Source organism: Symphalangus syndactylus, chromosome 15 (genome assembly GCF_028878055.3).
Source record: "Symphalangus syndactylus isolate Jambi chromosome 15, NHGRI_mSymSyn1-v2.1_pri, whole genome shotgun sequence".
Classification (NCBI taxonomy): domain Eukaryota; kingdom Metazoa; phylum Chordata; class Mammalia; order Primates; family Hylobatidae; genus Symphalangus; species Symphalangus syndactylus.
Window position 1 is genome coordinate 70,363,577 of NC_072437.2, and position 115,132 is coordinate 70,478,708.

General features: G+C 41.3%; 1 protein-coding gene and 1 long non-coding RNA gene across 5 annotated transcripts; one reads left to right on the forward strand and one right to left on the reverse strand.

Moving 5' to 3' along the window:
• Positions 1–1,268: 1,268 nt before the first annotated feature.
• Positions 1,269–114,651, forward strand: SACS (sacsin molecular chaperone). 4 transcript variants are annotated; one of them, XM_055244026.2, is made up of 11 exons: positions 1,269–1,360; positions 23,696–24,220; positions 61,454–61,604; positions 65,557–65,644; positions 68,852–68,937; positions 72,063–72,174; positions 78,855–79,001; positions 87,547–89,035; positions 89,672–89,763; positions 96,649–96,675; positions 101,784–114,651. In XM_055244026.2, the coding sequence occupies exons 2-11, from the start codon at positions 24,201–24,203 to the stop codon at positions 113,336–113,338; spliced, it is 13,767 nt and encodes a 4,588-aa protein (XP_055100001.2). In that variant the 5' UTR covers positions 1,269–1,360; positions 23,696–24,200; the 3' UTR covers positions 113,339–114,651. The 4 variants fall into 4 exon arrangements, with proteins under 4 accessions (XP_055100001.2, XP_055100002.2, XP_063474907.1 ...); XM_055244027.2 differs by lacking the exon at positions 96,649–96,675; XM_063618837.1 differs by lacking the exons at positions 1,269–1,360; positions 23,696–24,220 and adding an exon at positions 61,082–61,356.
• On the reverse strand, positions 6,416–16,245 carry LOC129463474 (uncharacterized). Its single transcript, XR_008651188.2, has 3 exons — positions 15,903–16,245; positions 8,442–8,448; positions 6,416–8,296 (listed from the first exon to the last, which is right to left on the reverse strand). It is a non-coding gene; the product is annotated as an uncharacterized lncRNA (long non-coding RNA).
• Positions 114,652–115,132: the final 481 nt, after the last annotated feature.

The window sequence follows — 115,132 nt, forward strand, 5'->3', positions numbered from 1 at the left end:
TTGGGGGTGTAATGGTTTACAGCTGTGAGTAGAAGAGCCTGCTGGGGGAGCAACACACTGGGTATTCACCGTTTAGTCCACAGTGTCTAGCTGATGCCAGGAACAAGCAAGTGCTCAATATTTGTGTGCTGAATTAAACTGATGACAACTGAACCACATTAGAATGGTGGTAGCCTCAGAGAGGCAGGCTCACTCCACAGGCATATGCCACTGAGGGCCTGTTGGTCCACACGGCGCTACAGTGAGAGCTCAATGAAAAGGCCCCGCAAGACACCATTTCTCCCCAATAGAAACGTGCTTTGTTTGTGATTATTCAGTCCTTTTGTTAGAAGAGGAGGTTTCCCTCCTATCTCCCAGGAAATAATATGTATACAAATCTGTGAGCCTAGGATGTGAAGGAGACACCATTAGACGTGGCATCTTCTGGGTCAGACCAGTGCACGGCCAGGTACAAGAAGCAGGGGCTCTCCTTCCCCAGTTGGTGCTGACATTTGGGGCTTGCTTTGGTCTTCTCCCAGGAGAGATCATTTGAGCCTTTTCAGGTCTGGAGTTGTTTGAACTGACTTAAGAGGAATTTTCCGCAGGAGCGAAGCAATAAGAAGCTTCCGAGATCCAGTATTTCCAGATAAGCCAAAATTCTAGATTTATATGGATAAAGTAGGCAGTTCTACTAGGAGACTATCATGAGGAATATGATATACCCAGGCCAGTGGCAGGATAGCTGTGTGCCGAAATGAAATAAATGCTGGTGGTATTTCACATCCCCCATCAGAGGAAGCAAGAAAATAGAGTTACAATATTTTTTATTATTAAATTGAGACTAGCAATTTCAACTTAGAATAGGATCAATTGTATAGCATTTCACAGTTTACAACACATTTTGAGTGAATGCTTTTTTTTTTTTAACCATTGGAACCTCATAAACAACTCCAAATAACATACAAAAAGCAGATTGTGAGCTACAACATTACCAGGTCGCAGGTCTTCATTTCCCATAAGGTACTTGAGACCCATGTGTGACTTGTCTAAGGTCACACAGCTGGTGTTTAATACAGCCAGTCTTTGTTAGCCATACCTACTGCTAAAAATTAGCCTTTGCAAGTGAAGAGAACAAAAACGTGTGGTTGGTTGTCACCCCCACACTGAATGACAATGCTACACTTGCAGCATTATTGACACCTAAGGTTGACGACAGTCCTGTCTCTTTAAGAAGAAAAAAAAAGGCCGATGGGTAGGGGGAGCCACTGACTGCGGCAGGAGCCGCCTGGACCCAGTGCGGCTGTGGGACAGTCACGCTGGGAACTGCTGATGGCACTGGAGGAAAACAAAGGCCGAGAGACCCTGATGCCTACAGCCCCCAGTAAGTCCAAGGTTCCAGTTGGGTGGCCAGAGAGAAGGGCAGCTGCAGGAGCAGCCTGGGGACGGGCGGGCTCCGTGGTGTGGCTGGCCATCCGTCCCCTGAGCCTTGGGAAACCAGGGCTCGGCCACTGCAGCTGCTTGGGGGAGGTAAGGGGCCACTTTCCTTAACACACCCGCCTTTGGAGAGGACAGAGACGAGAGGGCCTTCAGCATGCTGTACAATTGTGAGTAATGAGCTCTTCTGAAAATGTACAGTTTGGGTTGGCTGCTTGTGAATTTGTGGGTGAGGAGCGGCTGCAGGGTGACTAGAGAGATCTGCCGCGGTCAGGATGCTGGACTAGCCGCTTTGTCATTTTAATTTCCACCCGAGTTGCCATGCACCGCCACAATGGAGCTGTTACAGTAACACAGTGTGGGGTCCAGAGTCTTGTTGAACAATAAGATGGGATTCTCAAAGTAGCTTACAGTTAATTTGTAGAATTGCTCTCACTTTAAACAGCATGCCTTCAAACAATGCCATATGTTATGGTTATCTTATATAACATTTGAAAATCCTGCTTTTAGTTAAAAAATATTTCACATATTTAATTTTATTCTAATAAGTAATCATTAGATTCTTTGAAAGAGTATTCCAGCTTTAGCAACAAAACCTCTCTCTCGCTGTCTTTTTTTCTTCCTTAAAACAAGGTCAATACCTCAGAGAAGAGGACTGGATTTGTTTGTTATAACATATCAATTGTTTTGGCTTTAATCTTATTCTCTCTGCCTCTGAAGATGGATAAAGCCCATTCTGCTTAAGTAAAAGGCAGAAGCCAGGTTGAATCCATGTGCTTCCCAAGCGCAAGCTGCTCTGAAGTTATTTTGAAGGGGAACTCTTCATTTCTCCATCAGTGCAGATAAAAGTAATTGATTCACAGGTCATGGATTAAAATAATAATAGTAATAATAAATAATTGACACTTAATCCTATTTTATTTGTCACATGACAAGTAGATTTGCCATACTGTTTTTCTTTCTTTTTTTTTTTTTTTTTTTGAGATAGAGTCTCGCTGTCGCCCAGGCTGGAGTGCAGTGGCGCGATCTCGGCTCACTGCAGGCTCCACCCCCCCGAGGTTCACGCCATTCTCCTGCCTCAGCCTCCTGAGTAGCTGGGACTACAGGCGCCAGCCACCTCGCCCGGCTAATTTTTTGTATTTTTAGTAGAGACGGGGTTTCACTGTGTTAGCCAGGATGGTCTCGATCTCCTGACCTCGTGATCCGCCCGCCTCGGCCTCCCAAAGTGCTGGGATTACGGGCGTGAGCCACCGCGCCCGGCCGCCATACTGTTTTTCTTAAGCTGCCCATTGATAACCAGACTCATTCTAGGTTAATGCAGGGTCATGATGTCCCAGTAGTTTTACTTATGACCATCCAGACTGCCTTCCCTAATCTTGCCCTGAAGCCTCACTTTGGGCTGTGACAACGATCCCCAGTTTCCTTTCCTCTATCCTCCTTAGCCGTCCCTTTCATCCTTTCTTCACCTTCCTGGGCTGTTTGGGCAATTTTTTCTTTCTTTTCTCCTTGGATCTTAAAGACTCCTTCAGTCTCTCTTTCAAACAAAGCAAGCCAGATTTTCCACATGCTCTATTTTCCTTATATCTTACTTGGTTTATAAGAACTTTTCCATGATTAAGTGTTTTCTATTCTTCACATAATAGGAAGAAAAGTCCAATTATAGAACTTGAAGACCAAGGTTTGCTTACATCTGAAGCATCTCAAAAACCATTGCTTTACGCTGGACTTGCCCCCAGAAGCCCCGGGTTCCAATCTCAGGTCTACCACGTCCTCACTCTGCAGCCCCTGACAATCCACATAACTTCTGTGAGCCTCAGTTCCCTCCTGTGTCAGAGATGATACAATTATTCACTTAATGGTCACAGGGTTGAAACCAGGTGATTTCTGTGAAGGCGCCTAGCAGGGTTCTTCACACAGTGTCACTATTTAGTAAGAGTTTTGTCGTTTTCTCACTCAGTCCACCATCTACCTAACCACCATGGTGAAGCATGCTAAAGTGGTTCATGCACCATTTCCTTAAAGGAATAAATTTTGAAATGAACTTTTGGCTGAGTGCATCTGAATGAGTTCTGATCAGTACAAAATACATATTCAGTTCTTGCTATGCACGAAATACTGTTCTAAGCGCTCTTGTCTATAAAAGGAATGCTGATGTTTCCATGTTGCCATAGGAGTATTCTTTGGAAGAAGGAAGACCAATTCTCTTTGTACAACTCTTCCTAAATCCTTTATGACAGCAGCAGTGATGATGATATTGACCACTCCCACCATGAGCCTACATGAGGACTACTAAATGTGACTGATGCAAAGGATGCCAAATTGGAAGTCAGAACAATTCCCATTGCCATTCTGATCTTGGACAGCCTGGGTGGCAATTTGCTCTTTGCAATGTCAATCCTGTTACTATTTTAATTTCTACTTTATGTGTCTTTCTCCTGCCGTCTTTCCTTTCCTTAACTCACACTCAGGATATTGTGTCAGATTTTAACATCTAGGATGAGGCCGTTTCACCCCATTTAAGGGGGAACATAGCGAAGTTGGGAAAAGCACTGCATTGGGGGCCAAAGGGTGTGGCTCTAGCCCTGCTTTGACTTCTCTTTGTGCTAATTAGAAAGTCTTTTAATGTCATCTCTAAGGCAAGAAACATAGAATAATCTTTCAATTTCCTTCAGGTTCTGACTAGATGATTCAGATAGCTCTCTTTGGGATAGCCTCAGTTTATAACAATTATTTGATCAAATTAAATGCTTTTATCTCATTGATTCTTACAATAGCCTTATGAAACAGGCAGCCCCATTTTGCAGGTTACAAAATGTAACCTTAAGAGAGAGTAGAACCCCAAGTATTTCTTATTAGTAAAAGGAGAGACTGACTAGATGGTAAGACTCAATTCCCTTGGTGAGCATCAGTGAGTTCTCAGACTGAACTCTGAGCTCTGTTCCTACCATGGTATCCCCCTCAGGGCACTTCAAATTGACTACGATGTGAAACCCAAGGTGACACGTTGGTTCTGGGTTTTGTCAGGAGAGATCTATGGTCCAACTATAATAACCTTACATCCAGACAAACATTTGTTTTAAATATTCTGCTCAAGATTACACCATGAGTCTGTTATCTAGGGCAGAAAATAAGGGCTCTACAGTCCACATAGCCTTTTAATGTGCTCTGAAATGGTATTTAAAAATAAATCAAAGCCACCCTAATATAATTATTGGTGATCATTTAAATCCTTACCTCATTAAAGTACTAAGTGCTAGAAAGGAGTATTTGAATTCTATACGTGTCTAGAATTTGTGCACATTTTCACAAAGTAATACTTTAGCCTTTTTCCTTGTTTTTAATGCAATGACAAATTTAACCATTTAAAAAACCCTGATAGGGTTACAAGATAAAATACATAAAATATTGCATAAGACATAAACATACTAAAAAATAATTCATGGTTTATCTGAAACTCAAACTTAAGGTGTATATGTTTGTATTTATAATTTTTATTTGCTAAATTTGGCAATATGATATAAACAGAGCTTTAATTGATCAATGGTAGTTACTTAGAGCTTAAGGATACTAGTTTGTGAGGTCTTTAAGCTTCAAACATAAATTACAACCAATCTTTATGAGTTTTCTGTCAATTACACCAAATATTCCTTTAGTTTTATTTATTAATTTTTTTTGAGATATTATCTAACTGTCACCCAGGCTGGAGTGCAGTGGGGGTGCAATCTCGGCTCACTGCAACCTCCACTTCCAGGGTTCCAGTGATTCTCCTGCCTCAACCTCCCGACTGGCTGGGATTACAAGTGACTGCTACCATGCCCAGCTAATTTTTGTATTTTTAGTAGAGACGGAGTTTCACCATGTTGCCCAGGCTGGACCTGAACTCCTGATCTCCAGTGATCTGCCCACTTCAGCCTCCCAAAGTGCTGGGATTACAGGCGTGAGCCCAGCCAATATTATATTAAATGTTTATGCTAAGTGACCATCCAGAGACAATCCTGATTATGAAGAACAGACCTATGTTCATTTTACTGTCATATTCCTGAGAGTTCCTGCTAAGAATAGTAATAAAAAGTACCCAAGATTTTAATGTATTTGGAGTAAGATATACTGGGTTTTGGAACCTGGCTCCACATCATACTAGTTCTGACACTTAACCTCTTGCAGCCTCAGCTTCCTCCTTCTTAAATGGGATTCATGATAGGTTAAAAATCCCTACCTCGGGCCTGGCGTGGTGGCTCACGCCTGTAATCCAAGCACTTTGGGAGGCTGAGGCAGGCAGATCACGAGGTCAGGAGATCTAGACCATCCTGGCTAACACCGTGAAACCCCGTCTCTACTAAAAATACAAAAAAATTAGCTAGGCGTGGTGGCGGGTGCTTGTAGTCCTAGTTACTCAGGAGGCTGAGGCAGGAGAATGGCGTGAACCCAGGAGGCGGAGCTTGCAGTGAGCCAACATCGCACTACTGCACTCCAGCCTGGGCGACAGAGCGAGACTCCATCCCAAAAAAAAAAAAAAAATCCCTACCTCAACAACTGAATCACAGTTTAGCGAGCCTCTGCCATGGTTGTACATGGTCAATCCTCCCCAAAGAGTTAGTTTTTAAAGAAATAATTGAATATTATTTTTCCTTCAAAAAGTCAATATTATTAGATAATATCAATTAAGATATTATGTATTCTGAAATGACACTTAAACATCAAATATATTTTAGTCATATAATCTATTTTTAAATTTTCATTTAACAGCTTTATTGAGATATTCACATAGTATGGTATATAATTCACTCATATGTGATGTTATTTTTATGTAAAATTTTATCTTTGAGAATAATTGAACTTTTGAAGGCAAACCTAAGACTCTGGGAGCTTCTATTTCAGTGCCAGCCTTCTAGCCTCCTGCCTCCACAATTAGCTCTGCCAGTTGACAAGCTAGAATCTGAGGCTAGATAAACTACATACAAAATATGTGTAGTTTTATTATCTGTAAATTGGCCAAAGTGACTAAATTATTCACTCTTTATTGAATATTTTCTGTATCCATAAACCTAAGTAGGAGGGTCAATGGGGAATAAGATAGTCTTGAGGAACTTTCAGCAAAGTAGATGAGGAAGATTTATATGACACAGGAGGGATTTGGAGCACTGGGGGAATAATTTATATATTTTTCATACTATTGAAATACAATATCTTTTCTGTTGTACATTTTACATCAAAATCTTTAATTACACACACACAAAAGATCAGTAGCACTCACTTTTAGCTTCACCTTTTGTGCTCTAGAAACTATTTTATGTACATATTCAATTTCAGGATTATATTTAAGGTCCGGTAGTGGCTGTGGTGACGTCCAACCTTTCCTGCAGCACACTATGCCAACACAGGTCTTTCATTAATGTCATCCAAAATGCTTGCTGTGCCTTACATTTAAAGGTCTATTGATTTACAGCGTGAATTCATCCGACTTTTCCATTTTGCAAATATTCTATTTTTAAACCAATTTAGTCTTTGCTGACTCATATTTTCTCCTGAAGTTAGGAGAGTGAGATGATTACTTCGCTGATAATTCCCATGGAGGCGTTCTGTGGGCCTGAAGTCTGTCCGCATTTGGCTGCTTGTCTTTGTAACGTTAGGGGCTTTCAAGGGTCAGCTTTCACCATATCCCAGAGGATTAGCCATGTATGAATTTGGTTGAACCAAAAGGATGAATTTTTCATTCCCATCTTCAGATGAACATGGACCCCATTCTTAGGAGATCACCAAGGGCAATTCTGCCTCTATTCCTTTCTCAAAGAGCGTTTCTAGGCAAACTCAAGCTATTCTGCCAGGTGCAGCTGCAGAGGCGTGTCTGTGAACACGGCAGCACTGAAAACCATGAAAAGCAAAGGAATCCTTCAGGGAAGAGGGGCTTTACTAGTCCCAAAGACACCCTTAAACATACAAGACAGCATATCAAAGGAGATAGAGTGTGCTACTGATTGTATTTTAATCTCATTCCTGCAGGAGAGGCCTTTCTTGTCCTGTCCTCTGGGAACAGCCAGGTGTTCCTGTGCTAGTTCCTGGGAAGCTTGCTCTATCCCCGCTTCTCTCCGGTGAAATTCACTTTGTCACCTCAGGAACTTCTTCACTTCCCACACTCTTCTCCTGCCTCCCTCTGCCAAAAGGCTCTACCTCTGCCAAAGGGCGGTGTTTAGCTCAGGGAACAGCTCCCATTATTTATACAATAGTTATGATTTAAGTCCCCAGTCTCCTGGCGGTTCCTGTTTGAAACTGTGTAACTCAAAGAACTTTTCCCATCGGTGAGTAAGTGCAGATGGCATTTTTATCTTCCTACTCCTTAAATGAGATCATATGTACAGTAGTGCCAAGTTTTCCTACTGTGGGTCAAGCCCATATGCCAAAATAGGATATTTTTGCTGAGAAGGCCAAGAGGTCACTGCGTGGCACATGTGCTTGCTAGCTGTGGGCAGCAGCTTGAGGTTCCAAGCTGGGGAGGAGGTGAGCCCCGGTCCCTAACAGCTGTTGGACAGCACCGATTGTTTTGACCCCTGAAGCATGAGAAGAGGTCATGAATCAGTGGGCAGAGAATATCATGAACACATTTCATGTCACTTCATGTGTTAAAAAATATTACATCAGCAAAAGTAGTAGCATCTAATATTTGCAAAAACCGTCTGCAGTTGACCAAATGCTGTTAGAACACAGCTCAGTTTGGTGTTGCAGTGATACAGTTCATGGATAAGGCAAGCTGGCCCTGTTTAGGGATGAGGAAAGTTGGGCACAGCGAGATTATGCGATTCTCAAGCCATCGGGAGGAGAAGACCAAAGAATGTTCTCTTCCATCAGGTGGTGCTACTCCCCAAATGGTAGGTTAGAAGCAGCATGTCTCCATTTCAGAAAGAGAAGGAGGAAGAAGGAAATGAGGTTTGAGGGTGTGAAAAGAATATATCTCAGCCCCCCAAAATCACTAAAGAAAACTCAACCCGGGAACTGCTTAGGGCAAACCTGCCTCTCATTCTATTCAAAGTCACTCCTCTGCTCTCTGAGATAGATGCATATCTGATTTGCCTCCTTTGGAAAAGCTAATCAGAGACTCAAAAGAATGCAACCACTTGTGTTTCACCTATCTGTGACCCCGCTTCCAGTCTTCCTGCCTTTGCTTCAAGTTGTCCCCCCTTTCCAGACCAAACCAATGTACTTTTTTTTTTTTTTTTGAGACGGAGTCTCACTCTGTCACCCAAGCTGGAGTGCAATGGCATGATCTCAGCTCACTGCAACCTCCACCGCCCGGGTTCAGGCAATTCTTCCACCTCAGCTTCCCGAGTAGCTGGGATTACAGGCACCCGCCATCATGCCGGGCTAATTTTTGTATTTTTGCAGAGACGGGGTTTCACCATGTTGGCCAGGCTGGTCGTGAACTCCTGACCTCGGGTGATCTACCCGCCTTGGCTTCCCAAAGTGCTGGGATTACAGGCATGGGCCACCGCACCTGGCCTGTACTTCTTACATATACTAATTAATGTTTCATGTCTCCCTAAATGTATAAAACCAAGCTGTGCCCTGACCACCTTAGGCAAATGTAATCAGGCTGTGTAAGGGGCGCGTCCTCAACCTTGGCAAAATAAACTTTATAAATTAACTGAGACCTGTCTCAGATTTTCTGGGCTCACAGAAGTCCTATACTTGTGTCAGGCACTCAGTCGTGGGGAAGAAGTAAGAGCTGGGAGCCACCAGGATTTAAACAAAGTATGGGCTGTTGCTGGACTCTTCTGGACACCAGTTTCCTTCTCTGTATAATGAAATTCACAATTCCCTACCAAATCACTAGGCTGTTATGAGACTGAAATAAGATCATCCCTATGAAATCACTTTAACAAATCTAAAATACCATGCCCCTACAAGGTAATCTTACTGTACTGCATTTTAATTTTACTATCAATAACATTTCAATTGTATAAAAATTTTGTATATACTAATATTCTTTGCCATGTCACACAGACCCCCGGCGGCCACGCTCTAGCTCACAGGCACGAGCCCACTTGCGCAGGGAGTCAGGCAGGGTGGAGCTTCGGGGCCCCAAGTCCAGCACCCGCCTGAGATCTTCACACCCTGATCAGAGCAGTAGGGGCAACTTAACTGGGCACCAAGTGGGCAAAAATGGCGCCTTCCCCACCGCGTGTGCAGAAGAGTGAATTCCTGGATGTTGAGGGGCGAGGGCAAAGAAACTCCCTACCCACTCTCCCCAGGAAAAAGGCAGGGCCCAGGGGGACAAGGATCCCCCCCTTCCCCACCACCATGGACATAAGGCCTCAGTGGACACCAAGGCCCCAGCACAAACATCAGGCCCCAAATGACACTGGACATCAGATACCAGGTTGATGCCAGGCCCTAGTCAAGTGGACTCCAGTCCCTGCATAAACATCAGGTCCCAGTTTGGCACATAGGCCCCAGGTGGACACCAGGCCCCAGCTGAACATCAGGCCCCTGGTGGATGCCCAGGTTAATACCAGGCCCCGGGTGGACACAAGTCCCCAGGTACATTCAGGCCCCGGGTGGAAACCAGGCCCCAGATGGACATCAGGCATCTGTATGTCAGGTCCCAGGTGGACACATAGGCAGTTGAACACCAGGACCCAGATGAACGTCAGGCCCCAGGTGGATGTCTAGTCCCCAGGTAAATACCAGGGCCAAGGTGAACAGGAGGCCCCAGGTGGATAGCTAGGCCCCTGGTGAATATCAAGCCCCAGGTGGACACCCTGACCCCAGGGGACCACCCAGCTCGAGGTGGACATCAGGCCCCAAGTGGACACCAGTACCCAGATAGACACCAGCTTCCAGGTAGACACTGGACTTGAGGTGTACACCAAACACCAGGCTCATGCCCAGAGCCCGCTGGACACAGTGAAACAACAGGTTCCATTCAGTGATATAATAAAGCACATCGCAAAGCTCCTTCACCCATATCTTCATAATAATTGAGCTGGATAGTCACATGTTCATATATAGGCCTAATAACCTCAGAAATGTAATTATTTAGATTCTACAAAACGTGTGTTTGGACTTGTTTAATGGAAACTCAGGTTCCATTCAGTGATTTAAAACAGCACATCACAAAGCTTCTTTGTACATAGCTTGGTTTTCGTTATTAGAACTGAATGTTCGTATGTTGATATATAGGCCTGATAGCCCCTGAAATGTCTTATCTGAGATTCTACAAAACATGTGTTTGGAACTTGTTTCATGGAAACACAGGTTCCATTCATTTATATAAAACAGCACATCAGAGAGTTTCTCCACACATAGCTTGTTTTTCATTACTAAGGCTGAAAATCTATGTAAGTATAATGGTCTCTGAAATCTCATTACTTTTATTTTTTTTGAGATGGAGTTTCACACTTGTTGCCCAGGCTGGAGGGCAGTGGCGTGATCTCGGCTCACTGCAACCTCCACCTCCCGGGTTCAAGTGATTCTCCTGCCTCAGCCTCCGAAGTAGTTGGGATTACAGGCATGTGCCACCACGCCCAGCTAATTTTGTATTTTTATTAGAGCCAGGGTTTTTCCATGTTAGCCAGGCTGGTCTCGAGCTCCTGACCTCAGGTGATCTGCCTGCTTTGGCCTCCCAAAGTTCTGGGACTATAGGCGTGAGCCACCACACCCGGCCTGAAATCTTTCTTAGATTCTCCAAAACATGTGTTTGGAAATTGTATAATGGAGATTCTGGTTGCATTCAGTGATATGATAAAGCACTTCAAAAAGCTTCTTCACACATAGCTTGTTTCTAGTTGTTAGTAGTGGATATTTGTATATTCAGATATAAACCCAATAACCTCTGAAATGTCCTTTTTGTAGATTCTACAAAACATGTTTGAAACTTGTTTCATAAAAACACAGGTTCCATTCAGTGATATAAAACAGCACATCACAAAGCTGTTTTTAGTTATTAGGGATGGATACTCGTATATTCATATATAGGATAATATCCTCTGAAATGTCATTGCTTAGGTTCTAAAAAATGAGTGCTTGTAACTTGTTTAACAAAAACACTTGTTCTATTCATTCATATGAAATAGTACATCCCAAAGCTCAAAGCTTCTTCACACACAGCTTGCCTTTAGTTATTAAGGCTGCGTATTTTCATATATAGGCCTAATAGTTTACATATAGTCCTAATAGCTTCTGAAATCTCATTAATTAGATTCCACAAATGTGTGTTTGGAACTTGTTTAATGAAAACTCACGTCCCATTCAGTGATATAATAAAGCACATCACAAAGGTTCTTTGCGTATAGCTGTTTCTAGTTATTAGGGCTGGATATTAGTAGGTTCATATAGAGGCCTAATAATCTCTGCAATGTCATTACTTAGATTCTACAATACGTGCTTTTGGAACTTGTTTAATAGAAACACTTGTTCCATTCAGTGATATAAAACAGCACATCCTAAAGCTTCTTCGCACATAGATTGTTTTTTGTTATTAGTGATAGATAGTCGTATATTCATATATAGGCCTAATAGCCTATGGAATGTCATTCCTTAGGTTCTAAAAAATGTGTGTTTGGAACTTGTTTAATAAAAACACAGGTTCCATTCAGTGATGTGAGACAGCACATCTCAAAGCTTCTTCACAGATTGTTTCTAGTTATTAGGAATGGATATTCGTATATTCATATATAGACCTAATAGCCTCTGAAATGTCATTCCTTGGGTTCTAAAGTACATCTGCTTGGAAGTTGTTTAACAAAAACACAGGTTCCATTCATTGATATAAAACAGCAAATCACAAAGCTTCTGCTCATATAGCTTGTTTTTAGTTATTAAGGCTGGATTTTCATATGTTTATATATAGGCCTAATCGCCTCTGAAATCTCATTAAATAGATTCTACAAAACGTGTTTTTACAACTTGTTTAATGGAAACTCACATTTCATTCAGTGATATAATAAAGCACATCACAAATGTTCTTCGCACATAGCTTTTTTCCAGTTAATAGGTCTGGATATTCATATGTTCATAAATAGGCCTAACAACGTCTGAAATGTCATTGCTTAGATTCTACAAAACGTGTTTCTAGTATGTGTTCAACAGAAACACAGGTTTCTTTCAGTTGTATGAACCACCATAGGCTGAGGCAGGAGAATGGCGTGAACCCAGGAGGCAGAGCTTGCAGGAGCCGAGATCGTGCCACTGCACTCCAGCCTGGGCGACAGAGCGAGACTCCGTCTCAAAAAAAAAAAAGAAACACCACATCACAAAGCATCTTCGCACACAGACTGTTTTAGTTATTAGAGATGGATATTCAAATATTCACATAAGACCTAATAGCCTCTGGAATGTCATTCCTTAGGTTTTATAAAACGTGTGTTTGGAACTTGTTTAATAAAAACACAGGTTCCATTCATTCAGTGATATGAAATACCACATAACAAAGTTTCTTCATGCACAGATTGTTTTTAGTTATTAAGGATGAATATTTGTATATTCACATGTGAGCCTAATAGCCTCTGAAATGTCATTCCTTAGGTTGTATAAAACGTGTGTTTGGAACTTCTTTAATAAAAACACAGGTTACATACAGTGATATAATAAAGCACATCACAAAGCTTCTTCTCACATGGCTTGTTTTTAGTTATTGGGCTGAATTTTCGTATGTTTATATATAGGCCTCTGAAATCTCATTTGTTAGATTCTATCAAACATGTGTTAGGAACTTGTTTAATGAAAAGTTACGTTCCATCCAACAATATAATAAGGTACATCACAAAGCTCCTTTGCACATAGCTTTTTTCTAGTTAGTAGCATGCTCATATATAGGCCTAATAACCTCTCAAATGCTGTTACTTAGATACTTAGATACACCATAGGTGGACGCCCAGGCCGTAGGTAAACACTAGGCCCCAGGTTTACATCAGTCCCAAGGTGGACGCAAGACCCCAGGTACGTGACAGGCCCCAGATAGATATCAGGCATCTCGGTGTATGTCTGTTCCCAAGTTGACACATGGGCCCCCGTTGAACACCAGGCCCCACTTAAACTTCAGGCCTCAAGCAGATGTCCAGGCCCCAGGTAAATACCAGGGCCATACTGAACAGGAGGCCCCAGGTAGACAACAGGCCCCAGGTGGATGCCTAGGCCCCTGGTGAACACCACGCCCTAGGTGGATACCCTGACCCCAGGGCAACATCCAATTCTCAGTGGACATCAGGCCGCAGGTGAATGCCCAGTTCCCATGTGGACATCAGTCCCCAGATAAACATCAGGCCCCAGGTGGATACTGGACTCAAGATGTATATCAGGCACCAGGCTCACATCCGTGCCACAGCAGGTCACAATGTCACAGGTGGACAGCCATCCCACAGAGGATACCGAGGACTCAGCTGGACATCCAGGCTGAAGGGGAACATAAGACACTATGTAGGCAACAGGCCTGGGTGCATATCAGACCCCAGGTAAACACTCAGGTTCCAGGAGTACAATAGGCTTGAGGTTGATACCCAGGTCCCTGGTAGATACCCAGTCCCCATCTGAATGTCAATCCTCATGGGATGGCACACTTCACATGGAAACCAGGTGCCAAGTAAATGCCTAAACCCCTGGTGAATATCAAGTCCCAGGGGTATACCTAGACCAGAGCTGGACATCTGGTCCCAGCTGGACACCCAGGACCGAGGTGGATATCTACACCTCAGGTTGACATCAGGCCCCTGGAGAACACCAGGCTTCAAATGACCACCAGGCCTCAGGTGGCCATGGAAGCCACAGGTGGATATCAGGTACCACGCTCACACCCAGGGCCCAGGTGGACATAAGGCCCCAGAGGAACAACAGGCCCAAGGTGGACAAAGGCCCTAGGTGCACACCAGGTCCTAGATGGATACCCACACTTTAGGTGGACACCAGGCCCCAGGCAGACACCAGGCCCCAGGAGGATCCCAGGACTCTGGTGGACATTAGGCCCCTGGTGGACACCAACACCCAAGTGGATGTCAGGCCCCAAGTGGGCACTGATGCCCCAGGTAAATGCCCAGGTCCCTGGTCAAAAACAGGTCCCTGATGGACAATCTGGCCCCAGGTGGACATGAGGCCTCAGGTGGACACTTGACTCCAAATGTCTTAGGTGGACACCACTCCCCAGGTGGATACCTGGGCTCCTGGTGAACATCAGGCCCCAGGTTCAATCTAGGTCCCATGTGAACATCCAGGCCCAGGAAGTCCTCAGGCATCAGGAAACACTCAAGCCCCAGGTGGACATCCAGTTCCAGACTGACACTGGATGTCTGGAAGGCCTCAGGTGGACACTAGGCACTAGGAGAACTTCAGGGCCCAGCTGAAATCAAGCCCTGGGTAAATACCCAGGCCCTAGCTAAATACCAGGCCCCAGGTTTACATTGGGCCACGGGTGGACATCAGGCCCAAGGTAGACACTGGATTCTAGGTAGACTTTAGTCCCCAGGTTCACAGTCACACCTCAGGAAAATACCAGGCCAGGCCCCAGTTGACTGTCAGACCGCATCTAGACACCAGTCCCCATATAGATAATCTATGCTCCATCTGGACATCAGGTTCCAGGTAAACACCAAGTCCAAGGTGAAAAGCAGGCCCCAGTTGGGTATCTAATCCATAGGTGGACATCAGGCACCAGATTGACACACAGGCCCAACGTGGATACCTACACCATAGGTGGACATGAGGCCCCAGGTACATACCCAGTCCCCAGGTGACTATCAGGCCCTAGGTGAACACCAGGTCTCAGATGAACATCAGGACCCAAATGGATACCTAGTTCCCTGGGGAACATCAGGCTCCAGGTGAACACCCAGGACCCATGTGGGCAGCTAGGCCCAGAGTGATATCAGGTTCCATGTGGACACCCAGTCTCCAGGTGGATACTGAGTCCCCAGGGGTACACACCAGTCCTCAATGACCGAACGGTTACATATTCTCCGGCCAAATGCAATAAAATCACCTCCCCAAAGAATATATATTCTTTAAAATTGTGAAAACTACGCTTCTCAATCATTCTGAAGATAAGGAACTCGCAATAGAATGCTGAACACACACAGAAACGATGAAACTCCCACATCCAACACGAGTGCAATGCTGCTCAACTAGTCCCAGAGCAAGACCCACCACAGGCTTTGCATAGAGGACGCACAGATTAGAACGGAAGAAAATGTGGGACCCGAAATTGCAATATAAGAAAAGAGAAAAAGGCAACCACGCACACCAAGAAATCCAAGAAGTAAAGGGTGACATGGAGACATAACAGGCCCAGTTTCCCAAGAAATACTAGGAACCACATTGCGAAATGAAATGGCAGGCCCCATCAAGCCCTGTTGAGATTTTGAATTGCAGGCCTCTCCTAGACGGCCTCTAGGCCTACAGATTGCCAAGGCCACCCTGAACACGTCCTACCCACCTTGTAGAAATTCCCCACTACTAGGAAAAGACACTAAAACCCATGTTGGTCCGGAGCTTACCCTGCGAGAGCTTACCTTGCCGAAGCTTCCCGGAAGCTTCCCGCAGTCCCTGGGTGTCACTAGCTGGCTCTGTGGCTTCCTTGGAGGGCCTGTGGCCTAGGCCCGGCCCCCTCTCTCAGCTCCCGTGCCTGTCCGCCCATGACCCCAGCGGGACGGGCCCCTGGTTCCCTGGCGGAGCGGCCCTGTGGGCTCACACAGGCGCCGAACGGCCGCGCTCTCACTCCCAGGCACCAGCCCACTCCCAAGGGCAGTCGACTGTGGCACTCTCTGGGGCCCCAAGTCCTGCACCTACCCCAGATCTTCATGCCCTGAGCAGAGGAGCAAGAACATCTTACTCAGGCGCCAACTGGGCCAAAATGGCACCTTCCGCACCACGTGTGCAGGAGGGCAAGTTCCCCACGGTGGGGGAGGGGGCACAGAAACTCCCCACCTGCTCTCCCTGGGAAGAGGGCGGCGCCCATGGAGACAAACCCATGGGCACCTTGATAGTCACAAATGCAGTGCTAGATTTAAAAATGATATTCTGGTCAGGCACCCTGGCTCAGGTCTCTAACCTCAGCACTTTGGGAGGCTGAGGCAGGTGGATCACTTGAGGTCAGGAGTTTGAGACCACCCTGGCCAACATGGTGAATCCCCCTCTGTACTAAAAATACAAAAATTAGCTGGGCTTGGTGGCGGGCGCCTATAATCCCAGCTACTCAGGCAGCTGAGGCAGGCAAATCACTGGAACCGGGGAGGCAGAAGTTGCAGTGAGCAGAGATCAGCCACTGCACTCCAGCCGGGGAGACAGAGCACGACTCCATGTAAGGCAAAAAAAAAAAAGAAAAAAGAAATGGGTGCTATACTGAAGCACTGAAATGTGGAAACATCAGATGAGAATTTATATACAAGGGAAACAAACATATGTCTAAAAATCTTGTATGATGTTAAGCATATAATTATTAAGGAACAAAAAGCACTTCTGTAGTTGAAAACAGTAAAAATTAAGTTGAACTAAATGTATATTACTATTTCATTACAAGCAGAGATAGTCTTTGTATTATATTTAAATGAAGGTATTATCCATGTGAAAGAATAAATATAAATTAGAGCCTGTTCCCCAATTTCTGCTTTTCTCTTAGGTTGCTTCTTTTTTATTTTCAAGAGTTCTTTCTGTATTCTGAACACAAAACCTTTGCTGATTGCTGTGTGGCAAATATCTTCTATTTTATGTGGCTTGCCTTAGGTGAGCAGAAATTCTTAGTTTTAATGTAACTTGAATTTTTTTTTTTTTTTTGGAGACAGAATCTTACTCCCAGGCTGGAGTGCAGTGATACGGTCTAAGCTCACTGCAGCCTCTGCCTCCTGGGCTCAAGTGATCCTCCCACCTCAGCCTCCCTAGTAACTGTGACTACAAGTGCGTGCCACCATGCCTGGCTAATTTTTGTATTTTTTGTAGAGATGGGGTTTTGCCGTGTTGCCCAGGTTGGTCTCAAACTCCGGAGCTCAGGGGTTCCGCCTGCCTCGGCGTTCCAAAGTGCTGGGATTACAGGTGTGAGCCACAGCTCCCGGACTTGTAGTTTGATTTTAACAATCCTTTCCTTTAGGGTTACTGCTTTCTATTTGTTGTTTAAAGGAATTCTTCTTTACCCTGAAGTCATAAAGATATTGTGTTCCACTTCCTTCTAAAATTTTTAAGGTTTGATTTTCTCACTTATGTGCTTAATCATCCAGAATTGATACTTGTGCACAGTATGGGGTTCAGATAAATTTTCGTGCTTGTTTCCATATAGTTAACCACTTGCCCCAGTAACATTTTTGGAATGGCCCAGCTTTCCCCCACTAAACCCCGCTGATACCTCTCTCATGTATCAGGTTCTCATTAACGAAAGGGTCTGTTTCTGAGCCTTTTACTCTCTTTGTTCCCATGCGAATGCCACATAATTATTATGGTTTCATGTTAAAGCTTAATATCTTCTAGAGCAAGTCTTCCCTCTTCTTCTTAAGTAGTGTCTTTGGTTATCGTGTTTTTATTTTACAAGGTTGTTGGGGTTTTGATCCAAATTGCTTTGAATTACAAGATCAATTTGAGGAGAGTTGACATTTCAATGATATTTAACCTTCTGGTTCATCATGTACATATCTCCATTTTTAAAGAGTCTTTTTAATGTCTTTCATTAAAGTTTATAGATTTTCTTCCTAAAATTCCTATACAAGTTCTTTCATTATAATTATTCCAAGGTACCATTTTTTTCTTGCTTGATAAATGTCTATCATTAACAAATGCTTTTCTCTTAAACTCTTGCTGGTATATAGAAATGCAATTTAACTTATATCAGTCATCTTGAAAAAATCTATTATTAACACTGTCAGTTTGTCTGAATTTTTTTGAACACTCTATCCATGAATAGTGATGATTTTGTTCCCCTCTTCCTTCCCCTCCTCCCTGTTTCTCTTATTTTTTCTGTCTTGTTCTGGCTGCCCCCTCCAATACATGCTGAGTAGAAATAGAGATCAAGAAATACCCTTATCACTGCTAAGCATGAGATTTGCCATTTAATTTGCCCTTTAGAAAAGTTCCTTCTACTTTTTTTTTTTTTTTTTTTAAGACGGAGCTTCTTGTTGCCCAGGCTGGAGGGCAATGGCGCGATCTTGGCTCACTGCAACGTCTGCCTCCCGGGCTCAAGCAATTCTCTTGCCTCAGCCTCCCCAGTAGCTGGGACTATAGACATGCGCCACCACGCCCAGCTAATTTTGTATTTTTAGTAGAGACGGGGTTTCACCATGTTGGTCAGGCTGGTCTCGAACTCCTGGGCCTAAGTGATCTGGCCTCTGCGGCCTCCCAAAATGCTAGGATTACAGGCGTGAGCCATGGTGCCCGGTCGACTTTTTTTTCTTTTACCTTAATCAGTCTTCCAGAAGTTTGCCAATTTTAGTAGTGTTTTTAAGGAATTAACTTTTATTTTTGCTGACAGTCCCCATTGTATCTTTGTTTTCTCTTTCATTAATTCTGCTCTCATCCTTATTTCCTATTTTCTTTGGGTTTATCCCCAAGACATTTTTTCATAAATTCTTTGTTTGAGATGGAGTCTCACTCTGTCCCCCAGGCTGGAGTGCAGTGGCGCGATCTCACCTCACTGCAACCTCTGCCTAGTGGGTTCAAGCGATTCTCCTGCCTCAGCCTCCGGAGTAGCTGGGATTACAGGTGCACACCACCATGCCCAGCTAATTTTTTGTATTTTTTAGTAGAGACAGGGTTTCACCATGTTGGCCAGGCTGGTCACGGACTCCTGACCTCAGGTGACCTACCAGCCTCAGCCCCCCAGAGTGCTAGGATTACAGGCGTGAGCCACCACGCCTGGCATTTTTCCTAAACTCTGAAAATGGATACTTAACTCATTAATTTTTAGCTTTTCTTCCTTCTGGATGAAATCATTAAAGGATATACATTTTCTCATAAGTTTACTGATCTCCATTTTTAATAACAAAGAGTAGGTTAAAGACACTGTTTTCAGCAGGCACTTCGATCAGCATTTAATGAGTCATTTTGTATTCATTTTATTTATCTTTAAAGTTATTCTCTATTTGTGGTACTGGGTTTCCATTTATAGTAGATGGAAAGTTTCTTTTCATAATACATTTATTTAATTAAAATATCATTTTGGGAAAAATAAATATTAAGCAAAGAATAAATAGGTGGTACACAAGTAGGCCAAAGATCATCAAAGTAGTATGTTGTAGCTCAAAAATGAAAAACAAATTATGAGAGTGATTCATCACGGGCTATATTTTGAGAAAAGAATGATCTGGGTAACCGCTACCTTATCACCTTCACATGTATTGGCTCACAGCATACATAATGATTCAATCACGGTGGGTAATTTCTGATAATTAAGAAGAGTATGGCAGTTTCTAGGGAGATGAACATGTGCAAACGTTCTAAGTTTCCAGGAAAGGAACAATAGTGTTTGGAATTCTAAATTGTGAGTTAGATGTTAATGGCAGAAGTAGTATTAAAATTAAAAGACTGGGCTGGGTGCAGTGGCTCACACCTATAATCCCAGCACTTTGGGAAGGCCGAGGTAGGTGGATCACCTGAGATGAGGAGTTTGAGAGCAGCCTGGCCAACATAATGAAACCCTGTCTCTACTAAAAATACAAAAATCAGCCAGGCATAGTGGTGCATGCGTGTAGTCCCAGCTACTGGGGAGGCTGAGGCAGGAGAATTGCTTGAACCCGGGAGGCGGAGGTTGCAGTGAGCCCGATCATGCCACTGCACTCTAGCCTAGGCAACAGAGCGAAGACTCCATCTCAAAAAATAAAAATAAAAAAATAAGAAAATAAAAATAAAAATAAAAATAAAAATGAAGTTAAAGACTGGATTATTTGAAAGAGATTGCATTCAGAAGGTGTGAGACAAGGACACAGTGATCTCTGAGACCTAGCATGTGTATATCAAAGGACAAGTCATGTCATGTTTAACCCACTTCCCCCTTATTAGTAGATGAGGCTATCGGACTGGCCAAGCAGTGTAAGTCAGAAGGAAGACTGCAGCTTGGATTAGTAATACATTGGGCAGAATCATCCTATTCTGTTAGAAATGACAGGAATAAATGCGATTGATAACAGTATATTTATAATGGCTAAGAGAGTTACTGAGGAAATATTATCCAAAGATTGATTTTTATAATAAATGTATCATTGTCCATGGGGAGTAAAATTTAATAATTTGCCACGGAGCTCTATGCTGTTTAGCAGTGTTATCAAACATGCCTGGTGATACGAAGTTAATTAATATTCTAGATTACAGAAACTGTATTCTTAAAGATATCGACAAACTGGAATTAGAGATTCAGTGAGGTCGACAAGCATGAACGTGCAGTGTTCCACTGAGATCAATACTGCTCTGATTCCCTTCTGATGTTCCTACAGAGGCCGAGCACTAGTGGCAGATAGCCCTGGAGGTCCTGCTTCCAGTGTAACTAATTCCAGATTTCTCTTGAGTTCTGATCTATCATATAAAACCTGCATGTTTTGTATTCATATAAATATGTTTATATTCATATTTTTTCTTTTTGAGATGGAGTCTGGCTCTGTCACCCAGGCTAGAGTGCAGTGGTGTGATCTCGGCTCACTGCAGGCTCCGCCTCTCGGGTTCACACCATTCTTCTGCCTCAGCCTCCTGAGTAGCTGGGACTACAGGTGCCCGCCATCATGCCTGGCTAATCTTTTGTATTTTTAGTAGAGATGGGGTTTCACCGTATTAGCCAGAATGGTCTCCATCTCCTGACCTCGTGATCTACCTGCCTTGGCCTCCCAAAGTGCTAGGATTACAGGCGTAAGCCACCGTGCCAGGCCCCAAGTCCTGTATTTTACAGATAAAGAAATTGATCCTAATCCTTCACTTTATTATACATGACCTCTTTTAATTTTAAACATTTCAAACTGGAGTCTAATTTTAAGTCTATTATCATACAAAAGGTTTCCATCCTCTTGCTAATATAGTTCCTTAATTTAATTTTAATTCTTAAATCCTAAATTTACATATACAGTTTTTCTACTTCTTGGCATGGCAATCAAAATTTCATGATTTATTCATGAAAGAATAATAAGACTTTGCATTGGTATGTCTGAATTAATCTCACTCATGATGCCTAGTAATATTTTTAATTATAGCAAGTTACTGGGAAAGTGTTTTCAGAAAAGCATTTACAGTGAATATGGAGTTCTTTTCCTGGGTTTTCATGAACATACAAGAACTGATAATGTAATCAGTATAGCTTAGGTTGTTATTCCTACATTCCTTTTCTTCCCCACAATGAAACATTGTTGCATAGCAAATGCAAATACAAAAAATTAGCCGGGCGTGGTGGCGGGCGCCTGTAGTCCCAGCTACTTGGAGAGGCTGAGGCAGGAGAATGGCGTGAACCCGGGAGGCGGAGCTTGCAGTGAGCCGAGATTGCGCCACTGCACTCCAGCCTGGGTGACAGAGCAAGACTCCGTCTCAAGAAAAAAAAAAAAAAAGAAGTCCGGAGCTGGTCTTCTGTTTCCAGTCCATCCCTTCCTGGTTGGATGGGCTGAAACAAGTAACTGACCTTCCTGTGCATCAAGTTTAACATATCAGCATCTCTACCTTTCTTGTTCTGTCTACTTGAAATTTAGTATAATAATGTCTAAGAGAGCTTCTTGAAAATTATGAAGTATTTTAGAACAATGAATGGGCAGAAAGTGCAGTCTCACGTGTCCCTCCACTTACCATTGTTTATCAAGTTTGCCGGCCGGGCGCGGTGACTCACACCTGTAATCCCAGCACTTTGGGAGGCTAAGGCAGGCACATCACCTGAGGTTGGGAGTTCGAGACCAGCCTGACCAATGTGGAGAAATCCCGTCTCTACTAGAAATACAAAATTAGCTGGGCGTGGTGGCGCTTGCCTGTAATCCCAGCTACTCAGGAGGCTGAGGCTGGAGGATCGCTTGAACCCAGGAGGAAGAGGTTGCAGTTAGCTGAGATCATACCATTGCACTCCAGCCTAGGCAAAAAGAGTGAAACAACTTCTCAAAAAACAAAAAAGATGTTTCTCGTTTTTCACTGAGGCTTCCTTGGGTTAGCCCAGATTGTGCCCAGCACCCTAAAAAATAAAAATTAAAAAGAAAGTTTGTCATTTTTTTCTTCTATTTATTTCTTAAAATGTTAGACTATTATAGGCACCAATAGTTATAAGGAATATTACTAGTAAAATAAAACCTTTCTGATAACACATTTACCCTTTCTTTTCTAAGGTAAATATTTTGCTTTCAAACATGAGTTATTATTGTACACACAAAGTTGTAGGTTTGGGTTGGGGGCAGTGGCTCACACCTGTGATCCCAGCAGTTTGGGAGGTCGAGAGGCAGGCAGATCACTTGAGATCAAGAGTTCAAGACCAGCCTGGCCAACAGGGCAAAACCCCATCTCCACTAAAAATACAAAAATTAGCTGAGTGTGGGGGCAGGCGCCTGTAATCCCAGCTACTCAGGAGGCTGAGGCAGAAGAATCACTTCAACCCGGGAGGTAGATGTTGCAGTGAGCCAAGATCATGCCACTGCACTCCAGCCTGGACAATAGAGGGAGATCTGCCTCAGAAAAAAACAAAACAAACAAACAAAAAACAAAAAAAAAAAACGGGTTTGGGTTTAAAGGATGTTGTTCCTGAAAAAAGGCACATCACATGTGAGTGAAGCATATACTGCCACTTGGAAGAAGCCAGGGAAATAGAGGGAACATGAAACTAAGTGGTTAAGTAGATGTACTTCTAATTTTTTTTTTTTGAGACAGAATCTGGCTCTGTTGCCCAGGTGGGGGGAGTGCAGTGGCACGATCTTGGCTCATTGCAAGCTCCGCCTCCCAGGTTCATGCCATTCTCCTGCTTCAGCCTCCCAAGTAGCTGGGACTACAAGCGCCCACCACCACGCCCGGATAATTTTTTGTATTTTTAGTAGAGATGGTGTTTCACCGTATTAGCCAGGATGGTCTCAATCTCCTGACCTTGTGATCTGCCTGCCTCTGCCTCCTAAAGTGCTGGGATTACCGGCATGAGCCACCGCGCCCAGCCGATGTACTTTTAATTTCTATAGCTGCACATGTGCATTTGTTGGTTGCCTGTCTTGTGAGGCCAGAAACGAATGCCATGCTGTTTGGCAGAGCTGTAGTGCCACTAGCAGAGTATAATTAGAAAGTCACTGGAGCTGAGTACCATGGCCCTCTTCAATGCGGAATTGCATTTTCAGTGCATTGACTTCAAGTGCTTTTCCTTAACCCTTTCTTTACCCTTCCTTGATTTTTCTTCCAGGATCACAGAAGTGAGGCCAAGATGCCCACGTCACCAGAGCCAGAAGAAAGGCTCCTACCAAAGAATATTTTACATCTGCTGAGATGAGGGTGAGAAACTTCAAAATCCGAGAATTTCTGCACCGTTTTCCCCAAGAACCTTCAAAAAGAAATACAGAAAATTCTCAGATGAAAATAAATTGAGTTTGCTTTGGGGGAAAGCCAAAAACCTTTAGCGAATCCACACTGTTTTATCCTGAGAACGTCCGTGGGTCGCTGGATCACAAGGCAACCATTATCAGACTGGAGAGTCATACTTTAAGGAACACAAATGCAAAACACGGCAATGTTTCCTGACATCAGATGATGAATGGACACTGAAGGGAAAAACAGGCTTTTTTTTCCACCTGGCAGGAAGAGCTGAACTTGGAGTACACATTTAAAGGAAGCACAGAGGGAAGACTTAAACAGAAGAAAGAAGCATACTTTCATGGTTTTCACAAACAAATATCCTAGGAGAATTGATCATGGAGACCAAAGAGAACAGGTAAATGAGTCAATGTTTTAAATGACAATAATTTGCATTGGGATTTTAAGACTTGTTGGATTTTCCCAAATGAAACATAGATAGGCAAACACAAATGAAAGCACTCGAGAGTTAAAAGTGAACCAACTATCCATACCTCAGTTCTAACTGAAATTGTGTATGTAATTTTTCAAGCCAAGGGTTAAAAATAATTTCTTTGACTTTGCCCAGATAGTTTTGCATTTTGTGTATACTGGTGAGGCTATTGTAATGGAGAGCTGACTAGATGTAGCCCGTTTTCTCCTTCATAAAATATGTCTATTAGTGCCTCTCACTGCCATATGATTGTTTGGAAAATATAAAATAAACAACTGTGAAATACTTAGAATTGTATTGAATAACCTGAGGAGAGAGAGAGAGGGGAGAGAGTGAGAGAGAAAGAGAAGTCTACTTTTCCCTTTATAAATTATGACAATAAAATATAATGCTTGCTCTTTTTCTCAAATTTAGTTGCTATCTTATAAGAATATATGCTTATTTTACAAGCTTGAGGATTTGTGCAAAAAATAAAATGTATGTATATTTATATAATTATTCCTTAAATTTCTGTATGTGCTTCTTTTTTTCTTAAGCATAACAAAATACTCTTTCATTAATTTTGAATGCTGTATTTCGATATTACATTCAATAATTGAAATTTTAGTGCCATAGAGATCAGGGAAGGCTTCACATCTTGTTAACCTAAAGATATCAACAAATAAAACGTCTTCATATTTGGTTTTCCAAAGCAAAACATTGAAAAGAACTCACTGTATTGCTCTTTAGCTTTTGAAAACTGTTACCAATTAGACAGTGGAACAAAGTGATACTTTTTCAGTAGTGCTTGCCTCTTAGCTTCAGGATTCATTTTGTGTGTGAATGGACAAGAGAATTGAGATGACTTTATGGGCTTGATTTTTATTAAATGATTGAAATATTTGATTGTTTTCCATATTTCTCATATTATGAGAAGTCATGTGAGATTAATTTCCACACCATTACTGATGCTAAATTATTTAAACATGAGAGAACTCTACTTATCTATCATCATACATGTTATCTTGCAGTATTTCTGTGGATTTTTTTAAACCTTCTCAAATGCTTCCGTATTAGTGCATTCCCTCCTAGTTTTGGAACCAGACTTTTTTCAAATCAAAGGTGAACCCATTTTCCTTTAACTTACCAGTTGACTTCTTTGTACTGGTAATTTCGTTTATACATCCATTTTAAAGATCAGTGACTATGTAGAATCATTGAGGCTGACACTAACTATAAATGTTTAATAATTAGGATTGATTTGATGCATCTAAAACCAGCAGGTTATGCTGTCTTTGTATTCAAAATGCAACAAACTCCATTCATAGCTAGAAAAAATATGAATTAACTTTGCGTGTATTTTTGCAGAGATTTACATTATATAGGCTTTATGTACCAAATTACTTAAAGCTAAAATGTTAGCGACTAGATATAGCCACATTTATGAACACATAGAGTAGATATTTTGAAAGTCAGAATATCAGTCTTTTTAAAAAAAATAAATACACTTTTATCAAACCAGGCTGGTTTATATAAAACCAGCCGGGTGCAGTGGCTCACACCTGTAATCCCAGCACTTTGGGAGGCTGAGGTCAGGAGTTCGAGACTAGCCTGATCAACATAGCAAAACCCCGTCTTTACTAAAAATGCAAAATTAGCTGGGCATGGTGGCGCAATCACAGCTGCTTGGGAGGCTGAGGCAGTAGAATCACTTGAACCCAGGAGGCGGAGGTTGCAGTGAGCCAAGATCGTGCCATTGCACCAGCCTGGACAACAAGAGTGAAACTCCGTGTTGAAAAAAAAAAAAAAAAAGAAGGCCAGCGCGGTGGTGGGTCACCTCTGTAATTCCAGCACTTTGGGAGGCCGAGGTGGGCGGATCACGAGGTCAGGAGATCGAAACCATCCTGGCTAACACGGTGAAACCCCGTCTCTACTAAAATGCTTAAAACTAGCCAGGCGTAGTGGTGGGCACCTGTAGTCCCAGCTACTAGGGAGCCTGAGGCAGGAGAATGGTGTGAACCCGGGAGGTGGAGTTTGCAGTGAGCTGAGATCACACCACTGCACTCCAGCCTGGGCGACAGAGCAACACTCCGTCTCAAAAAAAAAAAAAAAGTAAAACCTGTTTTATTAAGACCATAAATATGCCTAGTCTAGTTATTCTGGGGAAAAAAAATTCTTTTTTTTTTTTTTTTTTTGAGATGGGGTCTTGCCCTGTCGCCGAGGCTGGAGTGCAGTGGCGCAATCTCGGCTCACTGCAAGCTCCGCCTCCCGAGTTCATGCCATTCTCCTGCCTCAGCCTCCCGAGTAGCTGGGACTACAGGCGCCTGCCACCACGCCCGGCTAATTTTTTGTATTTTTAGTAGAGATGGGGTTTCACCGTGTTAGCCAGGATGGTCTCGGTCTCCTGACCTCATGATCCGCCCGCCTCGGCCTACCGAAGTGCTGGGATTACGGGCGTGAGCCACTGCGCCGGGCCAAAAAGAAAATTCTTAAAGTTAGAGAGGATCCACTCTAGGCTTCTGGAGCTCTGGGGTCCATAGTTGTGTGTGAGGGTGGTGGGGGCATGCTCAGAGTCACAGCGTTAACACACAGGGCCTTCCCAGGCCCTGGTTTTATGGAAAAAGGTTTTGTGGTAAAAGAAGTTAAATTATCTATCTAATAAGGCATGTAAAACGTGATGTACGCAATGAAATGAAAGCAGATATATTATTAAATATATGCATCTGAAATTTCAAGCTAAAAGTTGCAACATAACGAATCTCATTTGTTGAAAGCTGCTTTGGGACTGGCTCCTTCTCCACTGCTTTCAGGAAGATGTTGGGGCATCAGACTATGTTAGTGCAAAAGGCAGATTCCAGGGGTGGGCCAGATTTCGGGAAACTGTCCCAAGGGTTCCAAGGAAACAGCTCTAGTTACAGTGTGCTTAGGAGCAGGGCATACTTGGGCTTAATTCAGGCTAGTGGAAATGTCTAGGAATCCTCTCTTATGTTGGGGGGTGGGGGCTTCATTTGATGAATGTGACAACTGAAGTCACATGACTTGCTCAGAATCATATTCTGACACCTATTAAAATAGTAAAGAAGACTTTACTCAGGACTACTCTGATAGGCATCAAGACGATTACAACAGGGGAGAGGGATAGGGACTCAGCTCCTAATACAGCAAAGACAGCTGAAGATTCACAGCCAATGAACAATGTGAGGGGTCACTGCATGGAAAATTACTAAGGGGGAATGTCAAAAGTCAGGGACCCTTGCTGAACTGACTTGAAACAATGATCGGCTATCAAGGAGGGGTTGAGGTATCCAATGGGATGTGGAGGTGATCCGATAGCCAGAGTCAGGGGATTCTGTCTGAACTGACTTGGCGGGATGCATGCACCAACTGGGCTAGGCAGGACCCGAAGACAATGCCTTGTCAAAAAGAGGGTGTGGGGGAGCCTGTCTAATGTTTGGTTAAAGAGAAAGTCTATTTTAGTTCCCCTTGTTGTTCATGAAAGAAGAGACATTCTTCTGTCTGAACAATCTAAGTCCATTACTTGTTGGTTGTCTTTTGTTCATTAAGGACCAGCTGAACCATCTGTTGAGACTTGGTGATAGAGGATATTTGCTGGATGGTTCAATAAGTCAGACATTTTTGAAAAACAAAAAGAAAAACAGGCCGGGCGCAGTGGCTCACCCCTGTGATCCCAGCACTTTGGGAGGCCGAGGTGGGTGGATCACGAGGTCAGGAGATGGAGACCATCCTGGCTAACACAGTGAAACCCCGTCTCTACTGAAAATACAAAAAAATTAGCCGGGCGTGGTGGCGGGCACCTGTAGTCCCAGCTACTTGGGAGGCTGAGGCAGGAGAATGGCGTGAACCTGGGAAGTGGAGCTTGCAGTGAGCCGAGATCGCGCCACTACACTCCAGCCTGGAAGACAGAGCAAGACTCCGTCTTGAAAAAAAATAAATAAATAAAAAGAAAAACAAAGATGCATGGGTAGAGCAGACTTTAAACTCAGTTTCTGAGTCTAGATGTCGGCCTTGCAGTATCTTTGGGTGGCAGAATGAGGATGGCAGTGGCCCTCTAGTGGCTCTCCTGGCTTTCAGTTTGAATGTCCTTGGTGATGGCATAGACATCAGTATCACTGTCATGGTTATTTCCTGGAGCAGAGTGTGGAAGATACAATGTGCCAAATGGCTGACTTTAATTTGCAAAGAGGTGAAAAATAGCTCAAAGACAATGAACACATCTAGAAACTGATAACCCACAAGTGTGTGCTGTAGTTTTCTATTGAAGCATAAAATATCTCTTTACAGTGATGCCTCCTTTTTGATTCCAGATAACCAAAGTAAGATTGTTTTCATTTGTAAAATGTCTGGTTTCATTAGATTTGGCCTGATTATTTACATAAATGCAAAAAATAATAATTGATGACGTGAGGTTTTTTTTTGGCCCATTAATTTTTTAAAGTCGGGTTTAATAGGATACAATTTACATAAAATAAAATTCTCCCTTTTTGTAAATTTATTGTGATTTGAAAATACTAAAATTCATGATATGAATTTGTGGTAAGAGAAGTGTTTTATGTGGAATTGGCAGTTGTTTAGTTGATATTAGGAGAAATAATACTTAATATTAGAACTTTTTTTTTTATTATACTTTAAGTTTTGGGATACGTGTGCAAAATGTGTAGGTTTGTTACATAAGTATACATGTGCCATGGTGGTTTGCTGCACCCATCAATCCGTCATCTACATTAGGTATTTCTCCCAATGCTATCCCTCCCCTAACCCCCACCCCCCCAAAAGGCCCTGGTGTGTCATGTTCCCCTCCCTGTGTCCCTGTGTTTTCATTGTTCAACTCCCACTTACGAGTGAGAACATGTGGTGTTTGGTTTTCTGTTCCTGTGTTAGTTTGCTAAGAATGATGGTTTCCAGCTTCATCCATGTCCCTGCAAAGGACAGGAACTCATCCTTTTTATGGCTGCATAGTATTCCATTGTGTATATGTGCCATATTTCCTTTATCCAGTCTATCATTGACGGGCATTTGGATTGGTTCCAATCTTTGCTATTGTGAACAGAGCTGCAATAAACATACGTGTGCATGTGTCTTTAGAGTAGAATGATTTATAATCTTTTGGGTATATACCCAGTAACGGGATTGCTGGGTCAAATGGTATTTCTGGACAGTGAGGAATCACCACACTGCCTTCCACAATGGTTGAACTAATTTACACTCCCACCAACAGTGTAAAAGCGTTCCTATTTCTCCACATCCTCTCCAGCATCTGTTGTTTCCTGACTTCTTAATGATCACCATTCTAACTGACATGAGATAGTATCTCGTTGTGGTTTTGATTTGCATTTCTCTAATGGCCAGTGATGAGCATTTTTTCATATGTTTGTTGGCCACATAAATATCTTCTTTTGAGAAGTGTCCATATCCTTTGTCCACTTTTTAATGGGGTTGTTTTTTTTTTCCTTATAAATTTGTTTAAGTTCCTTGTAGATTCTGGACATTAGCCCTTTGTCAGATGGATAGATTGCAAAAATTTTCTCTCATTCTGTTCACTCTGATGATAGTTTCTTTTGCTGTGCAGAAGTTCTTTAGTTTAATTAGACCCCATTTGCCAATTTTGGCTTTGATTGCCGTTGCTTTTGGTGTTTTAGTCATGAAGTCTTTGCCCATGCCTATGTCCTGAATGGTATTGCCTAGGTATTCTAGGATTTTTACGGTTTTAGATCTTACATTTAAGTCTTTAATCCATCTTGAGTTAATGTTTGTATAAGACATAAGGAGTCCAGTTTCAGTTTTCTGCAAATGGCTAGCCAGTTTTCCCAATACCATTTATTAAGTAGGGAATCCTTTCCCCATTGCTTGTTTTTGTCAGGTTTGTCAAAGATCAGATGGTTGTAGATGTGTTGCATTATTTCTGAGGCCTCTTTTCTGTTCCATTGGTTTATATATCTGTTTTGGTACCAGTACCATGCTGTTTTGGCTACTGTAGACTTGCAGTATAGTTTGAAGTCTGGTAATGTGATGCCTCCAGCTTTGTTATTTTTGCTTAGGATTATCTTGGCTATATGGGCTCTTTTTTGGTTCCATATGAAATTTAAAGTAGTTTTTCTAATTCTTTGAAGAAAATCAATGGTAGCTTGATGGAGATAGCATTGAATCTATAAATTACTTTGGGCAGTATGGCCATTTTCACGATATTGATTCTTCCTATCCATGAGCATGGAATGTTTTCCCATTTGTTTGTGTCCTCTCATATTTCCTTGAGCAGTAGTTTGTAGTTCTCCTTGAAAAGGTCCTTCACATCCTTTGTAAGGTGTATTCTTAGGTATTTTATTCTCTTTGTAGTAATTGTGAATGAGAGTTCACTCATGATTTGGCTCTCTATTATTGGTGTATAGAAGTGCTTGTGATTTTTTCATATTGATTTTGTGTCCTGAGGCTTTGCTGAAGTTGCTTCTCAGCTTAAGGAGATTTTGGGCTGAGACAACGGGGTTTTCTAAATATGAAATCATGTCATCTGCAAATAGTGACAATTTGACTTCGTATCTTCCTATTTGAATACCCTTTATTTCTTTCTCTTGCGTGATTGCCCTGGCCAGAACTTCCAATACTATTTTGAATAGGAGTGGTAAGAGAGGGCATCCTTGTCTTGTGCCGGTTTTCAAAGGGAATGCTTCCAGCTTTTGCCCATTCAGTATGATATTGGCTGTGGGTGTGTCGTAAATAGTTGTTATTATTTTGAGATACGTTCCATGGATACCTAGTTTATTGAGAGTTTTTTAGCATGAAGCGCTGTTGAATTTTATCAAAGGCCTTTTCTGCATCTATTGAGATAGTCATGTGGTTTTTGTCATTGGTTCTTTTTATGTGATGGATTATGTTTATTGATTTGCATATGTTGAACCAGCCTGGCATCCAACATCTATGGAACTCTCCACCCCAAAGCAACAGAATATACATTCTTCTCAGCACCACATCGCACTTAAAATTGACCACATAATTGGAAGTGAAACACTCTTCAGCAAATGCAAAAGAACACAAATCATAACAAGCAGTCTTTCAGACCACAGTGCAATCAAATTAGAATTTAGGATTAAGAAACTCACTCAAAACCACACAACTAAATGGAAACTGAACAACCTGCTCCTGAATGATTACTGGGTAAATAACAAAATTAAGGCAGAAATAAATAAGTTCTTTGAAACCAATGAGAACAAAGACACAACGTACCAGAATCTCTGGGACACTGCTAAAGCAGCTTTTAGAGGGAAATTATAGCACTAAATGCCCACAGGAGAAAGCAGGAAAGATCTGAAATTGACACCCTAACATCACAATTAAAAGAACTAGAGAAGCAAGAGCAAACACATTCAAAAGCTAGCAGAAGACAAGAAACAACTAAGATCAGAGCAGAACTGAAGGAGATAGAGACACAAAAAAACCCCTTAAAAAATCAATGAATCCAGGATCTGTTTTTTTGAAAAGATATACAAAATAGACCGCTAGCTAGACTAATAAAGAAGAAAAGAGAGAAGAATCAAATAGACATAATAAAAAATGATAAAGGGAATATCACCACTGATCCCACAGAAATACAGACTACCATCAAGAGAATACTATAAACACCTCTACCCAAATAAACTAGAAAATGTAGAGAAGATGGATAAATTCCTGGACATATACACCCTCCCCAGACTAAACCAGGAATAATTTGAATCCCTGAATAGACCAATAACACGTTCTAACATTGAGGCAGAAATTAATAGCCTACCAACCAAACAAAGCCCAGGACCAGCCGAATTCTACCAGAGGTACAAAGAGGAGCTGGTACCATTGTTTCTGAAACTATTCCAAACAACAGAAAAAGAGGGACTCCTCCCTAACTAATTTTATGAAGCCAGCATCATCCTGATACCAAAACCTGGCAGAGACGTGAGTTTTTTGAAGTTTGCTTTGCTGGAACTTGTGACAAGGACTTTTTTTTTTTTTTTTTTAGATGGAGTCTTGCTCTGTTGCCCAGGCTAGAGTGCAGTGGTGCAGTCTCGGCTCACTGCGACCTCCACCTTCTGGGTTCAAGTGATTCTCCTGCCTCAGCCTCCTGAGTAGCTGGGATTACAGGCATTTGCCACCACGCCCAGCTAATTTTTTTTGTATTTTTTAGTAGAGACGGGGTTTCACCATGTTGGCCAGGCTGGTCTCGAACTCCTGACCTCGTGATCTGCCTGCCTTGGCCTCCCAAAGTGCTGGGATTATAGGCATGAGCCATCACACCCGGCCCAGATTAAACTTTTGAAAGCATCTGCAGGTTAGGAAGCCATGCTAAGAACTTGCTCTCAGACCTTATCTGCAATACCTATATATTTGGGTGAATTCCTCTTTTCTAGGTCCTAAGGTTCCTGGGCCTGCCAGGAAATGACATTCTTTACTCTTCTGGAAGGCTGAGAACTCCATAAGCAAGGTACCAGGCAGATTTCCTGAGAGGACTTTGTAAGCATTCTCTCCATAAAGTCAACCTTCATTCCTTAAAACTGTCTGCTCATATCTGATTCTGTGCATATCATTCTCAAATATAACATTCCAGTCAAAGCCGTTGTCATATGACCAAAGTTTCCAATTATGCCTTGTTACAGGGGGAACAGATTCCTATTGAACTTATGCAAGTAACTATATAACTATGAAGATGTTTTCTGAATTCTGGAGGGATTAGTTGGGAAGGCAAATGTAAATGCTTTATTTCTGTTTACAAAGGTATAATCACTAAATTGCATGGTATAGATTGTGAATTATAGGTAGCTTAACTGTTATAGATAGCTTAACAGAAAAGGAATTTCTTAAATCCAACAGCAATATTCCAGACAAAAACCATTGTCATCATTTATTAGTTCATTCAGTTCCATGTAATTAATTATTGTTCTGCTTGATCTAAGGTTAGCAATTTTATGAATCCATAGCTTCTCTACTACATCTCTGGAAAGTCCATTTTTTTTTTTTTTTTTTTTGAGACAGAGTCTCGCTGTCGCCCAGGCTGGAGTGCAGTGGCACGATCTCGCCTCACTGCAGGCTCCGCCCCCCGGGGTTCACGCCATTCTCCTGCCTCAGCCTCCCGAGTAGCTGGGACTACAGGCGCCCGCAACCTCGCCCGGCTAATTTTTTGTATTTTTAGTAGAGACGGGGTTTCATTGTGTTAGCCAGGATGGTCTCGATCTCCTGACCTCGTGATCTGCCCGCCTCAGCCTCCCAAAGTGCTGGGATTACAGGCGTGAGCCACTGCGCCTGGCCTTTTTTTTTTTTTTTTTTTTTTTTTTTTTTGAGATGGAGTCTTGCTCTTTCACCCAGGCTGGAGTGCAGTGGCGCAATCTCGGCTCACTGCAAGCTCCGCCTTCCAGGTTCACGCCATTCTCCTGCCTCAGCCTCCCGAGTAGCTGGGACTACAGGCACTCGCCACAACACCCGGCTAATTTTTTGTGTCTTTTATAGAGACAGGTTTCACCATGTTAGCCAGGATGGTCTCAATCTCCTGACCTTGTGATCTGCCCGCCTTGGCCTCCCAAAGTGCTGGATTAGAGGCGTGAGCCACTGTGCCTAGCCTCTGGGAACTCTTAGTCTAGTAGTGTGGCCTCAAAGTTAATAAGGAATGCCATTAGGAGTCTGTTCCCAGAGTACCTGGCTTAGTTCTTTCCATGGGTCTCTGAAACAGTCCCTTTTTGGTGAGGACAAGCACTTAGGCCTGTGATTGCAGATGCTTCTGGAAAAGCATCACAGTAGAAAGTAAAACAAAAGTGATGCAAAAGCCTTAAGACGGTTAAAGAGCTAATGGAAGTTTATTTGACAAGGAAATTTTGTTATTTCTGTGGCACGTGTGAACCTCCAAAATTTGAGACTGGTCTCAGTTAATTTAGAAAGTTTATTTTGCCAAGGTTGAGGATACATCCATGACACAGCCTCTCAGGAAGTCCTGATGACATGTGCCCAAGGTGGTCAGGGCACAGGTTGGTTTTATACATTAAGGGAGACATGAGACATCCATCAATATATGTAAGAAATACAGTGGTTTGGTCTGGAAAGGTGGGACAACTTGAAGCAAAGGCAGGAAGACTGGAAGTGGGGAGGGAGCTTCTAGGTCACAGATAGGTGATACACAAGTGGTTGCATTCTTTTGAGTTTCTGGTTAGCCTTTCCAAAGGAGGCAAATCAGATACGCATCTATCTCAGTGAGCAGAGGAGTGACTTTGAATAGATGGGAGGCAGGTTGGCCCTAAGCAGTTCCCAGCTTGAGTTTTCCATAGCGATTTTGGGGGCCCAAGATCTTTACCTTTTACATGTGTAACATTTTAAAACAGTAACTAGAATTATGACTAAAAATATTGTACCAGGACATGTCATGGACAATGCAGGTATTGACACATTTTCTAGGAACTTCTTATAATTTCTAAAATATTTATATTAATAATATTTACCCATTTGAATGTAACCTAGCAAAGGTTAGGTATCTTTTTTTATTTGACATGCTTTTCATTCAGTTCAACATATCAAATAAACTTAAATTTTAACATCACTCTATTTACAAGGTGAAAGAACAAATTTGGGAGGATTTTCCAAGGGCCCTATGGGAAAACTCAAGGTCAATTGTAGATCAAGGTTTTATTTAGGATTTGATTTGGGGAAGGCAAAATTGTCAAAAATATCAAGAGGTTTGAACATTTGACTAAATAGGATGTTAGGTTGGTGTGAAACAATGCTTAGCTACCTATTTAACCAAAGTGACTGAGGACCAAGCTCTGATTTTCATCTTACCCAAATTCCTATCTAAGGTGTCTAGGGAGTCACACCCTATAAACCATAAATTCTCATCAGATGGGTTATATTTGACCCTGTATATTGTGACTTACAATTCAATCTCACTCTGGCATAACATTATGAGACAAGGGAAAAAGATTTAACCTCAAAATATATTTCCTTGCCATACCTTGAAATTGCCCTGCTAAATATCTTGTGGGAAAAATCCACATTCTATACAGAATCCCCTTCCCCTGTTTGTTTTCCTTCCTTCCGTCCTTCCCAGATCCAGGAGATAATTTTAAGAGTTAAAGAAAGAGGAAAGAAACACAAAATGTGGCTTGGCAGTCAAAGACAGGTTTTCTTTAGTTAAAACCTGAGAGGCACCCCTGGCCGATAGCAGTCAGGAGCAGTTTCTCTTACAGGCTAAGAGTATATATTGGTTTTAGGGTGAGGGGGCTTATCACAATCTTGGAATGTTTATGTGTGTGGAGAAGTTTATGGCAGGGTTGGAAGCTCTCTGGTGGGAGGGGAGGTTATCTCGAGGCTGGCATCTTCCTGGCTGGAGGGGGCTTATCTAGGGGCTAGCATGTCTGTGATGGGGGATGTTAGAAACAAGAGCTCAGAGTCACAAGGAAAACGAGCACTCAAAGGATTTCTCAGCAAGGCAAATTTACTTCTGCAGAAGGGTGCCACTCACACTTCTGGCCGCTGCGAAAACACACCAAACAAAGGACGGAAGGGGGTTTTATCCCTAACATGGTTAGTCCCTGCTTCTGTGTCCTGTCCCCATTGGCTGGAGTAGGAGTGTACTATATAAACTGACCTGATTGGTTACTGTTTAAAATTGAATATGGCTAATTAGGTGGGAAGGGAGAGGCTGTCCATTACAGTACAAGACATGTTTGGGCATGTCAGGGCACAGCAAAGGCAGGAAGGATAGTTTCGGTGGGAGAGGCAGTTTACAGAATGGGTAGCCAGGAGTAAAAGAGGACTCTTTCCAAATAAGGAAAAGATGTGAGTTACAGATTGGGACCAGCAGGAAAAGTTATTTACAGAGCAGGTAGCTTAGCAGAAGGGCCAAGGAAGTTGATCTCGAGAGCAAAGAACAACGAGGTCAGAAATTAAACCTTTGAAGAGGAACTTACTGTATCTGACAGGGAGGAGTTTGGGACGTTTCTGGTTGGAGATGTTATTTGTGGTTTATGGTCATGCCGACCTTAGCCATCAGGCTGATGCCGTTTGGATTTAGGTGGTTTTTTATTAAGGTGAACTTTAGAATGAGGGGCTTGTCCGAGATGGCGATGCTCTTGCTCTATCAATAATCAACTAAGAGCCAGGCATCCATTTTTTTTTTTTTTTGAGATGGAGTCTCGCTCTGTTACCAGACTGAAATGCAGTGGCGCAATCTTGGCTCACTGCAACCTCTGCCTCCCAGGTTCAAGCAATTCCCCTGCCTCAGCCTCCCAGCCCGAGTAGCTGGGACTACAGGTGTGCACCACCTCTCCCAGCTAATTTTTTTTTGTATTTTAGTAGAGATGGGGTTTTATCATGTTGGCCAGGGTGGTCTCAACCAGGCATCCTTCTAAGTCCAATAAAAAACAATTTACAACCTGCTCTCTCTGAAGTCTGTTATCTAAGAGCTTCCTCTGCACAATAAAACTTGGTCTCCACAATCCTTTACCTTAACCTAAACATTCCTTTCCATTGATCCCAGATCTCAATTGTCCTCAAATAATAATATTTGATAAACTCAACCAATTGCCAACCAGACAATGTTTAAATTTACCTATAGCCTGGAAGCCCCTGCTTTGAGTTGTTCCACCTTTCTGAACCAAACCAGTGTATTTCTTTCTTTCTTTTTTTTTTTTTTTTGAGACAGAGTTTTACTCTTGTCACCCAGGCTGGAGTGCAATGGCGCCATCTTGGCTCACTGCAACCTTTGCCTCTTGGGTTCAAGCAATTCTCCTGCCTCAGCCCCCTGAATAGCTGGAACTGCAGGCATGCACCACCATGCCTCGCCAATTTTTTATATTTTTAGTAGAAATGGGGTTTCACCTCGTTGGCCAGGCTGGTCTCGAACTCCTGACCTCAGGTGATCTGCCCACCTCAGCCTCCCAAAGTGCTAGGATTACAGGCATGAGCCACCACACCCAGCCAAAACCATGTGTTTCTTAAATGTATTTTTAAAATTTAATTTAATTTTATTTTACTTTTTGAGATGGAGTTTCGCTCTTGTTGCCCAGGCTGGAGTGCAATGGCGTGATCTTGGCTCACTGCAACCTCCGCCTCCCAGGTTCAAGCGATTCTCCTGCCTCAGCCTCCTGAGTAGCTGGGATTACAGGCATGCATCACCACACCTGGCTAATTTCATATTTTTGGCAGAGACAGGGTTTCTCTGTGTTGGTCAGGCTGGTCTTGAACTCCCGACCTCAGGTGATCTGCCCACCTCGGCCTCCCAAAGTGTAGGGATTACAGGCATCAGCCATCACGCCTGGCCCTCTTAAATGTATTTAATTGATGTCTCATGCCTCTCTAAAATATATAAAACCAAGCTGTACCTCAACCACCCTGGGCATATGTTCTCAGAATCTCCTGAGTGATGTGTATGGGCCATGGTCACTTGTATTTGGCCCATAATAAATCTCTTCAAATATTTTCCAGAGTTTGACTCTTTTCTTTGATATGACAATAATGGTATTCAAAAGTAAATAGAGGTGGTAACATAATTGTAAAAAACTTTAGCTCTTAAATGTGAGAAGACTTGGTCCTTTTAAATTGCCAAGGACATGGTAAAGGTTAGGACAGGAAATTACTCTGAGAAGACATAGAATCTTTGTTTCCTAGGTGGATTACTCAAAAGATAAAGAAAACCTTTTTACAGTATGTTATTAAGAGCAGATCAATAATCCAAGAAAACTTTGTCATTTTGACAGAGACTAAAATGCATTAAAAAAGAAAACATAAATAAATTAATCCAATCTCAGTCAGCTTTGGCCACATGAGATAAGATTCCTTTTGCAATATTTCTCACAAACCTTCTACAGCTTTTTATAGTTATTCAACTTTTGTCCTTTATTTGTTTCTTTCTCATTTTGGAACAACCCAGTCATTTTACTTTAGAATAAAATTATCTCTTTTCCCTTAATGAAAACATAGTTTGCAAACAAAGTTGTTTCACCTCACCCTTATTAATTGTAGTAGTTTCCTTTACAAATACGGATTATAATTGTTAACCATTAGTAACCTTTTTTTAACAGAGAGAACTAGGAAGTAGACAACTGTGAATTGTCTGTTGTGTGCCAGCGTTCTGTAGAAGGCTAGCAAGTTTTATGAATCTACCATCTCACAATTATTATAGGATTATGCTGTCTTATAGTATAATTTTTCATATTTATTAACAAGCCTAAATACATAGGCCCCCTAGACCATATAAGAAGAAGCCAAAATTATGTAATCTTAAACTTAGGCTTAGTAATTAATGTTTCAGTACTAGAGATTGCTTAGAAATTGCTAATGAATGTCTATTACTTAGTATAACTCTAAGGCTTCCAGTTGCCAAAAAGATTTTAGAAACTGTTTTTAGCAGACATATTATAACATTATATAAAACTAGCCATCATCTTAACTATTTAAGTTAACTTAACTGTTAACTATTTTCAGTTAACATACACATGTTAGGCATGTATCACAAAATTTTAAAAAAAAGTGAAAAGATTTAAATATGTGGGTTTCTATTTGTTTTACTGCTTGTTTGATATATATGAAGTAATGTATATCAAGCAGTTCATTTTTACTGCATCTTTACTTACACATTTGTTCTTCGGTTAAATTTATAATTTAAAAATTAATCTTAAACATCTAGTGGTTATAATTTTACCTTAATTGACCATAAATCCAAGAATAATGCTTATATTTAATGCTGATAATTCATTTTTATTAAACCAATAATTCCAAACTAGTCTTAGTTATTAATAATTTACTCAAATCATATGAACTTAAAAAACATTTGGATTGGTGTCTGGATTTCTGGGAGTTTTAGGATATTGAATTTATATAAGTTCTTTTTTTTTTTTTTTTTGAGATGGAGTCTGGCTCTGTCTCCCAGGCTGGAGTGCAGTGGCGCAATCTCGGCTCGCTGCAACCTCTGCCTCCTGGGTTCAAGCAATTCTCTTGCCTCAGCCTCCCACGTAGCTGGGGTTACAGGCACCCACCACCAGGTTTGGCTAATTTTGTGGTTTTCGTAGAGACAGGGTTTCACCATGTTGGCCAGGCTGGTCTTGAACTCCTGACGTCAAATAATCTGTCCACCTCGGCCTCCCAAAGTGCTGGGATTACAGGCATGAACCACTGCACCCGGCCTGAATTTATGTAAGCTCTGATTCATCTCTAAGCCAATGTGAATAGAAATCCTTTAAGGGATTTTATAAATTAACTTGGCAATCCCATGTAGAGGTAGAAAAATACCATCCATACATAACATACATGCATACGTATATAAAGTTACACACAGATGCAAATAGAGACCTTGTAGCTTTCATTCTGATATTTTAGCCACATGTCAGGTAAAAAGAGTAAAACAAAATTCACAGGTTTGTATAAAATACTTGGCTCTCATCTTTGCCCTGCTTCCTAAGTGTTTCTGACAGATGGAATAAGGTAAGGTTACCTGCTCAGTACCAGGGCTAACGATTTCCACCAATATTTATGGAGGAGACTTGTAAGATTTTCATTTGCTCATCTATCTGATTGCTTCTGGGGGTCCTTTGAGAGCTCCTGATGTGGATATGAGGCCTAAGACTCCAGTGATTGTAGGGAGGTGGGGGGCTTGAGTGGGAAGGGAAAGTTCTGGCAGAAGTGGACAGGCAGATGGTGGAGAAGTAGGGGTTTCAAAGGCAACATATTAAAGGATTCAAGGGAACTGAAGGGAAGATCAAAGGTGGTGAAAGGAGGAAACAGGAGCAGAGCCGATAGGAAGGGGGAGGTCTTAAAGGTGCCTGTTTGGGGAAGCCATCAAAGTTCCAAATTATCCTTAGTAAAATTATGCCATAAGGAAGGAAGTGGACAGACTGAGTGCATGCCCTAGTGGCCCTAGTGGTGGAGCATACAGCCCATCAAGGGCTTGAGAAGGGGGGTTTCAGTGACTGAGAAGCCCCCATACTCTTAACTAATGGTACTTTGCAAGCAATGAAGCCTAGGACTCTAACCCAGCCTCTATATCTAATAAACAGGGAAGCCCAGGACTCTGACCTAGCCTCTCTGTCGAATGAACAGAGAAGCCTGGGACTCCTCTAAACCAGCTTCTACAGTATACTCAGAATCTTAAGAATCGAAGTCTGTCTTTACCTGGAGCACTGGCTTAGGAGTTGGATCATGAACAGATCCCTAATAAATCAGTCAGAACTGAAGAAAAAGGCTTCAAAGGTGTGTGTCTGGGTATGAGATGTCCAAGGATCCAATGATAAGATGAGAGGTCCAGGAGTCCAATGACGAATCTTTTTGTTTGTTTTCGAGAGGGAGACTTGCTCTGTCACCCAGTCTGGAGTGCAGTGGCGCAATCTTGGCTCACTGCAACCTCTGTCTCCTGGGTTCAGGTGATTCTCCTGCCTCAGCCTCCGGAGTAGCTGGGACTACAGGTGTGTGCTACCACACCTGGCTAATTTTTTGTATTTTTAGCCGAGATGGGGTTTCACCATGTTGGCCAAGCCAGTCTCAAACTCCTGACCTCAGGTGATCCACTTGCCTCAGCCTCCCAAAGTGCTGGGATTACAGGCATGAGCCACTGCGCCCAGCCCTAATGATGAATCTGATCCTATGCAAGTCATGACACTGTAAGTGTTGAAGAACAAATTATTCTGACATTTGTTTAAATGGTGAGGAAGACTGTTTAGGGCTATTGCAATAGATGTCACGACTACACAATAGGGGTGAGATTGGGCTCAACTTCCAATATGGCAAAGAGAGCTGGGGATTTCTAGTCAAGGAGCAGAGGGTCAATGCATGGAAATTCCCAAGGGGAGACATCAAGGGTAGGGGATTCTTGCTGATGGCAGGCCAGGCTGATCAGATATTAAAGGTAGGGGAGTCTTGCTAAACTGACTTAGCAGCATTCTTGCTACAACTGAATAGGTAGGCCAAAGACAGGGCCCCAGGACAAGGTATAGTGGAAAAGAGGGCCATTGGTGATTGAACTCAATCTCCAGCACCTCTCCCCTCCCTGGAGATCGGCGGTGAGGCTGAAAGTTCCAGCCCGTTAATCACATGGTTGGTTCCCTTGGCCACCAGCCCCCACCTGGAAGCTATCTAAAGAATACCAAGAAGGCCGGGCACCTTGGCTCACACCAGTAATCCCAGCCCTTTGGGAGGCCGAGGCGGGTGGATCACGAGGTCAGGAGATCCAGACTATCCTGGATAACATGGTGAAACCCCGTCTCTACTAAAAATACAAAAGATTAGCCTGGCGTGGTGGCGGGTGCCTGTAGTCGCAGCTACTTGGGAGGCTGAGGCAGGAGAATGGTGTGAACTCAGGAGGCGGAGCTTGCAGTGGGCCGAGATCATGCCACTGCACTCCAGCCTGGGTGACAGTGCAAGACTCCACCTCAAAAAAAAAAATAAATAAATAAATAAATAAAAGAATACCAAGAATACTGAGGTAGGGCCAAAATGGGCACTTTATTAATAACAAAAGACACTCCTATCACGCAGAAAATTCAAAGAGTTTTAAGTGCTGTGTACCAGGAGTCAGGGACAAAGAAGAAATATATGTTTTTGATGAAATCACAATGGGAGTACTAAAAATTCAGGTGGTAGAGGAGAGTCCAGTGTTCAGGAGAGCAGGCAGAACAGTGGGGTCCATGTAGCTGAAGACCAGCGCAGCCAGAGACGAGCAGGTGGGCAGTAGAGGGCTAAGGAAATGAGCAGTGAACACGCGTGATGAGGGATAGGGGAGGATGTGGGCTTGGGGCCATGACCTAGTGCCAGTAACCCAGAAATAGAGCCAGGGCCCAAAGAAGGAACAAGTGGATTAGCCATATTCCACCTGTCCTAGGTTTCAGGAGTTCACGAGGATAAATAAAGTCAATGAATATTTACACACATATCTCCATGGCTCCAAACTCCAAACTTGCTTGACAAGACCTTAACCTCCATGCTTCTCTCATCTGCTTAAATTCTTCCCCAGCTATTTCTGGGTGTCCTTGGAGAGGTGACGTCTCACATGGGCTTAGGAACAAGTTTGTTCATGTTCTTTCCGTTTCAGCCTGTTGGTCCAGGGGCCCTGCCATGGCCTTTGCAGCTGGTGCCCTCTGAAAGACATTACTCCCCTGCACCCAACTACCCTGTGAGCCCAAGGTGACTGCAACTTGTGGATGGGGTGGTGAGGGTTGGTGAATGGCCCCTCCCGATGCCTGTGCTTATTGTGTTTTCTGGGAGGGAGGTGGCTATGCATGAACTCAGTCCTGCCCGGTATTTCATGAACACTGTGGCTTCATCTTATGTTTTCAGAAGCTCAAAACCAATCCTTCATATGTGGCCAGGAGAGGGGAGAGAAGGGCCTGTCTTGTCCCTTCTATGGCTTCTCCCTTTCTCCTCTTTTTCTTAGATACCTCTGCATCCAAATGAAAGAAAACTCTCAACAATTATCCTTCCACCTTCTTTAGGAGAAAACAAATTGTGTAACAGAAAGAGCATAAACTTTTGAGCCAGATATCCTTGGTTTGACTCAGTTTTGCCATTTGCTAGTCGTGTGGCCTTGAATCAGTTACTTCTTTCATATCGTGAGGAAATAATGTTAGGGATTATGCATGTAAAACACTTAACATAGTATCTGACACAGAGTGAGTGCTCGAGAAAAGGCAACCATTGTTATTATGACTCCCTTCTCCAGAAACAACACAAAGCCTAGTCATTGGAGGCATTGTATTTTCTAAGTGTGTGAATCACTCTCACACCCCAAAGTGCCTGTCATTTCACAGGTGTTCTAGGAAAGGTGCTGCCGACACATGATCTCAGCCTAATAAGCAGTTAGTTGCAAACCTGGCTGTCTAATCCCACTTTGTTGATTTCAGGGATTTTCTTTTTGCCACTGTCATCCCTCCATATATCCAAGTATGCCATAGTCTGTTTTGGGGAGAGCCTTATCTAGAGTCTTTGGCCATTACATAGGAAATGCTAGATGGAAAGAGAGGGCCCGGTTACAGTCCTGATGAGCACCACATAGTATCTTTAGGAAAAGAGTCATCAAAAGGCAACAGGATGCCTCCTGACCATCCGAGGTCCTCATCAAGTAGGGGGGACCCAGTGGACTTGGTTTCCCTGCAGCTCCCAGCTCTGGGCTCCATTTTACTGCATCCTGGGAGACAGGAAAGTCAGTCTGCATGTGTGATTCTGAGCCCTTCCTTGGAGTATTTGCAGTCTACATCTGGTCTGCAAAAGGCGACTCATTGTTGGCTCTGTCAGCTTCTGAAGGGTAAGGGATCCATATTCCATGTGCACATGAAGGAACTCAGGGAGGAAAGGAGGGAACCCACACTGATGGGTACTTTGCAGTACTTTTCTGCCAATCTGGCACACTGTACCTGTCACAATCAGTTTGATTCCCTTTCTCCCTCCTGGGTGGGATAGGCGATCATACTGTGTGGAGTATTCTACCAGTCAGGCACGCCACAGTCCAATTAGGATCAATCATGGGTTTATATGCAAAGAGTGAAACGGAACTGTGAGAAGCCATCCTGGAACTTGGGGCAAGTAGTAGCTGTGGCATCATGACCCTCTAGACCCGAGGGACTAGGGGAGGAGCAATTACTTAAACCTTGAAGGACAGAGTCCCAATGTAGAGCAAGCTCCCTGAGAAGAACAGTGACCTTGGGCTGAAGGACATAACCAGGCCCTGGTGATGCTGCAGGAGGCATGAATTCCCTGACCGCACTCTCTTCCTTCCTCCCAGCTCCTGTGGGGGCTTCTTATGGGCCAACTCCACCTGCAGCCAAAGTGACCACAGTCCTGTTGCCCAAAGAGGCCAACCTGAGCTGGAGAGCTGGGTGGGCAGAGCCTCAGGGGCAAAGGGAAGACATTTGGAGTCTGTGGAAAGATGCCTGGATGTTCACCTCCTTCACCCAGAATTGACAGTAATTCTTTGCCTGACTTCCGTGCCTCTTGACCTCTTTTTAAGAATTTTATCATGAAAAATTTCAGGCATGTACAGAGGTATAGAAAAACATCACCAGGAGCATTCACAAACTCAATATGCAGATTCCACAATGATTGAAATTCTGCCACATGTGTTTATATTGACTGTTTTCCTTGTGTTGGTATTTTAAAGCAATTCCCAGAGACCCTGTGTTGCACTGGTCCCCAGGCACGGCCCGTGGTGGGGTGGCACTTCTCAGACAGCATGGTGATCACCTGGAGGAGCCCAGAGTGGCCCAGGGCAGGTTTGGGCTGGAGAAGGAGGGACTCCTGTGTGCAGCACCAGAGCGACCTCAGTGTAAACACCTGAATGAGGGGCATGACAACAACATGAACACGCTCGCTACCTAACATCTGTGGGTGCTGGAATCAGTGCTCTTTAGACACGACAAGGGATGGCTGCCTTCACTGAAAAACAAACTGATAGCTTCTTCGTGAGAATAACATAAAACAAATGTATTACCCAGTATAACGCATTAGGATTTTATTTACTTATTTACTTCTCATTTATTTTTCTGAGACAAGGTCTCACTCTGTCACCCAGGCTGGAGTGTGGTATGATCACGGCTCACTGCAGCCTTGACCTCCCAGCTCAGCTTTCTGAGTAGCTGAGACTATAGGTGTGTGCCCCCACACACTAAAAATAAAATTAGTCCCCTAGCTAATTTTTTTTTTTTTTTTTTTTTTGAGACAGAGTCTGGCTCTGTCCCCCAGGCTGGAGTGCAGTGGCACCATCTCAGCTCACTGCAAGCTCCGCCTCCTGGGTTCACACCATTCTCCTGCCTCAGCCTCCCGAGTAGCTGGGACTACAGGCACCCGCCACCACACCCTGCTAATTTTTTTCTATTTTTAGTAGAGACGGGGTTTCACTATGTTGGCCAGGATGGTCTCGAACTCCTGATCTCGTGATCCGCCCACATCGGCCTCCCAAAGTGCTAGGATTACAGGCTTGAGCCACCGCACCCGGCCAACCCCCAGCTTATTTTTATATTTTTTGTAGAGACGAGGTTTTGCCATCTTGCCCAGGTTGGTCTAGGACTCCTGAGCTCAAGCAATGTGCCCACCTCAGCTTCCCGAAGTGCTGGGATTACAAGTGTGAGCCATTGTCCCCAGCTAGGATTTTAAATGATCTCATTTATTAAATCTCCAGGGGGGGGAATCCCATGTAGAAATGGTAACTTGGAGTCAGACTGAAGATTTTTTTTTTTAAATTTATCAGGAAAAATGATTTATGTGTGAACCTTTACTGTAAGTTATTCTTATTTTTAGTATGTCGTGATTTAGAACAGTAGCAAGAAGAAAAACAGTGTGGAAATAAAGCACTAATTCTTTTCAGAGCCAAACACAGTTTGAAGCCTACAGAAGCTCCTGGACCAAGTAAAATAGGTTCTATAGAAAGAATAAATTCTATACCCTGTAGGAAGTATAACTTTTAAACCCTTGTAGGGTGAATAGAAAAAAAGCCAAATCCCTTGAAAAGTTGTAGAAAATATAAAACTCTATAATTGTAGAAAATGTAAATATCAGAAAAGCTGTATAAAAGTGGTCGCATATTATTGTGACTTCTGGCATATGTAGATGCAGCCAAATAAGTTGATATTTTGATGTAAAATTAAAATGCTCCCTTGTCCATCCCCCAACTCCCTGCAAAAAGAAGCAAAAAACAGAAAGAGTAGAATTGATCCTTCTCATAGTAGAAGAAAATGATGGCTAAATGCAGAATACAAAAAGAACAGATTTTAGACATTGTAATTTGTTCTTTTATCTGCATAGAGGATGGAAGCAAATGTGTCCTTCAAAGAGAATCATGTACTGCGTATCCCTTGTACACATATTCTGTCCTTTCTTTTTTTAATTAGAGAAGGCTTAGCTCAAACCTTCAGCTGAGATACAGAATAAGATCTTTCTAAATTCGGAGGATGAAGTTTGGCAAGTAGAGCACATGTACTTTGCAGATATCATATTAAGTAAAATTAGTAACGTGGATATAAAGACGACTTTCTAAGTGTTTGCCTTTTCCAGTGACCCTGGTCAGTGGGCAGAAATAAATCATCTTTATATCCACATGTTACTAATATATATATATTTTTTACAATTCTGAGTTTTATTTTGTAGTCATGCTGATTAGTAGACATTCAGTTCCTATTTATAAAACCAACTCTAAAATTGCAATAATAAGTATTGGGCAACTTAATAAAGCTGTAACCTTTCTCATCATTTCAGGAGCACAGTAACTATTTAAAGCCTTCCTGTAACTTAAAGACACAGGCTATACACACCCACACACACACACACACACATACACATACATATATATACACACACATATATATTTTAGATAAATGGTAGAGGGTACTAAGGAGTAATTAACAGATGGGTGGGTCTTTGGTAATCGACACACACAGGTTTCCATTTAAAATCTTATTAATAAATATATAAAGAATATAAGACATTCAGCTCCATGCCTTGTCCATAGAAAACTCATGTTATGTATTTTTTGAATACATGAATTAAAATTTGGTATTTGCAAACGATACTTTCTTTTGGTTTCTGATTATTTGGTATTTTATCACCCTGAAATACTATATTAAATTTATTTATTTATTTTTAATAGTTTTAGGGATACAAGTGGTTTTTGGTTACTTGGATAAACTGTGTAGTGCTGAAGTCTGAAATTTTAGTGCACTCATCACCTGAGTAGTGCACGTTATACCCAATACGCAGTTTTTTATCCCTCACCCCCCTCCCACCCTCCCTACTTCTGAGTCTGCAGTGTCCATTGTACCACTCTGTATGCTTTCGTGTACCCATAGCTTAGCTCCTACTTATAAGTGAGAACATGCTATATTTGGTTTTCCACTCCTGAGTTACTTCGCTTTGAATAATGACCTCCATTTCCATCCAAATTGCTGCAAAAGACATTATTTTGGTTTTTTTTTAACGGCTGAGTAGTAGCCTGTGATATGTGTATGTGTGTGTGTATCTATATATATACACCATATTTTTATATTTTATATATATTTTATATTATATATACCATATATATATACACCCACCATTTTTTAAATCCACTCATTGGTTGATGGGGATTTCGATTGGTTCCATCTCTTTTTTTTTTTTTTTTTTTGAGACAAAGTCTTGCTCTGTCACCCACGCTGGAGTGCAGTGGCGTGATCTCGGCTCACTGCAAACTCCGCCTCCCAGGTTCACTCCATTCTCCTGCCTCAGCCTCCCAAAGTGCTGGGATTACAGGTGTGAGCCACCGCGCCCGGCCCATATCTTTGCAATTGTGGATTGTGCGGTGGTAAACATATGTGTGCAGGTGTCTTTTTGATATAATGACTTCCCTTCTTTTGGGTGGATACCCCGTAGCAGGATTGCTGGATTGAATGGCAGATCTACTTTTACTTCTTTAAAGAATCTCCATACTGTTTTCCATAGAGGTTGTACTAATTTACACTCCCATCAGCAGTGTGTAAGTGTTCCTTTTCACTGCATCCATGCCAACATCTATTGTTTTTTTACATTTTAATAATGACCTTTCTGGCTGGGGTACAGTGGTGTCTCATTGTGGTTTTAATATGCATTTCTCTGATGATTACACACATTATTACTTAATAGTACCTCACCATCATATTCTCTGGATCCATAGATCACGTTGTAATGAGAGATTATTAATAACTCTTACTTCCTGTTTTGGAACAGGGAATCGTTACTATGCATTTTTAAAGTAAATCCTGCTAGTGATACCTGACTTATTCATTTAGTGAACACTGGACAGGGGTTAGATTAGGGCTCGTTAGCCCATTGCTTTAATTTGAAAAGTGGGTTCTCCATGGATTAAGTTACCTTAATCCTCTGTGTCCAATCAGTTGGCTGTTTAAACTATGCTTAGTTGATGGTGGTTTATTTTAATTCAAAGGTCTTTAAAATGGAGTAACCAATATTTTCCTACTTATAATCTTTCATGTTGGTTGTTTCATATTAGTTTTTATAGATGTTATTTATCACAATTAAAAAGTTTAAGGGACAGATTAAGTTGCAAGTTCCTGCTAAGGAACTGAATTCTCTACACCATGTTGTCCATTGGGTAAACTCCTGAGATCATATAAGCTGCATCACCTGAACTCAAACCACCACCCTACACAGGCGAATGGCATCTTCCCAGATAAATGGTTTAAAAACCAGCTATCTATGAGGGCCAAAAAGAAACGGTCAGGGTGACCAGGGGACCAGCTAATCTCTACAGGGTCTTCCAGCTTTGTAGTGAGGCCCTTAGAATGGCAAGTCCAGGAATACCTTATTTCATTCACAGACTTTTTTTTTTTTTTTTTTTTTGAGACGGAGTCTTGCTCTGTCACCTAGGCTGGAGTGCAGTGGCACGATCTTGGCTCACTGCAAGCTCCACCTCCCGGGTTCACGCCATTCTCCTGCCTCAGCCTCCTGAGTAGCTGGGACTACAGGTGCCTGCCACCACACCCGGCTAATTTTTTTTTGTATTTTTTAGTAGAGACGGGGTTTTACCATGTTAGGCAGGATGGTCTTGATCTCCTGATCTCGTGATCTGCCCTCCATGGTCTCCCAAAGTGCTGGGATTATAGGCGTGAGCCACCGCACTGGCCGACATTTGTTTTTAACAAATCGAAGTTTTGCGGCAGTCCTGCATCCAGCAAGTCTGTTGGCACCATGTTCCCAACAGCAAGTGCTCCGTTAGCATGTCTCTGTGTCGCGTTTTGGAAATTCTCATAATATTTTAAACATTTTCATTGTTATTATATCTGCTTTGGTGATCTGTGATTACTAATCTATGGGGTCACTATTGTAATTGTTTTGGGGTGCCACGAACTGTGCCCAAATAAGACAGTAAACTTAATCGATAAATGGTATGTTCTCTGACTGCTCTACCAACAGGCTGTTCTTGCCTCTCTCCCTCTTCTCCAGCCTCCCTCTTCCCTAAGACAGAACAGTATTGAAATTAGGCCAGTTAGTAACCCTATAATGGCCTCTAACTGTTCAAGCGAAAGGAAGAGTCACACGTCTCTCACCTGAAATCAAAAGCTATAAATGACTAAGCTTAGTGAGGAAGGCATGTTGAAAACCAAGACAGGATGAAAGCGAGGCCTCTTGTGACAAACAGCCAAGTTGTGAATGCAAAGGAAGTGTTTTTGAAGGAAATTAAATAGTGCTATTCTAGTGAACACAGAAATTATAAGAAAGCAAAACAGACTTATTATTGATTAGGAATCAATTTGAGTGGTCTGGATAGAAGATCAGACCAGCCACAACATCCCCTTAAGCCAAAGCCTAACCCAAACAAAGGCCTAACTCTTTTCAAATCTATGAAAGCTGAGAAAGGTGAGGAAGCTGCAGAAGAATTTGAAGCTACCAGAGGTTGGTTCATGAGGTTTAAGGAAAAAAGCCATCTTTATAACATAAAAGTGCAAGGTGAAGTGGCACGTGCTGATGGATAAACTTTAGCAAGTTCTCCAGAAGATCTAGCTAACATAACTGATGAAGGTGACTACACTAAGCAACAGATTTTCAATGTAGATGAAACAATCTTCTGGTGGAAGAAGACACCATCTAGGACTTTCATAGCTATAGAGGAAAAATAAATGCCTAGCTTCAAAGGACAAGTTGACTCTTGTTAGGGGCTAATGTAGCTGGTGATTAAGTTGAAGCCAAGTTCCTTTACCATTCCAAGGATCCTAGGGCGCTTAAGAATTATGCTATATCTACTCTGCCTGTGCTCTATAAATGGAAAAACAAAGTCTGGGGCTGACAGCACATCTGTTTACAACATGGTTTACGGAATATTTTAAGCCCACTGTTGAGACCAACTGTTCAGAAAGAAAGATTCCTTTCAAAATATTATTGACTTTGCACCTGGTCGCCCAAGAGCTCTGATGGAGAAGTACAGGGAGATGAATATTGTTTACTGCCTGCTAACACAGCATCCATTTTGCAGCCCACAGATCAAGGAATAATTTTGACCTTCAAGTCTCATTATTTAAGAAATACATTTTATGAGGCTATAGCTGCCATAGACAGTGATTCTTCTGATGGATCTGGGTAAAATGAATTGAAAAGTTCCTGGAAAGGATTCACCATTCTAGATTCCGTTAAGAACATCCTTGATTGGCCGGGTGCTGTGGCTCATGCCTGTAGTCCCAGCACTTTGGGTGGCCGAGGCGGGTGGGTCAGCTGAAGTCAGGAATTCGAGACCAGCCTGACCAACATGATGAAACCTCATTGCTACTAAAAATACAAAATTACCGGGCATGGTGGCACATGATTGTAATCCCAGCTACTTGGGAGGCTGAGGCAGGAGAATCACTTGAACCCAGGAAGCAGAGGTTGCAGTGAGCCGAGATCACACCCTTGCACTCCAGCCTGGGCAACAAGAGCAAAACTCTATCTCAAAAAAAAAAAAAAAAAGAACATCTATGATTCATGGGAGAAGGTCAAAATATCAACATTAACAGTAGTTTGGAAGAAGTTGATTCCAACCCTTGTGGATGACTTTGAGGAGTTCAAGATTTCACTGGAGGAAGTAACTACAGAAGTGATGGAAACAGCAAGAACTAGAATTAGCAGTGGAGCCTAATGATGTGACTGAGTTGGGGCAAATCTCACGATAAAACTTTTCTTTTTTTTTTGAGACAGAGTCTCGCTCTGTTGCCCAGGCTGTATTTGTATTTTTAGTAGAGACGGGGTTTCACCGTGTTAGCCAGGATGTTCTCAGTCTCCTGACCTCGTGATCCACCCGCCTCAGCCTCCCAAAGTGCTGGAATTACAGGCATGAGCCACTGAGTCCCGCCGAGGAGCTGCTTTTTATGGATGAGGAAGTAAAGTGGTTTCTTGAGATGGAATCTACTCCCAGTGAAAGTGCTGGGAATATTGTTGAAATGACAACAAAGATTTAGAATATTCCAGAAAGTTCGTTGATAAAGCAGCAGCAGGGTTAGAGAGAATTGACTCCAATTTGATAGAAGTTCTACTGGGTAAAATGTTGTCTTTCAAACAGCATTCCATGCTACAGAGAAATGTTTTGCAAAAGGAAGAGTCAATCAGTGCAGCAGACTTCATTGTTGTCTTATTTTAAGAAATTGCCACAGCCACTCCAGGCTTCAGCAACCACCACCCTGATCAGTCAGCAGCCATCAGCATTGAGGCAAGAACCTCCACCAGCAGAAAGATTACAACTCGTTGAAGAGTCAGATGATCATCACAATTTTGTAACACGAAAGTATTTTTAAATTAAAGAATGTACTTTGTTTTTGTTTTTTGAGATGGAGTCTCGCTCTGTCGCCCAGGCTGGAGTGCAGTGGTGCGATCTCGGTTCACTGCAAGCTCCGCCTCCTAGGTTCACGCCATTCTCCTGCCTCAGCCTCCCAAGTAGCTGGGACTACAGGCACCCACCACAATGCCCAGCTAATTTTTTGTATTTTTAGTAGAGATGGGGTTTCACCATGTTAGCCAGGGTGGTCTCGATCTCCTGACCTTGTGATCCGCCCACCTCAGCCTCCCAAAGTGCTGGGATTACAGGTGTGAGTCACCATGCCCGGCCAGGAATGTACATTTTTAAAGACAGAATGCTATTTCACACTTAATAGACTATAGTACAGTGTATAAGCATAACTTTTATCTGCACTGGGAAAACAAAATATTATGTGACATTTTATTGTGATATTCATTATATTGCACTGATTTGGAATCAAATCTTCAATACCTCTGAGGTATTCCTGTGCCAAAAAAATGAAATTTTGGCCAAAAAAATGAAAAAGTTTTAGGTCCTGCATGAATGCCAATAATTCCTTCATTCTCTGGTCTTCCACAGTCTGAATCCCAACTCCCGTTAGGCCCTGTTTTTTTCACCATTACACCTCCCAAACTAACATAAAGTGAACGGGTGCATCTCTTCCTTAGGCTTTGAAAAATTGTTTTGGAGTTTGCTGTGAAAGGATAAATCAACTCACAACTTTCTCTAATAATAACTAGTTCATTAATATCTGTCCAATAAGAGAATTATTAAAGAAATGGACCCAAAACAGAAAAGTTAAGGACGACTCCCTTTTCTTCCCCTAATTTAAATTTGTACAGAGATGGTAAGTGGTTATAGTGAGTGATCATGAGAAGCCACACATGTGAACATCACTGCATTCGCTTATTTGGCAGTGAATGATGTGGAACACAGAGTGACATACAAGAGGCCGTGATCAAGAGGGACTTTCCATAGTTGATGAGTAAATGCATTTCATTCCTATGTAGTCACTGATGAGTGGAAGTTAAATGCTGAAGATGTCTACGAAGGCAGAAGTCACCTTGCTTGGGCTTGGCTAGAGAAAGCCTTCTGCTCTTCTGGCTGAGCACTGATTGATGGGTGGAAAATCAGTAATGTTATCTGAGTCTTCCCATCTCTGATGTCTTTTATTGCTACCTCCTGAAATGTGAAGGAGTGTTTCCAATACCCCATTCATGCACTTAACCACTGAAGTATGAGATCAGTATTCTTCCATTACATGATTTAAGGCTGAAGTTCTAGCTTTTTGACCAACCCTCCCCAGAAAGACCTTGTGATGACCCTTCTTACTGATCTCCATCCTGATTTGTGCACACATTTGCTGGGTTCTGTGCCAGGCACTGGGGTTGGGGAGAGGGTGATGGTGTGAACAAGGGATATGGAGGCATGTTTTCTGCTCTTGAATGTCTCCAGATGGGGACATAGCAAGTAAATATGTGGTTTGTGTAATATGGAAAGAGCTGGGATGGGTGGATATACAAAGTATTCAGAGAGTAAGAAAGGAGACATAAGCGTTGTTTGTCCTGGACTTATTGCCATTTTTCCTTAAACAGTGTTGGAGGGAGAGAGACAATTTTGAAGTGACATTTGAATGGGGCTATCAAGGGTGGGCCATCAAAATTGAACATGGAGGGAGGAGCCAGATGCTGCAGGAGGAAACAGAATGGGCTGAGAAAGGTGCAAAAAAAGAAGTACAAAGGCATGAACACGGCTGGAGAGCTCTGGGGCTGTTCAGGAAGGAGGGGTGGAGACAAGGCTGGGAAACATTTGGACATTACGATGCAGGTAACTTCAACTACTAAAAATATCTTGATGCTGGGAAGGGATTTAGTCACATTTGATTGTACAATAACTTGATGGTAATATGAAGGGTTGATTGGAGGAGAAAGGATGTGGGGCAGTGAGAACAGCTGGGGCCCCCAGTGGTGGCCTGAGTAAGGGACAGGAGAGAGCTGTGCCAATACCAACAGGAGGTGGCAATGGAGCCAAACGATATTTATCGTGGTCAAACACTTCGACATGGTGGCTGATTGGATGTGTCAGTAGAGGGTTTTCTGAGAATGACCATGGTTTATTACTTGCAATATTAATTTTTTAGCCATAATATTTTCAGATTATTTAAACCAAAATTGGAAAATATTCAGAAAACTGGAAAGGTGACAAAGGCTTAAAAGCCAAACATACATATCACAGTTTTAATTACCAATGAATTAAAAAATATGTTTTCTATCCAGCCTGGGCGACATGGTGAGACCTCGTCTCTACCAAAAAAAAAAAAAAAAAAAAAAAAAAAAAATTAGCTGGGTATGGTGGTACATGCCTGTAGTCCTGTAGTCCCAGTTACCCAGGAGACTGAGGTGGGAAGATCTCTTCAGCCCAGGAGTTTGAGGCTGCAGTGAGCCATGATCACACCACTGCACTCCAGCCTGGCAGCAGAGCTAGACTCTATCTCAAAAAAACAAAACAAAACAAAACACAAAGAATATGTCTCTCTGCCCTAAATGGTTTTCAAATTTTTGAGTTCTTTATGTAAATTACTTAGCCATTATAGTTATAAAGATTATAGAAATAGTGAACAATCATGATTTGTTTAGATTTAGGATTCATTGAGTTCTGAATGAAATATACATTTGAATATTATTATTTGCTTCCCCGATTAAAAAATTCATTTTTGGTGATTCAAAAACATCCATTTTTATAATTGATGAGTAAATAAACATTTTTTTTCATTTTATAGCTATCTAATATATCCAATGCATCTCTATCAAGAGAACATTTGAAATGGTTTGGGAAATGAGCAAAATGAAAGATTTTAACAGATGCAGCTTCAATTCAATTGTAATCACATAAAATCCATTTTACTTTTTATGGATCCGTTCCTAATTTTCCTTCAAAATCTCCCCTGACCTACAAAAAATTAGCCGGGCATGGTGTTGGGTGCCTGTAATCCCAGCTACCCAGGAGGCTGAGGTAGAAGAATTGTTTGAGCCTGGGAGGCAGAGGTTGCACTGAGCCGAGATTGCACCACTGCGCTCCAGCCTGGGCAACAAAGCGAGACTCCGTCTCAAAAAAAAAACAAAAAACAAAAAGCAAAAAAACCTCCGCTGACCTATTTCTAACTGGCGTTTTCTTTGTGTCCCCTCCAGTGGTGGATGCCTGCCAACTACTATAATTGTTCTACAGAACAGCAAATATGTGCAGCCGTTTATAATCTTTTCTGTATGAGGAAGACTGTAGCATGCTCCTCTTTTAATAATAGGCAAAGAAAATAAATTGGGTGTTATTCTTCACAAATGCAAAAATCTGTAATTTTGTGGATGGGGTTTCTATGATTCATTTTTCCAAGTTACTGTGGCAAAGGCCCTGCACAGCAATAAAGTGATGATAACCCATTGAACTGTTCATTGACAATATCACCCTAAGTCCAAATATTTAGAAATGGGATTTAAAAACTTGTTTTTATTTTAAAAAACCTTTAATGAATGTAAGTAAGAAATAGTAAAAATACAATATGATAAAAACAAATGGTTTCCATTTGTTTTTTATAAATAAACTCATGTTTCTCAATTACTTCTGACCAGAGGATGTTAGTTTAATCAAATCAACATCTAGGGATTCTATCTGAGACAGCACCTCAAAACAAAATAAAGGGCAGAACTCAAGTGACTGTCATCAACTGAAAAGAAGTAGAAAGTGTAAGATCACACCCTTTTTGCTGAATGTATATATCTCTATTCTATAATTCATGCTTGTGTATTGATCCTGTGTAGGCTAGTATGAGTGTTTGCCCGTGTGTGTGTGTGTGAGGGCTTCATGCTGCCCACGTCCAGCCAGACTGTGATATTGCCATGTGCTGGAGAGCACAAGACAGTGACAAGCCTGAAAAGAGACCTCAAGACAGTGGGCCCTGATGAGCGCTGAGCATGGTCTTTAGAATCTCAAGCAAAGGGTTGATTTCAGTCCCTTTACTCCAAAGCTGCAGGCAGCACAGCTTAGGGAAAATCAAGTGGAGCCCTGGGTTCCAATCCTGACACTTGCATTTGCAAAGAACTTTAGACAAATTACAAACCCTCTTTGGGTCCTGCGTCCTGATTTACGATGGTGGATGATAATGTCTCATTTTCAGGTTTATCTGGGAATTGACTGTAGTAGTGTGGATGTGACAGGTTCTACACCTATTTGGTGATAAATGAGTTAAAATGAGTACTGTTCCAACTATTGAATTTTAAAAATAATGAACCCCAAATTTGTCCATCTCTGGAGCCACAGAAACTTTTACAGATGAATGCCACTCTCCTATGTGAAGAGTATAGCATGTCTCCTGGGGTCATCTTTTCTTCAGCGTAAATATCTCTGTTACATCAATAACTGCTGCATACGGGGATATGTACAGCGATTAAAGGCTTTCAGCATGTTCAGAGCATAGTTACGTCATGGCCCTGTGTGTGGTCTTGGGCAATTATAACGTTCCTGACTCTGTCTTTCATCGTGTGTAAAGTAGAAACAGCAATGCCTCATAGGATTTTAGTGAAGATTAAATAAGATAGTGTTTGTAAAGCATTTAAGATGAAGAAGTGTTTGATGCCTACTAAGTGCTCAACTAGTGACAGCTTTATTATTATTATTGTTGTTATTATTATTAGGCTTGGTTTTGAGTTTCTCACCATCCCAATTGGAGCTTAAAATGAATGACTTTGTGGCTATGATTTCAGAGACAGTTGCAGGACTGACTTTTCCAAAATATGAACCCAGCGCCCCATACAGAAATTAAAATCCTTTGTTAAAATACAGATAAACTTGGAAGAGGTATTAGATATTGGTTGTGAAGAAAGCCCTTTGGTTTCCTTCCTGTGCGAAGAAGCAAGCAGTGCTCAGAGGGCAGTACCAAGGCCGGTGAGAATGGTAAGTGCTGCTGACAGCTGCCCAGTCGGCATCATCCTTTCTAAAGAGGTGGGGGAAGTCAGTTCTCTTTGTAAACACACTGTCTCTCTCTTTCTCTCTCTCTGTCACACACACACACACACACACACGAGGGAAACCCAGATCCCAGGGCCACTGTGGGGTGAGACCTTCCTCAAGAGCAGGAAGGATGTTGAGGAAATAGTGTGGCCCAAATGGGAAGAACCAATGATGTCACGTGACAGGTAGATCAGGCTGGGAGCTGAGCTCTGGAATGTGCTTGGGGATAAAAACAATGAGGGAAGAAAAGAAAAAGAGAGATGTCATTCCAGGCATAAGACCGAGCAGGAGGGCAGTGTCTGTCCTGCCTGGGGCATAAAGCCATGGTGGTAGCCCAGGGAAGCCCTGTTGATAGAAGACAATATCTGGGCAGTTGGCAGCAACTAATGACTTAGATAGGTTTCCTTGACTTTAGGACTCTCACTTTTATGTTGAAATTATATTTATTATGTTTGTGTATCATCCTATTCTTCAATCTCCTTACAAGCAGAGGTGTTGCTGTTATTCCCATTATCTTCAATTTCCCAGCACCCCGCAGAGGGTCTGCCCCACAAGCAGTGTGCACAGCTAACGTTTACTGAACACCACAGAATTGGGGACAGGGTGGAGAAAAGAGTAGGGCACATAGGAGAGGGAGGTGAGGTTGAGGTGAAGAGATTTGAGGCGCTCAAGACTCCCTTTGCCTGCTTCCTGTCTTTTCCAGCACTGGCCTTGAGTGTTCAGACGCCAGTGCAGAAGGAGACGGAGAGGAAGAGTAAGAGGCCCAGAGTGAGGGGAGCGTGAGGAGCCCACCCTCGTGTAATTCCTGCCTGGCTGCTGTGCCATAAGGTGAGCAGTCCCCTGAGCACAGGAACCAGGCTTCTTTGTCGGGACACCAGGGCCTGGCACTGAGTAGGTGCTTCATGCTTTATGACGTGAATGAACAGGAGAGGAACTGAGCACCTCCCAGGTCAGTGCCTCCTGCCACCTCACAATAAGCCTGGGAGGAAGGTGGCACCATGTCCAGCTGTACAGGTGAGAAAGAGAGTTGAGAGCTGTGACCTGTCCACGCTTTCCCAGCAGCAGGTGCGAGAGCTGGGGTCACACCCTCGATTCACTACCAGGGAGCCTGCTAGAGGAGGGAGAGGGGCAGAACATCAAGAACAACTCAGAAAAATAAAGGAAAAGCAGAAGGGATATTAACTGACTGGAAGAGTAGCAAGAGTTGTTAAGACAGAAAAAAGGAACAAGTGCATCAGAGTGTAGTGTATTTTGGCATTTTTTACTCTATTCCCTTTTTATATTGTTTCCTTTTTTCAGTGTATTCAGTTTTATGATGGAGTGTTTCACAAGTTTATATGATAAGTTTCCTACTATTGTATCTAGAGCTGAGCTTCTATTAAAATACACTATTAGCATGCATTCAGTTTAATCTACATGCTGCTATAGCCAGCTCACTCTCTTTCCATATTTTCTATAAAATGTTGCAAGAGTCAGGTGTGGTGGCTCACCCCTGTAATTCTATCACTTTGGGAGGCCGAGGTGGGCGGAAACACCTGTGGTCAGGAGTTCAAGACCAGCCTGGCCAACATGGCGAAACCCTGTCTCTACTAAAAATACAAAAATTAGCCAAGCATGGTAGTGAGCACCTGTAATCCCAGCTACTCGGGAGGCTGGGACACAAGAATTGCTTGAACCCAGGATGCAGAGACCTGGGCGACAGAGCGAGACTCTGTCTCAAAAAAAAAAAAAATTTGCAAGAGAGGATGTTTAATCAAAGGTGGTGATCAACATAAGAAGAACTGAAAAACATAATGTGGTTTTAATATTCCTTGAAATGGCGGGTGCAAATCAAGATGTGTCCCTCCACTATCCGGGGGCCTGAGTCACGTTTTTCGTTTCTAATGCTAAGTCCTCTTGCATTACTCACTGACTTATGTAAGCATGACTGTATTTCCAGCCCTCACTGGTTAATTTTCTTTGGCAAAGCTGTCTTTGAATAACCCAGGATTTCTGGCAACCAAACAACAAACTCTCATTAAAATGACCGGTAGACTCAAAAGCATCATGTAAAATCTGTACAATCCTGTTTTCTCCTAATTTGTACAGCACTCTAGGGAATTCATAATGCCCTCTTTGGAAAGAGAAAAGGCAGAAATGCTAACTCAGAAACATGACCTCATTTCCCAAAGCACGTTTAATGTCGCTAAAAATAAAAGCGAAGCAATTGTGTCTACCTGAGCACAAAGAGAAGAAAAGTTTTGTCATTTTTCTGGCACATGGTAATTGAATCTGGCCTGTCCAATAAATTCCATCTGGACCAGTGGGATATCCCACGGAGGATCTACTCTTGGGGCTACTCTGTGCCAGGCAGGGATGCTGGAGCTGGAATCCAGGCGCCCTGTGCTGGGTTCACTCCTGGCTCAGAAGGAGACAAGGCCAGGAGGAGTGGGCCAGGCATTGGACGGGAGTCTCGCAGCGCTAATGCCTCTCGAAGCATCTGGCACTCCCGCCACAGATGCTGGGGCTGAGGTTGAATCTGAAGGAGGAGTGGGCACCGGGGAAGGAAGGAACACATTTACACAGGCCACACAGGAGAGCTCCGAGAGCGAATGTGATGTGCTGGAGCCTGGTAGGAAATATGGTGGGTAGGAAAGTCAAGTGGAGGGCACTGGATGGAGAGCGTGCACAGGATAAGATTTTATTTTATCCTGCTAATGTATCTATTTGGGAGCAAAGATGTCTGTTCTGACCACTCTGGTAGTGGACTGAGTACATTGTAGGAAGAGAGTAAAATGAGCAAACCAACCACCAGGCTCCACGGAAAAACCGAGGTTTTTCATTCCATGTTTTCATTCAAATGGTTTTGTTCCCAGAGGTGGTCCAGGAAAAGCCTTTGCATTCACATCAGCTACATCGTGAATTTTTTTCAGGTGTAACTCACATACCATAAAATTTGCCATTTTAAAGGGTACAGTTCACCCGGTTTTAAGGATGTTTGAAAAATTGTGCACATTGCACCACTAATTCCCGAACATTTCCACCATCCCCCAAAGAAACCCCACACCCATTAGCACTGCCTCCTCGTTCCCTCCCGCCACAGCCCCACTAATCCACGTTCTGTCTATGGGTTTGCCAATTCTGGACGTGTCATATAAATGGAATCATACAACATGTGGTCTTCAGTGACTGGCTTCTTTCACTTAGCAGAATGTCTGCAAGGGTCACCCATATTGTATGCTGATTCACTACTCCATCAAATTCTATGATGAGTTTATAGTTTTTCCAATAAGAAAACCAGGCATGTACCACCACACCCAGCTAATTTTTGTATTTTTAGTAGAGACAGGGTTTCACCATGTTGGCCAGGCTGGTCTCGAACTCCCGACCTCAAGTAATCCACCCGTCTTGGCCTCCCAAAGCGCTGGGATTACAGATGTGATGAGCCACTGCACCCAGCCAAGAAGTACATATTTGGTTCTTAGGGTTTTCTGGCCTTGTCTTTATACTGAATCACCATATTCTCCTCCAACTGAGGGAGCATACTTACCTCTCCCAAGTAGGAAGAGGCATGCATGACTTCTATCATTCCCTTTTTAACTATGGTAAGAGAGATGGAACAGCTGTAGAACATTCTCTGTATTTACTACTGATGATGAGTTCTGAGTAATAATATTTTTGGGGGGGGAAGGGAGAAGTGGCAATTTATTATCTATTTTTTGGGGCAACTCTAAAATTTAATTCTGTTCTATTCAAGGTATTTAAAATAAGAAGCACACAAGTTTACTTGTTCATGATGTAGCCTTTCAATTGCCTTAATAGATGTCACTTTTTTTTTGCAATGTGTATCATATATACCTAAGAGAAATAAGCCAAAGGGACAGCCTGAGGTTCCCCCAAGCCTCTAAGCCCCACACACTTTCAAATTACAAGGCAACTTTACTTATCGTGGGGCGATTTCATCAACTCTAAGACTCATGTTCCTGCTTTCAAGGAGCTTGCGGCTGTGATGGGAAGACATTCAGGCTACCAACAATATAATATTGCCAAAATAAGTAATATTTTTAACATGTCATAGGATATACTTATGTGCATTCTGATTTTACTTTGCTGCTGGCTCTCCTTCCTCCAGCAAACTGAGCCACTGATCCTACTTCTGTGCCTCAAAAACCGAGCACAGAACGAAACCGTGGAAGACACTTGTGTGTTCTGTAACCAGCACGTTCCCTTCTCGGAGGCCACTGTAGATCTTACTGGAGCTGCTTCCATGGAATGAAAGTCATTAGTGTTCAAAGAGACACAGGCCCTAGAAATGTCTAGTTCTGCATTTCAATGCACTGTTGAGCTCTAAAAGGGACAACGCACCTGTCTTTTAAATGTACGCTCTGGAGATACCCTTATTGGGTTTGCCTTCTGGCAGAGGCGCCTCTGCAGGCGGGGCGGGGCCTGGCAGGCGGAGCCTGGTGGGCGAGTGGGGCGGGGCGGCTCCTTCGGTAACTGTTCGGATTGGGCAAGACGGAACTTGACTGGGCGGGGCCTAGATGGGCGCGCCCTGGGGGCGGGGCCTGGCGAGAGGGGCGGGGCGGCTCCCCAGCTAACGGTCCCGGCGGGTGAGCGCGTGCCCGCGGGCGGCGCCTGCAGGGCCCGGGGTGGGCTGGGAGCGCGCCGCCCCCGCCCCCGCCGGCTCCTCGGCCGCCGCGGCTTCCTCTAGCGTTTCCCCCTCGGCGCGGGCAGCTGCGTACGGGACTGCGCCATGCGGATCCCGCCCTCCCGGCCCGCGCGGGGACTGTGGGCGCGGCAGGGCCGGCCGTGATCGGGCGCCGGCGTCAGGGGCGGGTGCTAGTGGCGCCCGCGGCGCCGCGATGGGGGAGAGGTAACGCGGGCGGAGGCCACGCGGGCGGAGGCCGCGCGGGCGCTGGGCGGGCGGGTGGCCGCCGCGGCCCGGCTGAGCGTCCCTCTGCTTTCCACAGGTGGGTCCCGGTGACCGTGCTCCCCGGATGCGTGGGCTGCAGGACCGTCGTGGCGCTGGCGTCCTGGACCGTGCGCGAGGTGAAGGAACGTATCTTCGCCGAGACTGGCTTCCCGGTGTCGGAGCAGCGGCTGTGGCGCGGCGGCCGCGAGGTAGGCGGTGGTCGGGGACGCTGTGCTGGGCTCCGCCACGCGGGGGAATGGCGGGCGTCGAGGGCCCGGGGTGGGCGACGCAAGTTTCGGCGCGCGGCGCGAATGACTCCAGCAGCGTGGCCGCCTGTGCCTGTCCTGAGTTGTGGCTTTTCATCACTTGCCGTTCCCATTTGCATCCCCCACCCCGAACCCCATCATTTCGTCTGAATCTTCGCTTTCTGAAATTCAGAGATTTTTTTTGGTGGACATTGGAGTCAGAAGTGTTTTTTTAGGCATCATCAATGAAGTGACTTAATCATTACTCATTTATTTCTATTTATGTAATAAGTTTAAGTAGAATGTTGGTAAATATCTTCACCTTTGATATATTGAAAGTTTTTTCTCCATTTTTGATGCAGAAATTTAGCACTGAAAGAATCTTTAGACATAATTTAATATAGAACCTGTTATCTTGAGTACACATACTAAAACTTTTAAAGTGCAAGTGATAGGTTGACTTCATAGGTCAGAAAATTTTGGAAAACAAGAATATTTCATATTGTCATGTATTCTTTAAGATTAGTTAAAATTCTATAGCTTTCTTAAAGGGGGAGTTCAGTTGAAGACATTTTACTGACAGTTAACTTACTCTTTTAAAACATTTCTTTTTTTCTAATAAACATCTTTGTGTGATAACATCATTTCCAGCATTTAAGAGTCAGAAAGAGTTGAACAGATAATATAAGGAATACTTGAGCGTATAGGATGACATTTCAAGTGTTGGATTTCCTTACTACTCGATACAAATATTATTGGTGAAGTAGTTGGTATCTGTGATTTTTCCTGCTTCAGTGTAATCCTGACCTTCTGTGTACTTGAGTCAGTTTTCTAGTCCTTTGCCCTCCTTAACACACATTTATTACCTGTTTTCATGCTCCTCGGGGGATTCATCAGTCCTTTTGATCAGTTCCCCAAGGTGTTCGTTGGCATGCAGACATTGATTTGATTGAAGGCTTTATTATTTATTTTTACTTTTTTAAAGAGTTCAGCTTTTTACTGAACATGCTGTAAAACAGGTTGGGTCAAAAAGTCCAAAGCCATGTCATCACCAGAGTCGTCAGATTCTTTGCGTCCACTTCCTTGTGCTCAGCTGGAGCAGCAGCAGTGGAGGGGCATGACTGGCCTGTGGATGAACCCCTAGCCGCTGGAGCAGATCCTCCAGCCCCTACATTGCAGGCTCCTGATGTTGACATTGGCCAGGGCCTCTGCGAACAAGCCAGGCCAAAAAGGTTCAGCATATCCCCCGACTGCTTTTTTTCCTTTTTTTTTTTTTTTGAGTCGGAGTCTCGCTTTGTCGCCAGGCTGGAGTGCAGTGGCGTGATCTTGGCTCACTGCAACCTCCGCTTCCCTGGTTCAAGCGATTCTCCTGCCTCAGCCTCCCGAGTAGCTGAGAATACAGGCGCGTGCCACCACGCCCAGCTAATTTTTGTATTTTTAGTAGAGATGGGAGGCGGCGCGGGGCGAGGGAGGGTGTTCACCATGTTGGCCAGGATGGTCTCCTTCTCTTGACCTCATGATCCGCCTGCCTTGGCCTCTCAAAAGTGTTGGGATTACAGGCGTGAGCCACTGCGCTCGGCCCCCCGACTGCTTTAATGAGGGCATTGATCTTAACCTCCATGATGGACACCTCATCGTAGTGTAGAATGAGGGCCCAGTGAAGTCTACAGCCGCTGAGACAGAGGCATTTGAATGCTGGGCTTGTGCTGCTGGACCAGGTGCTAGTTGCTGGATGAAATGAGGGCCTCACCCCAGCATAGCCTTAGCTTCTTTGGAAGGAATGGACCTCCTGGTGGCAGTTGGAGAGGCTGATTGAGGACTTTAGGCGGACTTGTGAAGGAGCAGTTTGTCATTCTTAACTCCTTTCTCTATGCCTGCCCACATCTCTTAATCTTCCTCTCCTGGGTCTATACCCACTTCTTTGGTTCCTCCTCTCGTTCTACTTGGTCATCTTGTCCCCTAGATGTGGTCACACTGAAAGGCTCCGTTGTGGCTAGCCTTGCCATTTAGAAGTGTTTTTGCAGGTGTCCCTGCAAAGCATGGATATGGGATGGTGAAAGTGGCAGAGTGTGTTGACTGTTTGGGATTGGGGGTGTGGGTAGACAGGGGTCTAAGTAGGACCCTTTTGTCCTGGTATGAGGTAATGAGGTTCTGGACTGTGGCTGTAAAGGTGAAACCAAAGGAAAGGATATACAAGAGACTTTGCAAAAGGCAAAATTGCCACAGTTTGGTACCAAATGGATGTGGACGTGGGGGATGGGTGGAGAATAAGTTGGAAGGTCTTGCCAAGGACGTTGGCAAGCTTTGAGTCAGACCAAGAAAATAAAGATTTAATCATCAGAGATAAGCACATACAGAGGGGGAAGTATAGTGACCAGTTTGCTTTTATATATAGTTCAGCTGTTGGTGAGACATAAAGAAGCATCTAGGAAACTAGAAAACGGAGAGGTGGGTGCCTTAGGTCCTACTTCCTGTCCTGCCTGTGTATATGTAACAGATGCCAAATTAGTTCATGTGTTGGGGACTGATTTCCTATTTCTAGTATGAATGGGATAAAGCTAATTCTAACCAATTCTAAAGTCTCTGCTAGATAGTGGTATTCAGTAGGCAGCTGCAAATCTGGAACTGAAACTCAAGGGAGAGAGGTCAGGCTGGAGATAGTAACTGATGCTGGGCACATTGCTCCTTCTGTGTTTTGGTAAAATGGGTTGAGAATATGCTTATCATTTATTGAGCCGCTGTGTTACAGATACTGTTGTATGCATGAGGGATTTGTCCTGGTCTCCTTACTTTCTGTACATCATCTTCATGCTAGTCTCCATCTCTAAAACACAAAGCTGAGTATGCTATTACAGGTCCCAGATTATAAAGCACTTTCATGCACATATTCCCACTAAACCTTAAAGCAAGCCTATAAAACCTAGTTCACTCTTTGCACAGGTACTTCAGCAGGAGGACCATTCTTCGCAACAAAAATTTAGAAACAACCCAAATTCTGTGACATATTAATGACTATTATACACCAGTTAAAAATGAATTAACTAAACTGTACACAAATTTAAAAAAAAATTTTTTCAAATACAGACAGATCTCACTGTGTTGCCCAGGCTGGGGCTTTCTTTTAATAATTGTTTAACAATAGAATGATCATCTATGGTGATGTCATTCAACCAGAGAACAAGAACAGTGTCAGTACTTACCTCTGTGCATCTTCTCCCCAGCCTGTATTCCTGTCCCTCTTCCCTTACCCCTTTGTGCTGATTATTCTCTTGCCTTTTTGGCAGTTTTAATAGTTCTATAAGTATGTGCATTTGTGTGTATACTTATGTATGTATGGATATGTGTTATGTTTGTATATATGTGGATATATGTTTGTGTGTGTAGCCTGAATACGTAACCTAAACAATATGCTGTTTACATTCAGTTGTTTTTAAACTTTATAAGAAACATTCTGTAGGTAGCAACTTAGAGCCAGCTTATTTTATGCAATCATATTATTATTCATCTAAACTAATTTAAAAACAGAATTTTTTTTGGTCCTCTAATGTGTGTTGAGGCCTCATGGAGCTCTGTTACGAGCAATACACTTTGGAAATGTAGATCAGAAGAATGATTTTGTTTATGTTAATGATCCTGATTCATCGTTTAAAAATTTAAATTATGTTAATGGAGAAATATATGTATCTTTATCTACTTGTAATTAATGAAAAATCTTTTAGTCCCTTAAATTTTTAAATAAAGTTTTTGACTAAATCTCTGTTCCCTGGAATATTCACTTCTCCAGACAACTTCCTTCATGATAAGAAGATTTAACAAGGATTACTTAAGTGAAAAAATTTGAGATAATGTCTTGAATTTACAGTATTAGAGACTATATTGCTTTTCATACATTTTCTTTTGTTTTTTTTTTTTTCAGTTATCTGACTGGATCAAGATTGGAGATCTGACTTCCAAAAATTGTCATCTTTTTGTAAACCTTCAATCAAAAGGCTTAAAAGGCGGAGGTATAATATTGACTTTACCAGAAGTATATACCATGTTGGGTTACACAAAGATTGAGTTTTTTTGTTTGTTTGGTTGGCTGGTTTTTGAAACTGAGTCTCGCCCTATCGCCCAGGCTGGAGTGCAGTGGCACAATCTCAGCTCACCACAACCTCTGCCTCCTGGGTTCATGCGATTCTCATGCCTCAGCCTCCGTTCAAGTGATTCTCGTGCCTTAGCCTCCCAAGTAGCTGGGAAAACAGGTGCCTGCCACCACGCCCAGCTAATTTTTGTATTTTTAGTACAGACGGGGTTTTACCATGTTGGCCAGGCTGGTCTTGAACTCCTGACCTTAAGTGATCCACCCTCTTTGGCCTCCCAAAGTGTTGAGATTACAGGCGTGAACCACCGCTCCCGGCCAAGATTGAGTTTTATCAAAGAAGCAGGGAGTAGAATGGTGGTTGCCAGAGGGTGGGGGCAGGGAGAAATGGGGTGGCATTGGCCAAAGGTACAAAGCTTGCTATACGAATAAAGAAGATCTGGAGATCTACTATACAGTACAGGGCCCATGAGTAACGATACTGTGTTGTATTCTTAAAAACTTACTAAGTGGGTAGGGTAGATCTGATATTAATTACTCTTACCATAAAAGTTTAATAAAGCACAACAGAGGAGATGGGAGGAAACTTTTGGAGATGATGGATAAATTTATGGCACTGACAATGATAATTTGATGGTTTCATGGTACATACTTATCTCCAAATGCATCAAGTTGCAAAATAAATATCTACAATGCTTTGTATGTGAGTCTTACTCAATAAAACTGTCTTAAAGATTATGGGCCGGGCGCGGTGGGTCACGCTTGTAATCCCAGCACTTTGGGAGGCCGAGGCGGGCGGATCACGAGGTCAGGAGATCGAGACCACGGTGAAACCCCATCTCTACTAAAAATACAAAAAATTAGCCGGGCGTAGTGGCGGGCGCCTGTAGTCCCAGCTACTCGGAGAGGCTGAGGCAGGAGAATGGCGTGAACCTGGGAGGCGGAGCTTGCAGTGAGCTGAGACTGCGCCACTGTACCCCAGCCTGGGTGACAGAGCGAGACTCCGTCTCAAAAAAAAAAAAAAAAAAAAAAAAAAAGATTATGTTTTAAAACGGAAATGAAATCATATCCCGTTGGGATACAGTGAGAGGACATCAGGGCCAGAGGAAGACAAGCATGGATGGAGCTAGTTGAGTTACAAGAATGAATGGGGGCCGGGCGTGGTGGCTCACACTTGTAATCCCAGCACTTTAGGAGGCCAGGGCGGGCGGATCACGAGGTCAGGAGATCAAGAGCATCCTGGGTAACACGGTGAAACCCCGTCTCTACTAAAAATAGAAAAAAATTAGCCAGGTGTAGTGGCACAAGCCTGTAATCCAAGCTACTCGGGAAGCTGAGGCAGAAGAATCGCTTGAACCCGGAAGGCAGAGGTTGCAGTGAGCTGAGATCGCTCCATTGCACTCCAGCCCAGGAGACAGTGCGAGACTCCATCTCAAAAAAAAAGAACATGCGAGTGGGATAGGCTGGGCACGGTGGCTCACGCCTGTAATCCCAGCACTTTGGGAGGCTGTGGAGGGCGGATCACAAGGTCAGGAGATCCAGACCATCCTGGCTAACACAGTAAAACCCCATCTCTACTAAAAAATACAAAAAATTAGCTGGGTGTGGTGGCAGGCACCTGTAGTCCCAGCTACTCAGGAGGCTGAGGCAGGGGAATGGGGTGAATCCAGGAGGAGGAGCTTGCAGTGAGCTGAGATCGCGCCACTGCACTCCAGCCTGGGCAACAGAGTGAAACTCCGTCTGAAAAAAAAAAAAAGAATGGGTGGGATAGAAGTCTGTGGAAAGAGAGTCTTGTTGGAGCTTGGTCTCAGTATGCGGTTGTACCAAAATGATGCAAATAAATTTATAGTGACAATTTTGCTTTTTTAAGCAGAGATTTCTGTATACTGATAGATTTTTGAAATGCTGTGTATCTGAGGCATTACATCTCATTTTCTTTTTTTTTTTTTTTTTTTGAGATGGAGTCTTGCTCTGTCGCCCAGGCTGGAGTGCAGTGGCTCAATCTCGGCTCACTGCAAGCTCCGCCTCCCGGGTTCATGCCATTCTCCTGCCTCAGCCTCTCCGAGTAGCTGGGACTACAGGCGCTTGCCACCACGCTCGGCTAATTTTTTTTTTGTATTTTTTAGTAGAGATGGGGTTTCACCGTGGTCTTGATCTCCTGACCTCATGATCCGCCCGCCTTGGCCTCCCAAAGTGCTGGGATTACAAGTGTGAGCCACTGCGCCCGGCCTACATCCCATTTTCTTACTCTTCCTACAGCCCTGTCACTCATCTGAAGGTGACCTCGTCAGTTGGTCTAAGAATATCTAGTTTAGGCAAGGCTTGAAGGTACTTGAAGTGGACGGCCATTGAGACAGTGACTGCTGAATTTCAGAACAATCAGAACACTGGTTGAATTTGAGAATATTAAGAATGTGATAATCGGCACCTCTATCTCTGGCTTGTTATTTAATAGCAAAGCAGCCACAAAATAACATCATTTATTTTATTTGCCTTGGAAAATAGCAACACTCCTCCCCACTGCACCATGCTTCTTGTTTTTGAATTAATAGTTATTATATTTTTGAACATTTTTTGAGACCTTATTTGTAGTTCAGTTAAAAAATCTTGAGGCCGGGCACGGTGGCTCATGCCTGTAATCCCAGCACTTTGGGAGGCCAAGGTGGGCGGATCACGAGGTCAGGAGATCAAGACCATCCTGGCTAACACTGTGAAACCCCATCTCTACTAAAAATACAAAAAAATTAGCTGGGCGTGGTGGTGGGCGCCTATAGTCTCAGCTACTTGGGAGGCTGAGGCAGGAGAATGGCATGAACCCAGGAGGCGGAGCTTGCAGTGAGGGGAGATCGCACCACTGCCCTCCAGCCTGGGCGACAGAGCGAGACTGTCTCAAAAAAAAAAACAACAAAAAACAAAAAAAACAAAAAAACCTTGAGATTTGATAAAATTGAATCTGCTTTACTTTCTGCTCAATTGCATCGTCAGGTAGATTTCTGTACCAGGGTGCTACAGTGAGATATATGCAACCGTAACTTGTATAGCTATACGATGTCTCAGATTCAAGTCACACACTGGTGACAGTTCATGGGATTTTTTTTCTAACTCACTTAAAATGTGTTCTGTATTTTAGGTCGATTTGGTCAGACAACTCCACCACTTGTTGATTTTCTCAAGGACATTTTGAGAAGATATCCAGAAGGAGGACAGATTCTTAAGGTGGGGCACATGTCGTGTTCATGTGTTATTTACTTTGATAAAAATGAGATGAAGTAAATTTATTTGAAAGTCCTGCTAGTGTTTAAATTTTTAAAATGTTGTCTAGATTCAAATGGCTGTATTATACATCCGTGGCTGCAGTGTATAGCAGTGTATAGCTCCATTTGAGAATAGAGTTGATAAAAATATGTGAGGTTTTCTGGGGCAAAGAAATGCACTAAGCTACTGGGTGCTGTAATCAGCAGTGTCGCTCCAGGAATGTTCTCTAGATCATTGTGCAGGGCTTCACACGTCAACCAACTAACCAACCAACCAACCAACCAGCCAACCAGCCAGCCATCCAGCCAACCAGCCAGCCAAATACATTCTATGATTAGAGGCTTGAATGCATGCCCATCGGACTCCTGATTTTGGAGGTTTGCTTTTTTGGGAGGGTTTATTTAATAGGGTAATTATTTTATTTACTTATTTCTTTTCGTAATGTGTTTTTTAGTTTGATTATACTCTTTAAAAAACAGGCTGGGCGCAGTGGCTCATGCCTGTAATCCCAGCACTTTGGGAGGCTGATGCGGGTGGATCACCTGAAGTCAGGAGTTCGAGACCAGCCTGGCCAACTTGGTGAAACCCCATCTCTATTAAAAGTACAAAAATTATCCAGGCATGGTGGCGGCTGCCTGTAATCCTAGCTACTCAGGAGGCTGAGGCAGGAGAATCTCTTGAACCCGGAGGCAGAGATTGCAGTGAGCCGAGATTGCACCACTGCACTCCAGCCTGGGCAGCAAGAGCCACACTCCATCTCAAAAAACAAACAAACAATAAAACAACAAAAAAAGAAAAACCAGTAATCATCAAAGAAAGCAATAATGGGAGATACTGCAAAAATTAGATTTTGTGTTTAATAAGAAACTTCCTTAATTGTCAAAGTAGACCAGTTGTTACGCATTTTCCTTCTCATTAGCTTGTTTAGTGTTTATTACCTTCAGTATCTTGGCCCTGGTTATATTTTCTAGTTTAGATTGTAAACTATGAGGGAATCAGGACTGGGTCTCTTTAACTTGAGAGTCATGCTCAGGTAGGCACTCACTGAGGACTGTTGTGTCTTTACTGATCGTGGTGAGACTGGGCTGTTGGAGCAGTCCATCTTTCAGCATAGGCACCAGTGGTTCACAGAAAGCGAATTCAAAAACAGTTTTTGTATTGACTTATTAGGAAAGTGAGGATGGAAAGTATTGCGATGAGGTGGTTTTGGGGTAGAAAGAAGTGAATAGAATACATTTAAAATAAAGGTGTAGTGGTAACAGGAGTAGGTTGTCATCTGTCAGAGGTGAGCGAAGTGGGATCCTTGCTGAGAAATGAGAAAGGTCTATGGCAAACAGCTGAGGGCTACACCTTCCACTTCGCTTCTTATAGATATCTTTGTATTGTAGCTAGTTCAATGTAATCTTTGTTCGTTGGAAGTTGTAGTAGAATTAGACTGTTTTAGATTTAATAGGAGTCTTAGAAATCACCAAGCCCTACACCACCACCTTCCATGGTATTTGTGTTTGCTGAGACAGGTCCAGAGATCTTAGTGACTTGCCCAAGTCCAAATACAAAATGTATTGTTGCTGTTTCTCAGGGTTAGTTTACAAACAGTCTCTCAGGATTACAATTTAGGGGAAAAGCTTCCTATCCTATTTTTTATTCAACTTGAGAATGAGTGGAACCTGGGACTTAGATTTTATCTTTAGTTTTCTGCTTCTCTGCTCCCTAAAGTACACATAAATAATAAATAGATACCTGAATGAAAACAAGGTCGAACATCTGAAGTGCTACCATTTTGTGAGTTAACATTGTGTTTCACTACCTATTTAATTCTTATTTCCATCCTTCATATTATTATAATATCCTAATGTACATAAGATTGTTAATTTTTAGGGATTCTCTGGGATTGAATGAGGCTTAAAAAATTAAATCCCATGAGAAATAGTAAGTTATGTAACAAGGAAGAATCAGTAGTTGATAATGAGGCTGCGGGAGGCATGACTTAGCTGTTCATGTTTGGGGTGGAACAGCTGGTGGGTACCACACTCCAGCCCTTTGGGATGCACTGGGTGAACTGAACACAATCTCAAAACTGACTTTTCACTTCTGCTCCCTCAGTCTTCTCGTGGTTATTTTGTTTCATGTGGACATTGTATCACCTCTCTACTCTGATGTAGGCATCACTGTTGACATTGCTGTAGTATCAGTTAAAGCGCTCTTCAATTTTTGCCCATCTGTACCTCCAATTTAGTGATCCCAAGGCTCTGGGGAAGTAAAAAAGCTCTTTTGATGATCATGGGGTTGGATCTAGGAGCTGATTCTTGATTCAGATTCTGGAGCTCCCTTCAAACTGACCAGAGCCCAGCGTGATTTTGGTAGGTGTGCAGAAGTGATTGGGGTTGTTAGGATTGGAAATTTTGTTGAGGCAAATCTTGCAGTTTGCCCTTTCGTTTCTACATTACAGGGAGCTGGTCACCCTTCCACTCACCCACCATTCACCAAACAAGTGGTAGTGCTTTCTTCTTGATGAAAGGAATGAGTCAGTCGTGTCCATCCTGAAGCTTTCAGTTTAGTGCAGGACAAAGACATTTTTATATCTCAGGCTCTCAAGAAAGCAGCCAGTTGAAGGGTACATATAGATTGCTACTATTTGGTTTTATTGTTTTTCTATGGAAAGGTAAGTTTAGTAAGCAAAGGATAAAAAAGGTCTATTTTTGGCAATCACTGAAGCTTAAGTTACCTGCCACACAGGACAATACGTGCAGCTTTTGGAAATAGAATAATTTCCTTTGAACAAAAGCTTTGGGTAGATTGTAAATATGAGACAGTTATAAATAGGGCCCAGGATTAATTTGCTAAGTGATAGCAAATTAAAAGACAAAATTTAAGTGCAAATAATTGGAGAAGGACTTCTCAACCATACTGTCACATGTATGTAACAATTACTTTCAGTAGTAGCCTCACCAGATCTTAAAGGTAATGTTGCAAATAGTGGGTTTCCTTTAAGTATATTAACTTTTTAAATATTGTAGATAAATACAAAGATAGATAGTAGATTACTGTGTTATTAATTACTATTTTTTGGTATATTTTTTGGTTAGGAATTAATTCAGAATGCAGAAGATGCTGGGGCGACAGAAGTCAAATTTTTATATGATGAAACTCAATACGGAACAGAGACTCTTTGGTCAAAAGATATGGCGCCATATCAGGGTAAGAATCAATAATTAGGAACAAATTTTATTGTGTGCACTAACAGGCAGTTTTTAATGATTAATAATGCTTTGTTTAATGAACAGTCTATCATTTGTACTTTTTGGCATGTTTATGTCCACTTCTTCAGATGTTTTTCTCTGCTTTTGGTGGGAAGGTGTCTTCGCCAGTTGGTATTTTTAGTGAACAAAGAATAAAATTCGAAAACTCAAAATGACAAGCAATGTAATGACCAAAGCCTCTTATTCTATTCAAACAACTTGTATTTTATATTCTCAGTAGGATAAAGGGACACCATTTATGTATAGTAACACTTTCCTGCATTTGGAAAGATGTTGTGAAAGGCCATGCTTTTGTGTATTTTCTGCTTTAGGAGTACCCTCAACATTGTTTGGAAGTTGGGTGAGAAGAAAGATTGAAGGAGAGGAGAGAACAAGGAAAATGAAAGGAAACATGATAAGAAAGCCATAAACTAATAAATTATTGATCCAATAAGAGAACCCTAATCAATAGACTCCTAATATCTCACTTCTACTCTGGGGAGCTTTGTGTCAAAAAGAATGTTCATAAATTGTAGTATACCTCTGGCTGGGCGTGGTGGCTCACGCCTGTAATCCTAGCACTTTGGGAGGCCGAGGTGGGCGGATCAGCTGAGGTCAGGAGTTCGAGACCAGCCTGGCCAATGTGGCAAAACCCCGTCTCTACTAAAAATATAAAAATTAGCTGGGCGTGGTGGCAGACGCCTGTAATCCCAGCTACGCAGGAGGCTGAGGCCAGAGAATCACTTAAACTCAGGAGGTGGAGGTTGTAGTGAGCCAAGATCACATCACTTCAATTTAGTATACCTCTGAAGTCATTGTGAATGACTGTATGTGACAGAAAGTTACTGAGAAAAAGTAGGATCAATTCAGACTTTCTGAGACAGATTTTTAAAGAGATTTAAGTCATGTATTTTTAAAAAGATGTTTTATGATTTAGGAGGCCAGTTAACATTGTTAGTTAAATATCTAGCATTTGTTATGTCTCATATAGTCATTCTTAGCTCACATTTATCACTTGAAAGTTGTACTTTCTTTACTCTGTAAAAAGAGGTGCGTGGGACATAACATCAGGATTTGTGCGTTCTAGTTCTGACTGCTGCTACCTTAGTGACTTGGGCCAGTCATCACAGAGGTCAGATCATTTTTATAATAAGTGGATTAGCCTGCAAGGTATCTTGCCTCTAAGAGCCTGTGACTTAATGTAACATTGGATTCAAGAGACTTCAGGTTATGTCCTGATCCTACACAGTACTACCCCATTGTACAGCCCCCCCAGGCACTGTTACACTCGGTGGCAGCTGTGACCCTCATACTGACTTACTGCTTGCCTACAAGTGGTATGAGAAAATCTTTCTCCCACATATTTTGAGGATTATATGAGATAATATATGTGATAATGTTTTATACCTGGTGTCAGACTGACGACGGTATGTGCTGTGGAGCTGCTAAGGTAAGAGTGTAAGGAGAGCCTATGATTTTTTTGCTTCTAGCCTTGACTTCACCTTGTTTTAAAAAACATTTGAAACTAGATTATTTTGCGAGTTTATGCATAAGTATATTAGGAGATAGGCTCTTTAAAAGTGGCCAATTTAAAATAAATGTAGGCTGGGTTCGGTGGCTCACACCTGTCATCCCAGCACTTTGGGAGGCCAAGGTGGGCAGATCACCTGAGGTCAGGAATTCAAGACCAGCCTGGCCAACATGGTCAAACCTGTCTCTACTAAAAATACAAAAATTAGCCAGGCGTGGTGGCGGGCACCTGTAATCACAGCTACTTGGGAGGCTGAGGCAGGAGAATCGCTTGAACCCAGGAGGCAGAGGTTGCAGTGAGCTGAGACCCCACTATTGCAGTCCAGCCTGGGCAACAAGAGTGAAACTCTGTCTCAAAAATAAATACATAAGTAAGTAAAAAATAAATGTAGGCCAGGTGCGGTGGCTCACGCCTGTAATCCCAGCACTTTGGGAGGCTGAGATGGACATATCACCTGAGGTCAGGAATTTGAGACCAGCCTGGCCAACACGGTGAAACCCCATCTCTAATAAAAGTACAAAAATTAGCTGGGCGTGGTGGTGAGCACCTGTAATCCCAGCTACTTGGGAGGCTGAGGCAGGAGAACCCTTGAACCCGGGAGGCAGAGGTTGCAGTGAGCTGAGACTGTGCCATTGCAGTCCAGCTTGGGCAACAAGGGTGAAACTCTATCTCAAAAATAAATACATAAATAAATAAAAAATAAAATAAATGCGGGCTGGGCACAGTGGCTCATGCCTGTAATCGCAGCACTTTGAGAGGCCGAGGCAGGTGGATCACCTGAGGTCAGGAGTTTGAAACCAGCCTGGTCAACATGGTGAAACCCTGTTTCTACTAAAAATACAAAAATCAGCCATGCGTGGTGATGCATATCTGTAATCCCAGCTACTCAGGAGGCTGAGGCAGGAGAATCACTTGAACCTGGGAGGCGGAGGTTGCAGTGAGCTGGGATCTCGCCACTGCACTCTAGCCTGGGCGACAGAGCAAGACTCCATCTCAAAAAAAAAAAAAAAAGGGGGATGTATTATATAAAAGCAGGTGGCAGTGATCTCTGATCTCTTTATTTAACAAACATTTATTGAGAGCCCTCCAGGCTCTTGTGTATTTGAGAATATCTTTCTCTTGCATTCAGATGTGAGCAGTCATCTTGTATCATGGCTTTCCCCCTTTACTGGCACTTTGTTTCACAGCCAAAAGCTCTTAAGGTCAACTTATTTTTGTTCATTTTTATATAATGAGATAATAAAAGGCCCAGATTGTCAAATCACATGCACAAGAATGAGAGCTCTCACCCAGTATAACACACTTTACTAAAGATTTCAAGGATACAGCTGATTACAAGACACAGGGGAAGGAAGCATGGAGAGTCCCTCTCTGCTGCACTAGGACACACCTTGGCCTGGATCTCACGGAGCTGGTTTCTGAGTGATGCACACAGACCAGCACTTAACAAAGGGAGCTATTTCAGTCATAAAACATGTACATGATTTTCTCTGATAATCAACATAACTTATGACATTTTCAAGGGGATTATGCCTCTTAAATATATAAATTCCAAGCTTATTTCCAATAAGCAACCTCTGTAAAGTATCCAGTAGCTAAGGACTCTTCCTAGTAAACACTGTATGTGCTTGCCTAGAGGTCTGTCATCAGCATGTTAACAAGGAGATTTGGCTGGGTCATCTCCTTCTTTCTTGGGTATTCCTCAGGGAAAGGGGGAAATAGACTGCAGGCCTGCTCCCAGCCTTTTCCTTCCCGGACAACCTTTTTATTTTTCTCTCAGGATGTTTATTCCTTTTTTTTCCTTCTTTTTCGAAACGGAGTTTTGTTCTTGTTGCCCAGGCTGGAGTAAAGTGGCGTGATCTTGGCTCTCTGCAGCCTCTGCCTCCTGGGTTCAAGGGATTCTCCTGCCTTAGCCTCCTGAATAGCTCAGATTATAGGCTTCTGCCACCATGCCCGGCTAATTTTTGTATTTTTAGTAGAGACGGGGTTTCACCATGTTGGCCAGACTGGTCTCAAACTCCTGACTTCGTGATCTGCCCACCTCAGCCTCCCAAAGTGCTTGGATTACAGGTGTGAGCCACCATGCCCAGCCAGGATGTTTTTTCCTTTCTTATCTTACTTTTAGAACCAAGAACACATCGTTTTGATCAGAGTACATACCGGCTATTTTAAAATTGATCTTGGTAATAGAGGCGGAGAGTGAACCAATGAGACTGAGTTGATTACAGCAAAGGCAGAATACTGCTTCTCTCCTAATTCCAGGATGAATATGATCAGAATTATACCTTGATTAAAAACACTACATGATAACTAGATTCTTCCTGCCCCCGACTTCTCGTTTTCTTTACTGAGGAGGGCTGTCTGTGTGCACTGCCTGGTTCTGCCACTGAGCAGCCAGGGTGTAAGGAAAGCACCAGGTCCCAGAGCCTGGGACAGTTGCACTCCTAGGGGTAATTTTCACCAAGTTTCCTCTTCCCAAAAGTTGCACTGATGTTGTAGGGTGAGAGGCAGCAGTTCTGACAGTCAAAAAACCTTGGAGAGTGGGGGCTCACGCCTATAATCCCAGCACTTTGGAAGGCTGAGGTCAGGAGTTCAAGACCAGCCTGACCAATATGATGAAACCCCACCTGTACTAAAAATACAAAAATTAGCTGGGTGTGGTGGCGTGTGACTGTGGTCCCAGCTACTTGGGAGGCTGAGACAGGAGAATTGCTTGAACCCGGGAGGCAGAGGTTGCAGTGAGCTGAGATAGCATCACTGCACTCCAGCCTGGGCAACAAGAGTGAAACATTGTCTCAAAAAAAAAAAAAAAAGTACCTTGGAGAGTGGAGATCTGAGGGGAATTTTTTTTTTTCATGCAAAACACTTACTTATTTGCATTTTTTAAGACAAGGGCTATGATTTTGGAATTTAACAAATGCTTCCGATAAGCAGGCAGTAAGGGGTCAGCAGTCAGCTGTCCAGTTTTCCAGTTGACAGTGGGAAGGAAGGTGAGTCTTCCTTCAGGCAAGGCGGACTGTGTTCCTGGTAATGTCATGTGTGTGTTTCCTCTGCTGAAATTTTTAATTTCCTTCCACAAACCTTGTAGTTATTCGAGTTCTTTCTAGATTCTGGCAAGAGGTTCATTCTCAAGCCTGGTGTTCAGTGTTGTGACTTTTTGTGGTCCTTTTTTTTTTTGTCTTTGTAGATTCTTTTAATGGACATTTGGAACCAGACACTGCTTGTTAGAAGCCATTTTAAGTTAGCTGTTGGGTAGGAACAGATACTTATTTTATTACTATTCCTGTAATATTTAATATGTAAAATTATATATCACATTACATAAAGGCTGACAGTATCATATACTCATACTGACTATAATAACAGTAATGATAGCTGATGTTTTTAGGGGTCTGCTCTGCTGGGTTCTATGCTGAGCCCTGTATTTGTGCTCTCATTGGGTCCCCAGCACTTTTGCGGTGGACAGCCATTCTTATCCTTATTGTGCAGATGAGGAAATGGAGCCTTGATGGCTTTAGTTTCTGGAAGTGCTGTGGCTGTAACTGGAGAGCTGGGCCTGACATCCTGACTGCAGAGTCCCCACTCCACCGTGTGATTGTCCTTCCCAGAAGGCCTTTGCAGCCTCGACTGTTTGCATATTCCAACTTTAACTATTTTAAAAATAGTAGTCATGCCATTTTTGTAAAACAAACTGGGTCACATCCCCATGTCTGTCCTTGAATTGATGGGAGCATGAGGAGAGGCTTCTGGGGGTGCTGGGAGTGCCCTATATACCTCATGTGGATGGAGATGACACAGGTTCATCTGCTTTGTAGGAATTCATCAAGCTGCAGCCTCAAGATCATCATGCTTAATTGTATATATATTATACTTCAGTACCTTTTTGAACAAAAAATACTAATCATCTTTAAAGTATGATGAGTGAATATAGTTGAATATATTCAAAGAATGTTAGAGATTCTGAAGGTAGGTCTCACAAAATGGAGTTCCAAAAATATTTTGTGCAGAAATATTTTATAAATATTACTTTTTGAAGGAACTACTTTGGAGATAGGTGATACTATTTTACATAGGTGGTATAATTGCAATATTATTTAAACATTTGTCACGTTAATGGTTTTTAAAATCATACAAGTAATGCATTGTATAGAACAATCTAGAGGCTGATGGAAAAACAAAACTTCAAACACTTATAAGATGATTATTAATCTTACCAAAGGATTATTTTTCACCTTATGAAATAAGATTTCTTTATTTTTAAAAACAAATTGTGTATATTTAAGGCATACAACATGTTATAAGTATGTCTGTATAGTAAAATGGTTATATATTGAAACAAATTAACATATCATCTCACATAGTTTCTTCAGATAGCAAGTCTCCATAATATATTTCTTTTTCTTTTGGAGACGGAGTCTTGCTCTGTTGCCCAGGCTGGAGTGCAGTGGCACGATCTCAGCTCACTGAAGCCTTCGCCTCTCGGGTTCAAGCAATTCTCCTGTCTCAGACTCCCAAGTAGCTGGGATTACAGGTGCACACCACCATGCCCAGCTAATTTTTTTGTATTTTTTAGTAGAGATGGGGTTTTGCCATGTTGGCCAGGCTGGTCTTGAACTCCTGACCTCAGGTGATCTACATGCCTTGGCCTCCCAAAGTGCTAGGATGCTGGGATTACAAGCATGAGCCACTGTGCCCAGCCCATATTTTCATATGTTTTATGAAATATATGAAATATTTTATATTTATTTGGTAAATATTTTCCATTTGCCAAAAAAAGATTTAAATATACTATTTAGAACAAATTTCACATAGAGTATTAACAGATTGATTTTCTTGTTTGCCTTATGTTTTTGGGTATCTGAGTAACCTTTAATTTTTCCTTTTTGGATTTTTGGCCAACAATACTATATTTCTTCTGCTGCTAATTTTTACTTCAGTGTGTGTCTTTATTTTTACTGTAAAAACAGAATTACAGTGTGGAATTCAGTCACTCTATTCACTCCTCTATTTTCCCTTCAAATAAGAGATTTTGTATAGAAGATTTCTTGAGAGAACAGAACGCTCTGGTATCTTTTTCTGAATACCTGCCTGCGCATTTTCACACCTAGGGCCAGCTCTCTATGTGTACAACAATGCGGTTTTCACCCCAGAGGACTGGCACGGCATTCAAGAAATAGCAAGAAGCAGGAAAAAGGATGATCCTCTGAAGGTCGGAAGATTTGGAATTGGGTTTAATTCTGTCTATCATATAACAGGTAGAGTATTAGGCTTTTCAGTCTTGGTATTAGAAAATATTATATCTTACATTCTGTAATGTATTTGGTTAACTTCAGAGGTGATACTGTTTAAAAGCCATCTTGCCCAAATTCTTCTGTCAGTAGCAGGAGGTATGTCAATGAAATATCAGTGCATATTGAATTTTGTGAAATTACCACAGTAACAATACCAAAGTTTTACTTCATCATGTGATGCCAAAAGTTAACATCATCATGATCCAGTGGAATCAATGTAATATATTAAGCCATTTGATGTGAAATTTGAAATACAGCTTTTGAACATAAAATTTTTACTCTGAAAAATTTCAAAACTGCAACTCTTCAAGAGTCAAACAAACTGAGTATCACAGATCTTCTTGTACATGCTCTAAATATCAGAAGGTTAAACAGGAAGGTATAATATCTTTTTTTTTTTTATCCTCTTAACCTTTTTTTAGTTTTTATTTTTATTATTATACTTTAGGCTTTAGGGTACATGTGCACAATGTGCAGGTTTGTTACATATGTATCCATGTGCCATGTTGATTTCCTGCACCCATTAACTCGTCATTTAGCATTAGGTATATCTCCTAATGCTGTCCCTCCCCCCTCCCCCAACCCCACAACAGTCCCCGGAGTGTGATGTTCCCCTTCCTGTGTCCATGAGTTCTCATTGTTCAATTCCCACCTATGAGTGAGAACATGCGGTGTTTGGTTTTTTTGTCCTTGCGATAGTTTACTGAGAATGATGTTTTCCAATTTCATCCATGTCCTTACAAAGGACATGAACTCATCATTTTTTATGGCTGCATAGTATTCCATGGTGTATATGTGCCACATTTTCTTAATCCAGTCTATCATTGTTGGACATTTGGGTTGGTTCCAACTCTTTGCTATTGTGAATAGTGCCGCAATAAACATGCGTGTGCATGTGTCTTTATAGCAGCATGATTTATAGTCCTTTGGGTATATACCCAGTAATGGGATGGCTGGGTCAAATGGTATTTCTAGTTCTAGATCCCTGAGGAATCGCCACACTGACTTCCACAATGGTTGAACTAGTTTACAATCCCACCAACAGTGTAAAAGTGTTCCTATTTCTCCACATCCTCTCCAGCACCTGTTGTTTCCTGATTTTTTAATGATGGCCATTCTAACTGGTGTGAGATGGTATCTCACTGTGGTTTTGATTTGCATTTCTCTGATGGCCAGTGATGATGAGCATTTCTTCATGTGTTTTTTGGCTGCATAAACGTTTTCTTTTGAGAAGTGTCTGTTCATGTCCTTTGCCCACTTTTTGATGGGGTTGTTTGTTTTTTTCTTGTAAATTTGTTTGAGTTCATTGTAGATTCTGGATATTAGCCCTTTGTCAGATGAGTAGGTTGCAAAGATTTTCTCCCATTCTGTAGGTTGCCTGTTCACCCTGATGGTAGTTTCTTTTGCTGTGCAGAAGCTCTTTAGTTTAATTAGATCCCATTTGTGAATTTTGGCTTTTGTTGCCATTGCTTTTGGTGTTTTAGACATGAAGTCCTTGCCCACGCCTATGTCCTGAATGGTATTGCCTAGGTTTTCTTGTAGGATTTTAATGGTTTTAGGTCTAACATTTAAGTCTTTAATCCATCTTGAATTAGTTTTTGTATAAGGTGTAAGGAAGGGATCCAGTTTCAGCTTTCTACATGTGGCTAGCCAGTTTTCTGAGCACCATTTATTAAATAGGGAATCCTTTCCCCATTTCTTGTTTTTGTCAGGTTTGTCAAAGATCAGATAGTTGTAGATATGCGGCATCATTTCTGAGGGCTCTGTTCTGTTCCATTGATCTATGTCTCTGTTGTGGTACCAGTACCATGCTGTTTTGGTTACTGTAGCCTTGTAGTAGAGTTTAAAGTCAGGTAGCGTGATGCCTCCAGCTTTGTTCTTTTGGCTTAGGATTGACTTGGCGATGCGGGCTCTTTTTTGGTTCCATATGAACTTTAAAGTAGTTTTTTCCAATTCTGTGAAGAAAGTCATTGGTAGCTTGATGGGGATGGCATTGAATCTATAAATTACCTTGGGCAGTATGGCCATTTTCATGATATTGATTCTTCCAACCCATGAGCATGGAATGTTCTTCCATTTGTTTGTATCCTCTTTTATTTCATTGAGCAGTGGTTTGTAGTTCTCCTTGAAGAGGTCCTTCACATCCCTTGTAAGTTGGATTCCTAGGTATTTTATTCTCTTTGAAGCAATTGTGAATGGGAGTTCACTCATGATTTGGCTCTCTGTCTGTGATTGGTGTACAAGAATGCTTGTGATTTTTGTACATTGATTTTGTATCCTGAGACTTTGCTGAAGTTGCTAATCAGCTTAAGGAGATTTTGGGCTGAGACAATGGGGTTTTCTAGATATACAATCATGTCATCTGCAAACAGGGACAATTTGACTTCCTCTTTTCCTAATTGAATACCCTTTATTTCCTTCTCCTGCCTGATTGCTCTGGCCAGAACTTCCAGCACTATGTTGAATAGGAGTGGTGAGAGAGAGCATCCCTGTCTTGTGCCAGTTTTCAGAGGGAATGCTTCCAGTTTTTGCCCATTCAGTATGATATTGGCTGTGGGTTTGTCGTAGATAGCTCTTATTATTTTGAGATACGTCCCATCAATACCTAATTTATTGAGAGTTTTTAGCATGAAGGGTTGTTGAATTTTGTCAAAGGCCTTTTCTGCATCTATTGAGATAATCATGTGGTTTTTGTCTTTGGTTCTGTTTATATGCTGGATTACATTTATTGATTTGCGTATGTTGAACCAGCCTTGCATCCTAGGGATGAAGCCCACTTGATTATGGTGGATAAGCTTTTTGATGTGCTGCTGGATTCGGTTTGCCAGTATTTTATTGAGGATTTTTGCATCAATGTTCATCAAGGATATTGGTCTGAAATTCTCTTTTTTGGTTATGTCTCTGCCAGGCTTTGGTATCAGGACGATGCTGGCTTCATAAAATGTGTTAGGGAGGATTCCCTCTTTTTCTATCGATTGGAATAGTTTCAGAAGGAATGGTACCAGTTCCTCTTTGTACCTCTGGTAGAATTCGGCTGTGAATCCATCAGGTCCTGGACTCTTTTTGGTTGGTAAGCTATTGATTATTGCCACAATTTCAGAGCCTGTTATTGGTCTATTCAGAGATTCAACTTCTTCCTGGTTTAGTCTTGGGAGGGTGTATTTGTCAAGGAATTTATGCATTTCTTCTAGATTTTCTAGTTTATTTGCATAGAGGTGTTTGTAGTATTCTCTGATGGTAGATTGTATTTCTGTGGGATCGGTGGTGATATCCCCTTTTTCATTTTTTATTGCATCTATTTGATTCTTCTCTCTTTTCTTCTTTATTAGTCTTGCTAGCAGTCTATCAATTTTGTTGATCTTTTCAAAAAACCAGCTCCTGGATTCATTAATTTTTTGAAGGGTTTTTTGTGTCTCTATTTCCTTCAGTTCTGCTCTGATTTTAGTTATTTCCAGCCTTCTGCTAGCTTTTGAATGTGTTTGCTCTTGCTTTTCTAGTCCTTTTAATTGTGATGTTAGGGTGTCAATTTTGGATCTTTCCTGCTTTCTCTTGTGGGCATTTAGTGCTATAAATTTCCCTCTACACACTGCTTTGAACATGTCCCAGAGATTCTGGTATGTTGTGTCTTTGTTCTCGTTGGTTTCAAAGAACATCTTTATTTCTGCCTTCATTTCATTATGTACCCAATAGTCATTCAGGAGCAGGTTGTTCAGTTTCCATGTAGTTGAGCGGTTTTGACTGAGTTTCTTAATCCTGAGTTCTAGTTTGATTGCACTGTGGTCTGAGAGATTGTTTGTTATAATTTCTGTTCTTTTACATTTGCTGAGGAGAGCTTTACTTCCAACTATGTAGTCAATTTTGGAATAGGTGTGGTGTGGTGCTGAAAAAAATGTATATTCTGTTGATTTGGGGTGGAGAGTTCTGTAGATGTCTATTAGGTCCACTTTGTGCAGAGCTGAGTTCAATTTCTGGATATCCTTGTTAACTTTCTGTCTCGTTGATCTGTCTAATGTTGACAGTGGGGTGTTAAAATCTCCCATTATTATTGTGTGGGAGTTTAAGTCCCTTTGTAGGTCACTGAGGACTTGCTTTATAAATCTGGGTGCTCCTGTGTTGGGTGCATATATATTTAGGATAGTTAGCTCTTCTTGTTGAATTGATCCCTTTACCATTATGTAATGGCCTTCTTTGTCTCTTTTGATCTTTGTTGGTTTAAAGTCTATTTTATCAGAGACTAGGATTGCAACCCCTGCCTTTTTTTGTTTTCCATTTGCTTGATAGATCTTCCTCCATCCCTTTATTTTGAGTCTATATGTGTCTCTGCATGTGAGATGGGTTTCCTGAATACAGCACACTGATGGGTCCTGACTCCTTATCCAGTTTGCCAGTCTGTGTCTTTTAATTGGAGCATTTAGCCCATTTACATTTAATGTTAATATTGTTATGTGTGAATCTGATCCTGTCATTATGATGTTAGTTGGTTATTTTGCTCGTTAGTTGATGCAGTTTCTTCCTAGCCTCGATGGTCTTTACAATTTGGCATGTTTTTGCAGTGGCTGGTACCGGTTGTTCCTTTCCATGTTTAGTGCTTCCTTCAGGAGCTCTTTTAGGGCAGGCCTGGTGGTGACAAAATCACTCAGCGTTTGCTTGTCTGTAAAGTATTTTATTTCTCCTTCACTTATGAAGCTTAGTTTGGCTGGATATGAAATTCTGGGTTGAAAATTCTTTTCTTTAAGAATGTTGAATATCGGCCCCCACTCTTTTCTGGCTTGTAGAGTTTCTGCCGAGAGATCAGCTGTTAGTCTGATGGGCTTCCCTTTGTGGGTAACCCGACCTTTCTCTCTGGCTGCCCTTAACATTTTTTCCTTCATTTCAACTTTGGTGAATCTGACAATTATGTGTCTTGGAGTTGCTCTTCTCGAGGAGTATCTTTGTGGCGTTCTCTGTATTTCCTGAATCTGAATGTTGGCCTGCCTTGCTAGATTGGGGAAGTTCTCCTGGATAATATCTTGCAGAGTGTTTTCCAACTTGGTTCCATTCTCCCCGTCATTTTCAGGTACACCAATCAGACGTAGGTTTGGTCTTTTCACATAGTCCCAAATTTCTTGGAGGCTTTGTTCATTTCTTTTTATTCTTTTTTGTCTAAACTTCCCTTCTCGCTTCATTTCATTCATTTCATCTTCCATCAGTGATACCCTTTCTTCCAGTTGATCGCATCTGCTACTGAGGCTTCTGCAATCTTTGCGTAGTTCTCGAAACTTGGCTTTCAGCTCCATCAGCTCCTTTAAGCCCTTCTCTCCATTGGTTATTCTAGTTATCCATTCTTCTAATTTTTTTTCAAAGTTTTTAACTTCTTTGCTATTGTTTTGAATTTCCTCCCGTAGCTCAGAGTAGTTTGATCATCTGAATCCTTCTTCTCTCAACTTGTCAAAGTCATCCTCCATCCAGCTTTCTTCCGTTGCTAGTGAGGAACTGCGTTCCTTTGGAGGAGGAGAGGTGCTCTGCTTTTTAGAGTTTCCAGTTTTTCTGCTCTGTTTTTTCCCCATCTTTGTGGTTTTATCTGCTTTTGGTCTTTGATGATGGTGATGTACAGATGGGTTTTTGGTGTGGATGTCCTTTCTGTTTGTTAGTTTTCCTTCTACCAGACAGGACCCTCAGCTGCAGGTCTGTTGGAGTTTACTAGAGGTCCACTCCAGACCCTGTTTGGCTGGGTGTCAGCAGCAGTGGCTGCAGAACAGCGGATTTTCATGAGACCACAAATTCAGCTGTCTGATAGTTCCTCTGGAAGTTTTGTCTCAGAGGAGTACCCGACCGAGTGAGGTGTCAGTCTGTCCCTACTGGGGGGGTGCCTCCCAGTTAGGCTGCTCAGGGATGAGGGACCCACTTTAGGAGGCAGTCTGTCCATTCTCAGATCTCCAGCTGCGTGCTGGGAGAACCACTACTCTCTTCAAAGCTGTCAGTCAGACAGGGACCTTTAAGTCTGTGGAGGTTCCTGCTGACTTTTTGTTTGTCTGTGCCCTGCCCCCAGAGGTGGAGCCTACAGAGGCAGGCAGGCCTCCTTGAGCTGTGGTGGGCTCCACCCAGTTTGAGCTTCCTGGCTGCTTTGTTTACCTAAGCAAGCCTGGGCAATGGCGGGCGCCCCTCCCCCAGCCTCGCTGCCGCCTTGCAGCTTGATCTCAGACTGCTGTGCTAGGAATCAGCGAAACTCTGTGGGCATAGGACCCTCCGAGCCAGGTGCGGGACACAATCTCCTGGTGTGCCGTTTTCCAGGCCCGTTGGAAAAGCGCAGTATTAGGGTGGGACTGACCCGATATTCCAGGTGCCGTCTGTTACCCCTTTCTTTGACTAGGAAAGGGAACTCCCTGACCCCTTGCGCTTCCCGAGTGAGGCAATGCTTTGCCCTGCTTCTGCTCGCGCACAGTGCGCTTCACCGACTGTCCTGCACCCACTGTTTGGCACTCCCTAGTGAGATGAAACCGGTACCTCAAACAAATGCAGAAATCACCCGTCTTCTGTGTCGCTCAGGCTGGGAGCTGTAGACCGGGCTGTTCCTATTCGGCCATCTTGGCTCCGCCCCCAGGAAGGTATAATATCTAATGGTATTGAATAACTGAGAAAGTGAAAATCTTTGAGGTGGTTCTAGTATATCTTATTTTCCTCTCTCATTCTACTCTTTTTAGACTTATAAGCATTCTAAAGATTACTTTGAAATCATGTTTTTAATCTATAAAGAATATGAGGTTTCTGGTTCCTAGTTACAGTAGGAAATACTTAACTCTTAGTGTAGACATCTCTAAGAGTATATGGCTCTTGTAGAATCAAAGCTCTTAGTACTTGTTATAGTTTTGTGATAAAAAATTTTGTAATGGAATTGGTCCTTTTAGTTTCAAACTGTGTCTTGCAGGAGAAGGAAAGATTGCACAGGCAGAGCTATCACTGTAGCCAAGATGACCGTATACTTTATTATTCATACTGGGACGTGTGTGAGAGTGAAAGAGGGTGGTACTATTCTCAGACAACTGGCCTGAATTGGGACTGCCCTGAGCAAGTGGGAAGTAGGGTCATCCCAACTGTAGCCAAATTTTAGTAAGCCTGTTGCATTTACATTTAAACGTATATAGTCTATTAAATAATATTGACTAAATTACAAATCGCATAATAAAAATTAAGTTATATATTAAAATATGACTATTATCTATGAATATTAATACTCATGTGTCCACCTCTTTGCAAGTTATCCCTCAAGTCTGTGCCATGTAGTGGTTTGTAAATGTTGTGGGACACAGATGTGAGTAGCAAAAGCCTGGAGGCTTAAGCAGGAATGAACTGTGGCGTGAGAGCCCAGCTAATTGCTCAGCACCTGCATCTCAGTGTGGTTTTGATTGCTCATTGAGAATAAGCACATTTGTGTGGAACATTAACTGGAGGACTCTCCTCTAAACCGAGGATTTGCAAAGGGCATAGATCATAGATCATGCTTTTATCTTGTCAGGAGCCACCTGGCCTGATTTCATTCATGGCGGTGCGACTCTGTGCCTTGGGAGCATGGGTGTGCATTCCCTAGACCTCACTGTTGATGGATTTAGCCACATGGTTGGTGGACATAACATTTGCTAACTTAAAATACCCACAAGCTTAGGAGTTGGTGATTGTGACAGCTGAAGCTGTGCTTGACGACCATAGATATTAAAGATTGACTTCACTGGAGTTGCATCTTGCAGGAAGCCGAGGTGCTAAGTAAGCATGTGAGGCAAACATACATCACATCACCCTTGGGAGATCCTCACCAAAGCACACTGGGGAGGAATTTCTGTCATCGCAGTGGGTCTCACACATCTGGTTTTTCTGCCAGTTTTTGAATACTACTCTGTCTTTGGTTGAGGAACAGGTGAAGCAGTTGGTATCAATTTAGAGGCCATGTTATACAAAAGATGGGTATCTTTCAATACTGTAATTAGGCTCCACGTGGTGAGATGCTCCCAGCATGAGAAGTGCTTCTGCTCCAGAGGCAGAAAGGTTAAGACCACTTGAGGGAATGTACCTCATGAGCTTCAGGGCAGGGGCTCACTGAGCAACACAGTGGGCAGAGTCACCTGCATTGTACTGCTCTCTCTCTCTTCTTAGAGTCTATGCTGAATTTGTAAAGTTGCGCATAGGATGCAGTTCTGTTCTGTTGAATTGGGCTCACATGGTAGTGGGAGTTAAGTGTATATATCCAAATACTCTGCCCGTCTTTTGTATAGTGAGTTTTTGAAGATGTCTCCTAGGTTTTCACAATAATCATGCAAAGTCTCTATGCCTGGCATTTGTTATTGGATTGAATCAAAAGAGAAATCATTTTTCATGTTCAGAGAATTACATTTCTGAAGGTAAGTTAAGTTTGTGTTTAGATAAATCTGTTTTAGTCATTTAATGGCTCATGCTTTTTCATATAAGTATTTATTATAATTGTAATCATAATTGTCCCTAAAATTTCAGAGTTGATCATGACTTAAATTTTTCTTTACAGATGTTCCTTGTATCTTTAGTGGTGACCAGATCGGGATGCTAGATCCTCATCAAACACTTTTTGGCCCACATGAATCAGGCCAATGTTGGAATCTCAAAGATGACAGCAAAGAAATTAGTGAACTTTCAGACCAATTTGCACCATTTATTGGCATTTTTGGAAGCACCAAGGAAACGTTTATAAATGGCAATTTTCCAGGAACATTTTTCCGTTTCCCTCTTCGCCTACAACCTTCACAACTTAGTAGTAACCTCTACAATAAGCAGAAGGTTCTTGAGTTGTTTGAGTCTTTTAGGGCAGATGCAGACACTGTGCTGCTCTTTCTGAAAAGTGTGCAGGATGTTTCCTTATATGTCCGAGAGGCGGACAGAACAGAGAAACTGGTGTTTAGAGTGACTTCGAGTGAGAGTAAGGCACCGAAACATGAGCGGCTGAATTCTATAAAGATTCTGGGAACTGCTATAAGTAACTATTGTAAAAAGACTCCAAGCGGTAACATCACCTGTGTAACATATCACGTAAATATTGTTTTAGAAGAGGAGAGTACTAAGGATGCACAGAAAACATCTTGGTTGGTGTGTAACAGTGTGGGTGGGCGAGGGATCAGTAGTAAGCTTGACTCTTTAGCTGATGAACTGAAATTTGTCCCAATCATTGGAATAGCCATGCCTTTATCAAGCAGAGATGATGAAGCAAAAGGAGCAACGTCTGATTTCTCAGGAAAAGCATTTTGTTTCCTTCCTTTACCACCTGGTGAGGAAAGCAGCACAGGCCTCCCAGTTCACATCAGTGGGTTCTTTGGCCTCACCGATAACCGCAGGAGCATAAAATGGAGAGAGCTGGACCAGTGGAGAGACCCGGCAGCCTTATGGAATGAGTTTCTTGTCATGAATGTTGTCCCCAAAGCTTATGCTACTCTGATCTTAGATTCAATAAAACGTCTGGAGACGGAAAAGAGCTCTGATTTCCCCTTGTCAGTTGATGTTATCTATAAACTTTGGCCAGAGGCGAGCAAAGTCAAGGTGCACTGGCAACCGGTATTAGAGCCTCTATTCAGCGAGCTGTTGCAGAATGCAGTGATTTATTCAATTAGCAGTGACTGGGTCAGGTTGGAGCAGGTATACTTCTCAGAACTTGATGAAAATTTAGAATACACAAAAACTGTGCTCAACTACCTCCAGAGCTCAGGGAAGCAGATTGCCAAGGTACCAGGGAATGTGGATGCTGCTGTTCAGCTCACGGCTGCCTCTGGCACAACACCTGTGAGGAAGGTGACGCCCGCATGGGTGCGGCAGGTGCTGCGGAAGTGTGCACACCTGGGCTGTGCTGAAGAAAAGCTTCACCTTCTAGAATTTGTGCTTTCTGACCAAGCCTACAGTGAGCTGCTTGGGCTGGAGCTGCTCCCTTTACAAAATGGCAATTTTGTCCCCTTCTCCTCATCTGTATCAGACCAAGATGTCATTTATATTACCTCAGCAGAATATCCAAGGTAGGGGTCCCCCTTCTAACATTCCTGTTCACTCTTAGGTTTCCCCTGCTCCTGCTCACTGTGAGAGTCCTTTGTTGTGAAATTCAGTGGTTTTCTATGTCGATTTTATAGTTAGGAAGACTTTTGCAGAAATACATTGTTAAAATACCAAAGGATACATTTTATATTCTAAAGTGAAAAAGTATTCAAATGTTTATCAGTTAAAAAGTTATCTAAGCAGTTGTTTTTCTTGGAAATTTCAATAGCAGGACACTGAAAACAATGTTTATAAAGTGCAAATAATAACAAGGCCAGATTAGTCACTAATGAATTATTTTGATGACATTTACATTAATGAAAAATAGTATATTAAGTAATTATAAACGAGAGTGTATACTGACATTTCAGGAAATAAAATTAATTTTACTGTAAGATGTTGAGAATATTTCTGAATTTGAGTAAGGCACATGATGCCCTCACGTTTTAAAGCAAAGTCTAGATAATATTTGATCAAAAATATTGTAATTTGATTTGATGTGTGCATTATAATTTATGTAAAATAAGATAGCTTAACTGACTTGAAAATATGTGATTGATTTTTTAAAATCTTAGAATTGTTGGAAGATTATGATGATTGCTGTTCCTTTCCCTTTTCAGGTCCCTTTTCCCAAGTCTTGAAGGAAGATTTATTTTGGATAACTTGAAACCTCACCTTGTGGCTGCTTTAAAGGAAGCTGCCCAAACCCGAGGTATTATAGTTTAGTATTCTTTTAAATAAACTTCTTTATAAAAATAGAAGTTTTTAAAAAATTTTCTGTTATTCATTTTAGACCTATAAATCAACAATTTCTTATGGCTCAAGCTAATAAACTTTTTGTGTTTTAAGATGTTTCAGTTGCCAGAATGGCATCTAAGAGATGCCGTCTAAAAGAATCCAAAGGTGATAAGTGTAAAAATCTCTCTTGTCGTGGTGTGATGGTGTAGTCAACATCTTATACCTGCATGGTGCTTTACAGGCTTTCCAGTGCTTTCCCATTTCTTTTTTCATTTGAGCCTCCCATCATAACTTGTAGCTCGTTTGGTAATGACAGTGATTATTAAATTTCACAGAAGAGGAGAGAGAAAGGTTAAGATCAAGGCCACCAGCCAAATGCCGGGAGGTCAGGTCTTCCACTTGCCCTGTCCTTGCTCTGTTTCTGACACCACTGCCCCTCCATGGTTTTATGTAGTTATGATGCTGGGTTTGCATTAGGCTTGATCAGCTTCTGGGAAGTGTGGACAAATCCAATTAACTCTGTAACAGGGGCAGGAAAAGGGTCTTGTGGGGGTCTTAAAGTGATGGGTGTCTGATAGGTGCCCTTTTAGGAAAAGACAGTAATTTTGGGAAAAGAGTCAACATGGTTCTAATTTTAATACTATCTTTCAACTTCTGCAAGCATCCTTTTCCTTGTGAAACTGTTACCTGAGCTTTTTCTAAGTGAGATGTTGTCCTGAAAAGTTCTGGATTTGTCCTGCTGTTCACATTGTCAAGCATACTCTGTGATGTGTCTTTTATGGAATGTACTTTTTTCTTGTCCAAGATAATGGCTTAGGGAAAGTTGCTAATCATTGTACACCTTTATTCATTAAAATATAAATGAAATGAGTTGGAATGGGAGAGGCAAGTTAGGTTGCAGTTAAAGTGAGACTAAAAGAAATTGAGTAGGCAAATGTTGTTTCCCATCTGGGATTTGTATCTATGAGTTGGTAGCTGTGAGATTGACTTTTCAAACATCTAAGTTACTCATTTAATTGTAATTGTCATCTTCAAAACACCCTTTTTGAAAGCCTAAGCCTGGATTCCTATAACCCTGCCAATCTTTGCTCTAACGTTTTGGAACTCCTTTTTTTTTTAAATGTTGTGTTATATTTTTGTTAAAATTTTGTGTTGAAATATACATATAGAACAGTGCACATATCATAAATGTAGGCTTAGTGAAATTTTACCATCTGAACATACCCATGTAAACCTAGATCAGAACACAGAAGATTACACAGAAGATTACCAGCCCCAAAAGCCCCTCTCTTGCCTTTTTCAGTCTGACCACTCCAGGGTAGCCAGGACACTGGGTTTAACAGCATAGATTCACTTTGCTAGTTAATCCTGCTTTGTATAGAAGGAGCCATGTGGCATATATTCTGCGTCTGGCTTTTATTTGCTGTGATGCTGGTGAGATACATCCAGATTGTTGCATGGAGCTGTTAACAATTCTGATTGTTATAGTATTTTACTGTGTGTTTTATTACTTTCTTTTAAAGAAAATATTTTTATTGGTGGCAGATCCTTTCTGAGGTGGATGTGGATTTGGAAATCGGCCAAAAGTTATTCAGGGCCAAATCAGGTGAGAAGGGTAGAAGGTCAGCAGAGCATTCTGCTTTTGCTCAGCATTTTCCAAATATCTTGTGGCACAGAGTGTGGTTACAACTTGCTTCTGTAGCCCTGGGTGGATGGGGCAAACCTGTTATATTTTTAGGGATGAGTTAAATGTATAAACTAATGTAGAAAACTTGACATCTTTAAAAGTTGCATTTTCCCACTTTTATATGTCTTCATTTTCTCTACTATGGATTCAAGTTTGTTATTTTGGTGTCATAATGAAACACTGTGTTTTGTCTCTGGTCTTGGTTAGTTTTCTTGGCATTGTTACACTAGATGTTCATCTAGTGTTTTTGTTCATCACACATCATGTGTGGGTTAGCACTCCCAGAAATTGTCTTGATGGTCACTTTTCTTTATCTAGACTTAAGAGTTAGGCTACTATTTTCATGATTATTTAATAATCCTGATAACTACCTGTGTTAGTCTGTTTTCATGCTGCTGATAAAAACATACTCGAGACTGGGTAATTTATAAATAAAAAGAAGTTTAATGGACTCACAGTTCCACATGGCTGGAGAGACCTTAGAATCATGGCAGAAGGCTAAAGGCACATCTTACTTGGCGGCAGGCAAAAAGAGAAGGAAAGCCAAGAGAAGGGGGTTTTCCCTTATAAAACCATCAGATCTTGAGACTTAGTCACTACGATGAGAACAGTATTCACTACCACGAGAACACCACCTCCATGATTCAATTATCTCCCACCGGGTCCTTCCCACAACACATGGGAATTATGGGAGTTACAAGTCAAGATGAGATTTGGGTGGGGACACAGCCAAACCATATCACTAGCCTTTAAACTTTTTTAAACCAGTCATATGGGTATCTTCCCACTTATTTTTATCTGTGTGTTCCAGACAAAAATTAGTTTTTGATATAACTTTATTGCCATTCATGGTTTTAATGTTTTGAGAGCATGATGATCTAGGGACTTAGGGGGAACCAGTAAGTGACACTTTGCTTTCCTTTCCTGAGTTCTGAGTCAGTGAAGACATAGCAGAGGAATTGAGCAGATGGATGTCAGAAGCCACCTCTGTCACTGATTATTGTGATATTGGAGATTATAGCCGTGGCAGGCATTGGATTTCTATTGACTCCCAGAATGAAATGGATTAGCTCACCAGTCTAGTCACAGGTAGCCCTGGAAAGCCACAGACTTCCTTCCAGAGGTCCTGCCCCTACTAAACATCTGTCCCTGTGAGTCCTGCTGAGCATGTGCAGATGCTTTTTCTCAACTTACCAATCATACAAGTCATCTTGCTTTCTGGTGGTATGGGGCCTGTTGGGGGAATTAGTGAGTACAGGAGAAGAAAGGCAGAGTATTATGTTTATGGAGCCCCCTTCATATATGGTAGGCAACATCACAGACATGTAACAACATCTGATATTTTTTGCTCTACATAATGATTACTCCATTGCTTTGCTGACACAGAGCACTATGGACTTCTGTTTATCAGTGATCAGTAAACACTGATTGGCCAGTCTTGGAAGTACTACTGCACAAAATGGAAACGTCATATGTTTTTTCTGCAATGGAAACTTTTCCTCTAATTCTGTAGCTCAAACAAAATTTGTCACATTATTTAATAATTGTACCTTTTCCTTGTATTACATTTAAAATCCTTAGCTAAATATTGAGCTACTACTTGTATTTTTAGTGTTTACTTCTACTGCCCCTTTCATTAGCAGTTAAACATGTTTCACTATATTCCATTTCAGGCAAAACAAAACAGACCTCGACCTTGATTTTCTTTCTTGTATTCTGTCATAGTCCAGCTTTTGGAAAGAGTTGTCTTATTGTCTGTACTTCCTCATTATTTATTATCGCTCCAAACAGACTTTTGCTTCCACTGTCATTCCACTAAAATAGTCTGGCTGACGTCACTAGTTAATGATTTTTCTGTTACTCAGCTCAGTGGACTTTTCTGTTTCTTTTACCTGATCTCCCAGAAGCTTGGTATTCCTCTTTGAAGCCCTCAGCCATGATGATACCATTCCTTCTTGGCATTCACTGATTTGCCTGCTTCTCAGAATCATTTGTGAACCTCTGTTCCTCACTTTACTCCCTAAATATGGGTTAGTGTGGGGGCTCCTTCCTCAGCTCTTTTACTTTGTTCCTTTCTTTGAATACATTCATCCACTCCCATGAAAGTGTTAGTGACCACCATATCTTCAGTCACCACCCTAGTCTTCAGAGAGGTAGTGTAGCAGAGATTAAAAACCTGGATTTTGTAGTTACACAGATCTGGGCTTAAACTTCACTCCTCTATTGTATGACTTTGAACAAATTTTCCACCCTCTCTGAGCCCCTGTTTTCCTCATCAGTAACATGGTAATACAGTACTATCCTCCTAAGGGTCTATCTCAAGTTCCCCAGGATTTGATTACATAAAATTCAGGATTGCTTCACTGCAAGGATAATGAAATAAGGATTGAGTGGAGGATGGGAGCAACCACAACTTGCCAGTTGAGTTGTATCCAAGTTTGTGTTATTGCAGCAGATCAGGTTATTGAAAGCTTTATTGTAATATTTTACTCACAGCAGGCATTATGCTGAAGATTGAATGATGAATACATAATACATATAGTTTAACATAATATCCAGCACTTAATATAATACTGACAAATGGTAGCTATTGTTAGCATTTTGCACTTGGAGTCCCATAAGTATTTCAAAATCAATATTGCAAAACTTTAGTCTTCATCCTCTCCCCAAATCTGTTTCTCATTTTGAGTGATCCCACTGAAAATAACACTACTGTCCACAAGATTGCTCAAGAATGAATCCTTAAATTTTCTTCTTTGTTCCCCACAGTCTCCAGGATCTGTTGACTAAGTTTTCTGTGCCAGTCCCTTGGTCTTACTCCACTGCCTATTACAGGTCCCCTAATTTCTCGTAATGTTGTTACTGGACTCTTGCAGTTGATGTCCCTGCCTACAGCGCTTGGGCTTCATCTGATCATGTCACCCTCCTGCTGCAGGTTTTCCAGTGGACATTGAATCTATCAGGAGAAATCTAGCCCTGCTAGCATGAACTAGGGGACTTTCCATGATTGTAAACCTCCATGATTGTGGAGTGCTGTCTCACTGGCCTTGGTGCATGCAAGCGCCCTCTTCTGTTCTAATTATACAAGCACTTGAAGGTTGATGAACTTGAATCCTCCCTAAATTTCATGAGAGCAGAGAGACCTGTCAGATTTGTTGCCACCATCTAGCACAGTGCCTACTTCAATGTAGGTGCCCAGTACTTTTTTCCCTGCATGAAAGTTTTCTCATAGCTGCCCTTTTGTACATGGTGTTCCTTTTGCTTAGAATACTTTCTTTCCATCCTCTACTTTGCCCAGCTAATGTTTATTCATCGTTCAGTACTGAGCTCATGTGTCACCTCCAGGAAGCTTTCTTTGACATCTTGCCCTGCAGTCTGAGGTGAATGCCTCTCTTTTGCTCTTGGGACCCAGTACATGGTCCATGTGATCCTGTTTGCTTTATTAGAATCATGTTTTTACGTGCTACACTGCAACATCCTTGAGAGCAGGGGCAATCTTTATTTTTATATTTCCAAGGTCTGGCTGAGAGCCTGCTTGCCAAGTTTGACTGGACAAGTTGATGCTTCAGCTGCTGGGCTGGGTGGGGACCGCATGGAGGAGATGGGGTGCAGAGGCCAAAAGGCAAATCTCTTTCTTAGTGTCTGTGTAGTTAATAGTTCCTCTTCAAATCAGTGTCTTCTGTAATCTTGTTTATTCTTTACAACCATGAGATAATAGAGCCTGTATCTCCATTTGAGAGATGGAGACATTGAAGCTCAAAGAAATTGAGGGATTTAAATGACTTGCTTGAGTTGCAAAGTTGAAGCTACGATTTTTGTTTTTTTAATTTCCAGGTCTGAATTATTTCTGTGTTAAGTTGCTTAAGTAAATGGATGGATATCAGAAATTGGAGAATAGTTAGAAGAGCAGGTAAATGGATTTTGGATGAAGAAAAAAGAAACAAGAACAGTTTAGTGGTACAGATGCTTGGTGCCAGGGTCTTATTTATAATTTTTAAAATGTTCATACTTATTTATTAGATGAGACCAAAATCCGTAACCTTTCCTATGAGGCATTTCATTAGCTGGCTCCATTTTCTGGGTGTTATGAAGATGCCTGGTACATGGAAGGTTCTATTGATGTTTGCTATTTTTCATCTCCTTCCCTTAGTTCCATGCTTTCTCCTGTTTGGAGGACAGCATGTGCTGTCCCTCCCTCAGGTGTGATACATGTGGCTTCCTTGCCAACTCCTCCATCTCACTACCTCTGCTCATCTTTCATGCAACCCATGTGTGCTTCCATGCTCTGTTCTCCATGGCACTCACACACTGGTACCTGTTGAAGTATTTGTAATAATTTATCTGATATTTGCCTTCTCCATTAGACTGTAGGGCCAGGTCTGGGACCATGTCTAGTTGTCCATTTCTATATCTCTAGCACTCAATCAGTATTGCCTAACTAACAAGGTGCCTGTTGCTAAAGTGATTAGAATGATGTTAAGATGAGAAGAGTTGAGTTTCTTTGGTTACACCTTTGCTCTGTATCTTAGCTACTAGTTTAGTTAGCCTAAGGGACCCAAATACACAGAAATCTCACAGACCTGTAGCAGTCCAGTTGATTAAAAGTTTCTTGCTTCATTCAAGCAGAGGAGGGATAGATGTTCATGGAACAATTCTTAGAAGTTTGTAATTGTTGGTTACCATGGACAAGCAGTGGAAATAGATGATAAAATCTCTTTTTCTTTATTATAAAGTTGGAATTAATTGTACACTTTGTATAGGTACTCCAAAACTTTTTAAAAATTAAAAATTTAAAAAATCAGGTTTTTTAATCTAGAATCTCTGAACATGATAGCCTATGCAAAAAGCTCACTGGTAGCTTATCAAATGACGTTATGCAGATATAATGTAATTTGTGCATATGAAGTCCATAATTCTTTCTTTGCTTTCTTTCTGAACCAACACTTCTGACTCTTACGTACTTTGATTTAGTTTGCACTGAAATGTAGCTTTAAATCTTAGATGTGTATTCTGCTATGTTTGGAGTTTTGTTTCTGGCTTTTCTTTTACATAAGGATCTGTAAAGATTCTACAGACAGCAGTGTCTTAAGATACAGAATAATTTCTGTAGCCATCATGTGAAAACTGTGACAATTCTGACCTCTTCTAAGAATGGATTTAATTGTATTCTAGCACAACAACTTCTCTGGGGATATTCAGGTAGGATAACTGAATGTTGTGTTCATTTGAAGCCTGATGTTTTTGTTCATTTGGCTCTTTGAATTCTGTTTTTGCATTTACCTAAGTAGCTAGAAATTATGTCAACAATTTTTTTTCTGGTGGTAATAACTATAATATTAAAGGAGAGAGGAAACCATACTAATACAGATTTTTATTATTACAAATACCACAGTAAAACCATATTCAAATGACTTGGAAACATTCACTTCATAGAACAGTGTGGGAATCTGTATTTTAAGCTGTGGTATTTAATGGGAAGTGTGATAGTGAATGCACCTCTATTATACGATGCACACAAATATTCTGATTAAAAAGCATAGAGGGGGCCAGGCTCGGTGGCTCACGCCTGTAATCCCAGCATTTTGTGAGGCAGAGTTAGGTGGGTCACGAGGTCAGGAGTTCAAGACCAGCTTGGCCAAGATGGTAAAATCTCGTCTCTACTAAAAATACAAAAAATTAGCCAGGCGTGGTGGCAGGCGCCTTTAATCCCAGCTACTTGGGAGGCTGAGGCAGAAAATTGCTTGAACCCGGGCGGCAGAGGTTGCGGTGAACTGAGACTGTGCCACTGCGCTCCAGCCTAGGTGACAGAGCAGGACTCTGTCTCAAAAAACAAAAAACAAAAACAAACAAAAAAAAGAATAGAGAGGGAAATAGATTCTGGCATCTGTGACTGTAAAGTTAGGCGACCACAGCCTTTCTGTTTTGGAGTCTGGCTCAGTGTGCTGCGGTTGGTGACGGCAGGGACCCCCCTGTCCTGGGTGTGCAGAGGAAGGGAAGGTGGCCAGCCTAGCTCTCATTGGGGACAGTCAGCCGATTGTTCTTACAGTGCCTCGTGTGTCATTTTACTGACTGCCTCGTGTCATTTTACTGACTGCCTTTTTTTTTTTTTTAATAAAAAATTTTTGACTCAACTAGTGGTCTTATTTTCCCCAAGTTCATGTTTCATTTGGTAACTTATAGGATATAAGATTTGCCTTACAGAAATCATTTTTATGATAAATGTTATTATTTGAAGCAGGTGATACACTAAAATTAGTTTAGAAGCCAAGTCATTATTATAGTGATAATTCATATAAAAATTTTTGAGTTTCTAGCTTATATTAAAAGTGGTTTATCATTCACAGTTCTTACTACTATATTTTTCTTACAGCTTTGTCAGTGTATCTTACATGTTTTAAGGTGGCATCAAATCAAAGAGGAAAACAAAATCTTGATATAAGTAGACTGCATAATTAACACCTGCCCTGGTACTGTCTGGTTACATCAGCGATTCTCTAAGAAGAAAGCTAAGAAGTCAGAGTGTCAGTGGTGATTTTTTAGGAAGAAATGTGGTCACTGGGGCTAATGTTGAACCACCCTGGCTTGCTGGACTTTTATGCTGGGCCCTGGGGCCTGCAGTGCCACTGCTAGGCTGGTGGTGGAGAGAGTCTGACCTGGCAGGAAGGCTGCCCTTTCTTTCCTTCCTTTTTTAGTTTGGTTGTTTCATTTCTTTTTTTCTATTCTCTCTTCATTTCTTTGAAGATCGACTGATCTACAGTACACCATTTAATTGAACCTTGACTGATTTACAAAGAGATTTGCATCTCTGTGCTCAGTAGGGCATTGTTAGAACTCATCAGCTACGCAAGCTGCCAGTGCCACTTTCTGTGCAAGAGAAAAGTATAAAAAACTGTCACTGTGCTTAGAGCTTTGGATGGATTGTTATTGTAGCCAGCTGGAGACTGGAGGAGTCTGGCTGAATGTAGTAAACTCTCAGTTAATTAAAGCATTCAGGACTGAGATTTCTTGGTTAAGTAAATTTTTAAGTAGACTATCTATAATATTTCCATCTGTGCTGGAATTCATTCTCAAGGTTAGCACTGAAAATAAATGTAAACAATAAAAAACAGTGCAGTCTTTGAGTACTGATTCATTATGTTGATGTTATTATTTTGAACAATTGAGGGATTGAACTGATAATAGTGAAGCAAAAGCTACTCTTGGAAGAGTTCCTTCTAAGTTAAATTTGGTAATTGTTTAAACCTTTCTGCCTCATGGAATAATTTCAGTACTGCAGCTAACCTCTGTAGACAGTGCTGATAATTTTTAAGGCTACAAAAACCATTTCATTTATTAAACTGCTACAAAAATTATTTTGCTGATCCTATTAGAGGTGCTTTACAATTTCTATGGCTTTCTAACCCAGGACATGGAGACTTGTTTCTGTGTTAACATTTATAACTAAAAAGCTGAATGTCTTAAATACAATGGATCGAATTCAGGACTTCAGATTGAACTGACTTAATGTACGTATACTGGTGTCTTATTTCATTTTCTCTCTCCTTTATTTTCTTTCATGTTTTTTTCAGTTGAGCATGACCGATGTGTTAGTTGCATGTTACATGTAGTGTGTGTGTGTGTGTTTTGTTGGCATTTAATTTATACCTTAGATGAGATAATTTTCCTGAAGGTAGGTATATGTTTTATAAATTGCCAAATTTCACGCAAGGATATTGGGTAAGATTATCTATGGATGCATGTCATGGCAATTATTAACATAGAGCACAAAGTGGTATATATTTAATTTTTTGTTTTCTCAGTGTTTTGAATTTTAATTTCTAACTCTTTTTTTGTATCTCTAGTATTATATCCTTGCCTTATGATTTGAATATTCCATTATAGTTAAATCTGATTTGGTGAGCATTTTTAAAGAACAATGTTGTAAAATTATATTTTAATAAGACTTACAGATCAAACAGGCTATACTAGTCAAGGTGCTGACAAGATTTTGTAATTTCTTAAATATTGCTGCTTGAATTATCTTAAATCACACAATGTAGAAACTGAAAAATATTCTGAATTTGGGTATTGACACCTTCCTAAAGTCGCAAAAGTGTGCTCTTGCCTAAATTTCTATGGCAGTAATTTTTAAATGTCTTAATGTTACATGAAAGCAATTTCTTGGTAGAAGATAAAGTCATCTTTTTTATACGTAAGCCTCTGAAATAAGGGTATGCTTTCTTGGATAAAAAAGTAACAGTATGCAAAAGTTTCCAGAGCCTGAGGTGGGATTCCTCTTATAATATTTTCCAAACTTGCTCTTTTTATTTTATTTTTTATTTTTTTGAGACGGAGCCTTGCTCTGTCGCACAGGCTGGAGTGCAGTGGCGCAATCTCAGCTCACTGCAACCTCTGCCTCCCAGGTTCAAGCAGTTCTCTGCCTCAGCCTCCTGAGTAGTTGGGACTACAGGTGCCTGCCACCATGCCTGGCTAATTTTTATATTTTTAGTAGAGATGAGTTTCACCATCTTGGCCAGGCTGGTCTTGAACTCCTGATCTCGTGATCCACCCGCTTTGGCGCCCCAAAGTGGTGGGATTACAGACGTGAGCCACTGTGCCTTGCCACTCTTTCAAGAGTCTAGAAGTCATATGTACATAGGGAGAATATTGAATGTTAGTATCTATATGAGATCGAATTTGAGATGTTCTTTATTTCTCTGGGAAAAATATACCTATAGATGTATGGTGTTTTTTTTTTTCATTTTGTTCCTACTGATATAAATGTTATATTCTGAAATACTAAATTCACTTAGAAAGAAAATGTTAATTTCTAGGCCAGTGGTTAAAATCAGTAAAAACTGCCCCCTTCAACCCAAGCAAATATCTTCTTAGTGTTCTAGTTTATCAGACATCCAAAAGCGGAGCTGCTCTGCTGCCTTCACAGCACTGCCCCACGTGCTCCCTTTGTTGCCTCCAAAGTATTTCTGCAAAAATCCCAGGGCTCTGAAGAGCACACTTTAATAATAAGTAGCTAGATAAAGGGTACTTTGAAAAAGTTGTAAATATGCTCTGTATTTGGGCATAAATATAGAGCAGTCATTAGATCTAGAATCTCATCCCCACTATTTTTCCAAATGAGAGAATTCCAGTCCCAGAAAGATGAAATGGCACTGAAATTAGACATCTGTTTAGTTGTTGAAAGGAAACCATGTAAGTCTCATTGCTGCCTCAGCTTCAGAAAGCGCTGGTCAGCTGCAACTGAGACTCTAGCCTCTGTGCGCTGACTTCATGACCTTCTGTGTAGGTCATGCAGCTGTGTGGCTCCTGGAAACTTGAAGTTAACAGAAAACATCCTTCATACAGGTTGGGTGTCCCTAACCCAAAAATCTGAAACCCCAAATCTTCCAAAATCTGAAACAAGTATCTACATGACACTCAAAAGAAATGCTCATTGGAGCACTTTGGATTTCAGATTTTTGGATTTGGAATGCTCAGCTGGTAAGTACAATGTGAATTTTCCAAAGTCCAAAAGAGTCCAAAATCCAAAACACTTCTGGTCACAAGCATTCAGATAAGGGATACTCAGCCTTTATTGGGGTTGTGTATCAATTTTTACCTTTAAATAAAAAGATTCTTATATAAATTTTATCTGCATTTTTCCTTGGTGTTTTTATTTGTGGGCAAATAAGTGTTAAACATTGTTTTCCATGTTGATTTCATTTGCAGAACATTATAGGATACTTTAAAAAACATATTTAAATGCATTTTGTATATTTATTTAAAATAAGCATGTTCCAGGCAGAATTATTTTTGTCACAGGTTATTGTAAATATGGATTTATATATAGATTTTCTATCACTATTATTATTTAAAAATTATTTTAGCCCAGTTTTGCTGAATTTTTACATATACTTCCAACTCTTAGAAAACTTTCCGGTACTGGCCGGGCGTGGTGGCTCATGCCTGTAATCGCAGCACTTTGGGAGCCCGAGGCAGGTGGGTCACCAGGTCAGGAGATTGAGACCATCCTGGCTAATATGGTGAAACCCCGTCTCTACTAAAAATACAAAAAAATTAACCGGGTGTGGTGGCGGGCCCTTGTAGTCCCAGCTACTTGGGAGGCTGAGGCAGGAGAGTGGCGTGAACCCGGGAGGTGGAGCTTGCAGTGAGCGGAGACTGTGCTAACTGCGCTCCAGCCTGGGTGACAGAGCAAGACTCCATCAAAAAAAAAAAAATAAGAACTTTCCAATACTGTCTTATTTGTGAGAATAGAAAGCTGTTGTAGTAGAATTATATGTATTTATGACATTTCTGTATATGATTTACAGGAAGACCATGTACTCAGCTGCAGCTTCTAAATCCAGAACGATTTGCACGTCTTATCAAGGAAGTAATGAATACATTCTGGCCTGGCAGAGAATTGATTGTTCAATGGTATCCATTTGATGAAAACAGAAATCACCCATCTGTTTCATGGCTTAAGATGGTTTGGAAAAATCTTTATATACATTTTTCAGAGGATTTGACTTTATTTGATGAGATGCCACTTATCCCCAGAACTATACTAGAGGAAGGTCAGACATGTGTGGAACTCATTAGACTCAGGATTCCATCATTAGTCATTTTAGACGATGAATCTGAAGCACAGCTTCCAGAATTTTTAGCAGACATTGTACAAAAACTTGGAGGGTTTGTCCTTAAAAAATTAGATGCATCTATACAACATCCGCTTATTAAAAAATATATTCATTCACCATTACCAAGTGCTGTTTTGCAGATAATGGAGAAGATGCCATTGCAGAAATTGTGTAATCAAATAACTTCACTACTTCCAACACACAAAGATGCCCTGAGGAAGTTCTTGGCTAGTTTAACTGATAGCAGTGAGAAAGAGAAAAGAATTATTCAAGAATTGGCAATATTCAAGCGCATTAACCATTCTTCTGGTCAGGGAATTTCCTCTTATACAAAATTGAAAGGTTGTAAAGTCTTACACCATACTGCCAAACTCCCAGCAGATCTGCGACTTTCTATTTCAGTAATAGACAGTAGTGATGAAGCTACTATTCGTCTGGCAAACATGTTGAAAATAGAACAGTTAAAGACCACTAGCTGCTTAAAGCTTGTTTTAAAAGATATTGAAAATGCATTTTATTCACATGAAGAGGTAACACAGTTTATGTTATGGGTCCTTGAGAATCTATCTTCTCTTAAAAATGAGAATCCAAATGTGCTTGAGTGGTTAACACCATTAAAATTCATCCAGATACCACAGGAACAGATGGTATCAGCTGGCGAACTCTTTGACCCTGATATAGAAGTACTAAAGGATCTCTTTTGTAATGAAGAAGGAACCTATTTCCCACCCTCAGTTTTTACCTCACCAGATATTCTTCACTCCTTGAGACAGATTGGTTTAAAAAACGAAGCCAGTCTCAAAGAAAAGGATGTTGTGCAAGTGGCAAAAAAAATTGAAGCCTTACAGGTCAGTGCTTGTCCAGATCAAGATGTTCTTCTGAAGAAAGCCAAAACCCTGTTACTGGTTTTAAATAAGAATCACACACTGTTGCAATCATCTGAAGGAAAGATGACATTGAAGAAAATAAAATGGGTTCCAGCCTGCAAGGAAAGGCCTCCAAATTATCCAGGCTCTTTGGTCTGGAAAGGAGATCTCTGTAATCTCTGTGCACCACCAGATATGTGTGACGTAGGCCATGCAATTCTCACTGGCTCCTCACTTCCTCTTGTTGAAAGTATCCATGTAAACCTGGAAAAAGCATTAGGGATCTTCACAAAACCTAGCATTAGTGCTGTCTTAAAACACTTTAAAATTGTTGTTGATTGGTATACTTCAAAAACCTTTAGTGATGAAGACTACTATCAATTCCAGCATATTTTGCTTGAAATTTACGGATTCATGCATGATCATCTAAATGAAGGGAAAGATTCTTTTAAAGCCTTAAAATTTCCATGGGTTTGGACTGGCAAAAAGTTTTGTCCACTTGCCCAGGCTGTGATTAAACCAACCCATGATCTTGACCTTCAGCCTTATTTGCATAATGTACCTAAAACCATGGCAAAATTCCACCAACTATTTAAGGTCTGTGGTTCAATAGAGGAGTTGACATCAGATCATATTTCCATGGTTATTCAGAAGATATATCTCAAAAGTAACCAAGATCTCAGTGAACAGGAAAGCAAACAAAATCTTCATCTTATGTTGAATATTATCAGATGGCTGTATAGCAATCAGATTCCAGCAAGCCCCAACACACCAGTTCCTATACATCATAGCAAAAATCCTTCTAAACTTATCATGAAGCCAATTCACGAATGCTGTTATTGTGACATTAAAGTTGATGACCTTAATGACTTACTTGAGGATTCTGTGGAACCAATCATTTTGGTGCATGAGGACATACCCATGAAAACTGCAGAATGGCTAAGAGTTCCATGCCTTAGTACAAGACTGATAAATCCTGAAAACATGGGATTTGAGCAGTCAGGACAAAGAGAGCCACTTACTGTAAGAATTAAAAATATTCTGGAAGAATACCCTTCAGTGTCAGATATTTTTAAAGAACTGCTTCAAAATGCTGATGATGCAAATGCAACAGAATGCAGTTTCTTGATTGATATGAGAAGAAATATGGACATAAGAGAGAATCTCCTAGACCCAGGGATGGCAGCTTGTCATGGACCTGCTTTGTGGTCATTCAACAATTCTCAATTCTCAGATTCAGATTTTGTGAACATAACTAGGTTAGGAGAATCTTTAAAAAGGGGAGAAGTTGACAAAGTTGGAAAATTTGGTCTTGGATTTAATTCTGTGTACCATGTCACTGATATTCCTATCATTATGAGTCGGGAATTCATGATAATGTTCGATCCAAACATAAATCATATCAGTAAACACATTAAAGACAAATCCAATCCTGGGATCAAAATTAATTGGAGTAAACAACAGAAAAGACTTAGAAAATTTCCTAATCAGTTCAAACCATTTATAGATGTATTTGGCTGTCAGTTACCTTTGACAGTAGAAGCACCTTACAGCTATAATGGAACTCTTTTCCGACTGTCCTTTAGAACTCAACAGGAAGCAAAAGTGAGTGAAGTTAGTAGTACCTGCTACAATACAGCAGATATTTATTCTCTTGTGGATGAATTTAGTCTCTGTGGACACAGGCTTATCATTTTCACTCAGAGTGTAAAGTCAATGTATTTGAAGTACTTGAAAATTGAGGAAACCAACCCCAGCTTAGCACAAGATACAGTAATAATTAAAAAAAAGTCCTGCTCTTCCAAAGCATTGAACACACCTGTCTTAAGTGTTTTAAAAGAGGCTGCTAAGCTCATGAAGACTTGTAGCAGCAGTAATAAAAAGCTTCCCAGTGATGAACCAAAATCATCTTGCATTCTTCAGATCACAGTGGAAGAATTTCACCATGTGTTCAGAAGGATTGCTGATTTACAGTCGCCACTTTTTAGGGGTCCAGATGATGACCCAGCTGCTCTCTTTGAAATGGCTAAGTCTGGCCAATCAAAAAAGCCATCAGATGAGTTGTCACAAAAAACGGTAGAGTGTACTACGTGGCTTCTGTGTACTTGCATGGACACAGGAGAGGCTCTGAAGTTTTCCCTGAGTGAGAGTGGAAGAAGACTAGGACTGGTTCCATGTGGGGCAGTAGGAGTTCAGCTGTCAGAAATCCAGGAGCAGAAGTGGACTGTGAAACCACACATTGGAGAGGTGTTTTGCTATTTACCTTTACGAATAAAAACAGGCTTGCCAGTTCATATCAATGGGTGCTTTGCTGTTACATCAAATAGGAAAGAAATCTGGAAAACAGATACAAAAGGACGATGGAATACCACGTTCATGAGACATGTTATTGTGAAAGCTTACTTACAGGCACTGAGTGTCTTACGGGACCTGGCCACTAGTGGGGAGCTAATGGATTATACTTACTATGCAGTGTGGCCCGATCCTGATTTAGTTCATGATGATTTTTCTGTTATTTGCCAAGGATTTTATGAAGATATAGCTCATGGAAAAGGGAAAGAATTGACCAAAGTCTTCTCTGATGGATCTACATGGGTTTCCATGAAGAATGTAAGATTTCTAGATGACTCTATACTTAAAAGAAGAGATGTTGGTTCAGCAGCCTTCAAGATATTTTTGAAATACCTCAAGAAGACTGGGTCCAAAAACCTCTGTGCTGTTGAACTTCCTTCTTCAGTAAAATTAGGATTTGAAGAAGCTGGCTGCAAACAGATACTACTTGAAAACACATTTTCAGAGAAACAGTTTTTTTCTGAAGTGTTTTTTCCAAATATTCAAGAAATTGAAGCAGAACTTAGAGATCCGTTAATGATTTTTGTTCTAAATGAAAAAGTTGATGAGTTTTCAGGAATTCTTCGTGTTACTCCATGTATTCCTTGTTCCTTGGAGGGGCATCCTTTGGTTTTGCCATCAAGATTGATCCACCCTGAAGGACGAGTTGCAAAGTTATTTGATATTAAAGATGGAAGATTCCCTTATGGTTCTACTCAGGATTATCTCAATCCTATTATTTTGATTAAACTAGTTCAGTTAGGTATGGCAAAAGATGATATTTTATGGGATGACATGCTAGAACGTGCAGTGTCAGTAGCTGAAATTAATAAAAGTGATCATGTTGCTGCATGCCTAAGAAGTAGTATCTTATTGAGTCTTATTGATGAGAAACTAAAAATAAGGGATCCTAGAGCAAAGGATTTTGCTGCAAAATATCAGACAATCCCCTTCCTTCCATTTCTGACAAAACCAGCAGGTTTTTCTTTGGACTGGAAAGGTAACAGTTTTAAGCCTGAAACCATGTTTGCAGCAACTGACCTTTATACAGCTGAACATCAAGATATAGTTTGTCTTTTGCAACCAATTCTAAATGAAAACTCCCATTCCTTTAGAGGTTGTGGTTCAGTGTCATTGGCTGTTAAAGAGTTTTTGGGATTACTCAAGAAGCCAACAGTTGATCTGGTTATAAACCAGTTGAAAGAAGTAGCAAAATCAGTTGATGATGGAATTACTCTGTACCAGGAGAATATCACCAATGCTTGCTACAAATACCTTCATGAAGCCTTGATGCAAAATGAAATCACTAAGATATCAATTATTGATAAGTTAAAACCCTTTAGTTTCATTCTAGTTGAGAATACATATGTTGACTCAGAAAAGGTTTCATTTCATTTAAATTTTGAGGCGGCACCATACCTTTATCAGTTGCCTAATAAATATAAAAATAATTTCCGCGAACTTTTTGAAAGTGTGGGTGTGAGGCAGTCATTCACTGTTGAAGATTTTGCTCTTGTTTTGGAATCTATTGATCAAGAAAGAGAAACAAAGCAAATAACAGAAGAGAATTTTCAGCTTTGCCGACGAATAATCAGTGAAGGAATATGGAGTCTCATTAGAGAAAAGAAACAAGAATTTTGTGAGAAAAATTATGGCAAGATATTATTGCCAGATACTAATCTTATGCTTCTCCCTGCTAAATCGTTATGCTACAATGATTGCCCTTGGATAAAAGTAAAGGATACCACTGTAAAATACTGTCATGCTGACATACCCAGGGAGGTAGCAGTAAAACTAGGAGCAGTCCCAAAGCGACACAAAGCCTTAGAAAGATATGCATCCAATGTCTGTTTTACAACACTTGGCACAGAATTTGGGCAGAAAGAAAAATTGACCAGCAGAATTAAGAGCATCCTTAATGCATATCCTTCTGAAAAGGAAATGTTGAAAGAGCTTCTTCAAAATGCTGATGATGCAAAGGCGACAGAAATCTGTTTTGTGTTTGATCCTAGACAGCATCCAGTTGATAGAATATTTGATGATAAGTGGGCCCCATTGCAAGGGCCAGCACTTTGTGTGTACAACAACCAGCCATTTACAGAAGATGATGTTAGAGGAATTCAGAATCTTGGAAAAGGCACGAAAGAAGGAAATCCTTATAAAACTGGACAATATGGAATAGGATTCAATTCTGTGTATCATATCACAGACTGCCCATCTTTTATTTCTGGCAATGACATCCTGTGTATTTTTGATCCTCATGCCAGATATGCACCAGGGGCCACATCCATTAGTCCTGGACGCATGTTTAGAGATTTGGATGCAGATTTTAGGACACAGTTCTCAGATGTTCTGGATCTTTATCTGGGAACCCATTTTAAACTGGATAATTGCACAATGTTCAGATTTCCTCTTCGTAATGCAGAAATGGCAAAAGTTTCGGAAATTTCATCCGTTCCAGCATCAGACAGGATGGTCCAGAATCTTTTGGACAAACTGCGCTCAGATGGGGCAGAACTTCTAATGTTTCTTAATCACATGGAAAAAATTTCTATTTGTGAAATAGATAAAAGTACTGGAGCTCTAAATGTGCTGTATTCAGTAAAGGGCAAAATCACAGATGGAGACAGATTGAAAAGGAAACAATTTCATGCATCTGTAATTGATAGTGTTACTAAAAAGAGGCAGCTCAAAGACATACCAGTTCAACAAATAACCTATACTATGGATACTGAGGACTCTGAAGGAAATCTTACTACGTGGCTAATTTGTAATAGATCAGGCTTTTCAAGTATGGAGAAAGTATCTAAGAGTGTCATATCAGCTCACAAGAACCAAGATATTACTCTTTTCCCACGTGGTGGAGTAGCTGCCTGCATTACTCACAACCATAAAAAACCCCATAGGGCCTTCTGTTTTTTGCCTCTCTCTTTGGAGACTGGGCTGCCATTTCATGTGAATGGCCACTTTGCACTGGATTCAGCCAGAAGGAACCTGTGGCGTGATGATAATGGAGTTGGTGTTCGAAGTGACTGGAATAACAGTTTAATGACAGCGTTAATAGCGCCTGCATATGTTGAACTGCTAATACAGTTAAAAAAACGATATTTCCCTGGTTCTGATCCAACATTATCAGTGTTACAGAACACCCCTATTCATGTTGTAAAGGACACTTTAAAGAAGTTTTTATCATTTTTCCCAGTTAACCGTCTTGATCTACAGCCAGATTTATATTGTCTAGTGAAAGCACTTTACAATTGCATTCACGAAGACATGAAACGTCTTTTACCTGTTGTGCGGGCTCCAAATATTGATGGCTCTGACTTGCACTCTGCAGTTATAATTACTTGGATCAATATGTCTACTTCAAATAAAACTAGACCATTTTTTGACAATTTACTACAGGATGAATTGCAACACCTTAAAAATGCAGATTATAATATCACCACACGCAAAACAGTAGCAGAGAATGTCTATAGGCTGAAACATCTCCTTTTAGAAATTGGTTTCAACTTGGTTTATAACTGTGATGAAACTGCTAATCTTTACCACTGTCTTATAGATGCAGATATTCCTGTTAGTTATGTGACCCCTGCTGATATCAGATCTTTTTTAATGACATTTTCCTCTCCTGACACTAATTGCCATATTGGGAAGCTGCCTTGTCGTCTGCAGCAGACTAATCTAAAACTTTTTCATAGTTTAAAACTTTTAGTTGATTATTGTTTTAAAGATGCAGAAGAAAATGAGATTGAAGTTGAGGGATTGCCCCTTCTCATTACACTGGACAGTGTTTTGCAAACTTTTGATGCAAAACGACCCAAGTTTCTAACAACATATCATGAATTGATTCCATCCCGCAAAGACTTGTTTATGAATACATTATATTTGAAATATAGTAATATTTTACTGAACTATAAAGTTGCAAAAGTGTTTGACATTTCCAGCTTTGCTGATTTGTTATCCTCTGTGTTGCCTCGAGAATATAAGACCAAAAGTTGCACAAAGTGGAAAGACAATTTTGCAAGTGAGTCTTGGCTTAAGAATGCATGGCATTTTATCAGCGAATCTGTAAGTGTGAAAGAAGATCAGGAAGAAACAAAACCAACATTTGACATTGTTGTTGATACTCTAAAAGACTGGGCATTGCTTCCAGGAACAAAGTTTACTGTTTCAGCCAACCAGCTTGTGGTTCCTGAAGGAGATGTTCTGCTTCCTCTCAGCCTTATGCACATTGCAGTTTTTCCAAATGCGCAGAGTGATAAAGTTTTTCATGCTCTAATGAAAGCTGGCTGTATTCAGCTTGCTTTGAACAAAATCTGTTCCAAAGACAGTGCATTTGTTCCTTTGTTGTCATGCCACACAGCAAATATAGAGAGCCCCACAAGCATCTTGAAGGCTCTACATTATATGGTCCAAACTTCAACATTTAGAACAGAAAAATTAGTAGAAAATGATTTTGAGGCACTTTTGATGTATTTCAACTGCAATTTGAATCATTTGATGTCCCAAGATGATATAAAAATTTTAAAGTCACTTCCGTGCTATAAATCCATCAGTGGCCGCTATGTGAGCATTGCAAAATTTGGAACATGCTATGTACTTACAAAAAGTATCCCTTCAGCTGAAGTGGAAAAATGGACACAATCATCATCATCTGCATTTCTTGAAGAAAAAATACACTTAAAAGAACTATATGAGGTGATTGGTTGTGTACCTGTAGATGATCTTGAGGTATATTTGAAACACCTCTTACCAAAAATTGAAAATCTCTCTTATGATGCAAAATTAGAGCACTTGATCTACCTTAAGAATAGATTATCAAGTGCTGAGGAATTATCAGAGATTAAGGAACAACTTTTTGAAAAACTGGAAGGTTTATTGATAATCCATGATGCTAACAGTAGACTAAAGCAAGCCAAGCATTTCTATGATAGAACTGTGAGAGTTTTTGAAGTTATGCTTCCTGAAAAATTGTTTATTCCTAATGATTTCTTTAAGAAATTGGAACAACTTATAAAACCCAAAAATCATGTTACATTTATGACATCCTGGGTGGAATTCTTAAGAAATATTGGACTAAAATACATACTTTCTCAGCAGCAGTTGTTACAATTTGCTAAGGAAATCAGTGTGAGGGCTAATACAGAAAACTGGTCCAAAGAAACATTGCAAAATACAGTTGATATCCTTCTGCATCATATATTCCAAGAACGAATGGATTTGTTATCTGGAAATTTTCTGAAAGAACTATCTTTAATACCATTCTTATGTCCTGAGCGGGCCCCTGCGGAATTCATTAGATTTCATCCTCAATATCAAGAGGTAAATGGAACACTTCCTCTTATAAAGTTCAATGGAGCACAGGTAAATCCAAAATTCAAGCAATGTGATGTACTCCAGCTGTTATGGACATCCTGCCCTATTCTTCCAGAGAAAGCTACACCCTTAAGCATTAAAGAACAAGAAGGTAGTGACCTTGGTCCACAAGAACAGCTTGAACAAGTTTTAAATATGCTTAACGTTAACCTGGATCCTCCTCTTGATAAGGTAATCAATAACTGCAGAAACATATGCAACATAACGACTTTGGATGAAGAAATGGTAAAAACTAGAGCAAAAGTCTTAAGGAGCATATATGAATTCCTCAGTGCAGAAAAAAGGGAATTTCGTTTTCAGTTGCGAGGGGTTGCTTTTGTGATGGTAGAAGATGGTTGGAAACTTCTGAAGCCTGAGGAGGTAGTCATAAACCTAGAATATGAATCTGATTTTAAACCTTATTTGTACAAGCTACCTTTAGAACTTGGCACATTTCACCAGTTGTTCAAACACTTAGGTACTGAAGATATTATTTCAACTAAGCAATACGTTGAAGTGTTGAGCCGCATATTTAAAAATTCTGAGGGCAAACAGTTAGATCCTAATGAAATGCGTACAGTTAAGAGAGTAGTTTCTGGTCTGTTCAGGAGTCTACAGAATGATTCAGTCAAGGTGAGGAGTGATCTCGAGAATGTACGAGACCTTGCGCTTTACCTCCCAAGCCAGGATGGTAGATTGGTAAAGTCAAGCATCTTAGTGTTTGATGATGCGCCACATTATAAAAGTAGAATCCAGGGGAATATTGGTGTGCAAATGTTGGTTGATCTCAGCCAGTGCTACTTAGGGAAAGACCATGGATTTCACACTAAGTTGATAATGCTCTTTCCTCAAAAACTTAGACCTCGATTATTGAGCAGTATACTTGAAGAACAATTAGATGAAGAGACTCCCAAAGTCTGTCAGTTTGGAGCATTGTGTTCTCTTCAAGGAAGATTGCAGTTACTCTTGTCTTCTGAACAGTTCATTACAGGACTGATTAGAATTATGAAGCATGAAAATGATAATGCTTTTCTGGCCAATGAAGAAAAAGCCATAAGACTTTGCAAAGCCCTAAGAGAAGGATTGAAAGTATCCTGTTTTGAAAAGCTTCAAACAACATTAAGAGTTAAAGGTTTTAATCCTATACCCCACAGCAGAAGTGAAACTTTTGCTTTTTTGAAGCGATTTGGTAATGCAGTCATCTTGCTCTACATTCAACATTCAGACAGTAAAGACATTAATTTCCTGTTAGCATTGGCAATGACTCTTAAATCAGCAACTGACAATTTGATTTCTGACACTTCATATTTAATTGCTATGCTAGGATGCAATGATATTTACAGGATTGGTGAGAAACTTGACAGTTTAGGAGTGAAATATGACTCTTCGGAGCCATCAAAACTGGAACTTCCAATGCCTGGCACACCAATTCCTGCTGAAATTCATTACACTCTGCTTATGGACCCAATGAATGTTTTTTACCCGGGAGAATATGTTGGGTACCTTGTTGATGCTGAAGGTGGTGATATCTATGGATCATACCAGCCAACATACACATATGCAATTATTGTACAAGAAGTTGAAAGAGAAGATGCTGACAATTCTAGTTTTCTAGGAAAGATATATCAGATAGATATTGGTTATAGTGAATATAAAATAGTTAGCTCTCTTGATCTGTATAAGTTTTCAAGACCTGAGGAAAGCTCTCAAAGCAGGGACAGTGCTCCTTCTACGCCAACCAGCCCCACCGAGTTCCTCGCCCCTGGCCTGAGAAGCATTCCTCCTCTTTTCTCTGGTAGAGAGAGCCACAAGACTTCTTCCAAACATCAGTCTCCCAAAAAGCTTAAGGTTAATTCTTTACCAGAAATCTTAAAAGAAGTGACATCTGTGGTGGAGCAAGCATGGAAGCTTCCAGAATCAGAACGAAAAAAGATTATTAGGCGGTTGTATTTGAAATGGCATCCTGACAAAAATCCAGAGAACCATGACATTGCCAATGAAGTTTTTAAACATTTGCAGAATGAAATCAACAGATTAGAAAAACAGGCTTTTCTAGATCAAAATGCAGACAGGGCCTCCAGACGAACATTTTCAACCTCAGCATCCCGATTTCAGTCAGACAAGTACTCATTTCAGAGATTCTATACTTCATGGAATCAAGAAGCAACGAGCCATAAATCTGAAAGACAGCAACAGAACAAAGAAAAATGCCCCCCTTCAGCTGGACAGACTTACTCTCAAAGGTTCTTTGTTCCTCCCACTTTCAAGTCGGTTGGCAATCCAGTGGAAGCACGCAGATGGCTAAGACAAGCCAGAGCAAACTTCTCAGCTGCCAGGAATGACCTTCATAAAAATGCCAATGAGTGGGTGTGCTTTAAATGTTACCTTTCTACCAAGTTAGCTTTGATTGCAGCTGACTATGCTGTGAGGGGAAAGTCTGACAAAGATGTAAAACCAACTGCACTTGCTCAGAAAATAGAGGAATATAGTCAGCAACTTGAAGGACTGACAAATGATGTTCACACATTGGAAGCTTACGGTGTAGACAGTTTAAAAACAAGATACCCTGATTTGCTTCCCTTTCCTCAGATCCCAAATGACAGGTTCACTTCTGAGGTTGCTATGAGGGTGATGGAATGTACTGCCTGTATCATAATAAAACTTGAAAATTTTATACAACAAAAAGTGTGAAGGTATTTAACGGAAAAAAAAGGTAGATCTTGAATGTGTTGTAGCACGAATAAACTGCTGTACTTCATTAAGCTTCATTGCCAGTTAGCTAGGCATTGTTAAGCACATTGCAGATTGTTCTTGGAGAATTCTGGAGTTGTTGTGAACGTGAATACCAATGGAAAACCTGAACTGAATCTAAAAGAAAACTGTTTTGAAGATGGTGAGCTGCAAAATAGCTGGATGGATTTGAATGATTGGGATGGTACATTATTGAACTGCACTTTATATAACCAAAGCTTAGCAGTTTGTTAGATAAGAGTCTGTGTATGTCTCTGGTTAGGATGAAGTTAATTTTATGTTTTTAACATGGTATTTTTGAAGGAGCTAATGAAACACTGGACATATCATTGGTTTAAACATAAGGGGAATTAAGTCTTTGTAGTTTGTCATTTTTTTAAGTGGATCCTCTTGGATGCATTATTTTCTTATCAGCTGGCTCTGATTATGAATTGGTTGTAATTTTATGTTGTACTCAGTGCATTTAAGAAATGGTACAGTATTTTAATCCTATTACTTGACTAAGAGTGTGAAGGTAGTACTTTTTAGAGTGCACTGAGTGCACTTTACATCTTTATTTAAATTTTTTTTAACATCTTATGTTTACAGGCTTCCTGTTTCATGAAGATAGCAATGGAAAACTCAAAATGGTGGCAGTTCTTATTACCAGATGTTAGTATTGTTTCTGGAAACTGCTTGCCAAGACAACGTTTATTAACTGTTAGAACACTTGCTTTATGTTTGTGTGTACATATTTTCCACAAATGTTATAATTTATATAGTGTGGTTGAACAGGATGCAATCTTTTGTTGTCGAAAGGTGCTGCAGTTCAAAAAAAAAAAAAACCTTTTCTTTCAATATGGCATGTAGTGGAGTTTTTTTTAACTTTAAAAACATTAAAAATTGTTAAAATCATTGTGTTATCTAGTAGTTTATAATTATCAGCTTATATTTCCCCATGAATGATCAGAACTGACCTTTAATTCATGTTTGTCTCGCCATACTTCTTTACTTTAACATATTTCTTTTGCAGAATGTAAAAGAAAGGTAATGATAATTAGTTTATATAAGTGTACTGGCTGTAAATGATGCTAAATATATTTTATGCAATTAAGGGCTTACAGAACATGTTGAAACTTTTTTTAGTTTTATTGGTAATAAGGAATGTTTGCACCTCTACATTTTATTGCTTCTGGATGTGAAATCATGTAATTATTTCTGCTGTTATATAAAGTGCCATACTTTTAATAAAGCAAAATGTACATATGAAATCATCATAATGGGTGTTTCCTGAGAAATAGTTCATTGGAAATCAAACTTAACATCTTAATATTAAGTTTTGATGTGTGTGAATGTGTGTGTTTATTGGAAATATTAGGAAAATATTTTTCTGTATATTTTCATGCTGGAATTACAGATTTTTAGGATTAATAGAATATAAAGTGCTTGTTATATACTAGGTTTAGGTGCTCATTGATTGAGTTTATGTCACCTTTTTAGGGAATCAGATTAGCTGATATATATGGTATATATGTGTTTGGAAACAGATACATTAAATATTTTTTTCCTCTAGGTAGAGCTGAATTGATATTTCCATTGCCTCAGGGACAGCTGCATGTCTGGGACTAATTCACACTTTATTACTGACAGATACGAGTTCTTCATCTTTATAGTTGAGGCACAAGTCTTCAGAGTTAGGCAGATGAGGGCTAAGAGTGCTGTCTGTTCTGGAGCTACCTGAATTCTGTGTCTTCA

Excerpts from the sequence above, each read along its gene's own strand:
- SACS (XM_055244026.2), top strand. The coding sequence starts at position 24,201 with ATGGAGACCAAAGAGAACAG. Across the intron at positions 61,605-65,556 it reads TGTGGCGCGGCGGCCGCGAG|TTATCTGACTGGATCAAGAT; the intron begins GTAGGCGGTGGT and ends TTTTTTTTTCAG. Across the intron at positions 79,002-87,546 it reads TTCTGTCTATCATATAACAG|ATGTTCCTTGTATCTTTAGT; the intron begins GTAGAGTATTAG and ends TTTTCTTTACAG.